Genomic DNA, 144,179 nt, shown 5'->3' with positions numbered 1-144,179 from the left:
TACATGAATACTTGTGAGTTCAAGGAGGATACAGAAGGGGACTTCCCAGCCCACACTATACCAACACTGAAGTGTAACCTGGAAAGTTAACGGAGCGAGTAGCTGGTGCATCCCTGAATAAAAGTGTCTCTAAAAGTGGAGCAGTGTAAAAACAAAAGCCTGTCCTCTTGTGAGTCCAAGTATGATTTTACTTATTTTTATTCTTTTTTTAAAACAGAGTTTCCGATTTTATTGATGTTAGAAGTTCTTGTATGTGGCTAGGAGTTGAGCCTAGCACTCCATTCATGATAGGCAAGGGCTCTACCGTCTATGCTACAATTCCTAGCCTGCCTCCAGGCACAGGAAGAAACAGCTTGTGCATCACAAGCCGCAATCAGGCCTCATGGCTACGGCTTTTGTGTTGTATGATTTGGGGCAAATCATTGGCCACTTCATGCCTCTGTCTCTCATTTGAAAAACACACACACAAAACTAGATCATTGAGAAGGTCGCAGTGTACCACAATATGAACCTTCACTGATAAAATGAAGCTGAGGACAAAGTTAACGTTTTAATTTAAATTATCATTTTCTCTAGGTGTGTATGTGTGCGCGTGCACGTGCACGTGTCAATTGTTTTATTTTATTTTTTAAAGATTTATTTATTTATTATTATGTACACAGTGCTCTGCCTGCATGTAGACCAGCAGACCAGAAGAGGCATCAGATCTCATTATAGATGATCGTGAGCCACCATGTGGTTGCTGGGCATTGAACTCAGGACCTCTGGGAGAGCAGACAGTGCTCTTAACCTCTGAGCCATCTCTCCAGCCCTAGTTTTATTTTATTAAACAAATACAGATTGAGCATTTTCCTACTTGGAGTGTAGACACAGTCTCATTACAGAAACTGCCCTGAAAAATCTGGAGAGATCACACCAGAGAGGCTCCTGTCCTCCCTAGCCTGGTTCCCTGGTGGAGCTGGGTGCGAGGGGACAAGACTTCAGGAGACACACTTGGATGCAGAGGGAAGTTCCCACATCCCAGTCTCTCCCCAGCTGCCTGTCTTCCTTGGGTCAAAGAGAGGACAGGGCATAATCAGGGGGTGCTTTGGAATTGCTGTCATTGGAGAATAAGCCCAGGTGGACAAAGGAATGAGCTCTGGTGGTTCAAGTCCCCATCCGCCTGTGGCTGGGGACAAGCTGACCTCGCTCACTGTCTTACAGCCTATGACTCATATCTTGGCCAATTAATTTTTTTTAATGCTGTTCTGCTGTCAGTTTTGTTTTACATCTCGATTACAATCAATCCCTAACATTCCCCACTGTCTCTGCTCACAGTGCTGTGCTACATCAGAACATCTCCATACAAGTATATATTGCGCGCTAAGCTATGGTCTCCCCTCCGTACTCCCCACTGTGCCCTTCCTCACCCCTCCCCTCTCATTAATTCCCTCTGATTCCCTAGGCAGTTTTGATTCTATTTCCTGTCATATAGACATACATGGTTTTATATATCCATAAAAAATCTAGAAGCCACGTATGAGAGATGACACAGTCTTTCTGAGACTTAATATCATTAGTCCCAACTACATGTCTTCACAGAGCAAATTACCAAACTTCGTTCTTTATGTCAATCACGTCATTTCTTCAACCCTCACTATCCATATTAAGAAACGACTGTGACAAGGAGGTGCCAGCTTCGCTTACACTAGGGAAACGGCTTATTGTCACAGTGTACAACACTAAGTGAGGGATGTGCCTAAGAGGGGGCTCTTTTGTCCTGGACTCAAAAATTCTCAGAGTTGAGTAACATCAAGAAAGCACCTTGTGGTTTCTAGACGTGGGTGTCTTTATCAATAAGAACCTAAGAAGTCACCGTTTTGGGTTCAAAGTCAATATGTTTTCTACGCTTTCTTATGTGACTTATCAGATATTAGCGGCAGAATGGTAGTCGTATGAGGAGACAGCCAGGGTTCATTACCGCTGGTTCTAAAGTGCTGGCCCGCACAGCTCTCCTGTATATTTTGGAAGCAGAAAGTGACACAACTCACTTAAACATGACCAGATAGCCATGCCAGTGGGCAAAGAAAAAGCGATAGAAATGGAAATTTCAGCCCTCAGCCCACTGGTGCTATCCCCCTTCAGGCCACCAATAAGCGTTATGATCAAAGGAGAGGCAATTTAAATTTGTTGGGCAGAATTTTTTTTTCCCTCCAGCCCATGGGCAAGGCTGTTTTATTTGCTTGGCCCTCTCTAGTCCTAAAACTATTTATGGTCAGATATTACCAAACGTGAGGAGAGCCACAGAAAAAAATTACATTTCTTTTAACCAAGAGTAGGGGAAATAAGTTAATTTCATGCTATTTCTTGAGGTCAGATAACAAAATGCACATTTACCGAGGAAGAGAAATCACAAGCTTTTCTTCCCAAGGTTGTGAGTCCTGAAAGTAAAAGCCTCGGAGTCCAGGCGCTGGGTGAAGCCAAGCTCTAAGAGGGAGAAGCCCAGGGCAGCTGGTCCTACCTCTAGAGCACAGGGCCCAGGCCAGTGGAACTATTACTGTCTATTTGGGCTCCGATAGCCATGCTCCATCAAAGGCTGCAGTGATAAACCAACCCTGGGAGACATATGGTGCTGGGAGGGGCGGGGGTTGCTCTCCTCTATAGCAAGCATGATTCTTTGCAAGCGAAATGATGGTGGTGAGACCAGGTGGCATGTGACGGTTAGGAAGGAGCAAATAACAGAGTAAGTAGATAACACTTGGGATGGGAGGCCAATGTGTGAGTTTTAGAGATGAGAGTCCTAAGGGATCATGTTATCACTCCCAAACCACCACAACCCATTTTTTATCCTCACAGGAACAAATATCCAGATGCTTGACTTGCCCAGGCCATAGCAAGTTGGTGGCCAGGTCGGGGTGAAGCAAAGGCCCCACCCAGAGGTCAGTTCTCTTTTACTTGAACTGCACTCTCTGGTTCAGGAAAGGAAGTAAGTAAGCAGCATCCAGACTAGAGAGGAATTTACTAGGTAGGCTGCCTCTGGTTTCTGCCCTGTATATGCTTCCCTCATCCCCAAATAGCTGAGCTGAATCAACATTATAACTCTAGTGTTAGGAATGTGAGTTAATTAATATGGCCATTCTGGAAAGCTGTTTGCTAATTTTTCAAAAATAAATGGAAATAGAATTATCATGTGACTCCATAGTCCCCCTTCTAGGGAATTTGCTCCGAAGATCTGAAAAGAGGATGAAGAGAGATCTTCAGTGTAGCTGTGGCATCCCACTGTAGTGTCTGTCAGTGAACAAGCAGACAAAGAAAATGTGCCTACACATAAGGAAATTCTGTTCGATCCTTACAGAGAGAAATGTCATTGGTGAGAACGCAAATGGAATTAAAGAACATAAGAAAGGAAAAGTGAAATAAGCTAGGCACAGAAGGAGAATACTGAATGTCCTCACATGCAGTAGCAGGCGTGAGAAGCCGGAGGTTGGAGGTAAGGGACGTGATGGTCAAAAGCTCAGGGATGCAAGAGAAATGGTTTAGAGGTTTTTGCATATGAGACCTACTGTATAGCATGGCAAATATAGTTGAAAATAGGGTTTTGTCTATCTCAAAAATGACTGGGTAACAATTGCATGTTCTCTCTTCAAAAATAAGTAAGTTTTCATTACACAATATGTTCATAAGCCAGGCGGTGGTGGTGCACCCCTTTAATCCCAGCACTCAGGAGGCAGTGGCAGGCAGATCTCTGTGAGTTTGAGGCCAGCCTGGTCTTCAAAGTGAGTCCAGGACAACCAAGGCTATATAGGGAAACCCTGTCTCAAAAAAAAAACCAACAACCAAAAACATTATGTTTATAATTCATAACAGCACTTTGTATACCATAATTATACTCTATAATACTATGCCAATTTATGATAAAAACTAATCATTAAAGAAATTCATCCTGTGTCCCTATCAGCTACGTGGGTAAATGGGACCCACAACCTCTCTCTGCCCCTTTGTCCTTGTGGCCATCCTCCAGGAGTCAGTTATAGCCAGGGATGATAGCATTCCAAAGGTTGTCTTAGTTTTCCCTCCAAATCCATTTTTCCCCTCACTGATACCCACTAGGCCAAGAGTTTTGCCTCAGATTCATTAACTTGAAGGCACACCTTAAGAAAAGACATGGCTTGTGAGCACAAACAGTTTAAACTTTCTTCAGTACACTCAATAGTGACCAATACAGACCAAATAAAGCCCACTTCCCACAAAGAAGTGGCAATACTTCAAAGACATGTCTGAAGGACACTCCCTCCGTGTGTGTTTGTGTGTGTGTGTGTGTGTGTGTGTGTGTGTGTGTGTATAAGTGGCAATACTTCAAAGACATGTCTGAAGGACACCTCCTCCATGTGTGTGTGTGTGTGTGTGTGTGTGTGTGTGTGTGTGTGTGTGTAAGTGGCAATACTTCAAAGACATGTCTGAAGGCCACTCCCTCCGTGTGTGTGTGTGTGTGTGTGTGTGTGTGTGTGTTGGTGGTGGTGGTGGTGATGGTGGTGGGAATTGAACTTGTAGCTCTGCGTACTGCTAAACATGTCCTCTTCCACTGAGTCATCCTCAGCCTCATCATCTCTATTTCTTGTGGAGCCAAAGGAAATAGGTGACCATGGCTTTCTGAGTAGTTTACTTGTGAAATAGTGTTTCTCACATGATAGGAATGTCACAATTCCCTTGAAGGCTTGTTGAAGGCAGACCGCTGGGCCCTATCCCCAGAGCATCCAGTTCAAGAGTTCAGGGGTGTAGCTACTGGTGTCTTAGCATTTAAACAACTTCCCTTGGCAATGTTGATCCGCCTGTGTTGCTGGTCTGAAGAGCACGGGTCTTGGATATCATGGTGTGATACCCAAGGATAGAAGCACAAACTCAGTTATCCATCATTTCAATCTGTCTGGTCCAGATCTTAAGGCAAAGCATCCAGGGACTGATGTTTCCAGGTACCATGATGAGGACCTTGAGCTGTGACCACAGGTGGACCAGGTGGGTCAGCTCAGCACATCTGTTTTGATATGATGCACAAATCAAGAGCAGTAGGATTACCCCCAAAGCAACCCAGTTCTTTCCTTGCCATGCCACTAACGCTGACAAAGCAATGTCACATGTGATCCCACCAAGCTCTCCGGTCTGCATCAGGATCGATATGGTTCCCATTTTACAGATGGGACATGGAAATTGCAAGCTTCATCCAAGGTCCGGAGCTGCCATCCACAACAGGCTGCAGGAGCTCGATGCACAATGCCACAGTGCCTCTCAGAGGTGGCAGAGTGGAGGTACCATGCAGCTCTGAGACAGCTCATCAGCACGCCTGCCAAATAAAACAACAGAGCAAGGAGCAAGCTCTTCGGCCAGCAGAGATGGAGAAGCAAACAAAAAGAATTAGATTAAAAATCATTTGTGTAGTGATTTTCCAGTAACACAGTAAAATGTATTTCCTACCTAAACCCTCACACAGGATCTGTGAGCAGACACCTCATTCACCAGGGGCCATGGACAGACTTTAATCCTCACTTTGGCTGAAGTTTTTATTTTAGGGTTAAGCCAGGAAGAAGCACTACTGCAGGGACTGAAATGGCTTTGTTAAAGGTGGTCAACTTCCAGGACCCAGTGGCATTAAGAATGCTGGGAGAGCACTTTAAATATGTATTTATGAAGATGCTCGTCCCTCCTAAGCTCAGTCTCCTCCTTGCCTCTTATCTGTCTCCCGTCCTGGGTCAGAGCCAGCCCTAGGCGAAGCGGACAAATAGAAGTTTATTTTCAGCTGCAGCATCCCATCCTAATCTGCACCACCCTCCATCTCCCTATAAACACCCCAGGTGCTTCTCCCTACCTCCCTTCAGCCAAACTCCATTTCCTAGCCTTCCCAATCAAAACCTGCCCTCCAGAAAGGAGATGATCAAAATTTTCACACTCAGACTGATGGAGCACAACTTGAGCTGCACATTAAAGATACTCTGTGTGTGTGTGTGTGTGTGTGTGTGTGTGTGTGTGTGTGTGTGTGTGTGTCTGTGTGTGTGTGTGTGTGTGTGTGTGTGTGTGTGTGTGTGTATGCCTGGGCCTGACCCCACCCCCATTCTTGACCAGCTGCCAGGGTCTCTGACAGTGGGTCTCGGTGTACAGAGAAACAAAACCAACAGAGCAATACTCCAGGTGATGTCAACATGTAACCAGGCCTGAAAGTCACAGTGTATACATTCACAGAAAAGGTCGTTATGTTACCCTTTCTGGTAGTACTTGTTTTTTATATCATGACAAAGCCTTGGCAGTAGGATTTGTCAGGCAAGTTGTAAGTTTGATGTGGCGTAATGGAAGCTGGAAAGCAGGAAACGACCCCTGCTTGAAATCACTCCAGAGGGAGGGAGATGCATTTTGAAGAAAAATTAGACAAATGCTGTGGCACAAGTATATTAGAAACAATAAAACTGTGGTAATAGTTCAGATAAAACTGGGTTGTTTGTTTACTTTGATCTAGGGTCTCACTGTGCAGCTTTGTCTGTCTTGGAACTCACTATGCAGACCAAGCCGTCCTTCATCTCCCAGGCATATTCCTGCCTCTGCCTCCTGAGTGCTGGGACTGAAGGCGTGCGCCACCACACCGGGCTTCAGACGAAATTTAAAGGGAGGAAGGTGAGAAAGCAGCATCATTGTAAGATTGGCCCATTCCTGCTGTGTAGACATTAAATTCTTCTTTTTTTTAGCAATCTTCCCAATCAAGCCCTTATACTGGTTTTTACTGATGTCATTAGGTTGGTTCTGGGCAGGCTACAATATAAAAAAAGCCAATAGCATAGCTGCTTATTGAGCATTTACCATGCATCTAGCACTTACTGCCACCTTTTATTATAATTTCTTTCATATAGAGAGCACACTCATTCACTAGTGTAATGCCCATCCACTTTCTGCTAGAGAAAGGGCAGTGTTTGCTTTTAGTAAACACATGGGTTTAGAATGAGATGGTCTAAGTTTGAATGCCTGCCCCGAGGGGACTGAGCATTTGTCTTTACACAAGTGATCTATTTTTTTCTAAGCTTCAGAGTCACTGCTTCTGTAAAATATGCACAAAATAAGATCACCATAAGTAATTAATTCATCAGGCACTAAACACAAAATTGATGAGTATTCAGTAAGAGCAATAAAGGTTTGAGGTTGTTCTTTCTCCAGCAGTACTATGTGCTAGATGAGTGAAAGGTTCTGAGTACATAGCGCCTTTAGCTCATAAGAAAATCCATCATTCATTTATTATTCATCTGCTTAGCAACTCACTTAGTCAGTAAATCGGTCCATAATGTTGCCCCAAGCTAGGCTGTGGGAGCTCACAGGTAAGAGGGAGGGCAGACAGGACGCAAATAATGAAACCAGAGGTGCTGATAGCTGAAAGTGTGTGTGTGTGTGTGTGTGTGTGTGTGTGTGTGTGTGTGTGTGTGTTGTATGCAGAGGGAGAGGCTGGGAAGATGGAGGAGGAGCTACAGTTAGCATGCAAAGGAAACATTTAAGCCATATCTTCAAAAAAAAATTCTGTGAGAGTGGAAGGCACGGAGAGAAAGTATCCTTTAGGCCAAGGAAAAGCCATGTGACTAGTCTGGTTTCTCGGATGAAGGCCACCGTCACTGCAGAGGGGGTGTTGCCCTTTCCCTGGCAGTCTGGATTTAATCCGTGAGTTTAGACTCAGCCTCACCTATCACAGGTCTCAGGAATCCTCATTAAGATTTGATGACTTTTCTATGCAGTTCTTATGAATCAATTGGCCAGAGCCAAGGCAAGTAGCAATTTATAACAGTTACTCAGTCATTCATGACAAGACCCTGAAAGTCTAAAGAAAAAAAAAAAGCTGATAGCTGGTTTTCAACTGATAGTCTGACATGATTTTCCTGTCAATTGGATTTTTTATTAGCCCTTACATATCAAATACACAATTCCCTGGACCGTGCCCCACCCCCCACCCCGCATCACTAATAAAAAGCCTTTGGAAATGTTAACAGCAGTATTATAACTATTTACGTATCATATTAGAATATATTCTAAATAAAAGGGACCCACCACTTTCTTTTCATAACAGAAACTTTTGCAAAATACAAAGCCAGCCTCCCCATTCCAGAGGCTGTAGGAAACACTCCTTGATCACTTCCACACAGCCTCCCAGCAACAAGGATGTGTCCTGGAAAGTGTTTTAGCCCTGATGTCCAGCACCTTGCAGTGCAACAAGGAAAAAAAAAATAAGACCTTATCTGCCACAAGGATTGCCTCTGAACAGGGGTGACAGCATCTTTTCCTTTTCAATAGTTCCCAAAGGTTCTGCAATGAGTGTGTTCTGCTTTAAGAATTTGCAAGTTAAAAAACACCAGAACACAGACTTCTCACTTCTCAAGCCAGTTTGTTTTATTCAGAAGGACTGAAGAAAAGACTGTAAAGCCAGTGGGGGGGGCAAGGGGGGGGGGCAAGGGGGGGGGGCAAGGGTGGGTGGGTGGGGGAACTCAAACGGAACCATGCCTCACTCCCACTGCGAAGCACACGGCTCATTCTGATTCCTTTGCATCCTCTGTTTGTTTGTATCTTACTATTGGACTTTATGATTCTGAGATGACAGTTCAATCGTGTGGACCTATTGATGAGAGTATTGTCGCAGCTGATGAAAATAATAGCTACACGGTGGCTGCACGGGGGTCTAGTCCCTAAAAAGCCTCACTGGAGGTCTGCAGTGGGAACAAAAGGCGTGGGGCAAGTCAATAATATCTCTCAAATGTCACCCCCAGCAAACCACACAAAGGCAACTATGACAATATTTCAACCATCTGTAAACACAATGGCTAGTGTTATATTTTGATAATTATGTTAGAAAGTCTTACAAACTGCCTCTTTTCTGATTTAGGAAAAAAAATGAATCACAGGGGGAAACACGTCACTTCCTGGTCACACTCGTACACAGCAAGAAACATTTTAATTGTAAATGTGCCTTTCAAGACCTTTAAATTTCAAAAAGATGAGGAGGCCCGGATCCTGCGTGCTTACTAATCTGTAAATAGAGCACAGGCCAAGAATCAGTTCTGAAATGCGGCATCAATTGCACAGGCTTCCACTTAGTTTTAGCAGAATAAAAGCCCTACTAGATACACAAATAACATCAAACTTACTGGATTAAAGAGCGGCCCCTCATACTCTAAATCATGATTGTCAATCATCACCCAGGATTAAGGGATATATTTTAAAAACCTAAAAGCAAGCGCTTCCTTTTAACTTCTGCCTACTGCGCATTTTGGATTACCGCCCAGAAATAGTATTACTTGAAACAAGACTGCCTCCCTCCTACCATCTACGGGAAGTGCGTTGTGTGCAGCTGCCGTGGCCCAGCAGCCAGGCACGCGGCTTAACGTGCCCGAGCCGAGCTCTGAAGGACGCTGCCTGTGTTTAGACGGCAGCTTCGCATTTACTAAACCGAGCTGATTTCCAGTTTAGTCAGTGTTTTCCTCGGCGTTGCCATCCCCCTATCAGAAAGAAGCAAATTAGACTGAGAGCTAAGACGATCACACTTATTCGCGTTGTAAAGTGGGAACATCCTTTAACCAGCCCCCCTCCACCCCCACCACCCGCAGTGGCCGGGGAAGTTGTTCTAGATTTATTTAAGTGAATAATCGTCCTCCCCCGAAAATTCAGATTTTCTCATTAGCATTACCCACTTGAGCCTCTCTCTTTCAGTACCGGATGTTGCAAATTTAAAAAGTTAATTTTTGCAAATCAAATCTCTGAAGGATCCACAAGACTGGTAAGGGGCTCTTCAGTTCCAGGCTGGGGAAGACACCCAGGTTGAGGCGTCTGAACATTTGCTAGTCTGGCCATTTGGTGCTATTTTAACACGTAAATGTGTTAACATTTGTAAGCATAGTCAACATTTTGGGGGTATACCTAGCAATGCAGCTATTTACAATTGTGAAAAAGTAAAAAAGAAAACTATCTACTGGTTCTTTAAATTTAAAAAAAAAACCACATTCCAGAACTAATCTTATGAAGAAATAACCTTTTAATAAGATTACTGCAAAAAGTGTTAATCTAGGAAAAGTTCAGCACTCTTTTAAATTGCAAACAAAACACTGAGTTTCAACCCAACAGGTTGCTTCGTTGAATTCATTCATCCACGCTTGGCAAAGACATTCCAAATTTGAACTTAATTAATATTCCTTCTCGTGGTTTCCATAGTTTCTTTTTAAACATGAGTAGCAGCAAAAACTGGCAGTAACTTTACCCATATTCTCAATAATAACCCCTTCTGGCTGTCAATAGGGATGAAAGGGAATTTTTCCATACCCAGAGGAGGCCCCATGTTCATGTCTTTTGTTTAAAGCTACGCTGGTGATATATTTTCCTTTCTTATTTCCGAACATACAGTCTGACATACTTAACTCTTTCCTGGATTGTGGCTCCCTCACCGCTTAGGTGGAGAAGGAATACTCAAGTGTAGATCACCATTCCTGGATCCGAACAACAGCCCCCCCCCCTCTCTACCCCCCACATAAGGGCCGGGCAGTCCTGTGTCCTGGTAGGAACTCAGTGTCACTTGCAAGTCAGTTGGCACAGAAGGTCCCTTTGTTTGTTTTAACAACAAAACGCACATTTCCTTGGCCACTGTTAAAAATGAGAAAGAATTGTATATGAGTGTATATGAGTGACATTGGGTCCACTAATGTGGCTGGCTTAGGCTCCACTAATTCAGTCCACTCCATTGTTTTCCGTAAGGTTGTGAACGCCTCATGCAGAGTGGATAGACTTGTAACCTCAGATCTGGTCTCCTGTAAGTTCTTTCCTCTTGGGCCTATTAGTGACCTGGCTGAGCTGAATGCTCTCCACAGGTCACAGCGTCTCCAGCAGGATGCTGAAGGGTTGTGCGTCATAATCACCCCTGTGCTCACCTCACTTCAGTCTAGAGCTCTATGTCCCTTTTTCCATCAAGTTACTGCTCTGACTTTTTTTTTTTTTTCAAATAATTAAAATTTCATTGTAGCCTGGAGGTGGTGGTGCATGCCTTTCATCTCAGCAATAGGGAGGCAGAGGCAGGTGGATCTCTGAGTTTAAGGCCAGCCTGGTCTACAGAGTGAGTTCCAGGACAGCCAGGGCTACACAGAGAAACCCTGTCTCAAAAACAAACAAACCTAAAACCAAAACAACAACAACAACAACATTCCCCAAAAACCATTACTGTAAAGAACTTTCCAGTAAAAAAAATTAGGCCTGAACAGAAGTTGTAGACAACTGTTAGTGATCTCTGGCTTTTTGTTTTTAAGTTACTATGTTACATCATGAATTTCATCATGCATGTTCATGAATGTATGCCATTTTACTTTGTTGTTTTTATGTATCATATGTTCTGACTTAGTGCATCCATTGTAGTTACCAAAAGATTTACAACATTGAGTCTGGCATGAAATTTATTTCCTCTGGTTTGTACAAGTTAGGAATGGCACATCCATCACTCCAGCTCCTGTGGTCCTTATTTGTTAGTTGCATTCATTTCTTATTGACCGTGTGTGTGTGTGTGTGTGTGTGTGTGTGTGTGTGTGTGTGTGTGTGTGTAGATCCCACTGAAAAGGCCACAAGGTCAATGGCTTCTCTGTTTTCTTCTCACTGGTTTTGCTAACACCCACGTCTATAAGTGACCACTCAGGACAATCCATCATGACCTTGTCCAATGCTACTTTTTAAAATAAGATTTATTTATTTATATGTATACAGTATTCTGCCCTCATGTGTGCCTGCATGCCAGAAGAGGGCACCAGATCTTATTATATAGATCGTTGTGAGCCACCATGTGGTTCCTGGGAATTGAACTATGGACCTTTAGAAGAACAGACCATGCTCTTAACCTCTGAGCCATCTCTCCAGCCCCCAATGCTACTTTTTAATCAGAATCTCAACAAATTTAGCAGACACTCATGGTGTGAGTACCGCCTTTGTTCACGTATGTGTTCATGCTCTGGCTTTAGAAATACAAGTTCAAGGGTGAACTTATGGAGCATTAAAAGCTGATGTCAGGAGAACACTGAACCAAGTGTAGGCCCTTTTGAGCACAGATCCAAGGCAGCTGCACAGGCCTCATGCCCATAAAGTTTACCATGCCATGCTGACCCCTGGTTTTTGTTTGTTTGTTTCTTTGTTTGTTTATTTGTTTGTTTGTTTTTATATGCATTGGTGTTTTGCCTGCATGTACGTCTTGTGTGAGTCAGATCTTGGAGTTACAGACAGTTGTGAGCTGCCATGTGGGTGCTGGGAACTGAACCCTGATCCTCTTGAAGAACATTCAGGGCTCTTAACCGCTGAGCCATCTCTCTAGCCCCAACCCCTGGTTTTTAAACTGAAGCTCTTCCACACTAACTCTCCCCTCTCCCTAGGGTCTGATCTGGGCTCCTTCTATGTCTCTAATCACATGTTAATGTACTACAGAGTTTACTTACTAATTATGTTGTGGCTGGAAGGCAAGCTCAACACTGTAACTTCCCTTCGCCTACAATGCTGGGTACTTACTACATGCTTAGTGGTTTTGATCAATGAGAAGACAAAGCTTCAGGTGCTGCTTGGGCCTCCACGTGGAGCTCAAACACCACGAGGTAGAACTGTGTGGTGTCTCTTCCCTGAAAGACTTCAGAAAAGAGCAAAACAGGCATTGGGAGACTCACCACTCACACTTTTGTATTGCTGTCACTTACTGGTTTGGTGAATTATTGGGCACACATAACCTATACATGGACTCATATTGTCTTTATTACTCATCATTGAACCTGAGTCAGGCCTTGCAATCTAGCAGGCTATTACCGCAAACTCTGCAACATGCTCTGGGGCTGGCCCTGCCCAGAAGCCAAGCAACATTACCATCAACTAACTGTTGACTTTTTGCCTCTTTGTTCAGAATTACAAAACAGCACACTAAGTTTTACACGTTGGTGTAGGTATTTCCAGGCTTTGCTCAGGCAGTGAAAGGCCATGCTAGCGACGTTCGTTGCTGCACAATTAAGCATGAGAAGCATAGATTATTTGAGATCAAGCAATCTGAAGCTATGCTAATAAAAACCTATAGCTCAATTACAAGTAAAGGTTCTGATCTTAGAGCTGGGCTGAGCTTGTTTTTCACTTCCGGCTTGTTTGATAAAATGATTTGTTTTGTAGGAGGGGGGAGATGCTAGATAATTGGGTTCCTGGCATGAGGTGATTTCATTATATTTGGAGGCATTTCCTTATGGAGAAAATGACCCTGAAGGGGGTGGGGGAGGCTCTTTTGTCACACCAACTGAATCTAACAGCTCATCTACTGATCCCAGGAAGGTGAAGTCATCCAAAAATACAAATCCAGATATTACAATCTGAGCAGCTTTATTTTTCCCTTTTTGTTTTGGTTTTTGGGGGTTTTTGTTTTACCTTAGTTTTTGGTTTTTTGAGATAGGGTTTCTCTGTGTAGTCTTGGCTGTCCTGGACTCACTTTGTAGACTGGATGGCCTCGAACTCACAGCAGTTCTGCCTGCCTCTGCCTCCCAAGTGCTGGGATTAAAGGCATGCACAACTACGCCCAGTGCTATTTGGTTTTTTTATTTTGTTTTGTTTAAATATACCATGGGTATTCAATGGTATAGATGCCAACAGGGAGCTGCTCTGTTCCATCCTGGCTCTATGCTTCTTTACTGGATAAATTTCCATTGTTTTTCTCCATACCTTAACTCATTTATATGTATATATATATATATATCACAGTAATATGTGCTGTAGAATTTGTATACATATTAAAACAGGTGTATTCTATGAGTGTTAGCTATTACTGTTTAGGAGTTTCGTAAATATGGGATTGGCTGTGATGGATATTGAAGCATCGGGGAAGTGCTTTCCTATGTGTAGACTTAGTCAGAGGCATCAATGTGCTATGTGACGGTGTTAAAGGAGACCAGCCTGGATTAGAAACATCCACTTTACCCATGACTGATCTGGTCCTACTGTGAACCATTTTAAGGCAGAAAAGGTAAATGGGCTTTGGCGTCAGGGGTGGGGGTGTGGAGCGGGGGTAACTTCTTCAAGTGATGATCTGCAGCATGGACATTCTTGGAGAGTTTTGTTGGACAATGCTAAGTTGGCTTCAATATCTGAGACCTGATAAAAACATTTCACAAAAGTATTGAAACTGAGTTTGGGGTTCACAAGCTTGAGAAAACTCATTACTATAAGTATAGCTAATCATTTGTGGGGTTCACGTACTAAGCATGCAGGAAGGAATCATTAACTGAGGTGTTGGATTGTTTTCTAAGTTGGTCATTTTTTTGTTTTTCTTCCCAGTCAATATAAGCAACAATATATGTTAAAATATTTTCTTTCTCATGCTACATTGTTTAATTCTGTTAGGGTTTTTATAGCATGTTTGTGTCATTTAAAAAATAAAAAGAAGGGGTCATAAACATGTGTGAATTTACCTATACAGGAATTATTATAATAGATCTAAATTCAGGTCAAATTATGTCAATTACTCAACAGCCTACAGTTGTACTATATCCAAAATGTTCTAACAATGAGCTTGTGGCTTCTGTAGTATTTATTTTTTACCAACACCATTAGGAGTTCTGAGTTAAAAAAAAAAAAGGAATTACATTTCACTTATTGTTTTAAATAACATTTTTATTAGGATACAACAAACTCAGAGAAGTACCTAGAAACATACTCTTAAGAAGTACATTTATTCTCTGGTAAGCCACACACCAAGCTGGCTAGGAAGGCAGGTAGGCTAACTGAAGATCTGTGCCTCTATCTTCTGGTCTCCAATACAACCTCCCAGTCTTGCCCCCAGCTCTGTAGCAGACCACCTGCTGTGGCCTCCCCTTCCTCTCTGCTCCTCCTCCAACCTTCCTCCAGACTCAACCTGCTGTTCCAGCCCTAATTCCAGCAGGCATTCCTTGGAAACACAGCAGTTAAGCCTGTCAGAGAAGCAAGCAGGCCAGGAGAGCAGGCAGCAGAACTCTCCTTCCTATGCAAGCCAGGAATCTCATGCCCAGCTCAGTAACAATCTATCTGTTGTAGCCTCTCCTCATTGTCTATCCCCACTCCCCAGGGACTAAGCAGATCCTGGCTGCACACCTTGCTGTCCTCCTTCCTGTGGACCCCCCCTTAAGCACACCCCTTTCTACCCCATCCCATTCCTAAATGCCAGCTCTCTTTACCTAGAAACACATTCTATCCAGAATTCCCAGTGGCAGTGACGGGTAGGCTCCCAGAATCCCTATCAGGCAACACACAGCCACCCGCACCCTCCTAAGAACCAGAGAGGGCAACAAAAAGCAAGGAACAAAACACATACCCAACAGAGACAAGAACAGATATCAGCACCTAGAACTACAGTGATGTCAAACTCAGATGCCCAGATGCCAGCATGAAAACACAGTAACAGCTAAGACAGTATGTCCCTCCTAGAGCCCAACAGCCCTACTACAGTGGGTCCTGATAGAAGCATAAGGCAAGGACTTTAAACAGCTCTTATATGATAGAGGGGCTTGAAGAGGGAATCTATGGAAACACAAACAAGCAGGTTAAGGAAATGAATAAAATAGTTCACAAACTGAAAGTGGAAGTAGAATCAATAAAGACAACCTAAGCCTGTTTTCAGGTCTAGATAGGTGTTCTAAGTTGATAATGATAATATGTGATGGAAATTGATTTATATTCAGAAATTTACATGCACCAAAATAGGAAAGCTGTCTTCTTCAAGGCTGTCAAATACAAACAGCCAAAACACTAAGAATGTAACATTTATATAATTCCTGACTGTGTCACGGTTCTTCTTGCCATAAGTAATCTATTGTATATATGTGTAATAATATAAATGTATATGTACAAAAATAAAATAATTTAAAAAAAGAAAACCTAAACTGAAGGAAATCTGGAAATAAAAAATGTAGCAACTTGAACATAAATCTGAGGCAAGCTTCAATAACAAAATACAAGAGAAGGAAGACAGAATCTCTGACATTGAGGACAAGATATAAGAAATGGATACCTCAGTCAAAGAAAACGTTAAGTCAAACAAAACAAAACAAAACCAAAACCAAACAAACAAAAACTCCAAAACAAAACCAAACAAACCAAACCAAAAAACTAGGCCAAACCCCCCCCCCCCCAGGAAATCTGGGATACTATGAAAGGCCAAACCTACGGATAACAGAACAGAGGAAGGAGAAAAAACCCAGGTCAAGGTACAGAAAAGATTGTCATCAAAATCACAGAAAAAAAATGTCCTAACCTAAAGAAGGAGGTGTCTATCAAGGTACAAGAAGCATACCAAACACAAAATAGACTGGACCAGAAAAGAAATCCCTCCTGGCACATAATAATGAAAACACTAAACATACAGAACAAAGAAGGAATATTAAAAGCTTCAAGGGGGAAATAAAAAGGCTTCAAGGGATAAAGACCAAGTAACATATAGAGGCAGATCTATTAGAATAACACCTGACTTCTCAATGGAGACTCAAAAAGCCAGAAGAGCCTGGAAAGATGTTCTACAAACTCCAAGATCGCAGATGCCTGCTCACAGGCATTATACCCAACAAAACTTTCAATCACAATAGACGGAGGGGGGAAAAGACAATCCATTGTAAGCTCTACTTTTTAACTCTATTTTATTTGGTTTCTTTAATGCTTCTACCTGCCTTCCAAGCTCCTGAGAGAAAGAAGGCTAGTGAGGACAGGGGAGAGGGGACATAGACCTCTTTATACTTAGTTCCAGCTGGTTAGGGTCATTGGGTTCTTTCAGAAAAACACCAATCTCAGTCATGAGAATATTCAGCAAATTATCAAATGCGGCAGCAGTCTTCTTTCTCCATCCATCTCCTTGGAGCATCCACAAAGTGTCCTTTTTTCTCTGTGTGTGTTCTGGTATTTTACCCTTTCAGAGTCCTCAGAATTAAACTATCTGCAGCTGGCAAAGACCACACCCTTCTCTGAGGCACACACAGTTTCTATCTATAAATCCAGTCCTTCAGAAATCAATAGAAGAAAACTTTAACCTGAAGAGGCCAACCACACCCAAAATCCCTACAAGAAATAATCCCAGACCAGCAAATCAAGAAAAGGGTAAAGAAGAAAACCATACAACCACAAAATAGCAAACATTGCTCATTGATAACTCTCAGTGGTCTCAATTAGCCAACAAAAAGACAAACTAACAGACTGGGTGCAAAAACAAGATACATCTTTCTGCTGCATCCAAGAAACACAATTTAACATCAAAGATAAGACATCAGCTCAGGGTAAAAGGATGAAAAAGATAATGCAAGCAAATGGATCTAAGAAGGAAGCCAGTGTAGCATTTTAATATCTGACAAAACAGGCTGCAAACTAAAACTAATCACAAGGAATAGGGAAGGACACTATATACTCATCAAAGGAAGAATTGTCCAAAAGGATATTGCAATTTTTAGTATCTCTACACTAAGCACAACAGCTCCCAAGTTCATGAAAGAAACACTGATAATGGGAAACTTCCATACCCCACTCTTGCCAATAGACAAGTCATCCAGACAACTAAACAGGAATGTTGGAGCTAACTAAAGTTATAAACCAAAAATACCTAACAGATATTTACAGAACATTTCACTCAAACACACACACACACATACACACACACACACACACTATCTTTTTTCAGTAGCTCATGGAACTTTCTCCAAACTTGATCACATACTCAGACACAAAGCCAGCCTCGCCAGATATTTAAAAGTAAATAAATAAATAAACATTCTTCATCCTATCTGACCACTGTAGTGAAGTATGTTTTGGTTTATATGTTAACATGTTTTTGTTTTAATGCCAGGTGTGAGACATAGGGACTGCTCCAGTTTGTCCACAGCTGATAACTGCCTCATGAGAAGGCCCATGATCTTTGTCTGCTGGGAACTACCTTGTGTGGGGGCGTGGTCTTTGTCAGTGGGGATAAATGTCAGAAACAGCAAAAGAGACTGGGGGCTCTGAGAAAGAAGAAGGCTGCTGGTACGTCCTCCCTGCTGCTCCTGGTTGCTGTTGATGCAGTATGAGGAGAAGTTGGAGATCTCCTGAAATGAGGATTGGACTTGCCCCAAGGAACCTGACGACCCTAAACAGCAGGAAGTAGCTAAGGAAATGTAGCTCATTCTCCCCGCTAACCTTCTTTCTCCCTGACCTGCTGTTGAGATTGGGGTGGAGTACCGAGAAAGATTTAAGGAACTCAAAATAAAAATAGATTTTAAAAGTACACCAACAGACCACACAGATTAAAGCTGGATATCAACAACAAGAGAAACAACAGAAAGCTCAAAAACTCCCAGAACAGAACAAGCCACTACTGAGTGGGAAGTGGGTCAAGACAGAAATTAATGACTATCTAGAACTGAATGAAAATGAGAACACAATATACCCAAACTTATGGGACACGTGCATAGGACTAAGTGCCTACATAAAAAATTGGAGAGATCTCATACTAATAACTTAACAGCACATCTGAAAGCTCTAGAACAAAAAGAAATCACACCCAAAAAGAGCAGATGGCAAAAAAAAGTCAATTCAGTGCTGAAGTCAATAGATTAGAAATGACAACAACAACAAAGAAACAATATAAAGAATCAATGAGACAAAGAGTTAGTTCTTTAATCAATAAAATTAGCAAACCCTTAGTCAAATATAATCAATAAAATTAGCAAACCCTTAGCCAAATTAAAAGGTGGTGAGGAAAAATACAAAGTAACAGATACCAAGGAAATTCAGAGAATCATATGAATATACTTTAAATCCCTGTACACAATCAAATTGGAAAAGCTAAAAGAAATGAATAATTTTCTCAAATATAATATCTACAAAAATTAAATCAAGATCAGATGAGCAACTTAAACAGACATATAATCCTTAGTGAAATAGTATCAGTAATTAAAAGTCTATCTATCAAAAAAATGCCCAGGGCCAGATGGTTTTAGCAGAGAATTCTAATAGACTTAAAAAAAAAAAGAGTTAATGCCAATACTCCTCAAATTATTACACAAACAGAAACAGAAGGAATGCCCAATTTGTCTTAGGAGGCCATAGTTACCATGATACCCAAACCACATAAAGACCCAACAAAGAAAATTACATACCAATTTCCCTTACGAACATAGATGCAAAATTTCTCAATGAAACACTCAAAAACCAAATCCAAGAGCACATCAATAAGATCATCCAACATGATCAAATAGGCTTCATTCCAGAGATGCAGGGATAGTTCAACATTTGTAAATCAGTAAACATAATCCACCATATACACAAACTGAAAGAAAAAAAACCCTACACAATCATCTCATTAGATACAGAAAAGGCCTTTGACAAATCAAATATCCTTTCACAATGAAAGTCCTGGAGAGATTAGGGTACCTCGACATAATAAAGGCAGTTTACAGCAAGTCCAAAGGCAATATCAAATTAAATGAAGAGAAACTCATAGCAATTCCACTAAAATCAGGAACAAGACAACACTGCCCACTCTCTTCATACTTGTTCAATATGGTACTTGATGTCCTGACTAGAGCAATATAACAAAGGCAGGAGATCAAGGGGATACAAATTGGAAAGGAAGAAGTCAAAGTATCTTTATTTGCCCTAAAATTTCCAATGGGAAACTCCTATAGTCGATAAACACTTTCAGCAAAGTAGCTAGATACAATATTAACTCACAAAATCAGCAGCTCTCCTATATAAAAATAACACACTGAAAGAAATCAGGGGAATGACACTTTTCACAATACCCTCAAATAATATAAAACATCTTGGGGCAACTTTAACCAAGTAAAAGACCTATATAATACAAATTTTAAGACATTGAAGAAAGAAACTGAAGAAGGTATCAGAAGATGAAAAGATCTCCCATGCTCATGGATTGTTGAATTAACATAGTAAAAGTAGCCATCCTACCAAAAGCAATCTACAGATTCAATGCAATCCCCATCAAAATTCCACCACAATTTTTCACAGATCTTGAAAAGACAATTCTCAGCTTCATATGGAAACACACACAAAAAAATCCAGGGTAGCTAAAACAATGTTGAATAATAAAAGAACTGCTGGAGGTATCACCATTTCCAACCTCAACTTGTACCACAGAGCTATATTAGTAAAAACAGCAAGGCATTGGATAGAAACAGACATGTTGGTCAATGGAATCTAATTGAAGACCAGGACATAAATGCCCACGCCTATAGACACTTTATTTTTGGTAAAGAGGCCAGAAATTCACACTTGGGGGAAAAAAAAAACCCAGCATCCGTAAGTGGTGCTAGTCAAACTGGATGGCTGCATGTAGATGAATCTAAATAGATGCTAATAGAAGAATCATTCCAAAAAGCAGAATTCCAGAATTCTATCACAGTAGAATGGATTTCTCGAGGGTCAAGTAATTTGGTTGAGATTCTGTTAAGTGTGGAGACTGCGTTATAATATTGAGCCCTCTCATCCATGATGGCCTTGTATTCTACCTTCTCTCAATAGTGTCTTAAAGTCTTAGACACAGGTTCCCTCACTACCTTTACTCTTAGATAGCTGGTGCTTTTGTAATTGGTACTGTCTTAAAATCTTTTATCTTCAAATTGCTATTGCTGGTATAAATGAAAATTAATTTCTCATATATTGATTTCATGTCCAGCAATCTTGCTAGATTCTTTAAAAATATTTATTTATTATGTATACAGTGTTCTGCCTACATGTAACCCCTGCAGGTCAAAAGAGGGCACCAGATCTTATTATATAGATGGTTGATAGTCACCATGTGGTTGCTGGGAATTGATATCAGGACCTTTGGATGAGCAACCAGTGCTCTTAACCTCTTAGCCATGTCTCCAGCATCTCTTGTTAGATTCTTAAAAGACTGTGTACACAATCACCAAACAATGCAATTTTATTTGTCTTGTCTTATTATACTGGCAAAGGTCTCCAGTATACTAAACAGAAATGATAGTATATTTCCCTGTCTCATTACTGATTCCTAAAGCAAGTTTTCAATATTTTAGCACTATTATAATTCTTGCTACTTTTTGTAGCTACTGTAAGGAGTTTTAATTCCTAGTTTGCTTAAAGAAATGATTCCCCTCCCCTCTCCACCTTCGGCACGTGGGAGTTGGCCCTATCCAGCTTCAGCACTTGAGACAGCAGGCCCTGAACCTTGCCTGGGCAGCACAGAGCTGACCCTGGTGGTGTGGGAGTGGGTGAGCTAGCCAGGGTGCTAGCTCAGTGCTGAAGAACAGGCCCTGGTGGTTGGGTGCAGGAGAACTAGCCAACTGACCAATGCAGCTACCACCCAGGGCCAGATGCAGAGCTTAGAGTCAGACTTCCTAAACATCCACCCCATCTATGAACTGCATGTGAACAGGCTGGTCCTGTAGATTCAAAGCCAAAGGACCATGACACAGAGCAGTATATCTGAGAGGAGTCTCAGTGAGGACCCAGGATTCACAGTGTAGCAGAAGCCAGAGGCCTAGAACCAGACTCACTGCAATGAACATTTGCAAACCAAGTGTGGGCAAAAGGGTATACTATGTGACATGCCACAACACACTGTAGCTTCCGAGATGTTTAGTTAGTTAATCAGTTTTCTTTTGGCGGGAAGTTGAAAGGATGGAGCATGACTATGAAGGGATGGGGAGATGAGTGGGACTGGGGTACACAAAAAAATCAATAAAAAATTTTTAAAAGGGGTTTAATAACAATAACAACAATTTTTAAAAACCCACAGCACTGAATTTCTTCTCTCTCTCTCTCTCTCTCTCTCTCTCTCTCTCTCTCTCTCTCTCTCTTTTTTAGTTGTGGTTTCTTTTGAGATGATGTTCACCTTAGTTCAATAATCATGGTAGATTTTATTTTTAAATAATCTATTCTTGATATAAATATTTTTAGCTATCACCAGGGTTAGGTTATTAGCACTTTGGGATTTTCTTCTCCACATGCATGAAAGATAATCTGTAATTTCCCTTCTATTAGTTTCAGCATTTAGGTTATATTGGCTATATGTTAAGCATTCTACTACTTGCAAAGTCTGTACAAAACTGGTATCATTTATCCTTTTAATATTTGTAGGAACTTTTCAAGAATGTCATCAGTCTAAGCTCTTGTTGGATTTTTTTTGTTTGTTTGTTTAAACCGTGTGTCACATGTTAACCTAGGATGGCTATTGTCTTTGAGATGCATAGACTTTGAATCTGGTTAATTTTGGTGTCTGATGGGCCTTACTTGCAAGTTTCTTATAATAAGGTTGATTACAATTAATTAAAATAATATCCAATATTCTGCACACATGCTTTCGGTGCAAGTTTTTAGCAATTCAAATGAAACCTATTTCATTCCATTGTGCTAATAAAATTCTCACAACAGATTAGAAAGCATCTGTGCTATACGGATGGCTCTTCCTTTGGTGAACTGGCAGTTCCACTGAAATAAGTCTGTCAGCCACACTTGCAAATGATCACAAAACATGCTCTCAAAATACTGTCTGGAAAGCATCACCAGTCAGCTATGTCATTACACTTTTCTACACACTGTTGCCAAGGGCTCACTTGCCGACCTTACTCAGATACATATGCAACGATTGGGATTATAGCAAAAATATAGTGGGTCAGATTTGTTACAAATCTGTAGTGTCTTTCCAGAATGGGCTACCTGATGCCCTTGGAAAAGTGGAAGATCCAGGTTTAGAATTAGGAATCAGGATGTAAAGAACATAGTAAGGATACGAGCAGTTACTTCCACACAAGGATAGCCAGTTTCCAGCTTGTACTTTCTATAGGAGTGGCCTCAAGAACAAGTGCATTATCCCATCAGTTTCCCTACAACAGCCAGCACTGAAATAGGGAAAGAGTAGGGAAATCTCAAACGCATATACAGCTATCAAGTAAAATTTCAACATTCATTGCCTTATCAAACCCATAAAGAAACAAATTTCTTTTTCCAACTTTGTTTTTCTGAAAAGTGAGAATTAAAGTTTAAATTCTTCACAAAATCTGACCCAGGTTCTGGTGAAAGGTCTGATGGTCTCTCAGCACATTTGGATGTTTCTAACACATGTAAACAAGCCAATAGTTTGTATGTATCAAGAGCTGAGAGCAGGTGTCACTTTTGATGTCCTTTATTCCTCACATCCAGGACAGGAACAGAAAGGTCCTACTAGTTCAGTCTTTCACTGGCTTCTGGACCCAAGATCTGCTTCACTCCTTTATCATAACCCTAGTCCAGGCCTTCGCCACACACATTAACTTAGGAGCCTGGCTTCTGTTCTCTTCTTTCACTGCATATGTTCCTGCTGTGTTGTCTAAAACCAGCTTCTCTACTTCACCATCAATGATTTCTTGTTTCTCTAATCAATCAACTGGCCTATCACTGATGACGTTGTCTTAAAGCACACACCCACTCACACTGAATCCTCAAAGTGTCTTTCCATTTGGTGAGCACAGTGTTGGGTCAAACTCTACACATGGAAGCAGTCATGCTGCCCCTTCCCCTGCCTCAGTTTGTAAAATGCCCAGGCAAAGCGACCACTTTTGTGAACTCTTTCTATGGGTGACACAAGTGTTTAAAACAGGTCTCAGAGCCGAAGGACAAGGCTGAACTCTGTGTTATTGTTTAGAAATAAAACTTGGTTGACATCTGTGCCTCAATCTACCATTTCACATGAAGATGACCAGCATCAATAATGACTCTTGTCTCTATCATTAAGTTCACCTGAAGGGCCTACAAAAACAACAATTCTATATTTTTTTTCCTTTGGAATTTATTGGCAAAAAAAAATCTTATCCAGTATTAAACAGCTAATTTTCATTCACAGTTCCTATGATGTACTCTATCATTAAATAACTATAGTAGTAAAGAGATATAAACATGCTATGCATTCCAAATCTGCCTCCAAAATTTAATTTCTTTAGTGTACACTTTATACAATTCAGCATTACTGTTTTCTTCACTACAGTGTACCCTCTCCACATATAGTTGCTTGATAAAGTTATAAGTAATTTATTTAGAATTTAAAAATCTTTACATGATTCCCACCCACCCACCCCCACCCCTGCCAGAGCTTCTCTGGCTGTCCTGGAACTCACTCTACAGACGAGGCTGGCCTCGAACTGAGATCCACCTGCCTCTGCCTGCTGAGTGCTGGGATTATAGGTGTGCACCAACAACAACCAACTTGCAGGATTTCTCAAACAGCTGCTATCGTCCCTTCATTTTGTTCTTAAAGACAGTACTTCAGTGGCTGAGTAGGGTGAGGATGGCCTCTTCTGCATAGGTGTAGAGAACCCAGGGAGGGGTGCTAAAGCTCACAGGGGCAAGAGGAATGTATGCATGTGAATATCACATAAAGCTCCCCAGCACCACACACCGGAAGCAGCATCATCTCCATCATAAATATAACTGATGTAAACCCTGGCTTCCAAGTACCAATTCCCACTACAAAGTACAATGGTTTGAGCACTGGAACAAATGTACAGCCACACCATCCTGAAATCATCCAACAGCATCTCTTCTTAAAGTGAAGCATGGTTAGGATGGTAGAGCTATGGTAGACAGTACAAAATGAACTTGAAAAATGCTGTTGTACTGAGTGCAAGACAGTGCTCTTAAAATTATGGGAACATGGGGCTGAAAGGATGGCTTAAAAGCACTGGCTGCACTTCCAGAGGTCCTGAGTTCAGTTCCCAGCAACTACACAGTGGCTCTCAGCCATCAATAATGGGATCTGATGCCCTCTTCTGGCAGGTAGGCATATACACAGACAGAGCACTCAGACATAAAATACATAAAAAAAAAAAAAAAAAGATGGGCATGCTAAAAGAGCACAAGAGCCAACCCGAAGAGGCTTCCACTGACCAAACTAGAGGCGATCCTCACAAGGTCCTTGAATAGAAAACTGGTAATAAATTGAAAGTACGATTAGGATTATGACATATACAGAGCAACTCCCCACAGTGGAATTTGGAAGGGGGAAAAGAGCGGCTCTACAGTGGAGACCAAGTGGTTGAATGGACACTTCATAAGTGGGTGAGGTAGAGCTGAAGTAGGCAAGAGCGTGCAATGAGACTGCAGAATAGCAACTGTGACAGCCCCTAAGAAGTATGTCTGGGGTCTAGCCATGACCAAACAGGAATCTAAACTCAGGCACATAGTTACTAGGTTATAATCCACAAAGTGTGGAGGGTGGGGAAAGCCAGAGGTGTGGAGGGCCAATCAAAAGACCTGCAGCTGCACATGATTTTCCTCTGGACCCTAGAATAAGACATTATTGAGACAAACCTGTAAACCTACAAGCGGGGTCTGAAGACTAGACGTCAGTTACATGTCAGCATAGATTCCTGAGTGTGACAGCTGTATTATGGTGCAGAATCCTTCTGAGAAATGCAAGACTGAGAGATAACAGCATCACGGGAGCAAGCCGGGTGCACACCTGTAATCCCAGCACTCAGGAGGCAGAAGGAGGTGGATCTCTGTCTACAGAGTGAGTCCAAGACAGCCAGGGCTACACACAGAAACCACCTCGAAAAACCAACCAACAAAACAAACAAAGAGTTAAGTGCAGACCATGAATCAGTACCCTTATTTTTAAAAAAGCTGACAAGAGAATCCAACAAAATTCTAAACACACAATTTTAGTTGTGAATTTGGTTTAAGTCTTCCATCTACTGTGCACAAACATGTTTTAGATTTTGTGTTAATTTCCTCAGAATTTTTCTCATGAATGATTTCTGAATTGCACACACACACACACACACACACACACACACACACACACACACACATCTGCAGTATATGATAGTGTTCATAAATGTTCAGTAAAGTTATATGAATTCTATTTCTTAAATAAAAATAAGTTATCACTATAAAAATAACATCACCCCCTTGTGGTAAAAATCTGAAAATACATTCTCCTAGAGAATCCTGATAGGCACTTAAAAAAATAGTTATAAAGTGTATTTTCACACAATTTCATGTGTGTCCCCCTACAGTGTTTACAAACCATATATGCAGAGGTAGTTTCAGTCATCTTTAGGTCAGTACTGTGTCTGGAGTTCCAGTTGTATGTCTCTTACTGTAAACAACTGCACATCTGACAGAACTGCTACGGAAGGCCAGCAGTTCAAAGAAACAGAGATTGCCATGGAACACAGACAGACGTGACAGGCAGGAACAAAGAACTGCCTTGCTGAGGGCATCTGCCTGCTTAAGGTTACATGGGCATCAAGTTTAACCAACAATTTGGAAGTCCATCACAGAAAACCAGTTCTATAGCCCTCCACCTTGCTTACTAACATAAACTTATATTTCCCTCTGGTTAAGCATCAGGCACTGATTAGTCTGTTCTACTGACTTTTTGATTACAAAGTAAGTTAAGTGCTTTCTGGAATATAAATGCAATTCTAGTTTCAGACTTTTAAATTAAAAGTGGCTCAGTTGGATATTGCCTCTCAAACACAGTAATATAAATATTAGTATCCTGACTAAAATGAATTATTGACAGCTTTAACACATGTTGCACAGTACGTATTATCAGAAAAATACACGTCAGCAGAATAATGTTGACCATATTCTAATCCATTCCATCTGCTCAAATATTGGTGCAAATAATTATACTTTTGTAACACCTCATTGCTGTCCAGCACAAACCTATGCTTCTCTAATAATGCCTTTCTTCTGAGGTTGTTTGCTTTTTGAAGTATGATGTGATATATTCCTATTTAAATTGGCTTTGTATGATAAGGGAGACGGCAACCTTCTAAGCCACTGAGAAAATGAGAAACTGTGTTTAATTGCTTGTCCTTTTTGCCCCAAATGGATATTTAATCGTAAGAGTGAAAGTTTACTGACACTTACACCAAATAATATCTCCAAATAGCAGTGATAAAATTTGCAGTACCTAGTTTAAAACTATCTACTTAGTTAAGCCCAGGGTTACCAGCTCCACTCACCAATGAAAATTCTAATGATTACAAATTATTAATAAACAAATTTGCCCCACATTTTCATTCTAGACTTAGCTATTTCAAGACTACCCTTGTATTAAACAGCTAACAGAACGAGCAAGCCCATGACATCACTCTACTTTTCAATGTAAAAATACTGATTTCTTTGTATTCTCCCATGTTATTAAAAAAACTGTATGAGCATATGCGTGTGTGTGTGTGTGTGTGTGTGTGTGTGTGTATCACACACACACATTCCTAAATACGAAATTATAGTCTTTTCAATCTAAGTAATGTTACTTGTATGTATGTTTTCAAGACTAACCAGAATTTGAAAGAGAAAAGGAGAGGCATATGGGAGGGTTTGGAGAGAAGAAAGGGGAAAATCATGTAATTATATTATAATCTCACACCTAGTCTCTATTGTGAAAATTACTAAGCAGAAACATTATGATTGTATAATATATTCACTAAGGGAACCTCTGTGATGGGCATATTTCCATTAAACACAAACTTAGTATTCAATTAAAATTTGATGACTACTTACATAACTTTAAACACCAGCTGAGAAAGTTGATCACACACTGAACATATTTTAAATAATCCAACAGTAGCTTGATAGATCGATCCTGTACTCCAACCTCACCATATAAATCTCACAGTGAGAATCAAACACTGGGTGAAAAGAAGATTAAGTAAAACTAACGAGGCTATAAAAATAAAGAATATACTTAATGTTACATACATAAGAAAAATATAACGTATTTTTTAAAAAAGATCTTATTCACTCCCACTATACTAGATCTAAGTCTGAGCCATGTCAGCTGCAGACCTTGAAGGTCTCCTTGCCTGTTCTGTGCCTGAGGCTTTTCATGTCAAACAGAAATAGCAGCACTCAAATGATAGGAGTTACTCTGGGATCAATAATATATGCAAAGGGCTTTAGCATAGTATGTGAGACTTAGGTCCAGTAAATGCAGATATAATTACCTTTATTATGCATTAAAATTTTAAATTGCTGTTTTTACTTTATGCAAATCTATTTGGCATGATGATATGCACTGGCCTTTCCCCCAAAATATGTAGTAAATTGTAGGATAAGCCTTCCCAAATCGAGTAGTAAAGGAACTGGATGTAATTAAATGAACCGGATAAATCGGAGTGCTTTGTATACCAAAGTCTCCTTAGGCAACCAAGCGTCCAGGGGACTTAACATCTCACACTCCTGAAAAAATAAAAAACCCCAAACCAACAGTGGACAGTATGTGGGCAATGACAGAGTATTTTTGTATGAAAAACATGTTAATTATGAGATACAAGTTTTTCTGGTCACCAAGAAGGCATGTATTTCAGTGACTCATACTCTTGTTCCAACAATTCAAGCATGTCTTAGTCTTAAAAATGTGACCACTCTGAGGTGCAGTGGCATTTTAGAAGCCACTATCTCTTCATCTGGATGTATACAAATGTAGGCACAGGCACTTCAAAGAATCATTAATTCTCTACTTTGAATCAATAAATTGGCTGATAATTATTTCACTGTCTATCAGAAAGTGAAATATTTAGAAAGAAAAATGGAAAGAAGAGATAAAGTATAACGCAAATTGCCGGCTTCAAGTTAAATTTTAATTTAACCTCCTTTAACCTATGTTAGCAGCACTTCTTAAAACAAGGAAGATCCTAGTGGTTCACAACAATGGCCCTGCTGAATGAGGCCAGTTATTGTCTTGGAATGGTTACATGGCCTATTCTAAAAAGCCATCTACCCAACTACTGCCTAATAATTCTTGACAAGGGCTCATTATATACTATGTCATTTCAGTAATCCAGGGGCCAGCCTGCCCTCCTAACCTGTGTCTAAGGACTTGTGGCATGACCCATCATCCCAGTGACCTAAAGTCTAGTCTTCCTTCCTAGCCTACGTTCTGCATTTCACATTAAGACACTCAAGTTTAGATCATTTTCAGCATTTTGGAACACACTGTAAACTAAATATTTACACCCAAATATTACATGTAGTTCACATAGAACTGTGGGACATTACAAAGATTCTTATTTAAATTTTGGTAAAAAGTTATTAAGCCCTATTATGGCTAACTAAAAATTCCCATGTATATATAAAAGCATTTTATCTACTGACAATCCTTTTTGAGTTATTTTGATCTAAATTTTATGATGTCCATACATGTAAATACTTTAAAATGCAAAGAATGAATACTGGTTTACACAATGAAACATTTTTATTTCTTTAGAGAAACATCTCATCTATTCTAGCTAGACTTCTAAATATTGATTATACAGTCATGTTCCTTTCTGCTAAAAAAAAGGGAGAGACCTAAGCTATGAAAAATGAGTATTTTTAAGTAAAAAACATTTGTAGAATTCATTATAGATGTTAAGATTTAAAAATAGAGGTGAAAAAAAATAAAAAAGCCCCAACTGCAGGGAATTTGTTTATTGAGCATGAAAGTTAACACTTCTAAATAAGGTTTGAATTTTCTTTGTGCTGTCAGTGGACATAATGGAAAATATTGCACAGAACTCAAACATGGAAATAATAATTAACAAAAATATCTAAGCAACAAGTAACTGCTTTACATTTTAAAAATTAATCCAAACAAAATAATTTGAAATGCTTCTCTGATTTGGAAGTCTTAAAATGTTATCTCATGTTTTATTTGATGTTTTTCTTTTTTCTTTTCTTTTTTTTTTTTTTTTACAAATTGACACTGTACAAAGAGTTCAAATGGACAGCAAAACTACTGCCTTAAACTGTTGGCTTTAAGTAACAGAGGTATAGTTGGAATCCACACCAGTACATTCTCAAGTGGCCACAGTATAATCACAGCTTTTCTAGCGTCAGGAGCCTGCTCTGGCTCCCCTTGTCAGAAGGCAGCTGTCTGGAAAGCCTCTACAAGTGCCACAACGTCCTATGAAGGCGACAAATGCTGGCATGCTCACTGCCCTGATTACCACTGTAACACTGGGCTAAACAGAAAATGAAAACTCAGTCAACAGTAGTTAGCTCTGGACCTAGACAATTTGAAATGGTGTTAACTATTCCGTCAGGTTCTCAGAAGAAAAACAGTTCCCCAAATTAGGCCAAAATCCTACAAAGAGAAAAAAAAGCTATGACTGAACTGAACATTATAGTTTACGTGGTTCCTAGAAGGCTGTGGACTACATATAACTTAGAATGTATCCTTACAGCGTAAGTTAACAGGGTTTACAGAGCAACAGCCTTTCTAAATTTTTGTTTGATGTTTAAAATTTTGTGAGTGATTTATTATGTTGCCGTATTAAGCCAATTCAATTAATGATATCCAAGGAAGAATAACTTCAGAAATGCCTTGAAAATGGACAATGAAACAATCTACAGAGCTGAAAGCAGGCTTTTGGTGCAAGCTTGCCTCCAAACTTAGAATATATACTATTTATTATCTAAAATTCTCAATTCCTCTTAAAATAGAAGACTACACATGTTTAGCCATTCCCATCTGATCCAATGTGAGTCTCAAGGGACTGACTGTATGTTGCTAAACATGTTGCTATTTCCCGTATATACTGCTACACTATACATCACTATTATACTCCCTTAGAGTATTAAAATAACAAACATGGTCCTTAAAAGTTTTCCACCTTAAGTTAAATATAAAATAAGGTAGTTTCATTAATTTCTTGCTAATTAATTGGCCTAAAATCTATTTATCAAATAAAAAATAGTAAACTTTAAGTTTTACCCAGAAAGCAGATACATCCTGATCCATTCCTAACGTCTACTTAAAACGCTTCATCGTGTTAGTTTAGCTCAGAACATTTTCCGTGGACCAGCACTGTTGCTGCACCTCAGGAAAAGCATCACCACCTACAAAAACGATGCTCAACTGCGATCCTCCTCAGATGTACGAAAGTCTTTAGGAAAACCTAATAGCTTCGTCAAAAATCACCAGTGCTGAAAATTTCACTGAAAAACTGATAAATAACAATATAGTTTTACTGCACTTCACCTATTTTTAATGCAAAACAGAAGATAAAATTTCCAGATTGAATATGTTAAAGACCAAAAACCAGAACACTGGTGAAATTTCATTTATCTTTTGACACCAACATTTTTCAGGATTACAACAGTCACATGTAGGTTTATAGAATTTGAAATTTATAAATTAAAGTATGGAATTCAATCAAAAGATAAAAAGCAAAATATTGCTAATGGTGTCCAAATTTCAAATAAAATTCCTGGGTAAGTATGGCTGCTGTTTTCTTCCAGTCATTTTTTCCCATAAAATATTGGCTGTGTCCTAGGAAATCTCCTGTGCTTTCTTTCATTTGAGGCCTTCGGAAAAACAATGCATTTCCTCTGTAAATTCCACTCAGCTGAAGTGTCGGGCTAGGCGGGCAGATCTATAGTCAGCACGCAGCTGCACGAAGGAATGAAGTATGTTCTTGTCCAGATTGGCAAGTTGTTCTCCTGAGCAGACTTGCTTTAAATTATCTGGAGCAACGACCAGGAGATTGCAAAGTGCATGCAGAGTGTCAAAAAGATGTAATACCATCGGAATCTGAATTGAGAGAGGGAAACAAAAGCATTGAACCAGAAGTTTGTTTCCTAACATGTTTTGTAAATTCTTCTCACATCCTACTAATCAAATTACTTATAGTAGTATGGGGGAAGTTCCAAATGTAAAGACTTTATTTAAGCTTCCGAAGAGCTAAAACTCAAAAGTTTCCATAGTTAAAACTCTTAATAATCTTTGAAAAAATATTATTCGATTTTCTCAATAATCTGTAATTTGGTACACTAGAACTACTTATCATTAGTATAATATCTTTTAAAATAACTTAAAAATTAGGGAAACTGATCTCAGAGAAACACACATGAAGAAAGAATATTATTTTCCTAATGTGTGACACAAATATTAGTCATTATGGATGTTAGAAGGACCATCTTTTAACCTTATCTAAATAAGACCCCAAGGGGAAAAATGATCATACTGAAATATAACTGGAATAACATGCCTTCAGGTAGGCTATTTCAGAGCTCTTTCCTTACGTTGCCAATGAAGTCACACACTTCTTAACAAGTCAGAATAGGCTTTTAATGGTATTGTTTCTGTTCCTGATCTCACTTGCAAGCTTGATATCTGTTTATACATACCTTGAAGTCTTTGGCACATTTTCTATATTCAGCTACATCGCAAATTGCTAGCATGCCACCCATACAACTATAGGAATATTGTTGAAGATGCTCATAAACCAGCCGATGAAAACGCACTCCAAGTTCCATCAGAACTGTGTCCACATTCTTCCCATCCATGGAATTTTTAATCTTTTCAACTTGTTTTCTTACATAAACACAGACCTTTACACATGCCTGTAAAAGTTTTTAAAATATTTATTATACAGATATGTATATCGGCTTAAGAGAAAAAACTTACATTACAACTAGGCCCACTAATGAGTATTAAGAATTAAGAAAGAAGATAACATATTAGCAAACTGATTAGTTCCACTCACATTAGTATACTGAATCAAAACATTGTTTTCATCTTCTGGCTTAAAATCTGTTTTCTTTTGCTCTGCAGCCAAGATATGCTTCATCTGTCCAATCATACAATTTAATGTCCTGAAGATTGAGAAGACAATATACATGATGCACTTGACTTACTCAGTTTTACCTTTGCATTATACTGAATTACATTAAATTACCTAATTTCCTAGCATCACAAAACTATTTTGGTATTGACAAACCAGATTTTTAAAAAGTCACTCTGTAACTTGCTATCAAAGAGCTCCTTGTTTTATCCTCTTTCTCCCCTGAGAAGATGTTAGGAACCTAGGACTAACCATCTACTCCACAACTAAGGAGCTCTCGAGGCAAAGCCATGCACAGAGCCTATCTATGAGGGATAAAAAGGCTGGGAAAAATGGCTATGGCAGCAGGCACATTGAGCCCCATACTCAAGGTCAACTAGGAAGATGGTACTAAAATTCCAGCTGAGAAATAAGGCCAGCAATAATAACAAACTTATGTGATATTTTTCAACAGTGAGCAATCACTCAGCTTATGAGAAAGAAAAGACTACACTAACTTAAAGTTTAAAGACAGCAAGACAGACTGGTCAAAATATAAGTTTTATGTTAAATTCAAGAGATAGGCCACATAATTAAGCATAACAATAATGAGGTCAAGTAACAAAATGACAATAGACATAAGAAGGTGAGATATAGCAAATACTAGAAAATTAGGAGCTGTACTAATTTTCATTCAATGTATGAACACCATCATCTCAAAACAGAAACCTCAGAAGTAATTATCTTGGGTAAAGATTATACAAAGTTCCAAAATTCACTTAACAGAGTGACATTTAAAAAACATTTACATACTTTTTTCTAAATATTTCATAGATAAGCCTGAGCCCCCTAAGTGGACTATAAACATAAACCCTGCACACCTTTGTTCTTTCAGCAGTACTGAGGGTGGAACTCAGGGCTTCCAGACGCTAAGCAGTAACTCTAGCCCTGGGCTATATCCCAGACCCACACCTCAGTTTGTAAAGGAACCTGTAGCTTGTACACGTGTGATGCAGAGCAGTAGGGCTTAACAGAGACTTCTAACGGAATTTTATTTGAAAGTATATCTAAACATACTGACTTTCAGGAAAAACAAAAAACACCTGGAAAGTTTAATAAAAATAACATACTCCTAAAGATGAGAACAATGTGTTGAACTTTACAGCAAGAGAATAAAAGTCAACGAGCTTTCTTTTCTAAAAACTCGGTTCACAATGATATGCAAATACACTTCTACAATTTTTAGAAATGAAGGAGAAAAAAGACAGAAAACAATTAACTTGCCTGTCAATGCCAGTATCCAACTTCATCTCCATCTGCTCAATTATCTCTTTCTTCTTCTGGAGGCATTCAGATAACTTAGGAGAGGAGCTAGTGTTTAATAAAGAGGAAAAGCTCCCATTAGTAGCCTGCTTCCCAAGCGTCTGCTCGGTGCATTGTGTATACAGATCTACTAATACATTCCAACACCCATTATTTTCATTTGCTCACAATCATTACTTAGAAAACAAATCATTACTTGCAATTAATTATTTGCATTAATACATCCAATTCATTCATACCAGAAAAATCAATCCAGTAAAAGCAGAGACAGACTTGTTATTCTGATCTCTGAGATAGCACTTAATCATACAGCTCTGAATTCGAAGCTAGTTTCCTCTGTATCTAAATATCTGATGTAATAGTAAGAAGAGTCACAGGTATCACAAAACTCTTATGAATATAATAAATTCTACTAATAAAAATGTGGACTGTAGTAAATAAACCCAGTTACATTTAACTTTTTTTAAAAAGATGCAAAACCTAATAATCATGGTTGCCTTCTCAATACTATTAAAATGTCAAAAATACTCAAAATATTAAGAAATAAACAACACTAAGACTCCTTTGAATTCTCTGCTACGTGGCATAACAGCTCTTTAAAAAGTAAATTAATAAGAAAACTTCCTAAGCTGGTGGCTAATGTCTGTAATACCTGCTTGCGTTACACAGAAAAACAGCAAATTTCCTTTCAAAGTCTGATTCAGGAATCACAAGTGATCTCTGAGCTTGTTTCTGGTCTAAACATCACATAACACTGTTTATAAAATCTATCAAACTTTGCCATTTACCTCAACACTTCCTCCATAGATAACAGTGCCAAAGAAACATCCTTGTGAGACATGTTCATACACACACACATATGTGTGTGTGTATATATATATATTTTTTTTCCATTTACTTTTCAAAAGTCTTAAAAGTCCATATAAATGGATATTAAGATATGAGCCAAATCCTAATGCTTTATCAAAATTTGCTCATTCATGTTTTCTGTGCATCTTTATAACAAGTGTATCATTTCTATTGGTGTGCATGGGTGGTACAGGAGCGTGAGCCCAGGACCTTACAGGTACCAAAACAAGCTCTGTCACTGAGCTACATCTTTAACTGTTTTTAGGGGGCTGGAGAAATGGCTCAGAGGTTAAGAGTACTAGTTGCTCTTCCAAAGGCCTTGAGTTCAATTCCCAGCAACCACATGGTGTCCTACTCTGGCATGCAGGCATACATGCAGGCATAACACTGTATACACAATAAATAAATAAAGCTTTAAAAAAGTTTTTAATTTTATTTTTGAGATTAGAACATAATTACATCATTTCTCCACTCCCTTTCTTCCATGAAAACCCTTCTATATATCTATCTTAGCCTTAGGTCTTAAAAACTAAAACAAAAAAGAAGCAAACAAACAAACAAAAAAGCCTTTTGAGATAGGTTCTTGGTTGTCCGAGTGGACTTTGAAATCATTATGCTGACGAGACTGACTCAAACTTGAGATCCTCCTGCCTCAGCGTTCCTAGCAGGTAAGATTACAGGTGTATATCGCCATGCCTAGTACCTGTTCTGTTTGCCAAAGGATGTAAATTGCTGAGCTGCACTAAGCTAGAAGGCCCTTTTCACATTAGATTTCAGTTTTTGGTTCATGATAGCTAAAACTTTTCAAATATATCAAAATCAACAGCACAGTGGGAAGAGAAAATGAGAATTCAAAAAGAAAGACTTATTTCAAACCTCCTGTCCTGTTTGATGTTTTCAGGAACATGTATTATTTTTAAAATATAAAATATAACACTCATTCAAATACTAATGAAAATAAAACAATGCAACTAACCTTATTAGTGGCATAAGGTGATCATTAAACTGTTTGTCAAAAAGGTGAAAAATAGTATTGGCCTGTTGTACAACATCCAAAAAATAGAGATTTGCATTCCTAGAATCTGATGATGGAATTCCTAAAATTGGAAGGTACAGATAAGTGAGAACCAACCTTGAAAAAAAACTGAGAAAAAGAAAATGAATGGCTTCATATATACCACATGAATAAAAGTAACTGTCACATAGTAAATCAGCAACGATTCAATAGGGATTTTGCTAAACAGTTCAACAAATTTCATCTGAAGCCATCTTATACCCCAAAGTTAATCATCTTCATGATTTGTTTAAATAAAAGGGAAAATGCATCAATTAGCAAAGTGCCTGGGCTCTACCTTATCCCTCTTTCCCCAGCCTCTGACCAGGTCCCCTGAATACATTGGAGCCACCTTCCGTATAAGCAGGTCCTCCTCCCTCTCACAGACGCCATCCTGTTCCTTGTGGTCTTCTAGCAGCGTTCACCCTCCACCTTACACAGACTTCTGTCTATTGCACACTGTGATCATCATGTTTTCCACTCTTTCCTCAAAAATATTCAAAATCTCATGACCTCAGAAAACGTGTTTCCTCAACCTCGCCTAATACTCTGTGTGGTAATCAACCACATTCTGACACCAAAAGATGGAACCGGAACCCTCTCTTTCATAAAGACTAACTCATGAACTCATGGCTTCTTGCTCTTTTTAGTTTTAGATGTTTCTATACAAAATTAAGAGTAAACTACGAAAAACATCCACAACTAACGATAATATCTTTATAGGATGATTTTTAGTTTTACAAATGGAAAGATGCTGTTTTGTATAAAAGACACAATCAGTTGGTAGGAAAATGAAAGGTGCTAACACAAACATACAATAAAAAAACTGAAGCACAGGTAGAAAATACTAATCACCATAAAATATGGAAATTAAGACAGTATTAGTGGATTATTTAACCAATAAAATATAAAAAAAAGTTTTAAAACTACTAAGATATCTAAAAATTTATACATACATACAGTCCAGATGCAGCATAAATTGTTCAGAATAATTCCATTAAGGAAAAGGTACATTAAAATAAAGGTCTGTGTAATGAAAATTATTTTAAAATATACATGTGTGTGTGTGTTTTGACTGGGGACTTTACTAAAGAAAAAAAAAAACCCAGCCAAGAGAAACCTCTACAGTCTACTCCAGCATGTCCTATCACAGCAGAATTTTATGTGATCATTAGGAACAATGACCATGAACACTAAATAACTACACTAAACATGCTCACGAACATGAGGAATATTCCCAGTCCAAATGAAAGTTTCCTAAATTTTCCTAGTTCAGAATACTATTATACTAGATAAACAACAAAATCTTCATACCAGATTTAAATTTACATTAGTCTTTGTTATCTCTTTTAATGAACAGTTAAAGTGTGTGTGTGTGTGTGTGTGTGTGTGTGTGTGTGTGTGTGTGTGTGTGTGTTCAGACGACAACGTTCAGGAGTCAGTTATCTCCTCCCACCATGGGGTCTGGGCACTGAAATCAGGCTGTCAGGCTTGGCAGCAAGTGCCTTCTACTGCGGAGCCATTTTGCTGGCCCTTATTCTTCACAACTTTGAAGATTTAAATTATTATTCCAATACAAGCGACCACACTAAGTAACTCGCTACAGTACAGTTAAATACTTGATGTCAATAGTATGTTATAATTAAGTTAAAAATATACTTACTGACGTCATTGCTTATTAACTGGAATTAAGCCAATGTGACTGATTTATGGTTAAATCTGGATCATTATTAAAGGTTTCAAGGATAGTGTTTTACACAGCCAATAGAGACTGTCGGAGCTGCATATGCTTTCTACATGCCAGAGAATAATGCTGGGGGCAGGTGGGGGCGGGGGAGAACTAAATGAATTGAGATTCCTATCCTTAATAACTTATATGCTGTTGTTTCTACTTAGAATATTCTTACTCCAAGTATTCAGTTTACTCACCACTTTATTGAGCTCTCTGGTTCATGTGTCTTCTTAGAAGCCTTCTCTGACTACCCTTTCATAAAAAGCTTTTGGGGGGCTGGCGAGATGGCTCAGTGGGTAAAGGCACTTGCTGCCAAGCCTGACCACCTGAGTTCGATCCCTGGAACAAACATGGTGGACAGAGAGAACCAACTTCTGCAAGTTGTCCTCTGACTCCTACATGCGTGAACACACAAAATGAATAATAATGTAAAAGAAAAAAATTCTGCCTGTAAATCCTTTACTCTGCCTCCCTGGTAGTATTCTCTACTCCTTATCCAGTTTTTTCTTTACTATCCTTCCTAATCATGTTTTATCGTTTTACAAGAATATGAACCCCATAGTTAGGCATGTAAAAAGTATGTGCTAAATGAATAACTATGGAGAGGAGACAGACATCAACAAAGAAAAATAAATGTCAATACTGGGGCAATGGGTAAGTATGCTGCAACAGGAGCACTCCTGCATCTAAGGTGATCAGCACAATGTCTCTGGAAAGGCGACGTCTTAGCTGAGGTCAGGATGAAAAGAAATGTAGAGAGCTGAGGTTACGGTTTTATGAATGGGAGAACAGCAAGTGCAAAGAAAGAGTCTAACAGAAAAATCAGTGGGAAGCAAGGTATTGGGACAACGCAGCATGGTGAAGGGCATAGAGAGGCGCCCCACAAATCATGTTGTTCTAAGCAGTTTGCTTGCATTCCCCACAAGAATAATCATCACTCAGGAGTCTTCAATAGGAAAACAGCAAGCAAGCTGGCTATTACATAGTCACTTAGGAAGGCAAGAACGGGCACAGGAGCCACTTAGAAGATGACAGAGCTTAAGGCGGGGTGGCATCAGGAGAGATGAAGCAAAGTAGATACAGAGTTTGTTAATGAATTGGCTATCAGCAATGAAAACAGAAAGCTGAAGGTAGTTTCAGGGTTTGGTAAATAACAACTTCCTTTAACGTAGGAGGAAGACTGTTTTGATATTTTAGGTTATTCAGAAATCACTATATAGTCCAGGCTGGCCTAAAACTCAGTGGCCTCTGCCTTGGCTTCCTGCATGCTAGGATTACGGGCATGAACCACCATGCCTGGTTAAAGAATTTTATTTTTGAAATGTTTAATCTGAGAGACCCACTTAACAGGTCACAGGGGCAGGTCATCAACTGGGTTAAGGAGACAGGAAGTCAGGAAAGATGTCGTTATTATTCTCTAGATACGAAACAGTACACCCAAAGGAATGAGGCCAAAAACTTTAATACAACTTTCCAGATTTATTTTTGAATATTTTCTCTCTAAACTGCATTACTCAATACCTAAGCAGAATTATTCTTACCTCCATTTATGCCCCTTGATATTTTATAGCATAGACCCCTTTGCCAATATATTGTGCTTAGGTATTTAGTCTATAGTCTTTCTCTACTGGATGTAAACTAGACGTAAATATGAGAGAATTATGCCTATGTTTAGTTTCCAGCATCTTGCACATCCTATTATCACAGAAGCTCAAATACATTGTATTGAGCTGAATTCATCACATAGAAGTTATAGATAAAACAGCATTATGAATTTTGATCAACCAGGCAGAACTAAAGGAGTTAAACAAAAAGTGTAACAGAAGTCAACTTACCAGCAAGGCCCGTTTCTAAAGCATAATCAATATGCTCAATACATAAAAATTCCACAAGAATGGTAAAAATTCTAAAGGCATTCCTTGGTAAATCAGAAGGATCAGAAAGCTTTAAAAATAAGCAAAAGCAGTATTACTCTTCAAGTCTACATGACAAAATAGCCAACTTTTAATAAAACAGTCTTTTTTACAGAGCATTATTTCAGGTAAAAATGTCACTATACCCATCTCACTGTCCACACAACAGTCATGATGCTCTGGGATGGCTTGTGGTTCTCCTGACCTAGAGCAGATTGTAATCCGTGAGCTAGATCCAATTATATGCAGGTGTACATCTGCTACTATGTGAGATGCATTTTGAATTGTGGGAATCCCAGTCAAAGAAATTTGAGAGCCTCTAACTTAAACAGGGCTGTTCTAATGAAACTCAAAAGAACAACAAAAAGATTCTTGTGGAATAAGGATAGGAAATCAATTAATATACATAGTAAAATATAATAGGATCAAATTTTAACTCATCACTGTTAGGTCAGTATTTCCCCATAGTATTATGGTTGAAATAAAATAGGAAAATTGCAGTATTTGTAACAGAACTTGATTTATAGTAAGCTCACAATTTTCACTTTGTTGTTCCTATGGCTAGACTATTTAAAGAACTGTTACTAGTTACATTGAGAAAAATGAATTCTTTAAAAGGAAATTATTCCCAACTTCTTTCAAATGCTTTCTATATTATTTATAAATTGTTTTCTGCCTTTGTCAAAACTTACAATATCCATCCATATGACTTTCAGGATAATACTGCAGATGTGAATCCCTTATCCAAAAAACTTGGGCCTAGAACTGTTTGAGATTTTGAAATATTTGCAAATATATAATGAGATACCTTGGGAGACTCGAGTTTAATCATAACATTCATTTATGTTTTACGAATACCTTATACAAATATCCTAAGGACAACTTAATACTCAAATAGAACTTTCCAATGTGCACCATATTAGTGATCAAAATTTTTATGTTTTGGAGCAAGAAAGATTCTGAATTTTTAAATTAAGGATACTAAATGCTAATGTAATAATATAAGCCTGATGTTTAAGCTGAGTTTATAAAGAATCCCATATAGCACCTTAAAAACTCAGTGATCATTTGGTATATGACTTCTTAACCTCTACTCCAACTTTTAATTCTTATCAATCTCGCTACTTCTTTTCTTTTGTTTCTGATGCTCAACAGGTACCCCTACATTCATAAGTCATAAAAACCAAGCCTAAGTTCTAACCTTTTTCCTGCCTATATCCCCAAGTCCATACATAAAATATAGAAGAGATAAACAGAAAAATGATTAAAAAGTAGAACACAACAACAAATAAGACCTGACATTCACAGACTATCTTAGCCAACAATGTGAAGCTATATTTTCTCTCATGTATATAGAAAACCATCATTATGGGCTGTATCTTGTAGTACAAAAGGGTTGACACTATGATGCAAACTTTGTCCACTGACTACAATGGAGTAAGATCTAAAATCATTAACAGAAAGGCATCTAGTATGTCTCCAAACGCTTGGCAACCAAATAACACAATTTCTCAATCATATTAGGGCCAGAAAAAAAAAATCAAAGAGAAATTTAAAATGAATTAAAATAAAACATATTTAAAAATTTAGTTTTCAACTAATGCAGTACTTGAGAGAGAAATGTAGCTACATACACACACTGGAAAAGGTCAGCCAATTCAGCCTTTACCTAAAAACCAAACCAAGACAAAAGCAACCAGGAGAGGGGTAAGTAACGCCTAAGCAAGTTGAAGGAAGAAAACAATAAAGAACAGAAACCAGAGAAATCCAAGTTGGGGGGAATTAATAAAAACAAAAAGTGGTTCTTGGGGGAAAATCAGTAAAAATAATACTCTTTTACCAAGATATGCCTAGAAAAAACGTGAAACAAATTACTGATATTGGGAATAAGACAGATAACTATTACTACAGTTTCCACAAAAACTGGTAAGACAGTAAGAAAGTGTCACAACTCCATTTCAATAAATACAATTTCTGTGAAATATAAAAGAAGTTTTTAAAAGATATAAACTAGGTGGACATAGTGGCACACATCTTTAATCCCAGCACTTAGAAGGCAGAGGTAGGTCAATGGATCTCTGTGAGCTGAAATCAAAGTGGTCTACACAGTGAGACCCTACCTCAAAAGCAAGCGAGCAAGCAAATAAACAAAGATACAAACTGCCAAAGCTCACTTACAATTAAATTGCCTGAATATTTCTGTATTTTATAAATAAGCTGAATTTTTACTTTAAAATTCTTACAAAGAAACCTCAAGTAATTTCCCTGGTGAGTTATAGCAAACATTGAAGACAGAAAGCCCATTACCTAAACCCACAAACAATTAAAAGGGAAGGCAGAAGGACTTTGCGTATCATCCTATGGGTACAGCATTACTTTCACTATTAAAATATGACAAAGACATTCTAAGGACAGCATCCTTCATTAACACTGATACAAATTCTTAACAAAATCTAGCACACATGGGCCAGCAAGACTGCTCACAGAGTTGAGTGAGCTTGCTGCCAAGTCTGATCATTTGAATTCAATTCCTGGGACCTATGTTGAAGACAGAATCCATTTCCTAAGTTTTCCTCTGACATCCAAAATGTGTGCCCACACACAATATCAGGATTTTTTTTTAAAGTTGGTTTGTTGTTGTTGTTTTTAATTTAGCAAACCTACCCAGCAATGTATAAATAGGACAATAAGAAAATGGCAAGTGATGACGAACTGGGGCTTATTAAAAGAATGCAAGGCTAACATCTAAAATAGCTGTTAACATGATCCTCAAAAAGAATAAAAAGAAAACGTGTACAAAATCTAACACCAAATCTTTTGTTTTGTTTCACTGCTTTATTTATTTGTGTGATATCGTGTTTCCCGTGGCCCAGGCTGGCTTTAGTCAAACTGACGTGGCCACAGATGACCTTGAACTCAAGATCTCCACATCCACTTCACAAGTACTAGGATCAAGTAACGCCTAAACTTAATAGTACGCTTTAATAAACAAGTATAAAAGACTTTCCTCAAACTAAAATAAACAGTATCCATTAAAAAAAACCTATAGACAATATCATACTTAGTAATCAAGGACTAAATGCTGTACTCTAAAGGTCAGGTGAAGAGTGTTTGTTCTCTTCACTGTTCTTTCTATTCCACTCTGCTCCAGAAGTCTAGCCAGAGCAACAAGACAGACACACACACACACACAAAGAGACAGACAGACAGGCACACACACACACACACACACACTACACACACATACACACAGCATCTACATTGGAAAGGGGAAAAACTGTCTTTATGGTGAAATGACATGGTAGTCTCTACAGAAGATCTAATAAATTCTATAGAAAGATTATTAGAGTATCACACTTAGGTCGTATGATGTAAAGGCCAACTAGATTCTACATGCCAAGTTAAATAAAACTTTTTTCCATATGAAACATAAGCTTAAAAATACTTTAAAATTTTTGCATTTGTTGAGACAGGTCCTCACTTTGTAGCCCACACTACCTTGAACTCACAATGTAGTTGATTGGCCTTGAACTCATACAATCTTGCCTCAGTTTCCCTTGGGAGATTATAGGGGACAATAGGCCTGGCAAATTGAAAATACTTTTATATTATAATAAAAGTATGTCAATTATTTCCAAATAAAATTATATTCATTATCATTCCAACCAAAACCAGACTTCTCTCCTAGAAACCGATAAGCTGTGAGACTTACATTAAATATGAAACGGCCCATATGGAAATGTCAGAGGACTTAAATTACCTGACTCAAGGCCTACTAAGTTATAACAGTTAAAACCACATGATATTAGCATGAAAATAAACAGGACAGGACAGAGACTAGAAATAAAGCGTAAATAGTCAACTGATTTTTGATCAAAGTTGAAAGTATTTTGTTGGAGAAAGAAGTCTTTAGTAAATGACAGCAAAACAAATGGAAACCTAATTGTAAAAATTATAAACTTCAAAACATATATGAGATTCCTAAATAAAATCAGAGCTTACATAAGCTTAATAAGCAAAACTACAAATTATAAAACTACTACTAAAAATCTAATTTGCAATTCCTGTAATTCTTAGCTCAATAAAGCTTTATCTGCAATGCAAAAAACAAAAACCAAAATCCTCAACAGAAAACTGTTAAAATTCAACTTACCAAAGTTAAGAACTTTTATACTGAAATAGTAAATAGAGAAAGCTAAAATTAAGGAGACAAGCCAGCCACAGCCTAAAAGGAAAACTGCACAAAGGTATGAATAAAACACTTCACTAAAGATGACCAGATGACAAACACATAGTAAGACCCCTGTGCCATGCCATCAAAACATCAGGAAAATGTGAAGCTAAAAGCTTACGCTAGCACTGCACACTCTAGCTGTTTCTTAAAAAGAAACATCCTGTGACTCTTTCACATCATTGCCAAGTATTTCTGAGGTTAATTCAGGCTGATTTGTGTAATTTTAGATGACATTTATTTTTTTTAATTTTTTATTAACTTATTCTTGTTACATCTCAGTGGTTATCCCATCCCTTGTATCCTCCCATTCTTCCCTCCCTCCCATTTTCCCCTTATTCCCCTCCCCTATGACTGTTCCTGAGGGGGATTTCCTCCCCCTGTGTATGCTCATAGGGTATCAAGTCTCTTCTTGGTAACCTGCTATCTTTCCTCTGAGTGCCACCAGGTCTCCCGCTCCAGGGGACATGGTCAAATGTGAGGCACCAGAGTAGGTGAGAAAGTCATATCCCACTCTCCACTCTACTGTAGAGAGTGTTCTGTCCATTGGCTAGATCTGGGTAGGGGTTTAAAGTTTACCATCTGTATTGTCCTTGGCTGGTGCCTTAGTTTGAGCAGGACCCCTGAGCCCAAATCTGCCTACCATAATGTTCTACTTGTAGGTTTCTAGGACCCTCTGGGTCCTTCTACTTTGCTATTCTCCCATGCTTCTCTCATCTAGAGTCCCAATAGGATGTCCTCCCCTCTGTCCCAGTTTCCTGGTAAGTGAAGGCTTTCATGGGACATGTCCCTTGGGCTAGTATGCAGTTATAAGTGAGTATATACCATTTGAGTCTTTTAGATGGCATTTAAATTGGTATAGTTTTCTAGTGTATGAGCAATGCCATCATTTTTAACTTCTTTTTCACTGTGCGTACTTCTAGTTGTTTTTTTCCATAATAAAGAATGCTGTAATGACATCAGAGTGCCACACACAAATAAGAATTTTTTTAAAAAAGGACAAATTATTCTTCATGTAACTATAGCAATTTTCCCTTCTCTCCTCTCTCTCTCTCTCCTCCCCCACCCCCCCCCCTCATTACTGAGTATTGAGCCTAGAGCCTCAAATGCTAGGCAAACACAGAGCTGCAGTCCCACCCCTCACTGTAATAATTTTCAAAGTCATTGGTAGTAAATGAAAATTCCCTTTACCTCACTTTGTTATCAACACATGACAACATTGTAATTCTTAATTTATGCCAACTTGAAAGATATTCTATTATAGGTAATTTATATTTTAAGATATATATGTATATTCTTTGTATATTAATTGACATTCAAAATGCATAAACAATATATATGCATACAAATACTAAGTTTTCTTTGGCTCTTAATTCCAGTATTTAAGAGCTATGGTTCTCCACCATAAAACTGTAACATCTCCCTGGGTCTTTATGGTGATTATTGAGTTATTTGAAGTGTTTAGATTAGTCAGCGGTGGGCAAAGCCTCACTGCTACTGCCCAAAGTAAGTGTCTATAGATGGAGCCTCTGGACTGGCTAAGCAGAAACCTACAACACAACAGGCTTGTACTCAGGCCCACACTACTACCAGCTGCAGCTTGGTCCTTGAGTAAACCTCTAGGACAATGAACATCTGCTAAATCCTTCAGCTACAGTCTCAGATACAGGTCAGCTCAGGATCAGTCATGGCAACCAATGGATTGTTTTTGGCACATCACTCCGGAGCGGAACAACATACATAATGTGTACAAAGACTTCATCTGCTAAAAGGAGGACAGGAACCTAAGCACACACGCTGTCCTTGGAACCGAATGACAGGCCTACCATGGTAAGAGGTAGCCGAGATAGAACTTAACAGGCTCTCTCTGAGTCCAGTGCCCACAGATGGAGTGTTTGTATATGCCCTAGCACAGGTGGAAACTACAGTCTGAATGGGCCAGATATATGAACCTCCAGACCCACAGAGATCTCAAGCTACAAACCCCATAGCACTGGGGCAGACCACAACAGTGGGCCTTTGTCCTATCCCTGTGCTGTACTCATTTTAATAGGCTATGAGCTCTGAGTAAGACCAAGTGCTATGATTTCTGTGACAGCAAAGACATATAATTTAATTTGGAGAAAGAAGACAGTGATGAATGCAGGTTAATTCTTTGGAGGTACACGGCTGTGGGGTGCCAGGCAGGAACTCTGCAGTGCTGAACACAGACTGTAGAAAAGGTTTTTGGTTCTACTCTGGCTCAGTAAACAGATGCAGAAACAGCATGACCTACCTTTCTACACAGCTCCTGCTATCTATGTTGTTCCTGGTGTCAGGCCAATGTCAGCTTTATAGGACGACTATGGATTTGTGACAGACTTGGGCTTGAGGCACTCTAGTAGTGAAATAACCACAGCTAGGGAACCTCAGAGTTGGGGGGAAAAAAACCAACCAAACAAACAAACAAACAAAAAACCCAAAAACTCTACATTTAGGGTGCCATCTAGTGCTAAACAGAGGTAGTAACCACGGTCTGAAGAGCACAGAAACCACAGGAAAGCTCTAAGAGAACTACTATTTGGGCTGCTAGGGTGCAACAAGGATGGGAATGCACAAAAAGTAGAATTCATAACTACAAAAACTCAGTATAACCAAGTTTCAAGGCTTAAATAAAAGAAGCTTCTGAAAGCAACAAGGAAACAAAAGGAACAAATAGCATGAAAGGGATCAATAGTATACACCTGTCTTTAAAGGTGAAATGTGGCTTCTTTTGTTCCCTCCCGGTATTATGTATTTGAGTCCTTCCCCCCCCCCCCCCTTTTAACACCATTCAGTCACTCAACTGGAGAGCTGCAGAAACTTTAATGGCCAAAAGAGACTGAGATGACATACTCACATGTTGAAGGCACTGAAAAACAAAACAACAACCAACAACCCAACAACTAAAAGCCTGGCACCCAGGAATACTGTACCTAGCAAAGCTAGCTTTGACAAATGAGGAGAGTTAAGACATTTCCAGACAAACCATTTCCACACAAATGTAAGAGAATATTTATCACTACCACATTTACCTTACAAACAAAAGAAAACAAACAAACTAAAAAAAAGCTTAAAGGGAGTTCTCCAAACTGGAACGATGGGATGTTAAGATGTAAACACCTTGAAGGTATAGATTTCTTTGATAAAAATGGACAACACAATGAATTCAGGAAGCCTCAATACTATAAGCATAGTACACAAAACATAACATTTTTATAAAATCTAAAAAACAAAAGCAGTAATAAGTACACTACAAGTGAAGTGGGACATTAAGAAATTCAAAATGTGGAAAGAAAGGAATGTAATCGAAAGGTTTTTTAAAATTATTCCTTTTTTTTTTTGCCCCTATTTTTACAAGCAATAGTTAAGTTGCTATCAGTTTAAAATAGCTTATTATAATTTAAAAAAATGTTTAAGTAACATCATAACTAAAAAACATAGACCTATTAATAGACACACCAAAATAATAAAGCATCAATATACACTAGTAGATAAAATCACTTAACCACTAAGAAAAACTCTAAGAGGGAATGGAAAAAAGGCAATGGTAAGACCTTACCAATCAATGATTATGCTAAATGTAGTGACATAGTGAGTTCTAGGCCAACCAGGGCTACAGAGTGAGACCATTTCAAAACAAAGAAAAATAAACATTTCTACATAAGTAAATCAAGAAATGAAAAAGTATACATTATAATGAGTGCTATAAAAAGACAAAGGACTACAGATTACTATGAATAAAAATACAGCAGCAAATTTGATAATTAGAAGAATTGGGTAAATTCCAGGACATACAGATTATCATGAAGAAACAGAAGACCTAAACAGATCAAGAGTGAGTAAGTAACAAGCAGGTATTAACAGTGGTGTGACTGGTATAGAAACAGCCAACTAGGTTCTAATGGAATCTGAAGGTTGTTCCACATGAGTGAGCTCATGCCTGGTACTGTGAACTTGGTCAAAGCCCCATGGCCAGGAAGGTCATAGACCCTAGCAGTGAACCTACTGCTCTGTCTGGCTAAACAGACATGTTACAAACTATTTTCTAAACAGTTACATTCATATACATAGACTAGTGTTGCCCTAGCATCATCACAGGAAGTTTCTTTTTGATCTGACAACAATGTTAGCACAAATTACAAAAAGATCATCTGTTCACTCAATGTGCAACAGAATGTTGCTACCCACTACCTACCTATAATCACAGATACAAATTAACTCAAAGTAGATTAAAGCCTTAAACGTAATCCCTAAAATTATGGAACTACAAAACTGAAAATATTTTATGACAGTGGAATGAAAGGATAAAAGCTTCTTGAATGAAAATCCAAAAGCAAAGGAAACAAAAGTAAAAGCAGACAAGATTACATTCAATAATCAAGCTTCTACACAGCAAAGGAAACAGCCAAGTATGAAAAACAACTTACAGAATAAGGAGAAAATATCTGCAATTATACAATCTAATAATTATAGGTTCATACGGAGAACATGTAAGGAACTCAACACAATGAAAACATGATCGTTATCATTAATTACCAAAAATACCAAATAAAACCACAGCAAGGTATCATCTTACTTTAGTTAGGAAGGCAAAAACACAATAAGTGACATATGCTGGTGAGGATATGGAGAAAAGAATTCTTCTACACTGTTGGTGGGAATGTAAATAGCCATTATGAAAAATGGTATAAAGGTCCCTCAAAAAGTTAAAAAGCATTAAACCCAGTAGTCCCCCCTACTGGGTATACAAAAAAAAAAAAAAAAAAAGAAAGAAAGAAATTTGCTTGTTGAAGAGGAACCTGCATTCCATTGTTTATTGCAACAATATTCACAACAGCCAAAACCAGAATCAATTTAAGTATCCATTAAATGATAAAGAAAATATGGTATATACAAAAACAAAGGAATACTTTTCAGCCATAACAAGACATGAAAATCATGTTGTCTGCACAATGGGGATGGAACCAGAAGACATGCTAAGTGAGCTAAGCTGCTCAGAACAATGAATGCTGTATGATCTTGCTCCTATGCTGAATTTCACAGGCGAGTACTATATGGTCCACAGCAGCTGAGAGAGCAGGAGGAGGTAGAGAGCAATGAGGAAAGGCTGGTGAATAGTACTGTTAAATTAGGAAAGAGAAATAATTTTGGTGTCTTTCTGCACCAGTAGAAATGATAACAAATTAACATACTTTTAAATGCTAGAATTGGATGTTTTTAACACAAAGAAATGATGAATGTTTGAGGATACATATGGTCATCCTGATTTGAATATTACTCAATGTACACTTTTATCAGAACTTCATACGGTATCTATAAGTACATACAATTTGTATAAACTATGCCAATTAAAAGTTAATATTAAAAACTTGGTCATAATTAGAAAGTACATTTATCTTTCTATAAATGAGACAAAACTTGAAATATACAACTGTTTCTTTAAAAAGTAATTATTATTCTTACCCTATGACATCTTTCAAAGGCTTGTTTTGTTTCCTGTAAAAGATTAACTACCACTTCTTGAGACAGGAAAGTTTCCCCATGCGTATCAATACTTGGCCCCAGTGGTAAGTTGGTACGTTGTCTAATCCTTTCTTTCAAATCTTGAATACTAGTATGCCATAAAGACAAATGAAAAAAGAAGTTTACTATATTTAGATTGTAACTGCAAATACTCTCAAATGTAGTGCATATCAACAAAAAGAAAAAAAACCCCAAAACCCCAAATGCACCAATAACTAAAAGAATGAAATTCTAATTACAAGCACTAGTTTTTAACGACTTTCATCATATAAAGGATAAATTCAGAATTCTCATCTTTGGTGTGTATGTGCACAAGTGTGTCTAGGTACATGTGCCTGTTTGCTCACAAACAAGTCAGCTGAGGATGTCAGGTGTCTTACTCCATCGTCCTTCACCTTATTCCTTTAAGCCACTGTCCCCCATTGCATCTGGAATGAGGCTGGCAGCCAGCAAACCCTAAGGATCCTCCTGTTTGCTCCTCCCATGCTCACACTATAGGTGTGTACACAGCCACAGCTGGCATTCTATGCAGGTGCTAAGGATTTGGACTCAGGTCCTTATGATTGAATAGCAAATTCTCTTACCCACTGAACTATGTCTCCTGCCTCAAAAGTCATAGTCTTTAAAGCCATTTGGTGGCTATAGAATTTCAACTCAAGAAGCTATTCTAAATAATAATAACTAAAAGGGAAGAAAACTTAAAAAGAAAACATAAAAATTTTAGTACTTTTTTTAAAACCACAACCATTTAAATATATTGCTTCACTATCTTAAACTAGATCAATTAAGTATAACTGAGCTTTTCTTAGTGACTAAAGATCCCCTGGAACATTTACTATGTAGATTATCTTTTGGTTAAACCATTTTTGCTCCTAGAACATATAGCTCAGGCTATTATAAACTCATTTCTAAAGTCTTATTGCTCTTTAGATTTTGTACATTTTAAGTAAATATTTGGATTTAGCATAAAACAACTCAAGAACTTTCCTTTTAAAATTGTACTGGATGTGTGTATGCACGCATGCAGGTGCACAAGAGGCAGAGGCAGCCTTCAGGAGTCCCTTGTCCTCCCATGGATTCTTGGAATGGAGCCTGGGTTATCAAGGCTCACACAGGAAGCACTTTCACCAGCTGAGCCATGTCATTAGCCTACGTTTTCACTCCTTTACTAATACCATTCAGATCTTACCTTTATTTATTATTATAACCTCTATTGAGAGTGGCCTGGGTGTGCAAGTGTGGACCCTATAGTCTGCAAGGCACCACAGAAGCTAGTCTTCCTCCCTAGATCTGCTGGGTCCCATTTGTGAATGATCTGGGCAACTAAATGTCAACAGCTTTACAAGTAAACTCTTTTCTTCTCATATGCAAGTTATCTCAGGCTTGAAAATGTAAACTACTTGCTCTTTTCTTGACATCTTCACTACGAATGATGAGATTCTTAGTTAATAAGTTAGAATAACTTACTCTGGGAAGGAACTGAAACTACAGAATTCTTTATTTGTTACTGGTTGTCCACCCGCCACCTCACCACCAAGATAGGGTTTCTCTGTGTAGCCTTGGTTGTCCTGGACTCACTTTGTAGACCTGACCTCAAACTCATAGAGAACTGCCTGCCTCTGCCTCTCCAAGTGCTGAGATTACAGGGGAGCACCACTGTGCCCAGCTCAGAATTCTTTATATTACTAATATTTTCTGTGTGTTATTTTGATTAAGAAGTATTTGATTTACAAAATAATCATGTTTTTAGGTCATTTCAGCATGTGATTCAAGATTAGGATTTGGTACATACAATATGAAAAGCTGTTCATGGAAAATCTTAATGACACTTAATATTTACTAAGTTTGCCCAAGCTCAATGTTTTCAACTTCTACCACTTAATTTTTAGAAACGTACCCTCCTGTGCCAATGGATCTCTTTTGGTGGTTTTTTGAATCATAATAGCGCTGTAGGATCATGGCACTTCTGCTTTTCAAATATCCAATCTCCACTTCAATATAGTTCTCCAGATAGGAAATGAAAATGGATTTGATAAGCTTAGACAAGAAAGTCTGCTTATCAGTACCTAAGTTAAACTCCATCAATTTGCTGGAGAGATTGGTGGTTCTTTTCATGGAAAAGAGAGAGAGAGATTAATACATATTTAGATATAGCAACATTAAAAATTCTATATATTTATTAAAAAGGCTTTCATGGTTTCTCTCAAACCATCAGTTCTTAAGTGTTGGGAGACTACAGAGGCTATAGAGAACGGCTTACAAAGTTATGTAGGAGACAATATTACAAATAACATAGAGTACTATAAGTAACATAGTTTTCAAAATTGTCATTAAGTGGTAGAGATGACCTAGGAAAAGAGGCTGTAAAGCAATGACCAACACAGAAACGACAAGAATGGAGAGCAGCCTAAAGCATGCTCTAACGCCTCCATCCACACAGAACCCAAATGTACGAAGATGTCTAGTGATTGTTCATGTCTGTCTTTGTCTGTAAACAGACCTGTACGTTTTTAATTCACACTGTTGAAGAGAGTGTTGCTGCTGTTACTAAGATGAACTTTCATCCAAAACAAAGGGACTGCAGATAAACGTAACTGTTCTAATTCTTGTTTTGTTTTGTTTTTGGAGACAGGGTTTCTCTGTGCAGCCTTGCCTGTGGCAGACTCACTTTGTAGACCAGGCTGGCCTCAAACTCACAGAGATCTGCCTGCTTCTGCCTCCCCAAGTGCTGGGAATAAAGGCGTGTGCCACCACTTCCCAGCCTAATTCTTAAAGTTAAAACAAACAAACCAAAACAAAAACCAACAACAAAAACTACCTCACAAATAAACAAAATTCTTTTTGTGTTTTTTCAAGGCACGGTTTCTTTGTATACAGCCTTGGCTGTCCTGGACTCACTTTGTAGACTAGGCTGACCTCGACCTCATAAAGATCTACCTGCCTCTGCCTCCCTGAGTGCTGGGATTACAGGTGTGTGCCACTGTACTACCAGAATCAAAATTCTTAAGCCAGTTTAATCAAGGGCTTTTGTCAGTACAGTAAGAATTCTACTCGTATGCAACTCCAATCTATTTAGGCAAGCACTTAATGCTAAAGGGACACTGCTATCTGCCAAAGTCCTTGAATACTTCCCATTCTCTATTTAAAAAAATAAAGAAGAGAAAATATGAAATGTATTGCTATTGTCTAATAATTAAAAATATACCTTAGCAAGGCATGGTCACTCATGCTGTGAAAGACTGGCATTCACAAGGAAGAGGCAGGTGGACCTCAATGAGTTTTGAGGTCAGCCTGGTCTACATAATGAGCTCCAGGCTAGCTACGTATTGTGAGAGCCTGTCTCCAAATAAGTAATGAAATAGAAATATACCTTGTATACAGATCATAGAGACTTTTAAGATACTGCTCAGCATCTGATTTCCTAGTTTCTTCTAACTGATCTTTCACAAAATTCTAAAAGAGAAAAGTAACATTCTGTTAAGCAAGTATTAAGTTGTATAACTTCTCAAGAACATTATGTTAAACAAAACAAACTTAAAAGCACAAATATCACGATCTCTCTTGTCTTTGAAGCCTATACTTAAGATTATATGAGTATGTTGTGTGTAAGACAAAAAACTAGAAAGAGATAGAGGAGGAAGGATCTTAGGAAGTGAGAGGCAGAGAAGGTAACAGAATGCACGTGACAGGAAAGCAGAGGCTTAGACGAGGCAACAAGCGACCATCGGGAGAAGAATGGGCACAAGGTGGGGTAGTGACAGAACAAAGGAGAATGGCACACACAATATGAAGATTCCATAATGAAACCCGTTTCTTGATATGCTAACCTAAAAACATTAATATAAAAAACCCTGTAGAGGGGCTGCAGAGCTAGCTCAGTGGCTGGTCCCAAGTTCAATTCCCAGCGCAGCACCGACATCAGGTGGCTCAAAGCCACCTGTAACTCCAGCTCCACAGGAAATCTAATACCTCTTGTTTCTGTGGGCACCTGCACTCATATGCATAAATACACACATACAACTAAAAATAATAAACATAAATTTAAAAAGTCGTAGGAAAACACAGGCATATATTGCCCTAAGAACTATTCAGTCCATGACTGTTTAAGGTTACCTGTAGTTTGACTTCAAACACATTCTGAATAAGTTTAGCCAGCACTGCTTCTGGATTACTAAAGATATCTCCAACTTGCTTATTTACTCGCTGACAGAGTATCGCTGCATCTTCAAATATATCATTTCTCAAGTAAGCACCCTAAATACCAGAGGAAGTTTGCATTGTTAAGATGTTATTATTAAATGGGTTCAAAATACAAATTAGTATAAAATAAAATTCAATAAAGTATCTGTATAGTTACCTCCTGGCACTGCTTTATATAAACATCAATACAATGGGAATAACCCTATAAAGAAGAAATAATGTTATCATTATCTGGTTCAACTATAATAACAATATCAACAAAAGTGTTATATGTAACTAAGCTATGTCCTGTATCCCAGTGAAAGATCAACAGTCATCAGACTTAAATAAAGTTAATGGTAGAGAACAATCAGGAACTTAACAAGGGCATCTTGTCCTATTTTCTATGATTAAATTATAGCAATTTTCAATGAGGTTTTTCTTTCCAGTTTAGATTCCAGGAAAATAGCTCCATAATCCACATATTTGTCTTCAGCACCCAACCCGAGATTTCCTAGGTCCCGATTCCTAGTCATAGTGCATCTAGTCTTTGATTCATATCTTCCACCAGATATTTACAGTCAAGTTTCTTACTTTTTACTTATTTATAATTTTTTTTAATTGAAAAAGATACATTTAAAAGGATGAAGGCAGATGATGTGATTTTTTTCCTCCAACTACTCTAAATTCCTTAATATAACATTAATATCACCATAAAATTCTTAATTACATTTAATAGCATTGATAAAAGTTATTCTATCATATAATTATACAATAGGAGAAATCAAGGGACAAAAAATATAAAATCTTGAGAAACTTGAAAACTGATCTTGAATTACAATCTTAACAGTTACCTTAAAATGTAGTAAAACTGCGGCTACTTCCCTCATCCTGGAGACCTCACCTCTTCTTTGGGCACTAGTAAACTCCTGAATCAGTTGCAATTCTAAGTCATGGTATTTACCTAAAGCCAGAAAATCATTCAGCTGTATCAAGGCAACCTAAGTATAAAACTTACATAGATGTTTCTAAATCTACAAATATTACAGAAAATTATAGTGTTTATGGGTATGTTTTCTTTTGGAAGAATTACCAAAACATGAAATTATAAACAATGACTCTAGCTCATACAATATACAAATTTATATTTCAAGACACAAAAATAGAAGCAGGTAAGAGTTGAGCTCCTCACAGTATAACAGCCATTTATAATTATTACTTAAACCAAAAGATGACTACATATTTAAATGAAAACAGGAGATGTCAATTCTGATAGCAAAAATATAGAAATATTTTTCTTTAATCTTTAATCTAAAGCTGTAGCAAGTAACTTCTAATGTGCATAACAATTGATTAAATATCAAATTTTATCCTGATAGTATGTGACCCATAATTTAATACCATACTCTCAAGGCTATTATAGTTCTTAATTACTACTTGAACCTTGGATTAATTTACAGTGATCAAAAATATTCTTAGGAAAATCAACTATCTATTTATCTTTATTCTGAGACTTAAAAATATGGTGGTTGGCTTTCTGTGAAATGGCTTACCAAACATCGAGCACAGGTGAAATGTGCTAAAATTACAGTGACTCTTTCCCCCCAGAAGCATGGATAGCTTAAAACACAACCCAAAGACTGATATAAGCCAGGTGTGGTGGCCCATACCCCTTATCCCACCAGCACTCAGGAGGCAGAGGCCCACAGATGTAGCTCTCTGTGAGTTCCAGGCCAGCAGAGTCTACAGAGTGAGTTCCAATATAGCCAGGAATATACAGTGAGGCCCTATCTCAAAACAAACAAACAAACAAAACAAAAAACAAAAGAAACAAATCCAAAAGCCAAACCATAAACATGTAAGGAGCCAAACAGCTAAGTAAGAAGTAAAATGCTCATGTCTTCACAATACAACAAAAGAATCCTTATTCTGAGGTGTGTAAATGAATGCAATCTCAAAAAATACAGTCAAGCTAAATACAAAGTCTAAAGTTACCTGCTCCCAATTATTTTAAAACCGAGAAAGACACATCAAAATATACACAAGGTACTAGAAGAATATCCTAGAAATTGGTTATTTTGAAAGAAGAGGACTCAAACTCTAGGATGAGATGAATCAATGGTATTGTTCCCACTTTCTCATCTGCTGGGTTTTTTTTTTTAATATGATTTTTTTTCCTTGTTTAAAAAAGTGCTAAATAGATAGTCTGTACTTACTTGCAATTTTGGATTTTACTTCTGAAAATCTGGAAAACAGAAAGTCAACAATGAGGTTATAACATATATAACATATGACAAAACAAAGAGGGAAGCTGCGTGCAGTGATGTCACAGGCACTTGTGTTATCTTTCTAACTTCTCTAAAATATAAAACATGAAAGCCAATGTTATTATATATATAAAAAAAGAAAAATTAGAGCTGTGGAAAAGAATACTGAAAGGAAACATGCCAGGTACTGAATTTAGGCAATTCAAATGAAATTTCTACCTCTCATTTAGGAAGCATGCACAGAATAATCAGCTCCTCTCTTAAAAGAAGAGGTGCACTGGCAGCACTAACAGCCTAGGCCATCTCCTTAACGGCTACTGTGAAGAACAATCACAATGTGAAGTTTTAAGCCATTTTTAAATACTAAGCATCAAGGGAAACTGACTTTGAGAGATCTTATATAATTGATCATTTGAAGAAAGGAGGAGATGATACAAACAGGTGAGGGAGAAAACACACATTTATAGCGCGATACATACATTTTGTAACAGAGTCAAGGTAGACAACAAAATGGTTATACTGATCTTTGTTAATACACTAGATCTAATTAGGATAGATACTGAACACTAAGGATTGGCAGAGACGCATGCCTAACATGGGGAGAGTCTGGGCTCACTCCCCCCAACAAACACCGCCACGTGAGGAATAGAGAAGATATAGGCAAGAATGGTAACAGTCTGGGGGAGAAAATCAGAATGGAAGGCAGGACAGAGGATGCAGCCAGTTAATAACATCCACCGAATCTTGATTTAAATATTTTATCACTTTAAGTAATAGTCCAGGGCTGGAGAGATAGTAAGAAGACTGGATGCTCTTCCAGAGGACCCAGGTTCAATTCCCAGCACCAACATGGAAGCTCACAACTATCTGCAACTCCAGTTCCAGGGAATCTGACACCCTCATATACATACAGGCAAAACACCAATACATATAAAATAAAAATAAATAAATTACTTTTATAAAAAAATAATGGTCCACTTTTGGGTGACTTGAAGAAAAGTATTAATGCTCATCTGTAGATGGTACACGGCTGAGAGTAAGATAAATATATCGGGGGGGGGGGTTATTAACTGTATGCTACGAAAAATAATAGTCAAGCTTTAAAGACAACAAAATATATCCACATTCTATCTACATCTGAACATTTCCAACTGTCAACATTAGAACACCATGCTGTCTATTATGCAGAAAGCTCTATTTCTTATTAAAGAGTCTGCCATTTGATGACTGGATCAGATCATGAAGAGCAATCTAGACAGAATTCTAGATAGAATCTAGTTAGTGATGGCCCCAGGACCTTGCATTAAATGGGTGTTCTTATCTTAAATTCTCTAGGATAGGTTCTACGGGTAGTCTAAACCTCCATACAATTATACACGTCTTAATTTTTTATGAAAACTATACAGGTTTCATCAGCTTTTCAAAGGCTATCAGAAGCCCACAATTTTAACCCTCGTCTATAGGAACGAGTTAAGGGTAGGGGAGAGGAGCTGAATAGCCAAGTGCAGCCTGGTTCTCAAAGCTCCAAATAGGAAAATGAAAGCGCTTCATCAATTTTGTTAAAAAAAAAAAAAAAAAAAAAAAGAAGTTACTTTAACATTATATTACGTTGTATCTTGTACAAATGAGGTGCTCAACAAATTCTTGCTGCCTTAATGAGCAACAAACAAAAATCAATTTCAGCCCATAAATTATATTTACAAGTAAGCTCTTGAGATATAAACTTGCCTATCAAAAGGTAACTCCTGGGCAATCAGATGCAGCTTCTGGATGACGTCTGCTGCTTCCTTTATCTATTAGAAATAAGTAAAAACCACAATTAAAAGAATTACTACACTTCAAAAGTTAACAGTATAGCTAAGAAGAGTAATACCTCCCTAAACAAAGCCATAACACCTGCCCCAAACAGTTTTGTTTAAAGCTTTGTGGGCACTATCATAACAACTCAAAACCCAAGCACCTATCTTCTTGGTATGTAAAATATTCTTCCCAAGAAAATCTGCAGTTCAATTTTACTGTGAACAAATTATAAATCCTTGTTTGTCAAAAGCAAATTGTAAATTTCTACTAAGTTTATGAGGTCAAACAGAATAGGCAAGATTTAAGAATATGCTGCTGCATGTATTAAGCTGAATAAAATAACAAAATGTACCTTAACTATATAAATTTATAACATGTACATAAAAACTCCAAAGATAACAGTTCAATTTAGTATACTGAATGAAATATAGTACAGAAATGTGCATATACTTTTGAGTATTCACTTTCTTTTTGTTGTTTTTCGAGACAGGGTTTCTCTATATTCACTTTCATGTTGAACAAAGGAACTTAGGCATGGTTTCTAAAATTCCTTAAATGTTGACATTTATGATCATTTTATGAAACAGTACAGGGAAGTCATATAGGGCCACTTCTATACATTGCAGTTTAGTACTTTTAGCACAATTTTAATAACTGCCTTTTTGATGACTCATACTCTTTCTTGTACATTAAAATAAGAATCATAACCATAAAAGGACTAGGAACACTAGAATAGACTTTTCTAAGAGCTTATGCGATCCATGGCAAGGGATAGTAGCATTACTGCTTCAGACCTCTCCTTGTCTGATTCAGCAGGTCACTTGTTTTCAGCTGTCACAGCTCTCTCTCTTTACCCTGACACATGTGAATATATATGTCACTGCAGTCTCACTAGCCCCTCTCCAACACCATGCAGTCTTATTAGCAAAGCCCATCATTTTTCCCATCAATATCCACCTCAGGACATAGCTAATCCCCAGCTGTGTTTTCTACAGGATTCTGTTTTTACTCCTTTTAGGAAACATACTGTTTGTAAGCTTTGCTTGATGTAGAAGTACCATAGTTCTGTTTTTAAAAAGCTGTTTTTATTGAATCCTCAGAGCTAATTGTTTGGTAAGAATTGTCTAAAATACATATAATAGCCCGTAAGGCTATAGTATCACTTAAAATATACATTAATAAATACAAAAGGTACCAGAAGAACGCCTAATAAACTGCTTGCATTTGAACAGTTTAAAACAGTTCACAACATTCATCAGGCCTTATACATAAAAGGCACTTATCTACTACACTTCTATTGTTGTTGTTGTTGTTTTGAGACAGGGTTGCCTGTGTAGCCTTGGCTGTCCTGGACTCCCTTTGTAGACCAGGCTGGCATTGAACTCAGTGATGCACCTGCCTCTGCCTCACAAGTGCTGGGATTAAAGGTGTGTGCCACCACACCCAGCTAATCTACTACTCTTAAAAAAATAAAGGTATAGCTTAGTTTATAGAGTGCTTGCCTAGCATGCACATGCCCTGAGTTCTAACCCCAGTATCTTGTTAGCAACCAGTGTGGTGATACACACATGTACCCAGCTCTTAGGAGACAAAGGAAGATCAAAAATTCAAAATCATCTTTGGCTATGTAGAGAGTTTGAGGATGGCTTGCCTTACATGAGAACTTGTCTTAAGAAAGAGAAGCAAAGTTAAAAAAAAAAAAAAGTAAGGAAAAATACATATATGTAAAGATAGAAATAAACATAAAACAGATTTTTTGGGAACAAAAACTGTAATATTCCTAAAAGACTGCAAACTTTGCTTAATGTATGTAGTAAGAATAAGAGTCTTCTTTTTAAACCACTCAGACACACACATGCAAAGGGGAGATAAGAAGAAAGAGTACTACGAAGTGTTTGCCATTTTATCTCATTCTAGTTCCTCTACAGTCACATCTCCCTAGAACTATGTGGGTGACTTTCCTTTTTTTCCCCACTGGGAAAGTGGCTGGCAAAAATCCTGAAACTAATATAGCCAGAACTGTATTTGATAAGTGTCAATCTAACATCACAGATGAATTAATATCTTACTTATGTATTTAACTTTAAGTGTATGACTTTTGCCTGTATGTATGTATGCATGTGTACTATATGTTTGCTTGGTGCCCAAAGAGATCAGAAAAAGGTGTTGGATTTCCCTAGAATTGGAATAAAAATGGCTGTAAGCCACCCACGTGGATGCTGAGAATGAACCTATATGTCTTCTACAAAGAGAAGTGCTCTCTCCCCCACTAAGACAGTTCTTAAGACCCCATATATGCATAGGGCTAGCTGCTAGAGTTCCAAGCCAAAAAAAATGATGACTCTTAATTATTAAACAGTAACAAAGTGACAAGAACCAAACAAGGCAAGTGGGAAAAGCACAATAAAGTATGCAAAGCACAGGAGAAAAAAACAACACCCCCAAAACAAACAAACAAACAAACAAACAAACACACAGCCAGGGATACAAATGAAAATGAAGCAAAGGAGAAAAACTAACTTAAATACTGTGAGTCTCCAATTACAGATGTCTTAGTAATCAAGAAAGTTATTAACAATATAAAGATTATTTTCTTTCAACTAAAACCTTAAGGAATTAAAAGACAACACTAACATAAAAAACAATGCAATTAGTTGAGGGTAATTTAAAAACTTAAAGTGTAAACAGTAAAAATCATGTTTTAAAAAAAAATTTATAGCTATGCCTGTCTTCCTAAGATTCTAAATTAGTATGCAGAACTTCAAAAGGAACATAGCAATAAAACGACTCTGAATGATTTCTGCTATATCCATGGATCAGCACCTCACTCAGCCATCATCAGAGACACTTCCTCCTGCACTAGATGGAAACTAACACCCACAAGTGGACACTGCAGAGAATGAGAGACCTTGGAGAACTCAGTCATTAATGGGATGTCTCCATCATTTCTCTCCCCTCAAGGCTCAGGGAACCCTGCAGAAGACGCAGAAAGATTTTAAGAGCCAGAAGGAATCAATGACACCAAGGAAACATGGCCTTCTAAACAAGGCAGGACTGATGCACATGGGAACTCACAGAAACTGTGACAGCACACAAGGCATACACAGGCCTGATGAGGTCCCAGTGCTGAGAGGGGAAGTGGACAAAAGCCCACGTCTTAACTCAGAAGCTATCTCCAATTAATAACTGGTCGCAAATGAAATATTAGCTTTCTCTAGCGGAGTCTTACTGGGTATACATACCATTCTTAAGGCCAGGCCCCATGACCAGCAGAAGATGCCAACATAAAATGAACTCAATGCCATTTTAGAGGTTCTTTGCCTCACAGTGCTTTGTAAGGGCTTTTGTTTCTTAACCTTATAGGTCCTATAAGTATATATATTATGGTTTTCAATTTTGCATTTTTATGGGATTTCTGTATCCATGAATGTGTTTTCTGAAGCTGGTTCTATTTTCTTTTGTTTGGTCTTATTTTTATTTTTACTATTAATAATTGCTACTGCTATTAGATAAAATAAAAATAATTATTAAATAGTTATTAAATAAAAATAATCATTATTACTATTTTGGACGCCTGCTTCTATCATAATGAATGAGAAAGAAAAGGAGTGCATTTGGGGGGCTGGGGAGTGCGAAGGATGTGGGAGGTGTTGGGGAGGAGAAGCCATAATCAGAATATATTGTATTAAAAACAGTATTTCCAAAACAAAACAAACACAGGCTAACATATTAGTTAAGATACTTGTATTTTGCTTAAAGCAAACAATCCAACAGTGATCTAAAGAATTGGTCTTACTATATCCAATATTTTTATATAAAACAGAATTTTTATGTTTTACATAGGTACTTTCATACCATATTTGTTAATATTTAGAAAAAGAGCTTTAAAGACAAGCAGTGGTGGCGCACGCCTTTAATTCCTGCACTTGGAAGGCAGAGGCAGGAGGATTGCTATGAGTTCGAGGCCAGCCTGGTCTACAAAGTTAGTCCAGGACAGCCAAGGATACACAGAGAAACCCTGTCTCAAAAAAAATAAGAAGAAAAAAAAAGCTTTAAAATTCTATACTATCCTGACATGAAATTTGCTGTTCAAGTCTCATATTCTTGTATATAAATCATATAAATATAAAACAATACTACCAGTATTGATCAAATCCTTAAACATCACACTTCCCTTGATGTTTATCAGGACTATTCTAAACTATTAATTCTTGAACCCTGTCTTTTCTTTAGAGGGATTATCTACAGACATGTAACCAGTTTTTATATCTAAAAATTATAAATCCTTTTGCTTTATAGAGCTCTACACAAAAACATGTTGCTTAATTCAGAGGAACCCCCCTGAAATATTTAGTTTTTAACATCTTATAATCTGAGGTACTACATAGTAAATGTAGAATAAATCAGTAAGATTGTTGTACTCAATATATGAGTGGGTGCGAACATATATGAGTCACAAGAGTATCCTTTTTTTCTCATACATTTTGATTTATCCTCCTGAAGAGAGAAAAACAAGCTAAGATGCCTTCTCAAAATTGTAGAACAACCAATACCATATACCTTTAGATGGAGATTAAGTGACTATGTTACAAAAAGAATAACATAACCAACTCAGAGTTTTCAATGATCATGATCTAAGATGCTTTATTTCTTTATAAGGAATCTTTATTCAAGTAAATAAAAACTAGGACATGAGGATTTCTTTATAGAAAGACATTTCAGCTCATTAACCCTTTCGATCTATCACCCAATAGTATACAACAATTAAAGACTATATAAATTTCATTAATAAAGTCAAAGGATGAGGAAATACTTAAAAATACAGTTATCTCAGCATTTATAAATAAATATTTTTGAAAATAGAAAGCAAACCAATTAAAATTTGGTTACTCCTTTTATTCTGTCAATGCTTACCTTTTCAGAATTTGTAAAAACGTCAGATTTCAATTCTCCATCTAGAAACTCATTGAAATATTTCATCAATTTCTGAGCTTCCACTGCACGTTGCCTAGGTGTGTTTACCCCTTCCAGCTGGTCTCCAAGGTGACACACTTTGGTAGCTACATAGCTAATGTGCTCATCTAGTTCTTGGAAATGCTGGAAGGCAACCTAGGGATTTGTGTACACAGAAAATAGAGAGAATTAAGTTTGTAAGTTAATACTTATCAAAGCTACACTACCAGCTCAGGGATTTAACGGTGGATCACCTGACTCTCATGAACAAGGCCCTAGGCCTTATCCCCACCACAGCAATAAATATAGACCAGCCCCGCCTCACCACCACTCCAACAACTCAAGCTTCCATGCCCTACCTCGTGAGACAGGTCTGTCTGAATCTGGAGCTTGCTGCCATTTCAGCCATCAAGCTCGAGGGCTGCTCCTGCCTCTGTTCTTGCTACCTCTTCACCTCATCCTCTAAAAACCCAGCTTTTTAGGAACTCAAATCCTCATGCCTGCACATTAAGCGCTTTACCCAAGAGCCACTTCCCCAGCTCCATGGGACTGGACTTTTAAAGAACACTCCTGCTAATAAACAGAAAATATTAGAAAAATGTATCAGAATTTAAAGGGTATTGATTTAAAAAATTAACGTTAAAAATACTTAAAAAGGAATTTTAAGCTGGGTGTAGTGATACATGCCTGCAATTTCAGTCACATTGGACACTGAGATAAGAAGACAATTGCAAATGAGTGGCCAGTGTGAGCCTCATATCAATACTGCCTTAATACTTGCTGCCAAAATGCCAGAGACAATAATACTTGTGATAAAATTGTTCTTTCCAAGTTTTGAAAACAGAATAGACTACAGCAGTTATTCTATTATATTACTTTCAGCAGTTTCTTTCCTTTGTCTTACAATACATGAAAACTGAATGCAATGAATTCTTTAGATTTGCCAATATCAGAACGATTGATAACGGCCAAAATTTCAATAGAAGACTTTTATACTGAAGGGGGAAAAGCTGAAACATGTATTAAGGACTTGTTTTGCATCAGATACCACTCTAAATATATCACTTATCAACTATACATAAAAAGAGAAAGCTAGCCGGGCAGTAGTGACACATGCCTTTAATCCCAGCACTTGGGAGGCAGAGGCAGGCAGATCGCTGTGAGTTCGAGGCCAGCCTGATCTACAAAGTTAGTCCAGGACAGCCAAAGCTACACAGAAAAACCCTGTCTTGAAAAACCATAAAAACAAAAACAAAAACACAAAGCTAGGAGATGTTAAATTGCTTGAGATTATATAATTAGCTTAGTGGTCAGGCTGCAATTCAAATTCAGGCAGACTGGCTCATTTATAAAATATTAATATTATTTTTTATTACTCAAAGCAAATCGGTATTAGAAATATACGGAAATTGTCACCATAATTATTCAAAAACAATTGTACTTAAATTATTGACTTCTTTAATCGATTACTTTACCACAGCCATGCATTCTTAAATAAAAGAATATAAGTGAAGTTTTAACAGAAATGAGCTTGCTAATTATAAAAAATTTGAAGAATAAACAACTCCCAAGAGTGAGCTAAGTTCAACAACATTCTTCAAACTACACTTAGAAAAGCCAAATTCCAAATTAAACCAAGCCAATGAGAGATTCAGACATGCAGGTGAAATCCAGGATCTAAGAGGTGCTAACAAGTCTGGCATGCACTGCCTGGGGGCCAGACTAGCAGTTTGTTTTTAACTGAAAAGTGGACTGAGGGAGAGAGCTCTACACCTGTGTTTTCAGTTACAGCAGAACTCACTGAGGCATACGCTATTAACTTTTATGAAACTACTCAAACCAAGTTTCTCTAGGGCAGTGGTTCTCAACCTGTGGGTGACAAATCCTTTAGGAGTTGCATATCAGATATCCTATATATCAGATATGTACTTTATGATTCATAACAGTAGCAATATTATAGTTATAAAGTATCAACAAAATAATTTTATGATTGGGGGTTAGCACAGCATAAGGAACTATATTAAAGGGTCACAGAATTAAGAAGGTTAAGAACCACTGATCTAGTGGATAACTTCATCCAGATCTGGTCTTATTTATGATTAAACAGAATTAAAAGACTACTTAAATATCCATTCTAATAAGGATTTTCTCAAAGTGCATGTCTATGAACTAGTCAGTTTTGTGAAAACTTATTCAACTAAGAAGTGAAGGTTTAGGGTCACACTGAAGCATCTACCACCCTAACCTGAAAAGGAGAGTGCTGTGATTCTAAACCCACCTAGTAGCATGCCAATGCCAACTGTAGACAATAACAATACATTAATACTTTATACTATAGGACCAGAGAGTTAGAATATAATATAATTTAACTTGACTCTTCAAAGGCCTAAAGCTAAAAAGAAATGAAGACACTATAACCTAAGAAAAATGAAAATATGTTATAGTCTAGTAATAAACTATGCATTCTTTAGCTAAATGTATACCTGATTGCTTTTCTGGAGCTCTTGTACCTTCTTAGCAAATTCCTTAGCTTCCTTCTGACACTGTTGTTCTAATTTCTCCACTTTCCTTTGAATCCTCTCGTCCATTATCTGTAGTTCTTGAATATGATTTACAAATTCTTCTAATAACCTAATAGAGGAAATCAATAATATAATCAATTTGCCCATTGTTAACCAAAAGGAACTGACCTTCTTTATGAAGGTCTTAGTAAGATTTCTTTGAGATAGGGACAAGCATATTAGTTTTCTTTACAGCATCTTGTTGCAATTTCTTCAATGTCATAATTTTCTTTTCACTTTGAACAGGTCACATGACTTTAAAAATACATAGCATTTGGAAATATAGCCAGTTGTTACTGAATTTGCAATGGATTATCTCTAAGGTAAATGAAAACCTCAACAAATCTCCAACAAATGAAAACCTCAACAAAGTAAAGCTTTATTTTACTTAAAATTCAAGAAGATAAATGTACAACAAAAAATTATGGATTTTAGTGACTTTGTTTTCCTGATTTACAGCTACTAAATTTAAAAGAATATAGTCAACTTTTTATTATTATTTGTTTGTTCAAAGTCAGGGTTTTGCTATGTATTCTAGGCTAACCCCCAACTCAGAGCCCTGCCTCAGCCTCTAGAGCATTGAGACTACAGGCCTACACTCCCACACACACCATGCTTTCGTTTCAGAAGTATAACCAACCTTTTCTAATTTAATGCTAAGTGGAGAAATTAAGTTCTTAACATAAATAAAATCCTTTTATCCAAAAGGTAAAGTGCTTAAGAAAAAACACAATTTCAGATGGCGATGCTGCTAGGAATTTTTTGAGGTGGGGACAAACTGTTAATTAAAATCATTTTATACGAATACTGAAAGGTATTCTAATACAGCGGACTCTAGTCTAAACACTTTGTAGTGCTATATTGGAACCATAGAAATTTGTTTTTAAGTTTACCTTTTAGGATCAAAAGCTTCAGGTCCACCTCTAGAACCACCGCCTGGGGTTCTCCACACAAGCCGCTCAATGTATTCATCAGCCACAAAAGGCTCCTGGTTCACAGAATAAACGTGTTTTCAAAAGGCTTTACAGAAACATACAAGTCTAAAAGAGACTTTACTACATGAGAACTTGAAATTAATGTCTACCATTACTAAAAGTTTTTGTTGTTTAAAAGTCTTTAATAAATAAAGAAAAGTAGGATGCTAAAATATCAGACCAGCAGTATTGACTCATTGGAGCACCCAAATAGAAAATGAAGAAAGAACATAAGATAATTTATTAAAAAACAAAAACAATAAACAAACAAATAAAAAACCAAACCAAAACCAAAGCACATGAAATGTATAGCTTTACTAGCAATCAAAGTCAGATTCTCTTTGGAGGGAGGGGTGAGGCATGAGGGGAAACAGGGCCTCACTATGTAGCCCTGACTGGTCTGAAACTTGCTATGAAGACCAGGTTGATCTTTTTTTTAAATATTTTATTAATTTATTCATATTACATCTCAATTGTTAGCCCATCCCTTGTATCCTCCCATTCCTCTCTCCCTTTACTCTCCTCCCCTATGACTGTGACTGAGGGGGACTGTCTCCCCCTGTATATGCTCATAGGGCATCAAGTCTCTTCTTGGTAGTCTGCTATCCATCCTCTGAGTGCCACCAGGCATCCCTATCAAGGGGACGTGATCATGTTGATCTTAAAACTCACAGAATCCTCCTGTCTCTGTCTTACCATACTGGTGATTAAAGGCCTTTGTCATATGATATCTAGCAAGTTATAATTTTGTTAACCTAAGAAGCAGAGTAATATATTTTAGTTACAGAGTGCAATGTGGTAAAAAGAACATAAACTGAAATTTGCACTTTCACTACTTCAAAAATGTTAACAAATATAATCTTTTAGGAAGACAGCTGGGAGCTTTTTTGGTTAACATCAACAGTGTTACAAATGTTCAGAGTTTTAACCCCATAATTTTATTTTCCTACCAGAGACTGAGGTAAGACCATAACAAATTCAAGTCCATGCATAGCAAGCCCTGTCTCAAAAATTTAAACAGGAGTCAAAAATAAAATAAATTGCAAGGAGATAAATATGGGCACAAAAGAATTGTGGAGTAACTGTGCACTGTGTGCAATACTGAAAACTTTATATAAATATTTAATAAAAGTACTTTACAAAGTAGGTAAACTTAGATGAAAAGCTATGTTCTATTAAAATCATATAAAACAACACTCAATGAAATGAGAAAACATGTATCAGTGTGATAAGAATACTAACATTTTTATATTGCAATTGTTTAAGTTATTGAAGTAGAAGGTCCAATCAACAGCAAATATGCACGTTAGGCAAAATGATGCATGCTTGCAATCCCAGCACCTTCAAAGTTCTGAAGGGCAAAGACTTGTGAAAACAGCATGGAAGAATGAGGTCATGCCTGGGGACCACTACGATTGTTAGCAGGGTTTGTTATCACATTGAGGCTGATGCCTAATATGTTCAAAGTACTAAACAAAAAATTGTCAAAGAATTCTACACCCAGCTACATCTGCATTCAAAAGCAAGGGAGAAATTAATATGTTCCTAGACTTAAAACAAACAAATAAACAAAGGCTGAGAGTCTGTTGCCACTAGACCTTCCTAGGATATAAGGTGAAATAAATGGGTACTATATAATAACCTAAAAACATATGAAATACAAATCCTAATGGAGATAAATTAACAAGTAGATAAACAATAACACTGGCTACAACATATTTTGTTTTGTACATAATTTAAAAGGTTAATATATTTCAAATGTTATAAGCTTTAGGCATACATGTAAAAGTAATTTTGTAATATCAACAATAAATGAGATAAGAATAGAGCACTGTTAGTAACTTACTGAATTTAAGTCGATATAAATTCAACTAGATTTTGGTAAGAACTTAAATACAAGCCTTATGGCAAAAACAAAATTTCACAAAATACACACAAAAATAAATGAACACAGAATTTAAATGTTTCACAACGCATGATTAACTGAACTGAGAAGGCCAGAAATGATGCCCAAAAGCTATATGGTATAAAGAACACAAACAGCATACTACAAATGTCCTTCCTCATCAGCAGCCACTTTGTGTTAAAAATTTCACAGATTAGAAGAGAACCAAAAATATGACCTAACTACATGCTGTTTGCAAGAGACTCAAAGTGAAAGAATGATACACAATATAAATACAATATTAACCAAAGAAAGAGGACTTGAAAATTTAAAACATGTTACAAGAGACAACAATTTTATAAAGGTTTCAATTAACAAGAAGATATAACAATTAAAAACATTTAAGTACCTAATGAGAAGCTGTATGTACATAGAGAAACCCTGACAGTGTAGGATACATTTTAATGAAAATACCTCTAATTTAACTTTTGGCAGCCCTCAAACCAAAGTTAATAATGAGCCTTGAGATCACTTAAGACTATACTCAGCCTGTTTAAGCTTAACTTGCCTTTAAGAGAACAATATAACGGATCTTAATATGCCTTGAATTTCCCTGGCAATCTACTTTACAATCTAAACTAAGCATAGTTTTAATCTGAAATTATGAAGTCTTCTACTGTAACCCAAAGTACTGCATTTGTGTCTGTGTGTTGATGAGAGCAGGCAAGAGGTTGGAAGCATCCACTGTCCACCATAAATGCTGGAAGCAATCTGGATATAGCTTGATGATGTCTGCTTGCGGCAGTGCTTACTATTCAAGAGTCAGCTGTGGCCAGTAAAGTAACTTCTCTTGTAAAACTCTGTTAAAGATTTCTCTAAAGCATCTCTGATTCCGTTCACATGCCATGTTTTCTGTGCTGTTCAATAAATACAGAACAAAGCCCCTTGTTAGGGGTAGGCACAGATTGAGGGACAAAACAGACAAGGCACAACTTACAGGTAACAGGGACAGACAGTTTAGATAGGCCACTAACCAGACTACAGACACACAGAGAGAGAGAAGCAGAGAACTGAAATCTGGGCTCTTGGTCCAACTAATTCAAGAAGAAAGTGCTATTTTCCTCCCTTAATGAAATATCAACACAACTTCTGAAGTTATCTTTAATGTGTTAACCCAGAATGCTCTGGCATGACAGAACTAAATTGAAAAGGAACTCTACAAATTGTACAAATTTCAATGCCTTACTCTCAATAATGGTCAGAGTAGGAGAGAAGATAAACGTGGGAACAGAAGACTCAGGTTTATCGTAATAGACTAGACCTACAGTTTTGCTGTAACAAAAGCTCTAGGTCAGAGGTGGTACTCTCTATAAAATCGGAGCTCTGTCCTCTTAAGTTGCAGGATACATTCCAAACTAAAAACCTTTAATGTTGTTTTCTCAAGGGGAAAAATTATTAGGTTAGGAACAAAAAGCAAACTGTCCTGCCTACCTATCTCCTGATCTGCCCATGTCTGCAGTGAAAGAGATCGTGATACTAAAAGGCTTAAGCATGGAGGAAGTGAGAACTGCAATAAAGGCAAAATGGCAGGGAAGAGTGCTTACTGTCCTTCAGAGGACCTGAGTTCACGTAACGGCTCTCGGTGCCAGGGGTCTCACAACTGCCTGGAACTCCAGGTCCAAGGATGCGGTGCCCTCTTCTGGCTTCCACAGACACCTCCACACATCTAGCACATACTCTCACAGACACATACACTTAACTCATAAGAAAAAGTGTAAAGAAAAAAATAGGTCTGCACTAAACTCTGGCTTTATGGGCTGCTTGGTAACCCTAGATGCAGGTATGTATTCAGAGAATGAAAGGAAAGAAAAATGACTACCTTTGGCAGGGTCAATCAACTGTGACCCTCAAGATCAAGAGGAGGCAGAGGTGCTATTATACCAAGGCAGAGACTAGTATGTTGTGTGTCACAGAAACAATTCTGTTGGGAAGATCAATTCTCTCAATTTTGAAAGCACACAGATAATTGTCATGACAATAGCCTAATAAGACTATGTCAGCTACTTTAGACAGTAAGAATAGCAAGAGTACTAAAAGTAAGATGGAATTAGAGGGGGAAAAAAGATGGAATTAGAATGATCACAAAGAAAAGATATAGGCTCAACTGCAACTTGAAGCCATCCAATTACCACAGAGACCAGAAATTTACTCTACTAATAATCTTATAGTTTTCCACCTGAGACTGAAGTAGAATGCTGGAGGGTCTGCTAATCAAATGAATATATGGAATATAGTAACACAGGTGGCCTGCTGTGGACAGTGATGTGTCCTCCAGCTCTCCTGTGGCCTGCTGCGGACAGTGATGTGTCCTCCAGCTCTCCTGTGGCCTGCTGCGGACAGTGATGTGTCCTCCAGCTCTCCTGTGGCCTGCTGCGGACAGTGATGTGTCCTCCAGCTCTCCTGTGGCCTGCTGCGGACAGTGATGTGTCCTCCAGCTCTCCTGTGGCCTGCTGCGGACAGTGATGTGTCCTCCAGCTCTCCTGTGGCCTGCTGCGGACAGTGATGTGTCCTCCAGCTCTCCTGTGGCCTGCTGCGGACAGTGATGTGTCCTCCAGCTCTCCTGTGGCCTGCTGCAGACAGTGATGTGTCCTCCAGCTCTCCTGTGGCCTGCTGCGGACAGTGATGTGTCCTCCAGCTCTCCTGTGGCCTGCTGCGGACAGTGATGTGTCCTCCAGCTCTCCTGTGGCCTACTGCGGACAGTGATGTGTCCTCCAGCTCTCCTGTGGCCTGCTGTGGACAGTGATGTGTCCTCCAGCTCTCCTGTGGCCTGCTGCGGACAGTGATGTGTCCTCCAGCTCTCCTGTGGCCTGCTGCAGACAGTGATGTGTCCTCCAGCTCTCCTGTGGCCTGCTGCGGACAGTGATGTGTCCTCCAGCTCTCCTGTGGCCTGCTGCGGACAGTGATGTGTCCTCCAGCTCTCCTGTGGCCTGCTGCGGACAGTGATGTGTCCTCCAGCTCTCCTGTGGCCTGCTGCGGACAGTGATGTGTCCTCCAGCTCTCCTGTGGCCTGCTGCGGACAGTGATGTGTCCTCCAGCTCTCCTGCAGACAGGGACTTGCTTGAGCTGGTAGCAGTAGTGCTTTTACATAGTGCTATCCTCAGCAATGCTCTCAGTTGCTGAGGGCTATTTGACTGAACATCATTCCTTTCTCAGTGTAACATGACTCTAATAACGGAGACAGGTGCACAAAGGCCTCATCTGAATGGTCAAAACCAGAGTGACATCACTGCACACTGCCACAAACATTCACTTCTGCGTATGTTCTTCTATCTTACCTGTTCACCCCAAGAGTACCTCCTAATAAATGTGGTGCGTAATAAAAATTCTGTCTCAGTATCTGCTTCTAAGAGGACCCAACTAACAACTCTGTCAAAAGATAATAGTGGCTTAGATGAGGGTGGTAGAGGGCAGGGTGCTGAGAAATGGGACCATGTAATCTTATGGGATGTATTTATGTATTGCTGAAGGGATGAAGTGAAGAGAGGAGAAAAAAGGAAAGGTTTATGGCCCGAACAGCTATGTGGTGGTACTTTTTACTGAGATGCAAGACTGCAGGGAAGGAGATGGATATGGGAGTGAGGAAACAAGAAATTTGTTCTGCATGTATCACACTATAGATGTCTATTAGGTGTCAATGTGAAAACACAAAGCATGCAGTTAAAAAGCCAGGTTGGTGTATAGAGAAGAAACAGAATCTGTAACTTTGGAGTTAACACATAAATAGTTATTTAAACCTCAGGACTGCACAATTATTAGGAAGGTACACCAATTTACAGGGAAATAGCAAGAAAAAGATCCGAAACAACAGACAAAACAGGAGACACCAATGAAAAAGGAACAAAGTCAGGAGAGCAATATTCTAGAAGTAAAACAGAAGTTTTATCTTCTGAAACAACCAAATTATTGTTAAGGTTTAAAATAAGGCAATTACTGATCACTACAGGATGAAGTTTAAAGGAAATTTTTAAAAAGGAAAATTTCTGCTTATAAACCAAACAAATCCCACCGCCAGTTTCTAATACATAGCCTTGCTGTAATGGCATTTACTAACAAGGCTCACAGCTTTTAAATGGCCATGTCCTTCCAAAAAGCTTCCCACAAAGAAACAACAACAAAACCTTTTAGAATTTCATAGGCCTAACAGAGAGCTATCATTCCACCTTGTGTTTGGCTGTAGTCATTTTTTTTAATCAGCCAAACTGCAACAAGAGTCAAAGCACTATGTACATTATACTTAACTCTACATAACTGGCTACTATAGAAACTGGTTTCATTATCCTCTAAATTCTTGCATTTAAAAGACAAAGCATGGTATTTGTGCTCATTCCTACTGAAATCTCTTGGAAACTATTCCTTTTAATCAAGAATACAAATCTCCATTGTAACAAATCCAACCAAATTTAATTTTCCTATACCACTAAACCCCAAATAGATCAATATAAGTGTCAGAACTACCCACAAACTCAAAGAAACTACAGTAATTCCCCTACAATTTAGGTCAGAGAACAGAAAATTTTCAGAATCAAGTACTTCTGTATTCCATTAGACCAACAAAGCTGTAAGTTCAACTACTGTGTATCGTGTATTTCCCTTACATTAAAATGCCTATTTCCATCACAGAAATCACTAAAACAGCGCTGCCTTTTATTCAGCTACTTCCCAAGCAATTCCAATTGAGTTCACACTCATGTGTCTCCATTTTAACGCTCATCTTGAGCCTCCTATCCTAATATTTGTTTCCCAAAACAAACAGCCACACACCATAAGCCTGTCAGCCTACTCCAACTCTCCCCATTTCAGCTACCTAACTTGTGCCCTACAGGATGCCTGCCTTCTTCCTTCTATTAATACAACTTCTTATGGCTTGAATGTTTCCCAAAAAGCATGTATTGGAAAGTTAATTCCCTGTGAAGCAGTGTTGTGGGATAAGGTATATGGAGTGTGTTTACATCATGAAGGCTCTGCTTTCATGAAAAGACTTGTTCCAGTTATAAAGGCACTTGAGGCTGTGAGCTCATTAACCAATACTATGTGTTTACTCCAGTCTTCCTCCTGTCTTCCACCCTTCTTTGCTCTCCACTAAGGATAAAGTAAAAGGTTTTTGCCAAATTCAAACACTGTAATATTTCAGTTGCAAGCACTGAGAAAAAAAAGAATTTCTTTTTAAATTAAGCAGTAGCAACAACAAAACAAAAACAAACAAAATCCAAACAAACAAATAGGAGCAGGATACTGTGCAATGACCAAAAGCCTGGCTCAAATCCATCTCTTTCCCACATGATCACCACCATTTCTCTATTCTTAAACCCCTACAAACTTCACAAATTCAAATGCCAAATGCAAAGCAATTCATTTTCATTTACTGTTTTTTGTTTAATGACTGAACATTACATAAGCACTCTCCGTAGACTGTACTATCAACCCTCCTTTACTTTGAGACAAAACCTCATTGGGTTGCTCAGGCTGGCCCCTGGACTCTGTAGTCCAATCAGACACTGAACCTGGACTCTTCCAGCCTCAGTCTCCTACGTAGCTGAGATCACACAGTCTTGTGACACCAAGCCCAGTTGTACTTATTGTTTTAGAACATTTTTTCTATTTTTTACTCTTTTCTCCATATTTTAACTGAAAGCAAAGGCAAGCTCTGTCACGTGTTCTTGCTTTCCAGATGAGGTCCAATAGAGCAACGCTGAACAAACCAAAATACTAACTAGTTGAAAGTATATGCAAATTTCCTTAAACTGCTCTTGAAAAAAAAAAATCACACCCTGATATATATATCCACAAACTTCACATATACAAACCCCAAGCTACTAACTAGCTCATAAACCAGAAAAAAATGTAAAAATTTAAAAAGCCAACTGTCATTACATGATGCTATCAACACATGATGTATTAGAAATAAAAGCCTAATCAACAATAACACTTTAGATAAATGATTTTGCCCTCCTCTCTATTCCCATTTGATCTGCTAAATGATAGTCTTTATATTTTTCTATAAATTAATAAACTATTAATTATTGGTTATTTGAAAAGCACTATGAAATCCTTTCTTTCAGGCTACCAAAATGGACCTTACCTTAGTACAGAAAAGTAGAAAAATAAAGCACATTAGCATACAAAATCAAGACAAGCTTTAATAAGTTTTTGGAAACTACCTATACAATATTCAATCTTGAAGGAGGAGTGGATGTTTTAAAAGACTCAACAGTGGTAGTTAGAATTGTATCGATTTTTTAGGTTATATTAAGTAAGGTCTCATTTCCATGAGAGAATATGCTTTAGGTTCCAAAGAAAAAATAACAAAATGAAATAGTATCTTTTACATGATTTAACAGAATCACAGAATTAAAGATTTAAAAATTTTAAAGCAAGAATGGTGTTTAAATATCAGCCTAGCTCAACTCTTTCATCTCATTTCTTTCTCGTTTTATTTCTATTCCAAGAAGTGAGAACATCAGAGAAGTTAGCCCATAGTTTGCTTTTTAACAATTCAGTTGGATCAAGATAAAATAACTAAGTTTTAAAACATCTTAGAGAATTTTTTGGCTTTCCTGGCCCCACCTTTACTTTGAGAAAAGTCTTTTTTCTCGGGGTTGTTACCATGTATATGTTTCCTCTCACCCAGTAAATGCCTTTCTTCAACTTTCCAATCCATGAAGAAGCACAGACCGGAGAGGATGAGTGAAAGTCACATTGTAGGATGACGTACTGCAGACATCATAAATATAACCTTCCAGTCACATTCTGTAATTCTCTCTCATTGTAGTCTGCTATCACTCTCTCTGTATGACTTTTTCTCAGTCTACTTCGAAAGGCTTCCCTCTTGCCCCAACAGATGCTCAATCTTGTCTTTCTTTTTTAATTTTTTGTGGGGGGTGGGAGTGAGTGGCACTCACCATGTAGCTCAAGCTGACTTCACACTCACACTCTTCCTGCTCGGCAACCCCACTGTCAAGATCACAAGTATGTGCTGCCGGGCCAGGTCCCTCCTGTCTTATTAATCAGCTTAAATTCAATGTGGCTACCATTCTTTTAATTGTATTCTTCCAAGTAATTTATCAAATTTAAGTTAAATCTTCATTATCGCCCCTCACTCCACAGGTAGAAATTTAAGGTAATCTTCAAACTAGCCTTCTGAAATAGAAACTATTATTTTTCTCCATTCTACAGATGAGAAAACAGAGGTACAAAGAAAACAGGTTATTTGCTCAGACCATCCAGCTACTGAAATGTACAGTTGAGAGGTGTCATCTATTCCCAGGCCTAAGTTATTATCTATATAGAGCAACAGTTTCTAAAGTGCTAACATTAGCTGTGACTTCCTTCTGAGTTACTTATTTATATTTACAGTTAATTGATTGCCTTCTGATATCTTCACATGATACCCTGTTAAAGCCCTTTTTGTTGCTTGTAGTTTTATTTTTAGCTTTTGAATGGGGGGGGGGGGTCTCACTTTGTAGCCAAGCTTATCTTGAACTCCAGATAGTCCTGCCCACCTCCCAACTGCTCGGGTTGCAGGTATGTGCTACAACGCGCAGCTTTAATCTTTACATTTTCCCCCTCCTTTTTGCAATACTGGGGATTGAACTCAGGGCCCTCTATGAGCTGGTCAAGCACTCAGCTAAATCCTCAGTCATATTTTTGCTTTTTATTTAGAGATAAGAATGTAAATTGTTATCAAGCTTGGTGGTCCACACCTGTAATCCCAGCAGAAGCCGAGGCAGGCGGATCTCTGTGAGTCCGAGGCCAGCCTAGTAGTGAGAGTCCAGGACAGCCAACGCTACACAGAGAAACCCTGTCTCTGGGAGGGGTGCGGGTGCGGGCAGACGAAAATCTAAGTTGTCTCACAGGTTTTGAATCAGCAATCCTTCAGTGGTCTCTAGAGCAACCGGGGTTATAGATCAGTACCACTAGATCCAGCCTAACACATACTTTAAAAAACCGTATTCCTTCTCTCCTTATTACACACTTAAATCTAATAAATTACTTCCTCTCCCTGAAAGGGTCCTACCAATTTTCTTTGTTGCAGTTGCACCTCATTTCCCAACTTCACATACATGAACTAAGTTCTCAGTCACCAAATTCTTCTCGTTTCTTCTCCAAAATGCCTTCCCAAATCCTCTGGTTTTTCTGTGTCCATTAAGTTAGTCTAAGATATTTACCTTCTAGGTTAATCAATCAATAACAGACAATTTGGAAGGATTACCAAATGACAAGAACAGATGTTAATGTCAATGTCAGACTATCAATAATTGCCACTGCAGGCCACTCTTCACACTAACATTGAAGTCATGTGATTCACTTGAGCCTACTAGGAAAAAGTCATCAGCTCCTTTACCCATGATCTACAGAAGCTTTTTCGAAACTTCCTCAAACTTTATCATCACAAAGATTTGCCAGAGCCACTACTTCCTACATCTACACACACACACACACACACACACACACACACACACACACACACATCCTTCCCTTGACTCAGTATGTCCTAAACACCCTTCACCTTTCAAGTTTCTACTCACCTATCAATATCTAACTTAGAACACGATTACTATGTGAAATGTTCCCTAACTATCCCAGGAAAGGAGGCATCTGCACAATCTTTCTCTGTTGACTCCTTTGTCTACCTCACCTATAATTTTGCTTCATGATCTTTTAATCCCAACCTATGGAATGTCAGTCGCATCAATGAATAGACTTTTCTGTGGCATGTCCAACAGAACATGCAGTGCTGTCAATTTTTAACACTTTATCTTGAAGTTGATAAGTACTCAAAAATAGTTACTGAGTCGATTACTGGCCCTAGTTTTAACAAAGAACTCTCCTGTCAAATGTAGCTGCCAAGAAAAATGGAAAGGATCAGTAAGAAGGACAGGAGAGACCATCAGCAAAGGAGGACAAAGTATCTCCAGTAGTGCTAATAAACAAGCAATGTCTTCAGCAAAGAAGATTTACCACCCGAGCCATTCCTTTATATGCTGGATACATCACTAATCCAAACCATTGAGAAATCTGGGTTCAGATAGGCCACCCTGAGTTTATTACTTAAAAATACCACAAATGGATTCCTCAGTAAGACCTGTCAACAAGGAGCGAAACTAAGAAGGTATTCTGGGCAACTTCCAGGACATACATTATTGCAGTAACTGAGTCATCTATTAATAAATCATTCTGTCAACCAAGGAAAGAGCTACAGTTTGATTTTATTGTCAGAAGTTGTCTGTTAAAAAAGAGTGAGTCACCAAATCAGTAAGAAGGTTTTATAAAAAGCAAACTTAGCAAAGAAATTTCATAGGCTGAAAGTTCAACTCTGTTTCCATTTAACTTCTCTAACATGGAAAATGAAAGTACAATTCTATTTAGTAGTATGTGAAAGCCAGGATGCATAAAAACAAAATATCCTTGAATACATCCTGCCGTTTTCCCCAGTTCTCTGGCTGTGGCTTAGAATGGGAAGTAGGAGAAAAAGACACTGCCTGGCTTAATTTGCAATCTGCATTTGTGACAGTAGCTGCAGGAAATGGCAGCAGGGACTGGGGGCCTTTTTCCTTCTCCCCTCTCTACAGTAAAGGAGTTGACTTCTCACTTGGAGAATGACGGTTTCTTCACAAGCAGAGTCTACTGCAGGGCTAGACTCACAGCCACCCAGGAAAAGATAAACAGACTTAATTATACATAACATAGTATTTTACAGTAACTATTATTATGTTTTTAATTTTGATGAAGCTATAAGTGTGTGGGGGAGGGAATCACTCCAGTTATGAGACCTATTAATACACTTATTTGTTCCGTGAATCTTCTGATTACTGTGTCATCATTGGCTTTCTCATCTATAAAACTACTACTTAGCTAAGCAAATTTAACAACTTAACTAAATGGCAAGGCCTAGAGAGCAAAAAAACAAACTTCTTCACCCTCTTCTCTTCCTCCCTGGGAAAGAAAGCACATTTTCAAGTAAGTTCCTGGGTTCACCTCGGACATACATTTAAAGAAGAAAATACAGTATGATCCAAGGCAAGACTGTGAATGTTTAAGAGAACTCACTGTAACAGTAAGATAATGGAATGGTTTTCTGTTAGTAAGTAGCTTGTTGTGAAATTCATCATTTAAAGATCTCAAATCCTGTAAGACATAAAGACTGAAACAAGGAATTACAGAATAACCCAGTATCTTGACCACACAACAAATGTTCAGAGTACTAAGACCATTTCCCTGGCCTTGTATACATAAACAGATGGCAGAATTTTATGATTAGGTAAACTAATATTATATATCTCCAGACACTTAATGTCTGAGGAAAAGCAACACATTTTTCTTAAGCGTAATTACTTTACTCAGATCACTGTCATTACAGCTTGCAATTTAGGCATTCTATTTCTATGAACATGTGCAGTTTTTATGCTAGGGACAACTGCAAGTCGACGTGTGGTAACAAAAAAGCTGACAGTGAAAAGTTCAATTTATTATGGAAACTATGGTCTTTAAAATTCAAGCCACAAGACATGCTGATGCTCAAACCAAAAGGATACAATTTTCACCTATGGTGAAATTCTTAACTGTGAATTACAGTGTTCTTTACAACTTACACTTCTGTTGCTATGAAGTGATCACGCTCCAAAAGGGGAGATGGTGTAGCCTTCATTTTTCTTCATAGCTCTACTATTTTTTTTTCCCAAAAGGAGACACTGTTTCATTGTTTTGTAATCTCATCCCATTATCTCAGACATCACAGCTTCTTACCACAAAAAACCAATTTTCAAGTTGAAATACGGAACCGCTCAGAAAACAAAAAAAGCCAAAACCCACACATCTGAACGCCCACAGCCTCTCTCACACACCTTAAAGATTCTCTGACTAGCAGTTGGGTGGTTGCACGATAATTAAATGCCTTAAGATGTGCCGCCTCCCTTCCGTGGTAAGGCTAAGTAGGCCTTTATTGTCCTAAAAAGATATACCCCCGCCACCCAGCCTTCCGACCGTAGGACAAGCCGGCAGGCACCCCAGCGCACTTCCAGCGTGTAGGAACGTCGACAGCGAGAAGCTTCCACGACTCCCAGTCCAGGTGCCCCGGGCAGCACCACCGCGAGCAGCCGCGCGGCAGGACCCGGCTAGCCCAGCCTGGGCTCGGGAGTCAGCCCTGCCCAACACCTCGTCCGGCCGGGGGAACGACTGCCACCCCATGACACCTCCCAAACCCCCAGCGACCCGAGCCGGCCCAGCGTCCTGCCCCTCCCCCGTCGCCGCCCGCGGTGCCCCGGGACCCACCTCGAAGAGCTCGGCCGTCGTGGCCATGCCGGCCGGCTGAGAGGCTCGCCCCGCGCTCGAGGCCGTCTCCGCTTCACATGCTGCGCCTCAGCGGCGCCGCTCACCCGTCCCAGCTCGGCCTACTTCCTCCGGCCCCAGGCGCGGGACGCCGCGAGCTGCCCGGGTCCTCACACAGCGCAGGCAGCCCCGGGAGAGCGGCCATGAAGCGGAGCCGCAGACGCCTGTCAGCTGCCTCCCGGCGCCGCCCGCGCCGCTCCCATTGTCACCGCCTCGCACGCCGGAAGTGGAGCTGCGCGCGCCCAGCGGACTTCGCGGGGCGGGCGAGAGGAGCGAGCGGGGGGCGGGCGGGCCGCGGAGACGCTATTTTGCGAGCGGGTGACGCGCCTTGAGCCTAGCGGGCCACCATCCCGGAAGTGGAAGACAAGCGTATTCCAGTCCCTTGAGATTCCGGGTGCGGGTTCTTAAGACCTTCTGAGGTGTGTTTTGACCTCCCGGAGGGACCGGGAGACGAGTCACCTTGCCGGGAAGAGCGAGCGTCTCCGGTGAGCTCTTGGGCTCCGAGAGAACTCCGACATTGTCTGGTGTCTGGTAGAGTCCATCCAGAAGACGTTTCTGCTCTGGCTGCCTGGCTGGCGACCTTAGTTTCTGTAATGTTCTGAGTCTTCTGTGCCTTAACTATGGCCCAGCGGGCTGTGTGGCTCATACGTCACGAACCAGGAACTCCACTTGGTGGCTCGGTCAGATTCTCCAGGTAATATGCAAGTCTCGATCCTCAAACGGGAAGGGTCCAAGGGTGGATCATGTAACTGGTTTTGTGGTGCACTGAATCTCGAATCTGCCAGGAACAACCCCTGAGTGCCCTGGGGCAAGTTAAGTGAACGCTTATCTCACATTCCTGATGCAGAATTGAGTTACTTGACTCGTTGCGACATATTTTCTAATTTTACAGTTATTGTATCTTCCCCTGTCCCCCCCTTTGAGACAAGCATCCTGTACCCAGACTGCTCTGGAACTCGAAACGTAGACCAGGCTGGCCTTGAATTTACAGATACCTGGTTGTCTCTGCCTCTGGAGTGCTGGGATTAAAGGTGTGGGGCCACCATACCTGGCTGTATTATTGTATCTTAAAATGAATCCCATCTGTTTAAGATTGGTACAGAAATGATGAAAGAAAAAAATTTACTGAGCACTAAATATGTTTTCAGGTTTTTCAACTTTAAGTGGCAAAATTATTTAAGAATATTTTAATTAATTCTTATGAGAACTTGTTGAGCAATAGGCTGATTTTTTTGTCTAATCAGTATATGTGATTGCTAGAAATCATAATTGTAGCTTCTAATGTTTGAACGAAAGAGAAGGCAGTATGAAAAATTACAATCACTTTTCCTAGGTGACATTAAGTGATTTGGTCCCACCTTGAGAATTTTCCATATATTACCAAAATAATTCTATGGAGAGAAGTATACAGTTCTTTATACTAAATATTATCCCCATTATAAAGTATACGTGGCTGACATTCCCCCCTCCCACCCCCACGCCTGTCTACAGGCTGTCTTGTAGTTTTATTTGCATTGCAGAAATGTTTTAATTTCATGTGGTCCCATTTGTCGGTTCCTGGCATTGTTTCCTGTTCTTGGCAGTATTTCTAAGAAACCTTTGTCTTATTGAATAGCTTTGTGTTCTTGGAAAGCAGGAATACAATAGAACTTCTTGCACAACAGAAAGGGGACCAATTCTAAATCTGTGCTAATGTTGTAAACCAGCAAGCACACGTGGGTGGCATAACTGAGGAACTCGCTATTAGCTTTTTCTTGCTATTGTTTTGAGACAGCCTCACTGTAGCACTGGCTGACCTAGAACTCACTATGTAGACAAGGGCAGCCAGAAACTCATAGATATCCTCCTGCCTCTACTCTCTGAATGCTAGGATTAAAGGCATGCAACCACCGTGCCCTACCTCTTTTAGTTTTGCTTCAGTTTAAACAGCACATACACCTAGTGTCTGCCATATTGGACAATGCACATCGAGATACTTGGTCTGTAGGAATATATGATTTTCTTCACTTACATTCCTTAACAATACATCCAAGGTACCTCTTTCAATCGGAACAGTGCTACAGTACTCAGACAGGGTCTCAGGCCTGATTTTGACAAAATGCCAACAAACACCTTCCCTGAATCCTGACATGTTCATTAGAAATTATCAAATTTCATGCTTTTCTGACTCTTATTATAATTTTACCAGTAAAGGAGATCTAGTTTCTATTTGTATATCTTTCCATAAAAGTATTTGTTAGTCTCTTGGGTTTCCTTTTCTGCCAATAACTCTTACTTTCCAAAATTACCATTTTATCCATTCTGTACAATGTTATTTGTTATATTTAAACATTTAGTCCATTTGAAGTGCATCTTTGGATATGGTATTGAATGGGAACCTCAGTTTTCCTTTATACTGTTTGACAGTTTGCCTAGCATCACCATGTAAGCCTATATCTTTTTTTTTCCCTTTGATTCACTATTGATGTTGGCTATATTCCTTTATAGAAACATTGATCTCTCACTAGTCTATTAATTTGTCCTTCTTTGAGTGCCAGTGTTCTGATTTTGTGTGTATATATTTGTATCTTAACACCGTAATAGATAGAAGTGATACTTTTTGTTAATTGAAAAAAGTTCTTTGAAGAAGTCATATGGCTGAAGAGATGCTTAGTAATTAAGAACATGTACTGCTCTTGCAGAGGGCTAGAGTTTGCTTCCCCAGCACCCATCTGAGGCAGCTCACCTGCCGCCACTAGCTGTAGCCCCACTGGATCCAACATCCTCTTCTGGACCCTAAAGCCATCTGCACTCAAATTCACATACCTACCCCCACCCTTCCGCATATGTTCACCTAATTGAAAAATGATTAAAATAAACATTTTAAAGGAAAAGTCTTTTGGGGGAAGGGTTGGTTTTTTGTTTTTTGTTTTTTTCAAGACAGGGTTTCTCTGTGTCACCCTGGCTGTCCTCAACTCGCTGTCCTCAACTCACTTTGTAGACCTTGTCTTATTTTCTAGTTACCTGGAGGATAAAATTTTTAAGCATAAAATCCTCATCTAATGAAAATAAATTAATCTGGGGCCCTAAACAAAGCATCAATGTGTGTTTAATAAACATTTTGTTGGATGACTTAATCTGTCTTTTCAAACTAACGTAGGTTTTGTTTCAAGACAGGACTCAAGCCTTAAGTGTCCCTATAGCTTTGGGACACCAACCTGAGCTGCACTTAAGCTGATATTACCAATCAAGATTGTTGTACTCAGATTATTTGCTTTCCTATATCTTAAATGACGGCCACTCCTCTTTGGCATGCATGTAGAGAATATGAAACAGTGGGAGGTGTTTCCTCAGGTTTGAGGCAGAGTAGATATGATGACCCAGTTGAGACCCTAACGAACCTCTCAAGGCCTTCCCTCCCCAAAGCATCAGCTGCCATAGTACAACAGTTAAACAACTGACCTTAGCTGATGTGTTCTTCTAGTGAGTCATCTATGCTCCCTTAAATAACCCCAATAAAAACAGTGGTTTGCCAAGCTCAGCTTGAATAGATTCCTTTGATCTGTTGCTGTCCTTTAAATTTAGGGTTATTACACACGTCTTTATGTAAAAGGTTTTGGGGCATATGTTAATTCATATCTAAGAGCCTTGACATCAGCTCCAAGTGGTCAGAAATCTGACAGTGCAGAACTTCACAAAACTAGCGATTTGTCCAACAATACAGAGTTAAAGTGACACATAGATGAATTATGTGACCCCCCCCCAACTTGCTACCTCCCTGGAGATTAGTGAAACTCACCTAAACATCTAAATGCGTCTTCTAGAGTATATAATATGCACAACTGGCAAAGCATTCTGAAAACTAATAAGATTTTTCCTAGCCAGGCATAATGGCACATGCCTTTCATCCCAGTACTCAGCAGGCAGAGGCAGGCAGATCACTGTGAGCTGAAGGCCAGACAGGTCACTAATGGTGTACTAGCTAATTTTTTCCCCTTTTCAATCAGAAAAATAAATAAAAATCTCAGTGAAGAAGGTCCACTAATTCATGGATCATTTTAGTGCATTATTTTTAACCATCATCAAGCATTAGCATCTTATTAGAGAAAAATATTGTTGTGAAAATTATAAAAACAAATGCTTAGCAGTTACTATCCATTTACTAGTTTTTTACTTGTTTTGGTGCTGGATATTGAGCCACCCAATAGTCGATGCATGCTAAGTATATATTCATCCACTGAGATCCACCCCTTGGCCTGTCATTTAGTTCACAAATAAGAAAATGAGCTTAGGAAAGTATAATAGTCATAGTTCTCTAGAGGAACAAAACTAATAAATATATGTACATATAATAAATCTCATAAATACTCATTTTATCAGCTCTGTTTCTCTATAGCGAGTTCTAATATATATATACATATATATACACATATATACATATGTATGTATATATGATATTTTTTAAGGTGGCTTAAAGGCTCTGGTCCAGGTAGTCCAATAATGGCTCTCTAGCAATGGAAAGTTCAAGAATCCAGTAGTAGTTGTTCAGTCTGTGAAGCCGGATGTCTCACCTGGTCTTCAGTAAACACGGGAATTGCCAAGAATTAGGCTCTAATGCCAGTGCAGGCATGGACTTGCCAGCAAGGCTGAAGGGAAGCAAACTAAGAGAGAGCGAGCAAGCTTCCTTCTTCCATGTCTTTCATATAGGCTGCCAGCAGAAGGTGTGGCCCAGATTGAAGGTGGGTCTCCCTCACTTTACATGATTTAATTAAAGGGAAAAAAGATCTCTCACTAAAACTTACACTTGGGTTTAGTTAATTCTAGATATAGTCAAGTTGACAACCAAGAATAGCTGTCACAGAGAATTAGCTTATTTAATTAAAAAAAGGGGGGGGGCAGTTAGTAGATAACTTTATTCTGGACCTTAAGGTAGAAGGGAGAGGAATAAGGAAAAGTACTTTTGTTGGAAGTCAGAAAGTGTATTCAGGAGCTGGTGGTTGAGGTCAGCAGTAGAGAGCTTGCTAAGGCCTGGCTTCAGTCCTTAGCCCTGAAAAGAGGTACAGCTCTGATTAGTGGGTTCTTATGAATGACAGAAAGTGCCTAAAGCATATTCTATTACATCTACCCAGAGCACGTAAACCATACAGGATTAAATTTGATATTCATTTTTATCTCAAAATATCTTCCAGAACTATAGAGATAAGCCATTATTACAAAAATGGCCTTCCCTGTTTTTGCAAGAGTTGCTAAGAATATTCAGAGGATCTGTTGGCCATTATATAAACTCAGTATCATTTCAATAAATGAATCTAACAGTTTAGCTACTTTGTGTCTAATCCATTAAGATGAATTTTTAAAAATCTTATTATAGATAGCTAAAGGGAAAAAAAGAGTTTATTCGGGCTTACAGTTTGGGAGTACAGTCCTTCAAGGTGGAGAGGTCAAGCGAGAGGCAGCTGGTCACACTGTCTGCAGTCAGGAAGCAGAGAGCAGTGCATTCTACTGCCCCGTTCTCTGTCTCTCTTTCATTCTCTTCACGACCCGGCGCAAAATGGGATCCCCCGACCCCCATGTTCAGGTTGGGATTCCAACACCCCCCCACCCCTGTTTCCCATCAAGCTGACAGTCAGGATTAACCTGATTAATCTATCAAGAAGGGATATGAGCGGTTGAAAAACAAAGGTATTGAAGCATGTACTCGGCCTATGTAAAAAACTAGTTAAATTGAGTCCATCTTTCTCAGTGGTACATAGTGCATTTTGTCATTTGAGATAACATACTAAATGTGAAGTACTTGGCTCCAGTCAAAAGTTAACAGGTTTAATGGTTTGGGGTTATTTTTCTCTGGTAATATATGCTATTTATTTGTTGCTTTATGTCTTATTATTACGACTGTTTGCCTTGTATTGTAGAACCTTTTAATTCTTCCATTTTTTATTTTACTTGGAACTATCATTTGCCATGATTGTGTTTCCAAATGCAGACGGTATCCTACTGTTGAAAAGCGAGCCAAAGTCCTCAATGGAAGGAGTTATGTTCCTGTACCCGAAGATGGTCCCTTTCTTAAAGCATTACTCTTCCAACTCAGGCTATTGGATGATGATAAGGACTTTGTGGAGAGGCGTGATGGCTGTTCCCAAATCAACAAAACATCCATCTATGGGCTTTCAGTAGGAGGTGAAGAACTCTGGCCAGTTGTTGCTTTTCTGAGGAATGACATGATCTATGCAAGTGTCCCACTGGTTGAACAAGCTCTCTCCCCTCGCCCACCTTTAATTAGTATTAGTGGCGTTTCACAAGGCTTGGAGCTGCTTTTTGGGATACAGGATTTTCTTTACTCAAGTCAGAAAAATGACACTGATTTAAACACAAAAGTGAGTCAGCTGCCTGACTTGCTTCTACAGGCTTGTCCACTGGGTACTTTATTGGATGCTAACTTGCAGAATTCACTGAACAGCATTAATCTTGCATGTGTGACTCAGCCACAAAAACAGCCAGCCTGGAAAGTTGGAACATATAAAGGAAAAGCACAGATTTCTATTTCTATCACCGAGAAAGTGAAATGCATGCAGTATGGTAAACAAGAGATAGCAGACACATGGCAAGTTGTTGGAACAGTCACTTGCAAGGTGAGGTGTTCGCCAGATTTGCTTTGTCATAAACCTTTAACACTGAAGCACTGTGAAGTTTGCAACTTGCACTTTACATTTCTTAACAATATGCTTGTTCTCCTTAGTGGCAGCCATGAAATGTTATCTTTCTGTATTTCTTACAGATTGTTTACTTAATGATTATTATGTAATGAATTGTCCTATTGCTCTAAAATAGACACTTTCTTTAAAGGTCTGTGGGTCAGCTTAGCTGGAACCTCCAGTGTAGAATCTCAAGGGCCCATAGTCAAGATGTTGGTTAGAGCTATTGTCATCTGAAGGTCTGACTGGGCCTGGAACGTCTGCATGCAGCATGACTCCCTCACGTGGCTGGCAAGTCAGTGCTGGCTGTTAGGAGGAGGCCTCAGCTCCACTCCTCATGACTTCCCCACAGGCTGCTCAAGTGCCCTGACAGCTTTGTGCCTGGCTTCTTGCAGATGAAGTAGTGTGTGTTTGTATGTAGGTGTGAGAGAGAGATTGATTCAATGCCATTGCTTTAACTACTTATTCTAAAAAGCCGCACGGCATCATTTCAACTGCATTCTGATTATTAGCTACAAAGCCAGTCACTCTAAATCTGGCTGTGCTAAAGAGATCAGAACCAGGGCCACTAGTAGGAAAGAATTGATTTAAAGAACTCGTGAAGCACATTAAAATCATCTTGCTTCCTTTTGTCTAAGAGATGAAGTTGACAAGTCTTCTGACTTTACATTAAATAACAGAAGGGTTCTTGCTTTATTTAAATAATTCAATAGTAGAATTATCTGTCTCAAAGTTAGAAAATGAGAGAAAACAGTGGAAACATCAATACAGATAACAGTGATTAATGTCAGGTTGAATAATGATCAAAAATCAAAGTCCTCAAACTAAACACTACAGGTAAGTATTAATAGTATTCTCAAATATCTTTTTTGATTCTTTATTTTATATATTTTGTAAAGTTAACATTTAGTCAACTATAAGTCAGTCTTATGAATAAAGTAGATTTTAAGAACAGAATTAGACAGGGAAAGTGACTCCTTTTTTTCTGGATTAGAGTAAACTAAAAGTTTTATCTATGCTAAAAGTATCTGTTATGCTCAAAACTGCATTCAAATTATCCTCTTAGGACAAACTATTTTAAGAAGCTTGAAACTCATGAACTGTGTCACTCGCTCATCACTCTTAAAGTCCACGTTTCATTTTTTCATGAGTCCAGTGTAATAAAAAGCAAAAAAGGTGACTACTTTCTCATTCTGGGTGTTATATATATTGTGTTACAATTAGCATAATGTTTACATCTCTCTGTTCATTGATAAGTTAACCTAGTTTCTTATTTGTGGAAAGTGTGGGTTGATTCTTAGCCTTAGTCCTGGTTCAAATTACCATAAGGGAAATCTTTCTTAAATAAAGGAGGACAGGCGAGATGGCTTGGCTGGTTAAGGGTACTCAGCACCAAACCTGTTTCCCATGGTGCAAAAACTGACTCCTACAAATTGTCATCTGACCCCCACACGTGTGCTCTAGCATACATGCTTATACACATACATACATACATACATACATACATACATACATACTCACTCATATACACTAAAATAAGCCAATGGAATTTTTCTAAAAAACTGTTTTAAAGTGGGAAGGGAGAAAGGTGTACACCTCAGCCTAACACTAAATGTTTCGCTGAGGTTGTCTTTTACCTCTGAATGTCTTGTGTCCTTACAATGTCACATAACGTTGTAATTCTGTCATTTTAAAATAAGACAACCTTCTTTGTGCCTTTTGCTTTTATACTTCTTAGTTCCCGGTCCAAATTTGCATATACCAAACTGTTTTTAAAAACCAGATTCCTTCTAGAATAGCAGTCTTCATCCTGTGCTCACGGTCTTTCAAGTGACTGGATAGTGGATCATTTATTGGACATTTCTATAAAGGTGCCATTACTTTGATCCCGTTATGAGTGATACACTTCTAGGGAAAAGTTTAACAAAAGTAAATGATGTTTCAAATTTTAATACTACTTACTATTAAATATTTCTATATTTACTATCTCCATAAATAACAAAACCAAACTTTTTTATTCTTACTAATATAAAAACATAGTAAATATGTTTTAATTTTCTAGTAAGAATAGTTGTCATTTAACTTTCAGGTTTGAAATTTGATTGACAGTCTTATAATTGTCACAAAGAAGAAAAAAAGACCTTTCTAAGCTAATTTTACCCCAGCTTAGTTCAGTACTGTTGAAGTATTTAAATGTGAAGAAGAAACACTAGTGAATTCATATGTCTTACGTTGTAGATCAAACACTACAAAGTAAGATGGCTTAGTGGGTAGGAGCCCTTCTGGTCTTGCAGAGGACCTGGGTTTGATTCCCAGCACCAAATGGCTCACAGTTGTCTATAATCCTGGCTCCTAGGGATCTGACACGTCTTCTGGCCTTTATGGTTTCCTGCACGTATGTGATACACATACATACACTCAGCAAACACACATGCCATAAAATTAAACACATTTAAAACATTACAAAGTGAAAGATTTACATTAATATTGGGGAAGAAATAAGGTTCAAAAATTTAAAAGGGTATTAACTGCCAACAGTTTTAGGATCTCCTATGAATAACAATTTACAAAGAAGCATAGAGCAGCTGTTGTTCTGAAAGAGCTTAATGCTGAAAGAAGAAACAAAAAGAATCACAAACAAATTGCATATTGGTAGCAAGCAGTCGATGTGTGGTGCAGGCTGTGTGGTATCTAGACCTAAGCATGTTGCCTGCTGAGCCCTACTATTAAATGCCTTGTGTGCCTCTAGTCAAATAAACAATGCCACTGACCTTGTATAGTTCATTTGGCTAATTTGATCCAGTATGTTACAACCCGGGTTAGGTTCTCAGTACCCATGCCAGGCAACACACAGCTAATTGCTTCTAACTCCAGCTCCAGGGGAGCCTTTGTCTTCTGGTTCTGCCTTCACAGGCACTGTATTCATTGTACACCCTCACACATAGCCTCCCACACATAAACATAATTCGAAATAAAATAGGGTGTAAATGTCAAGTTAGAAGTAAGGTACTACACCCCTCTCCCTGCATCCTCATTTACACACACACAAGTAAGATTTGTTGGTGTGGGCTTATGAAGTAAAGGCAACTCCTACGTACCAGAGGTGCTGGGGAGTAAATGTTTTCTTCTGATTACAGAAACAAGTCACTCAAGACTTCATTCTGGAGACTGGAATAGGTAGAGAAGTCAGAGTTCACAGAGAAGTCTGAGGGCTGCCATTTCAGTCTTTCAGTCTATTGACCCTCAAAGCAGAGATTTAAGGAGAGGGCTGTGAAAGTACTCCATCTGGAAGACCGTGGTGCTGCCTCCCGAGCCTTCCTTAACCTCCCAAGGATGATGAAGTCCTCCAGGTTACCGTTAGCAAACTAACTCAACACACATAGGGGCGTCTTTTTCCTATAGAGAGGGTACATCCCAGTGACACCATGCAAAAGTTGACTGTCATAAGACAGCACAGTGCAAGGCTTACACAATCCCAGGATGAGCTAGACTGACAAGTGCGTGGCTTTCTTTTAAACTTTTATTTCTTTGTGTGGGTTGAGTGTGGGTACCTGTACCACAGCACACTTGTGGAGGTCAGAGGATAACTTGGGGGATTTGGTTCTCTCAGGTGGGTTCTAAAGATCAAACTCAGACTGCCAAGCTCGGCTACCAGTGCCCTTACCTACAAAGCGATCACAGCGGACTAAGTGAAATACTATAGCAAGGATAAAAAAACATACCTACAAGGACTAGCAAGGTGCACAAAGAAGTACAAGATGGTATGATTTATTCGGATAAAATGCAGGATTTCTATACATTTGCAACATAAGTCAAGGAGTAGAAGATTAGAGTCAGATGAAGATTGGGTGGACTAGAGGAAAGAGAATGTAGATACAGCTAGTGAGCTGTAACATTGTGAGGGCCTCAAAAGGGCCTGAGAGAAACCAGTGAACGTAAACTAGCTTATATAGGAGCTTAAAGGTGAGCCCAGGGGTGTGTGAAGGCCCTCTTACGCTGTCTTGGCTAACAGTGTATTAAATTGTTAATTAAAAAGCAGCAAAGAAAACAATGCCTAGAGAGAAAAGTTTAAATTGGGAAAAATGAGTTGCATTCAGAGACGCCCCCAGAGAAGCTGTACTGTCTTAAGATCTTGGTAATGCCTATCTCTTCGTGTTGCAGTGTGATTTGGAAGGACCCATGCCAAATGTCACGGTCAGCTTGAATCTCCCCACCAACGGATCTCCACTTCAAGACATTATTGTTCATCCCTGTGTGACGTCCCTTGATTCTGCCATTCTGACTTCCAGTAGCATTGACACGGTGGATGATTCCGCGTTTAGTGGGCCTTATAAACTCCCGTTCACTCCGCCTTCAGAGTCCTTCAGCTTATGCCACTACACTTCTCAGGTGAGCTGCTCTGGACACTCATAACTTCATGAGTGATGTACAAGACAGGAAGGAAGGAAGGAAGAAGATAAAGTTCAGTTCTTTGAATAGGCTACCTCCTTTCTCTGATGCCTGTAATCATAGCATTAATTTTCAAAGTAAAGGTATTTATTTGTTTGCTTTTTTTTTTTTTAATCTTTAACTAGGAACCCAAGGTCTAGGATAAGACCCTAGTTTACTCATGGTTTTAAATATAAACACAAAATAATTCTAATCCTAGGAACTCTTAGGTAAATAAACATGTAATTTTAGTAGTAACTGTTTATGCTTACTTCATGAGGGTTGTGTGTCAGACACTATCCTATGCACTTTGCGTGTCTTTTTCTAGTCGTTTCAACAAATCTTAAAGGGAGTTGTTATCTCCATTTTGTAGATGAGGAAAATCTTAGAGAAGTTAAATGACTGAACAAAATCCTCTGATGATAAGTGGCCAAGCCTGGCCTTGACACCAGCTCTTCCACATCCCCAACGCCTAACATGTTTACTACTATATGGTAGCATTTGTCTCCTGTCCTAATTATCAACAAGTAGATTACAAAATCTTGTTCAAACTAGATTGACTAGAAGTAATTCACTTTGAGAAGCCATCATTCAAGAGAAAAAAATAGATCTAGGCTACCTGAGAATTAGAATCAAACTTAAACCACTCTATACCAGCAATCTCTGTTGTCTCACATCTTTGTCCCTGTCTTCTCTGCCTTTTGGGTTTCTGCTGTGCATGCTCTTACAGCTCTAGGCCCTCCATAGACTAGAGAATCGCCCCGTGTCTTGCTTCAAATGTACCAGTAAGGCAGAAGCAGGTGGATCTCTGTGAGTTCGAGGCCAGCCTGGTCTACAAATCAAGTTGCAGGACAGCTACACAGAGGAGGAAAATAACAGCCAAACAACCAAACCACCAACCACAAAAAGATGGATGAGCTCACTTAAGCATACAGGCAATTTCCTCTTCAATCAGTCATTGGTGACCAGTTATGCCGTTCGTGAGCTGGGGCCTGGAAACAGTAATATCACAGCGTAGGAAAGGAGAGCTGTGGGCAGAACGTTCAACAGTATGTGTAGCGCCCGACGTGTGCTGCAGTTGTGCGTGCACAGAGGAGCAAGACGAATAGGAACAGAATGTACTGTGTGTGCTGTCGGGTACCGTTCTCCTCTCTACTCAGAGATACAGGAGAATCTGCCTTCAGGGTGAGGGTGGAGCCACCACTGTGGCTGTGAAAGCAACGTAGAACCACCTCCTAGCTATTAAGGCCGTACCTGAATATAATGATTATAAAGTATATATTCTATATGTCTATACTTTTTTTTTTAAGGTATTTTGAGACAGGGTTTCTCTGTGTACCCTTGGCTGTCCTGGACTCACTTTATAGACCAGGCTGGCCTCGAACTCACAATGATACGCCTGCCTTCCTGACTGCTGGGATTAAGGCGCACACCATCACGTCTAGCTTGTAAATGTACCTAAAATATATTATTACAGGACTTTTTTATCCCTATCACCATTCATATCTTAGACTCATTAACATGAGAATTATATTAAGAGTTATGTCTGTTTTCAGGTCCCTGTCCCACCAATATTGGGTTCTTATCACATGCAAGAAGAAGAAGCACAACTAAAAATAACAGTTAATTTAAAACTACATGAAAGTGTAAAAAATAATTTTGAAATCTGTGAAGCTCATATACCTTTTTACAACAGGTAGGGATAAATATGACACCATGTCCTCTGTCAGTTTTTCTGAAGTCTGCATATAAATCAGTCTTAACTATCAACAACCTGGTGAATTTACCAGTTATAACATAGACCAGTTCTACTTTTAAAACACAGTCTGCAGTATAGCTCTTTACGGAGTGTACTTAAATAGTAAAATCATAATTTTAATGTTCCACCAATGCATATGATATGAATGTAATCTGTATGATTGTATAATTGTATCTAGGAAAATTAGTATAATATATAGTTTAAATACATAAATGATGTTTATGCGATTTCTACTGCTTTTTATGATCTGTATTCATTATGCATTCTCTTCTGCACTTGAGATGCAGATCTGCTCTTATGATGTCAATACAATAAGAAAATTTGACTTGCCTCTTTAAAACTTTTATCTGAGATTTTTTTCCTATGTTTTCATGTTTTAAAGAGGTCCGATTACCCACTTGGAATACAAAGCTAGCTTTGGTCAACTTGAAGTATTTCGAGAGAAAAGCTTATTGGTCTGGATTATTGGTGAGCAAGATTTTATCTGTTGATTTTTTTTTTCTCTCATTTGCTATAGAACTTTCTGTTTTAGAATAATTGACTGTTACACTTGTGTTTTAGGCCAAAAGTTTCCTAAATCAATGGAAATTAGTCTTTCTGGAGCACTCACTTTTGGAGTCAAGGGCCATAACAAGCAGCCATTTGACCACATTTGCATTGGAAATACAGCATACGTAAAGGTAAATAGATGAAACACTGCATCAGAACACCTTCCTTTATTTCTAAACTGCATATATATTTGAGTTTTAGTATTTTCCAGCAATTTTAAAACATTCTGCGCTTTTTATGTAGCTAAGTCTTTTTTAAGAAGCATTTGTTTGGAAGCTGGGCAGTGATGGTCCATGCCTTTAATCCCAGCACAGGGTTTCCCTGTGTTACAGCTCTGGCTGACCTGGACTCACTTTGTAGACCAGGCTGGCCCTCAAACTCACACAAGTCCACTTGCCTCTGCCTCCTGAGTGCTGGGATTAAAGGCGTGCGCCACCACACCGGCCATAATAAATATTTTTTAAAGTGACTTAAGAGAGTGAAGAAACATAAACAAGGTTTCAGAAGCAAGTGCTAGAAACTTAAGTTCTGTATAGGAAGGTCAGGTAATTTAGGTTGGAACATAGAGGGCATGCATATTTTATTCCTTTGGTAGATGTTTTATTTTTCAAAATGGCTCCTTTATGAGCATTGATCGAGAATGGATGGGGGGAAAGTGCATGACGGCAGAGACTGCATGAGTCTTACTCACTCTTGAGTTATCCTCAGCCTCTAGTTCAGTGTCTGACAGGTAGCTGACACTGTAAACTTTAAGTCACTTGAGAGATCAGTCACATATAAGGATTGAGGAGTACCCATAGAAAAGAAAAAGCTGAGGCCAGGAAATGAATAAAATCAGGATAACAAAAAGAAAATAAGGAAAATTTCAGAAGAATCAATAAGGAAAATTGAGGGAGTAAGTAACCCAAAAGGTTACAGGGAGATAAAGTGCTGTGCTGTCAGAGCAGCCAGAGGCAGAGACAAGCGTCCACAGCGGCAGCATCAGTGAGGTAAGGAAGGCACTGCTGAGAGTTCACTTTTTCCTCTCTGAGCTCTCACCTTCTTTGTTTTAAGAATTATTATTAAAATTCCTGATTTTTTTTCAGAAAAAATAGTGAAGTGTTACTAAATTATATACTTGCCGCAGATAGTTTTTGAGAATTTTTCTACTCATTTTTTTTCCTTATCCAGTCCCAATCTGATCAAAAGTAAACATAGAAATGAACGTTGTCTACATAAACTGCAGCACTGAGAATTATAACCCTGAAGCAAGCACAGGCTCTTCACTTTCATGACTTGCTGTAAGAAAGTGGCTGTTACAATCTAAAAATTATTACACTCATATGCACACACATAAAATGGGAGAAATTTGCAGAGAAGAGAGGAGAAAAAGTATAGACTTGGGATGTAACTCAGAGATGGAGACTTGCCTAGAATGTGAAGGCCCCTAGGTTAGTGTAGGAAGTGTTGAAAATATAGCAGGATCTTGCAACACGAGGTTCTTACCAAGACAGATGAGACGCACAGCAAAGGACTCTGAGGAGGTGCTGCCGCCTCGTATTACAGCAGTGTAGTTGCTGGTGTACACGTAGGTGGCCCCACATCACTGGTGGAACCCAAGAGCTGTAGGTTACATTTTACAAAGGCTTTCTAAGTAAGGGAAGGCATAATTTGGTAACAGTTCTATAAGTTAGATTTTGGTGATCAAAACAAAAAATAATTAAGTAGAGCTCGCCATTTCTCCAAGCATGAGGCAAACTGATGTTGTTTCTTGTCGTGATTACATTTTGTGCTTTATTAAAAAGCATATACATCCCTGCCTATAGAGAATGTGATTGGGCCTTGTGAGGTGGCTCAGTAGTTAAGAGCACCTGCTCCTGCTGCTCTTCCAGAGGCTCAGGTTCAATTCCCAGCACCTACATGGTGGCTCAAAGACATCTGTGACTCCAGTTTCATGGGATCCAGCTCCCTCTTCTGGCCTCAGAGGCCAGCAGACACTGACATGTGTGCAGGCAAAACACTTTTATTTTTATTTTTTATTTTTTTTAATCACAGCTTGTGAGGGAGAAAAGAGTATATAGCGTATCATACAGAGAGCAGTCCTGACTTCAGACACCTACTCTGCTGTTAGGTACAGAGTACAGAGGACGCCAGTGCGCACCAGGTTCTCACGAGTGGAGCACTGAAGCACTTAGTACAGGAGCCTATGCACATATTTATCATGTGTTTTCACAACTGCAGTTTATTGTTTGTGTATAAACTTTGTGGGCTATCAGTTGAAGTTCTAAAAAATTATGAAGGGAAAACTGTGATCATGATTCTTAGCAAATAATCAACTCAATTGACAATTTCTCCCACTTCCCTAGCTTCATTTTAGGATCACAGATTATACACTCACCGGATGTTATGCAGATCAGCATTCAGTTCAAGTTTTTGCATCAGGAAAACCAAAAATAAGTGCATGTAAGTTGTACAGATTCAAACTAAACGATTAAAATAGTGGTGTGTTGTCACTACCAAAGGTGAAATTAAATATAAGGAAAGTTGGAGATTGGAGAATAATCCCATTTTATAAAAATTTCTGCGGCTTGGTCTACTCCCACATAACCCTTTGTGAACTTTGTGTTGCCCCGTCTCCTGTTTAGCTGCGGTCTGGATGAGCAGGGGCCAATGGGCATGGGCTCGAGCACACAGCATATATGCCTCTGCTTTGCTCTGGCCATAGTCTGCTCTTGTCTGCCTCCAAGGTGCTGTGTGACTTTGGAGAAGCTAATGAGCTTCTTAAAGTTTTCGTCTCCTGGTTTATAAAGGAGAAGTAATAGGGACTGTTTATTGCTCTAAAGGCTGTGGGACCTGGAAGAATGGAGCCTGAGAAGGAGGTGGACTAGAGGCTCAGGCAATCGCCATCTTTAATTAAAGCATCAGACAGTTTATACTCTCAGCGTTAAGAGGAGTCACACGAGTAAAGTGTATAGTCACAAGGGCAACGTGGTAGACAAACCACACATTCCAGAAACATATTTTTCCATAGAGGTATAGAATCAATAGTAATAACCAGTTGTAATGATTAATCTAATGTAAATTCACTCCTATATACAACACCTGGAAGGGACATGAAAGCACATTCCAAGAGTGATTCCATCTTTCTGAAGAAACTGAGGTCACAAACTTTTGTCTTGTTCTCTTGGCATTTCTCACAAGCCCTCAGCGTTCCCCTCACACAAATCCACTCTTGGACCATGTTCCGATGGAACCAGCCAGATGACTCAGTGGATAAAGCCTCTTGTTGCCAAGGCTGGTGGCCTGAGTTCTCTCCCTGGGACCCAAACACTGGAAGGAGAGAACTGACTCCTAAAAGTTGTCCTGTGATGCTCATGTGTCCACGCACACACAGGAACATGCACACGTACTAGGGTTTTTTTCCATGTAATAAAAAAATTAATGAAGTAGAAATGACAATATTTTGTGCCTAATGATTTTTATGAATAATTACATTTATTGAACATTTAGCTTAACATATAGTTTTAATAAATAATAAATATACTTATTTTAAATTTTAAATCATTTTTAGTAAATGTCATAGCCAGTAAAATTATTCCGTGCCTTTTCTGTTCTGCCTGTGGACAGGCAATAGAAAGATGACTTCCTGCCTTCATTGACTTTATTGGTTATAAAATGTATTTATAGGTATGCCCTTGACTTTATTGGTTATAAAATGTATTTATAGGTATGCATGTATGCACCAACTACTTTATGTGAAAATATGCATTTCTTTTTAGAGGAACATATCAGGAGGTGAAAATTAAAATTTACAATTATCTAATAGACTAGTCGACAAAATGAAGTAGCTAGAAAAGGTGTGGGAAGCGTCCCTCTTACACTGAGAACAGTGCCATTATATATCTGGATAGGATAACCTTACTCCATATAGAGCGCTCATACTTAGGTGCATTTGGTTGGTTTGGCAGTTTTGGAGATGCGACTCAGGCCTCATGCATGCTAGACAAGTGTTCTATCACTGAGCTACACTCCTAGACTCAAACTTACTCTAAGCCTAAGGATTGAAGTCCTTAAAAAGTAGAAAGATCAGACAGGACTTTATACCTGAATGCTTCAGAAGAAATAGAAAACTGTGAACTACAGAATTTTAAGCAATCTCTGTGAATGGCAGTAATCTGTGTAATGGAATCAGACTAAGCCAGGATTTTTTTAAAAGTTTTATTTATTTATTATTATGTATTCAGAGCTCTTCTTGCATGTATACCTGCAGGCCAGAGGAGGGTATCGGATCACATTACAGATGGTTGTGAGCTACCATGTGGTTGCTGGGAATTGAACTCAGGACCTCTGGAAGAGCAGTCAGTACTCTTAACCAATGAGCCATCCCTTCAGCTCCATTTTTTTTTAATTTACTTATTTATTATTACATATACAGGATTCTGCCTGCATGTATACCTGCAGGCCAGAAGAGGGCATCAGATCTCATTATAGATGGTTGTGAGCCACCATGTGGTTGCTGGGAATCGAACTCAGGACCTCTGGATGAACACAGTCCAGTGCTCTTAACCTCAGAGCCATCTCTCCAGCCAAGCCAGGATTTTTACCTCCATGTTGTCCCCATGTTTTCTCCTCTAGCATTCTTTGCTGTTTTTGATGAATTGACAAAAATCATGTTCATAGTGTGTATGTTCTCTTATGAGAGTGTAGTATTGAGCAATCATCATTGTGTCTAAATACAGATATGTATTTTCAATCATCTGTAAGAAATGTTATCTTTTTAGATAACTAAAATATATTAAGTATTTTATTAGTATTTACTAAATGTATTTTGAGAAAGTATAATAAAGAATAAGAAGTTTGTGTTTACGTAGTGAGACAGGTTCTAACTGTATAGCCCGCAGTATCCCGTAAGTCATTGTCTTCATGCTTTAGCCTCTCAAGTTCTGCTTCCGTGCCCGGCTTCTGCTTGCTCTTTGTACAGGAAGATACTGACTGTAGGAGCTCATTTCAAATGAATCATTGTTCCTGTCCTTTTATTCCTTCACACTTCCATTTTGCTTCTCCTGAATATACCACTTGGTTCTGCAAATAGTTTAGTAAAAATGTTCATTTTAATAGTAGCATTTTTTTTCACCTACATGTACCAGGTTCAGTGTCTATGTGTTTCACAGCACCTTATGTACTAATATCCCTGCTTTTTGGCCAGGAAGACTGATGGAACAGAGACACAGTGAGGGCCATGTAGCTAGTAAATGACATGCCTGAGCTTAAAACAGTCAGCCGGTTGCTGTAGCCTGTGTGCTGTGCTGCCTTCCAATATTACTAAAGTAGAAAAGGAAAGGTAATATAGCCTATATTGTATTCATTTTGAAGGGCATGAAGAAAGGTAGAAAAAGCTGAATTACATAGTCAGTGATACATATAATAATAAAAATATTTATACCTCCAGTAAGCTTAATTTTATCAGTTGTATAGCTTATAAAACTTTGGTTCAAAATGATTCCCATTTGTCCCAAGTTGCAAAGAAGCTAGAAGAGCAATCTCCAGGGTGTTGTAAGGATGTTGAATGCTGATTTGTGTCTCCAGCTCTGTGATTTGAGTAGGGAATACTTCAGCCAGAATTTGGGACTTGGTAGAGGTCACAAAAGGAAAACCAAGAAGAAATGGCAAACTATTTTTACAATAAAAGTAATGGTTAATTAGAAATACAATTAGAGAAACAGGGAAGACAAACATTTGGTGTAAATGAGAGATATTTCATGTAAGTTCTAGTGTGGTTTGCCCAAATATGTATGAGCTCAATTTAATGAGACATAAGTTGTAATAAAGCCTAAAGAGTGAAATAGTAACATTTCAAAGTTGTTACCATGACATGACTATACTCCCCAGATTCAAAAACTGATAGCTTTGCTCTCATACTGAGTTTTTGCTAAGGCTAAACATATTTATCATTAATTTCTTTTCTTTTTCCTTTTGTAGATCGGAAACTAATTTCTTCTGATTATTACATCTGGAATTCTAAAGCACCTGCCCCAGTAACATATGCATCATTGTTACCATAATTTCCTCATATTCAAATGGGATTTATATGATGGTAGCATTCTGTAGTAGAAACCTAGAGTTCTTATTTGCTGCATGTAGTCATATAACCAACCCATGATAGAGTGTGAAAGAATATCTTCATGGCTAATGTCTCCATTGTTTGTTGCCCTCTGATTCGTGCCAGGATGACTGATTCAGAATATATATTCATTTTAGCCTAAGACCAGTCTTGGGTCTCCCTGCCACATGTGCTCTCCCTGTGGCCAGACAGTGCGAACCAGGCAGAGCCACTTTCTTGTGTAAGAGCTCAGCCTTCTCCTAGTGCAGTTTTCAGCAGCTGTTCTGTGGGTTGTAGTTGATTTACAAAGAAACTATATGCTTATCCAAACCTCCATATGAACAGCATGCTATGACAGAACACCCATGGTCTAGTTAAAATCACCACACATCCTTTCTTTCAAAGTAGCAGTGGAACTCATAGGATAATGTTCAAATAGTCACCCTCTCTTCATCATGTCTCTCCTACTGGCCAATAAAGAACCTGCACAGTTCTAGTTGAGGTTGTAGAGATGCTTTCTTTCTGAGACAGTCTTGTGGTGCCCAGGCTGACCTGGGTCTCACTGTGTAGCAGAGGAGGACCTTTGAACTCCCTCTCAAGTGCTGGGACCACAGTGGTGTATCACCATGTCCTATGTATGCCCTTCTAGGGATCGGACTCAGGGCTTCATGCAAGCTGAACTATCACCCTAACGCTTCTAGGACTCCTGTAACTAACTTAATAATCTGCCAGAATGCTGTGTTAGGGTGCCAGTAGACTTAAGAAGGCTGCAGTGACTTCAGAAGACGAACACAGAGATCTCATTATTTAGTGTCCTTGGACAAGATTTCAAAAATTATTTTAGGTGTTACACTATTTGTTTGATTAAAATCTGTTAATAAATTAACACTCAGAAGCCTTTCCATGAGTAAAGTGTATCATTTACACTTATTTAATGTGGCATTTTCTTTTCTTTATGTCTACCCCTGTCATTTTATTTTTGCCATTTTCTTGATTTCTTCAAAACCATCTAGCTATGCTCTTTATCTTCAACCCATTTCTACTATTAAATATCATATTCTGTTTTCAGAGCAGTATATTGTCATCAAGTTAGACTTTAAGTGACCACTAACAAAGAAAAGAAAGAAAGAAAGAAAGAAAGAAAGAAAGAAAGAAAGAAAGAAAGAAAGAAAAGAAAAGAGCAAGCTAAAGAGCCTGGGAACTTAAATGATGCCCAATTTAGAAGCTTGACAAAAAATAGGAATTACAGTTTAATATTTAATATTTAATTAGACTTATCCTGGATTCTGTTTCTTTTTTGACTTTTGGGGTTTTTTGTTTGTTTGTTTTTGGTTTTGTTTTTGTTTTGTTTTGTTTTGTTTTGTTTTTGGTTTTTGGTTGGTTGGTTGGTTGGTCGGTCTTAGATTTTTTAAAAAATGAGTCTTCTAAAATAAAAAGGCTTAGAGGCCAGGCGTGTGCCACCATGCCTTTAATCCCAGCACTTGGGAGACAGAGGCAGGTGGATTGCTGTGAGTTCAAGGCCAGCCTACTCTACAAAGCAAATCCAGGACAGTCAAGACTACACAGAGAACCCTTGTCTTGAAAAACAACAACAAAACAAAAAAAGGCTTAGAAAAAGGTGCTAAGTCTTTGGAGGAGAGTAATATCATTGAAAGGAACGTGCATATAAAATTAGGACTTGGATACAGTTTTTAATTCCGGCCAGTCCTACTCTTTATAACCTCTCATTGCCTGCAAAGTGTCAACCCTAGAATAAAGTTGTTTTCACAGCCATCCTGAGTAAAGAGAAGAGAGTAACTTCCTGACCAGGACTTGAACTGACTATCCTGACTTACCAGAGGGAGTCAGTGGTGGAAACTTCTTTTGTGAGAAAACACTGTTCCATAATGGTTCTTTATCACTCTTCAACTCACAGCTTAACATTTTAATTTATTAATGGAGCCCTTTGGAAATTTTGATTATATAAATGCTTAGCGAATTATACTGAGGTACACAAGACACATTTATCTAGTGACTAGGGAAAGATGCAATATGTACTCCTTGAGGCAAACCCTCTTCATAAACAAATTAGAAAGACCAGTGACCTCTAATTTGACATTTCTAGAAACCTGGGGAAACTCTAGGAGTTACTAGAAAAGCGTGGGGTGGTGGGGAACCAAGGCCATCTGTTGCCGATCCATCCTAACACAGCAGTGGGAAACTGAACGCCAGCCCACATTTCCATCCCGTTGAGATCAGCTGGGCACACTGGTGCTTTTGATTTTGTCTAGAAACCTGTCACTTCAGGATAATTTCTGAAGACAAAGCTTGTTCCCGTTTGGTAGGTGACCTGTTTAATGTTTTCCCTGTGTCTGGGAACTCCTTAGTGTAATTAGCGACCTTTGAACTCCACAACTAATCCTGAGCTATTTTGTATTCCTTACTCATCTTTAAGGCTGGACCTTTCTTTTCTTCAGAGTCCACTGCCACAATTAAAGAAGAAACAGCTGCATTTCAAAGGGATTCCGATTCCAGACGCCTAATCGTGATTGGCATGTTCTTACTCTAAGCTGTAAGACACTCTAAGGTCCTTTCTTTGCTTAAAACTTCAATCATTTTCTAAAAAATTATCTCACTATGGATTTTATTCATTTTCTTTGATAGCTATTCTTTGCAGTTTTTTTCACTTGAAAGGTACTTTGCATGTGCAGTGACTATGAGCGTCCACCTCCAGGGAGAGATTCAGATGGTGTCAGACCTGCTCTAGATGCAAGAGTGACAGTTTCCCTCTTAGTGACAAAATATGATTATGAAATCTGATACCGGTGATGTAATTATTCTTTCTCAACCCAAGGGTTTTTTTTTAAAAATGTTTTTAAATATCTGAGAATGCTCTAGAAAAGATGGGTCATGATTTGGGTAAAGCCTGTTCTCTCTCTCTTTTTTTTTTTTTTTTTTAACTAAGCAATATTTGAAAGCTCACAACGTGGTAACTACACAGTATGGGTGTTTTATACAGTTAAAATAATTGAGCCTGCCAACTTGGAAACACATCAGCTCCTCGGGAGTCTTAGAAGTGTTTAGTTTTATTTAAACCGTAGCCTATGTCAAAACCATTTTCCTTTTTTTTTTTTTAGTTTTAATATATGTTTATTTACAATCTATAACTGGTACATATTTGATATGCATACCTCTTTTACATATTACATATTCAGGGACACATACAAACTTCTTGGGCAAAAAAGAGTCACAAGGGGTCAAAACCATTTTCTTTCATGCCATCTCAGTATTTCTGCTGTTGAAAACTGTGCTCTTAGATTTATTGTGCTATGTTTAACAGCAAACATTTTCACATGGTAACCATTGCTGATTTTATTTTCTGTGTTGTTGTTGTTACAATATTTAAAAAAAAAAAAAAACTTAGCAGTCCTGCACAGTTTCCTATAGCACTCCTGGAAGGTAGTTGGTGGCGTTTCCATCCAAAACCTCTGCAGCGACTGCCTGCCACCCTAGCAGAAGAGCTGTTTCTAAGACAAAGGTCAAAAAAGGGATGTTAATAAACAGCCTTCAGGTTTAAGGGACTTTTTAGGATTACAACTTAAATTCCAACAAATCAGATTTAGGAGTTGCTGAAAGTGAAATTGATCCATCCCTCGTCCAAACTTTGCAATACTTTCCTGTTCTGACATCATTTAGATAGTTAGCTGTATTATCAGATTAGAAACCATTGTACCAGGCTGATGAAAGGCAGAAGAGGCAAAAAGCTACACACGGGATGAATTCTGAACCTTTTAACCTGGCTGAAGTGTGTTGGGTGCTGTTATGCAAATACCTTCAATCCTCTGCTAAGTTCCGTGGAAATAATTTCCTTGAATGACAGGTTGATTCAGCAAGGATTCAGTCGGTGATTAATCCCCCTTTGATCTAGGGTATTTCACTTAACTACCAGTTACCTCGTTCTGACAAAGTGCAACTGAGATTAGGGAGATCACTAGAACACTACCAGCCTGTGCATTTATTCTCTATAACCTTTTAAAGCAAGGGCCAAGAATGCAATTTATTCTCAGTTTTTGAAGATGCAAAGTCTGTCTGCTAAGTTAGAAAGTCAATTGAATACCAAATGAAGTTTATTTCTTATGTAAGAGAACAAACATTTCTTTTTTGCTCTGCCTAACAATGATATTAAGAGTCATAGGCTTTGAAGAGAGAAAACAACAAAGGCTACATTCCAAATACAACTTCTTGTTTTGTTCTGTGTGCTAGAGTGTGTGCTTACTGCCCCCAGATAACCCAAGAAGCCGAGGCGTGGCTACAGTTATGTGAGAAAACACTGGTGTTTCCTGAGACTGCGGTGTCTTCTCATCTCCCCCGCCATCCCAGCAGAACTAAAAACCAAACTGTAGTACAGAAATCCAGTTAGGGAGACATGTGGCACACAATCTTGTTAGCTTTTCTTTTCTTGAGGAAGTAGAGCCTCATACTCTCATTAAAAAAAAAAAAAACTGCATTCATTTTCCCAGAAGTGGTATCATTAACAAAATACTTGAGAGTCATTCTGTTTTCTGCCTTTTGTTTTATCTCTTCTCACATATATTTAAACTTTGAAATAATCTGTGCAGTTTAAGAAAAAAATTCCAATGTGTTTCATGCTGTTTTTCAAAGAATTCACTTTTTAAAGCAATTATCAATATTAGTATTTATTTTGCAAGATGTCAAATTCAAGATTTATTCAAGTATAGTTCATGACCTATAAAATATAAAGACACAGACACACAATTATTTGTAACAAGATTTGTTTTTATTAAGTTTTTTATTAATTAGTAGCTTTGTTAATAAGACAAAACATTCATAAAATATTATATAATTGCTCGTTATCCTAGTAGCAATCTCCAATAAAACTTAATGTTTAAGTCATTGCCTATGCTTTTTTACACAAACCTCTTGTAATTAATTTATAAATCAAAGCAAGTCAAATGCATACATATGTTTGTGATACACTAGCCTCCTGTAGTCCTAATTTAAATTATCAGTTTTCAGATACTTTGGGGGGATCAGAAAAAAGTGTAGATGATATCGTTAAAGAGCAAGATTCTATGGTTATGCTTATGCTGCTATGAAACTCGAGTTTTTAGTAGTTAACTGCTCCATGTAATAAATAGGCAATAAAGTATTCACTATTTTAATATATGCCATCATGGAATATACATATGTACACATAGGCACTTGTGTGTTCCTGCAGTGTATTCCATGCCTGTGTAGCTGAGGTTACCTGTGAGCCATCCCAGAGTGGTTTCAGGGGAAGGAAACATTGTAACGTTGTCTCTTCAGATAACCTCTACAAACATCTCTAGCTCATAATAATGAAGAGATTCATTCAAATGAGAATTGCTAAGGATCCCATGTGTTTGTCTAGAAAATGGTTAAAAGTCTTAAAGAGCTAGTGGCTTTCCAGCAGCTTCTCTCTTTCTTTTCCACCTACTTCATAGGTGTAACACACTGTTCACGGGAAGCAGGAAGAGACTGTGGCATCACCCTGACGCACAGCTTCCTGCCCTGTAAGCCTGAATATCTGAGGTCCAGGTTGGTTTTTTCTGAGGCCCAGGATACATTGTGTAATTGGCATTAGTGTGTATTCTTGTATGTTGCTCCAGCCTAAACAAGTGCTGAATGCCCAGGGATAAAAACATGGGTCTTCTTATAGGAAATAAAATTTTGAAAACCATATGTTTCCTTTAAATGTCCTTTTTTAGATGATAATTTTTGCTTAAAATTGTTTTGATCAATACTTGTTGTGGTAATGATGATAATCCTAGAACTTAAAAAATTATTAATCCTCCTTAAAATTTTTAAATTTTTCTTCAAGAGACTTGAGTGCCCTCTGCAGGTTATAAGCAGATAACACTATAATTCAAAACTGATTTTCCCCCTGTTCAAAAAACATCACCTGCTTACTTCAGATCTCAAAAAAAAGATCCAATTTATATTGTTAACTATTAAATTGTCAGTGATAAAAGTGAGAATTTCCTTTCTTTGCTAATTTTATTGTTTAGTACAAGGAATGTCACACCAGTAAAATTTCCAGAATTTTATATGGGGCTCTTTAGATGTTGGACCTATAGTAGCATACATTCCCTCACTGAAAGAAAATATGGGGAGTATTAAATATATTTAGAATTGTTTACATTTAGGATTATTCAAAACTTTGAAGCTAGCTTGATTTTCCCATTAATCTCTTTTTAAAAGTATACATTTGAACTATCAATTTCTGCTTTTTCAATTTGTATCAAGTAAGACTACATGAATTCTAAGATTTACAACTTTTAAATAATGAATGTATTAAAAGTCACACAAGTGATCTGGTTGCTGGTGATGTCATCTTAAAGATCAATTTTTTAAAAGGCCCAGTAGACCTTGCTTTGGCATTATTGCTCAATAGGTTTTTCCAACTAATAAAAGTATTCTTAGTCAAAGGCAACATTTTCTCCTCTAAGGTGTGGAATGTACACCATGCAGAATCCATGAGCCTCTCACTTCAGTGTACACTTCCTTTCTTTTGGTCATAGCAGGTTCGTCTCTAAAATATGTTCATCTGTGTGACGCTGTGGAGCTAGGATGCTACTGGCACTTCTGGTTCAAACAACTTAGCGAAGCTGCTGGGGAAGCTAAGTCTGACAACAAGAGAACTGACTTGATGAAATTCATAGAAACACACTGTTCTGCAAGCAGTGTAGTGATTCTGATCATCAACCTTGAAAAGCAAATTAGAACAGGCAGATGAGTATTGGAAATTCTTGCAGTGCTCAGCTGTTGCTACTCTACTAGTCCGGGCTCAGCCGGAGGCAAGGGGAACACACACTGTTTGGGGTTGACAAAGGAAACATCATTAAAGTGAATGTTTACATTGTATTTATTGAAGTGTTCAAAGTATATGTGTTGCCTCTTCAAGCAGCCTGCTGCTCTTTAGAGGATTAAAACTGCATGGCTGATAGTAAAAGCCTGTTGCTTAGACATTATACAGACCGATGGCTTTTAAACAGAATGGTACCTTTGCTTGTTTTTTGGTTTGGGTTTTTTGTTTTGTTATCTTTTGTCTAAGAACTGTATCCCATTCAGAGTGAGGGACCCTCATTTACTTCTACACATTCTGTAGACTTCCAGGACCTTTACGTGACTTCCTCTCAGTAACTACAAAGCTAAATAATGATTTTATTTCATAGTAAATTAAAAATAACAAAACATGAGAATGATTGTGAAATTACCTACATGGCTGTCCAGTTGAGTATTAGGTTGAAAAAAATAGAGAAAGTCAGTTTTACTCTTTTGTTTGTTTGTTTGTTTTGACATAGGGTTTCTCTGTGTGTATAGCCCTAGCTGTCCTGGAGCTTGCTCTGTAGTCCAGGCTGGCTTCAAACTCAGAGATCCACCTGCCTCTGCCTCCTGAATGCTGGGATTAAATGCATGTACCACCACTGGCCACCATTACTGATCTTTCTAATATGAGCAATATAAATTACTTTTTATTGTAAAAAATAGTACCTCACATTTAACAAGGATTAAAGGGGCACAGGCCTTTAATCCCAGCACTCAGGAGGCAGAGGCAGGAAGATCTCTAAATTCAAGGCCAGCCTGGTCTACAAAGTGTGTCCAAGACAGTCAAGGAAAACTCTGTCTTGGAAAAAACAAACAAACAAAACAAAACCAAGGATTAAAGGGCCTTTGTCCTAAGATTGCTTAATCGGTGAAAATTGCTCCACAAGCGTGGGGACCTGAGTTGGATCACCAGTAACCATGCAACAACCAAGATTTGACAGCTCTAAAGAGGCAGAGACAGGCAGATCCCTGGGGCACGTTAGGCCGCCTAAGCAGCAAGCCCCACATCCCAGTGAAGAGTCTCAGAAAACAAGGGCTGAGGAGCAACAACCAAAGCTGACCTCTGGCCTCCATGTGTGTGCCCACAGTCACTTGCACACACATGAACATGCACATGTGCACACACACACCACACACACACACACAAAATTAAAGTACTGTACTTTCTCTCATCCCTTAGGTGGTGTTGAGTGCAAGTTCATTGTATAACCCCTTGAAAATTGGCTGAATTTTGAAGAACTATTTTCTTAGATTCACCACCAAGACAAACTGTCAATCTCCTATTTCATTCACTTTCTATAACACATAGAGCATTTATTATTTCAAAGTTCAGAGTCAGTGAAAATCCTTTTCTGTAGTTTTTCTGAATCCACAATAAAGCAAGCTGGGTCCTTTGTTGTGGCTTTTGCTAAAACAATACCCAGAGGGGATTAGTGGAGCTCGGAACCTTCTTAACTAATATACGATGAAAAGCATCTTTTGTTGTGTGCTGACTTGAACCCAAAGCCTAAGCATGTGCTCCTCCACTATTCCCAGCCACGAGGAATTCAGTAATGTGACTGTCACTGCCCTCAAGCCTGTGATGCATCTTCCCTTACATATACTGAGAGCACCAACTGCTCGTCATGTTTAATACTGAAGACCTAAACATGAGCTAGATGTGTCGGCATGAAAAGTTGCTGAGCAATCCAGAGTCTAAACTGGAGTCCTTAATGCAGTTAATACGAATTCATAATGTTAAGCGTTTACTGTGGCTTTTCTATTATATGGCTCTCCAGAACCAGACAGACAAGAAAGTGGTACAGTCTCCAGTCGTGCATTATAACTTCTACAGTGTGTTGACATTTGAACGTGGAAAAGTACTTTTCACCATTGTTCATACAAAAGCATTCCAAACAGATGGCTGAACCGCCAGCTAGCCAAGGAGCAACCCAGGGACAACTTATATATCTTGGTAGTCTATATGACAAAAGAACAAAAACTAGATTATTAACTACACATATAAACATACCCTCACACTAAATATGTTTTCTCATTGTCCCTGTTTTATTTCTGTGCTGTCAATGAAGAACATATACTGCATAGATAGTATTAAAGGGAAAGCTATGAAGAAAATTTATATAATCTTATTGATAACTGCAGTGTATAATTTGTAGTCACTGGTTCACATCTAGAAAGAGTTTTGCTATGTAGCATTTCTAGCTCTGTAGTCATTGAGGGGGTGGTGTCCTCAGATTGATTTATTTTACTACAGATTCTTTCCCTATCTCCCACCTAACTTTTTGGCAGTGATTTTTTTTAATCTTCACATTGTTTGTTTGTTTTTCCTGCCTGCCTTTGCATCCCCAGTGCTGAGATCACAGGTGTGTGCCACCTTGCCTGGATATGTTCACATATTTTTTTTTTTACCAACACCATTAGAAACAAATAAGAAGCTTTGGGATGGTGAAATAAATAGCAGAATTTTAATTGTATATAAAAGACAGTTGTCTTTCCCCCTAAAACAAGTCAACAACTGTTAGATGATGTGGGTGTTTCGTGTGTGTGTGCGCGTGTGTGTAAAGTTCTTAGGTAAGCTGTGGTTTGAGTACATTCTGTATAATTTCTGAGAAGCTAGTGACATTTATGGCACCACTCCTCAGACTCACAGCAGAGCGTTCAGTCTTAATGCTGCAGCCCTGGGACACTCCTTGGCTTTGTTTCAGTGAGCCTCAGAAATTCCCTTCTGGAACTTACTCTACAAGAAACAGCTTTGTAGGCAAACCTGACTTGATTTGATAGTGTATGATCAGGGAGGCTCCACGTTCTAAAAAGCCACAGCTTTCATTCATCCCTGAAATTGAGTTGCTGGTATCTAAGAAATTTATGTTATTGGTTTCTCTCTCTCTCTCTCTCTCTCTCTCTCTCTCTCTCTCTCTCTCTCTCTCTCTCTCTCTCTCTCTCAGCGTGTGTGTGTGTGTGTGTGTGTGTGTGTGTGTCTTGCTAAAGATGGAACAGGTACCTTTACACACATGCTAAACCAGTATTTTACTACTATTCCCAGCCCCCAGTGATATTTTAAACATTTCTTTTAACTACAAGACCAGAGTAATAAACAGAGAATGGTCCTTGAAGTCACAAAGGCTTGATTTCAAATCCTAACGCAGCCCTTTACAAGCTGGGTGGTCCTAGGGAAGTTATTTAACCTCTGTGGTCTCTGCTTTTTTGTTTCTTGGGGTCACTGTGAGCATTGAATGATACCAAGTTCGACGTGCATAAGTATTCAATGCCTGTTCCTTTCTATATCCGAGATTCGTAACCGCCTTTCCATGGGCCTGTCTCTGTCTTTAAATACCCATGGCTTTGAGTGTGCAGCTGTGTGTTATGTTGCAGGAACATCTAGTCAGCTGCTTCAATGGGGCCTTAGGGACAAAAGAACAGCTGTGAGACACTGGATGTGAGCATTTTGGAAAGTTTCATCATGAATCATCGAACAACTTTCACTCAAAAATCACATATGAGAAAAGTCATTTTATTAAAAGCAAGTTGAGTGACAGTAAAATTTGTCCACAGGAACACTGAACAAATTCAGTGATAAGTCACAAACTGTTAGAGTATGCGTCATTCATAATAAACTCCTATGAGTGGAAGTCAGTGTGATAAGATGAATCACTGATTAAATATGAATTGGCTATCTGGTAAAGATAACTATATTGTGAATATTCTTTCATATTTATTATGCCATACTGTGCCCAAGACGGGGAGAAAAAAGATTAGACTAAGGTCTTGCTTTCCCAGAATTTAACATCTAAAAGATCTAAAAATGCTTAAATGTACCAGTTATTGCCTCTTTGATCTTTTGTTTATTTAAATGTTCAATAACTTATTGACAAGTGTTTGTCAGATGGCCTGAAACATGGTTTAATGAGGCATTACTTGAGTTACAAAATTTATCTTCTAGAAACTTGTTTGTTTGTTTGTTTGCTTGCTTGCTTGTTTCAGAACACGGGCATTTATGCTAAAGGGAAAATAGTAGTCATGGAAAAGAGATTCTTGTGGGCTGGAGAGATCGCTCAGAGGTTAAGAGTGCTGGCTGTTCTTTCAAAGGTCCTGAGTCCAATTCCCAGCAACCACATAGTGGCTCAAAATCATCTATAATGAGATCTGGTGCCCTCTTCTGGCATGTAGGCATACATGCAGGCGGAATACTGTATAAATAATAAGTAAATAAATCTTTAAAGAAAAAGAAAAAGAAAAGAAAAGATATTCTTTGAGGCTGGAGAGATGACTCAGCTGTTAAGAGAACTGACTGCTTTTCTACAGGACCCAGGTTCCATTCCTAGCACCCGTGAGACAATTCACAATCATCTGTAGCTCCAGTTCCTGGGAATCCAACACTGTTATGGCCTCCGAAGGCACCGGACATGCTGATGATACAGAGACATATATGCAAACAAAACACCCTATGAATGAAAACGAATAAATGAGGTTCTTAAAAGAGAGACTTTAATTTGTGAGAAAGTAGGTGGATCTGGAGAGCACCATACGTGGCAGAAGAAGACAGGCCCAGAAAGAGTTTTATCTCGTGTAGAATCTGTGTTTAAAAAGCACAAGACACATGGGGCGTGGTGGCGCACGCCTTTAATCCCAGCACTCGGGAGGCAGAGGTAGGCGGATGGCTGTGAGTTTGAGGCTAGCCTGGTCTACAAAGCGAGCCCAGGACAGCCAAGGCTACACAGAGAAACCGTGTCTCCAAAAACAAAAAACAAAAAGTACAAAACACAACGCAGAGTAGTAACCACTATGCAATCACGGAGCGCTACCGGAAACTCTAACGTAGTTCCCGGAAGTGAAGCAGAGCACCTACCGCAGGGCCCAGGGGCTAAGGGAAAAAAAAGTACAAGACACCAAAGAAGAAGGGGACTTACTTGGGAAGAGGAGGACGGGACAAATGAGGGACTGAATATGAAATGCACGAAATATGTGCCTGAACATATCCAAATAAAGCCCATCATTTTGTACAGTGAATGTAACCTAATAATTTTTGAAATAATAATGGATGAATACTTAATAAAATTTCTTTCCTCTAATTCTATCAACCCTTTTGCCCAAACGAGCCCTATGCTGTTCAGGAGATGCAGTCCTGTGTGTAGGCCAGCATCCCTGCCTCAGCACCAGCTTCACTGACTTCTGAAAGTGGGAAAGAGACGACCGGGTGCGGAGCTCCGCTGTGGCTGTCAGGAACTTCTGCTGCAAACCACCTCCTGTCCACTCAGGCATTCCGAGTAGTTATTTCTCTTTATTTGTTTGGGGGTTTGGTTTTCGTTTGGTTTTGGCTTTTTGGATTTCTTTTGAGACAGGGGGTTTCACTATGTAGCTCTGGTTGTCCTGGAATTTACTATATAGACCAGGCTGGCCTCAAATTCACAGAGATCTGCTGGGATTAAAGGCATATGCCACCACCGCCAGGTCTGGTTGTTGTTGTTTTGGTTGTGGTTTGGTGTTTTTGTTTGTTTGTTTTTATCTATTCCAGATACACTGGTATTATATTCCCAATTCTAAAAAAAAAACTGCTAATTTTTAAAAATAAATTTATAGGCAGAGGCAGGCAGATCACTGTGAGTTTGAGGTCAGCCTGGTCTACAAAGCGAGTCCAGGGCAGCCAAGGCTAACACAGGGAGACCCTGCCTCGGAAAAAAAAAAAAAGTCTAAATGAAATGGGACCTAAGGACTTCATACAAATCAAAGACTGATGCTTAGGGACTCTACAATACAGGAAACCATCGTGCTGCTGAGGATTTACAGTGACGCTTGGAGAGCTAGTGAGCAGCTTGGTGAAGGAGGTACTGATGGTTCGGCAGAGTACAGTTTAAATACCATTTCTCTTCAAGCAGACCTTGGGCCCCAGGGTCCTGGCTTTCTTGTAATGTGACTGTACGGATTACCGTAAATGGGATTGCTCGCGCTTCCATCCATAGCCTGTGAGCTAGACGTAGTCCCATCATTTTACATACCACATATTTTTCTGACAATGTTCTAGTAAGCAAAGGAACGATCAAGTGCCAAATCTACATTGCAGCACATAGAATTCATATTGATGGCAAATAAGCTAACTTGTATATGCACAGACACACAGAAAATAAGCACAGGCTGCTTACAGTGACACATACATTCCCAGCTCCTGGAAGGCTAAAGGCAGGGGGGAGTTTAGGGCTAGCTTGAGCTATATAACAGGCTCCAAGGTACTCTGGACTACACAGAAAGATCCTACCTCACAAAAAAGAGGAGAGAGCGGGTGGGGAGAAAGGAAAGGATGCAAGTGAGCTCATACACTTGTCTCTGTCTTGGTAACTAGGAAGTTGAGGACTGACATTCTCACCTTTATTAAGAATGTGAAGAGTCTTTCCACATATGGTTAGCAGCTTTTAAGTACTGTTTTCCCTATACTATTCTGACTTTCCTTCTGTCTGTCTCAATATGCCGTGTCTTGCCGTGTCCTCGTGCTGCACTCTCATCCTTGCTGATGCTATACTACTCTGTGTTTATTGTGATTTTCTAAAAATCTGGACTAAGGCTAAAAGCAATTACTTTTTGCAAATAATGGCATGAAGCCACTGCTCACTCAGGAGCTAGGCACAATTTAAGAGGGAGATCATAGAAAAATTCAAATCTGATTTTGTCAGGAAGTTTCTGTTAAATATCTGATTATGTTTCATTCTTGCTCACACAGATACACTATCCATCAATCAGGACTCCACATCAAATGTCATTAAAATCTGTTTGACTATTAAAAGAGAGGGTGGCAGGGGAGACCTGATTCCATCTCCAGAACCTACATACAGTCTAGTGTGGTGCTCACACACGTGAGCCCTGCAACTCACTGGCTAACCAGCCTATAAGCCAGCCTTGGGTCCCAGTGAGAGCTGCTGTCTCAAATGAACAAGGTGAACGGCTCCTGACAAAGGACACCTGAGGGTGCCGCAGAATACAAGCCCACACCCACACAGACAAAAAAAGAAACTTTAAAAAATTACAAACTGGGTGTGCACACCCTTGATCCCAGCATTTGGGAGACAGATGTAGGCAGATCTCTGAATTAGAAGCCAGCTTGATCTACAGAATGAGTTCTAGGACAGCCAGAGCCATATAGGGAGACCCTGTCTCAAAAAGAAATCAATAACTACACACAATTGTATGTTTTCTGATTCCTCTCTAGATATAATTTCAGTGTGGTTCCCATAAAGCACTCAGGGGCTCCTCTGCATGGGCCTGTGAAGCTACTTTGGAAGCAATAGGGAGAAAATGAACCTTATAACTTCCTCTGCTATTTTTTTAAGACAAATACATTTACTTATTTTGTGACGGCATGTACGCATGTGAGGTCAGAGGGTGGCCTGCAGTAGTCCTCTCTCTCCTTCCACTACATGGGTCCTGGGAATCGAACTCATGTTTTCAGAGCTGGTGGTAAGCATGTTTACTCTCTGAGCTGTTCTGCCAGCCTTGGTCGGTTGGCTTAAATAGGTCTCGGTAATAGGCACACCCAGTACATAATAAGCCCACATGTTTCTAGAAGCCAACACATTTTCAATATCAGAGTTATCTTGGTCCTGTTTATACAGGGCATAAAGATAAATTCAAAAAATGAAAATAGGATTTTGAGGATCTTTTAAAGAAAATACCTATTTTGACAGGAAAAGTACAGTATTTGTACCTGGAGTGTATAGCCGAGGGGTGAGACAGCTTAAAACAAAGAAGAAATAAAAGCAGTTTGTACGCATGGTTTCGTGTTCCAATTTGAATGTTCTATCAAGAGAAACTAAGAATTACGTTTCATGGACCATTTTCAGGACAATCTGCTGGGTATTTGTACTTCGTGTTAAATATTTCCTGGCATTTTCACTTCAATTAGCTTTAGCTAGTCACCCACAAGTGCTATAAGGCTGACATAATTGCCCCCTTTTAACTCACAAAAGGCGTGTACTTCCCTGTTTGTTGTATGTTTTGTGCCATCCTGCTGCTTCTGTGACAAGACTATTGTGAGCACACAGAAGGTGGATTAATATTGTACCCTGCTGTGATGGCTACTCTAGGTTGTCACCTTGGCTAGTCTGGAATTAACTAAAACTTGAGCAGCTAGGCACACCTGTGAGGGACTTTTCTTAAGTGGATCATTTAAGGTGTGAAGACACACCTGAAATCTGGGGTCTGGTGGCAGCTTAAATCTGGGGTCTGGTGGCAGCCTAAGTGAAGGAAGGAAGCTTTTGCTTTGTGCCTCCTTGTCCTCACCCTCACCGGCAAGCTCTTCCATCCTGCCTAAGGCATTCCTTCACGCGCATCACAGCCTATGTTTCCAGTGTTTACTGAAGACCAGCTGAGGGATCCAGCCTTGAGAACTGAACAGCTATTCAGATGGACTCATGGAAGTTTCATCAATAGACAGCCACGGCTGGACTAGCTGGACCACAGCCTGTAAGCCACGCTAACAGATCCATATATACATATATACATGGTTAGTATATCAGTTATATTTCTCCAGAGAACCCTAATACAGCTGCACAGAAAACCCAATAACAATGTCAATTTAACCAGTAAAGACAAAGTAATTACAATAATTATTATCTTCTAATAGAGTTAAAAATGAAAGTGAAATTGGCCTTATATAACTCAGGCTAGAACTCAGCATACAAACTTGCAGCATACAAACTAGTGTCATGCCTACAGTGGATAATGGACATCACTTCCACAGGACAATAGGTTTCTTAGTAGTTATGACAAAAAGGAAAAGAGTGGAAGCCAGAAAAGGAGAGTGGAGAACAAAGACTGTGCTTTGTTAAATATGTATCTGTGGGATGGATCTGTGACCATTCTGTTACCAGCCGGGTGTGCTGGCAAAGCTGTGATCCCAGCACACAGGTAGTGAGTTTCAGGACAGCCTGGGCTACAGAACAAGATCCTGCTACCAACCAAACCAAACCCCAGATCATGCTGCTACCAATAGGGAATGTGTTTTACAGAATAAGGAAATATGCCGGGCTTCACAATTCCCATACATGTGTCTTGGAAACAGGAGGACTTATACCTACCATTGGCCCATTACAATAATTTATAAGGTAATAATAACCAGTTAAGATAATTTTAATACAATCAAAGCATCTTGCAAAACATTGGGACCATTTAGACAACTGTACAACAGCACAGTCTTACAGCTGGCTCTTATGGAGGTATTTCCTCAGCTGAAGTTTCTTCCTCTCTGATGACTCTAACTTGTGTCGTGTTGACACAAAACAGCCAGTACAGTGGGTAGAGCTTAGCATAAATCCCAGTGATAAAGCTTTTGAGAATCAGAGTATTCTACATTGGGGTCTAGGGTCTCTGTGCTGCTTCATTACAGTACATCTCTGACCCCCTAACCATCCTGCTCATATGACGCATGCTGATATGGTAACAACGGAAATTACCTGTGCATGATTGCAGATGGGGAGCAAGGCCTCATAGGTTTAAAGGAGCTTCTGTTTTGATGAGCATGGACTATCAAATCATTTGAATGGCTGCCAGGTTCTCTATCTAGAGCTGAAACAGGAAAACCCACACTCAAGCAATGAGAGAAGCTGTACAACTACATCACCGATGCCAGTCCTCCCCACACCTAAAGCAAATGGGGATGGGGAGAATGAGTAGGGGTACCCCCCCACCATTACGTGTGTGCGTGCACACCCACTCGAGCATGCACATACATGTCATATCACATGTGTGGATCAGAAGATAACCTGTAGGAGCTGGTTCTTGCCTTCTACCACATGGCTCCTAGGGACTGAACTCATGCCAGGCTTGGTGACAAGAACTATTGCCTGCAGAGCCACCTCCCTCGCTATCTTATCATCTTAATATCGTGTCTTTTACTGTCAATGTAGGTATCAAATGTTAGCATCTGTAAGCCACTTAAGAGTGAAATTATTACTAATCCAGAAGAAGTGGAGGCAGTGGTGATCACGGGCTGATCACAGCAGAAGGAAGAAGGTAGCTACAAACTCTTTCCCACACAACGCAAATCGCAAAAATGTTTAGCAAACTGTACTTAGAGGTAACCATTTACTTATCATCTACTAGCGCCAGGCATTGCTTTAGGTCTGGAGGATGAAGGATAGAATAAAGCCTCCTGTTATTGTGGAATGTGGCATAAATGGATAAAGGACAAATTAGAACTTGCATTTATAAATTCTTTGGGGTTACCAAAGAAAAAGGACTGAAGAGTTTGCCATGGAAGTGGGTGTAGCTTTTACAACATAATGCACCACGGTCACAGAAATGGAGGAAGGCTACAGAAGGCAAAAGAGAGCCACTTTAGCCAGCAAGGAAGGAGCTGAGCATGCTATGAGATGGCACCTTCCCACATGCTCAGGACTGAGCTAGTCAGTGCCCGCCTGACACCAAGATGTCAGTCCCCAGCGCAGCTAACAGTACAGTGATTTCTGTTTCTCAAACCAATGTCTTGAAAAACGGCAACATACTATTAAAAATGTAACGTATGCATGTATTTATGTATGAGTGCCGTGTCTGCATGCATGCTTGCATGCCAGAAGTAGGCATCAAGTCCCATTATAGATGAACTGCATGTGGGTGCTGGGAATTGAACTCAGGACCTCTGAAAGAGCAAGCAACCAGTAGTCTGATAAAAAGCAAACATACCTTAAAACAGCTGCTATAATTTATTTTGTTTTGCTTTTTGAGACAGGGTTTCTCTTCATAGCCTTGACTGCCCTGGACCAGCTTTGGAGATGAGCTTGGCCTCAAACTCACAGAGAGCCGCCTGCCTCTGCCTGCCGAGTGCTGGGATTCTAAACTTAGACAATTAAGATAACCGGGTACCATAGACAGCTCATCAGGTCCTATGACTGATTCCCACGCACTGTCTTCTTAATCCTTCAATAACACATGCGGTTTCCACTGTACACAGGAGAACAACAGGGCTTGGGAAGGTTAAATGTGACAGCTGCCTCGGAGCCCAGGATAGTGTGCTCTGGGAGCCTTCCTTCTTGTGCGTCTGGCACAGTACCTTCCAGGAGACAAGCCTGGCTCCTTGGCATTTGCAAAGAAAAGCCTCACACCTACTTTTCCCCCTAGGTGGTCCTGTCTTCCTTTGTCTGTTCAGCTGCCTTTCCCAGTTGGTGGTCCGATCCATGTGTGCTCCCCAGCAGTGTGCTCCCCAGTGGCCTGACAATGATGCCTCTTAGTCACTTCGAGTCCCTCCATTTCCACAAGAAAATTATTCACTCGAATCTCAGAGTCAGGAGGTGAGACCAACGGAAGTGTCTCCCTGGGAGACAGGGGCTGTGAGCTGCAGAGGTTAATTGTCAGAAAGTTGAACTGTTGTTAACTCTGCAACTCCAGCTTCCTCGGGTGCTGGGGCACGCCATAGGTGCTAATAGTGGCAAAATCTGCCTGCAACTCTGCTACTCTCTTCATTAAGCTAATGGAACATTTTCCTCTCATTTTCTCCCCAGGGTGGCTGTAGGAGTACAACCTTATAATTGTTGCTCTTACTGTAATTAGAGGTGGTGGGAGTGCATTATAATCGCATTGTCTTTTCTGTGTGGTTGTAGTTTATTTATGACCTATTGATAATTCCCAGCCAGCAGCAGAAAACTCGGTGAGTTCTGCATTAGCATGCCCTCCCAGGAGAGCGACTACTGAACAAAGACTATTATTAGCCAAAAAGAGCACCTACCAGGGATGGCCCACCATACCAAATATAAACTTCTCTCCTGCAGAGATTGACCCCTCTGGGTATCCTTCTTTTTTTTTTTTTTTTTTTTTAGAACTTCTAAAGCCTTACTCTGTTCCCTTATTTAGAGGGTGAAGGTTAAGCTTCATGAACCATTTTTAGAGGCTCTCTATGGCCACCGTACACCTTCCTCAGTGTGATGGGAGTTGTATTTAGCCATTAAAGGTGTTGGAGTGTTGTAAAGCAGGAGGAGACCATCTATCCTACCCCTTGGCCTGGGCTGCTGCACTGTGCTGAGTACAGTGTGGAACAAGCAAGCCCTTCCCACAAGGAGGGATGCCCTTAGGACCAGGCACCGTACAGGGTGATGCGCTGAGTTGCTTACACTGATAATTCAATGTATCTTAATGAAAGAATCTGTGAAATACCATCTACAAGCTGCAGCACTTTTCAGGACATGGAATAGTTTCTTTAAAAAAAAAAAAAAACTTTCCACAATCCAGATGTGTACCTTTGGTCTACATCAGCTGAAGACAGCTCATATGTTGACGACTCTTCTGGTTAAAGTAATTTATGCACTGCTTTTTACTTTTGGACAAGAAAGTTTTGCTGACGCTACATACACAAAGCTCACAGGTGTAACACCTCCCCTTGGAACCCATGAGCCTGTGCCATTATGTTTCTGCCTCAACCTGGATACTGACATTGGATAGTATGTGTGTTAGCTATGCTGTGGGATCTTCCTTGAATATTCTAATATTCTAAGACCAATGAGAGTGAAAGAGAGGACGTGTCCCCAGTGGGCCGAAGCCAGGGCAGCTTCCGAGAGGCTTCGATTCCAGGTCCACTGTGCAGTCTCATCTTACCCTCTAAAACCACAAGGTGGAGGAGGGCAAGCAAGCAAGAGCTCACAGAAACTGTACATGGCAGCCCACTGGTTGTCAGAGGCAAAGACCCCTGTTTCAGTCATTACTCCAGGTCATTCTGTTCCAGGTAACAAGTGAAGCCACGTTTGGCAAGTAGGCAGTGCAAACAGTGCTTTAAGTAAATCACTAAATACATCCATAAGTCAATATCTAATAATTGGTCTTTTTCTATGTCGTTCTACTTTATTTTTGTGTCACTGTGATCAAATGCCTCTGCGGGAATGACTTAAAAGGAGAAAAGGCTCGCTTGATTAGCAGTTTTAGTCTTTCAGAGTGGGAAAGGCAAGGGAGAGTGGCTTAGTCCGTGGTCAGCAGGAGCTCGTGGCCTAGCTGCTGCTCGCTTGACAACCAGGAAGCAAAGAGGCAAGCTGGAACCAGAGGTCGGCCTGACCTTCAAAGGAATGCCTGTTGTGATCCAGTCTTGTCAGCCACGCCTCGCCTTCCACAGGATTTTAAAGTAGTATAAGATGGAGACTCAGCACTTTAAACATGAGTCCATGAGACAGATCCAAACCCTGGCAGTAGACGTAGCCAAATATTTGATTTTTTAAAACTGTAAGTTAACACTTACCAGGTGTCTAAGAACTCAGAAAGCACAGAGCTAAGAATCATCATGGATATTTCATTTTAAACTCCTGTGGAGGGCAGAATAATGACCTCCCCAAAATGTCCATGTCCTGATAGCCCCAACCTATGAATAATGTGTTTACCTTAGACAGCAAGCGCTGTACAGATGCTATCCACTTAGGGATGCTGATGTAGAAAATTGACAGTAGTATCTGGTGACGACCTAGTTCCTAGTTTGTTGACCTGAACTGTCTTTCTATTGCGACCTCATGTGTGGTTTGGATCTGAAATATCTTCCAGTGGCTCACGGGTTGAATTCAGGCTTGGCCTCAATGCTGCAGTGTTTATTGGTGGACTTTGAAGGAAGTGATTAGATCCTGTGAGAGCTCTGATCTCATCAATGGATTCATACTCATGGATTCGTAGTTGCATTGGCTTCTGGGAGTTAGTGGAGACTGTAGGAAATGGGGTCTTGGACGAAGTAGGAAGATGTGTGCCCTTAGAGCTATATCTTGTCTCTTGTTTGCTTCTATCTTGGTATTGATGGGGAAAGGGGTATTTAAAAGTGTCTGCACAGCTTGGCTCACCCTTCTGCCTCTGCCATGCAAAGGGATGACTGCCTTTGAGTGAATCTGAGTTGTCTTTTGAAATGTATGGATTCTCTGCAGGCTCTGAAAAAGCTACAGAATGCAGTGTTAACTGTCCTTCTGAAGACCCGTCCTTCTGTTTCAATCATCAGGCATGTTACTTGTTAATAAGCTTAGCTAAGTTTTTCATTTTCTAAAAATTTGCCAAGTTAGGAGACTAGAGAGATGGCTCAATGGTTAAGAGTATTGACTGGTCTTCCAGAGGGCCTGGATTCAATTCCCAGCACCCACATGATGGCTCATGACTGTCTGTAACTCCAATTCCAGGGTTCCTACCACCTTCACACAGGCATACATGCAGGCCAAACACCAATGCACATAAAATTTAAAAAATTGCCAAATTAGAGGCAGGCCTGTAGTATGGTGGCATCGCATGTGCCCAGCATGTCAGAGGTCCTGGGCTCCAATCAAGCACCAGCAAACAAACTAAGGCAAAATAATAATAATAATAATAATAATAATAATAATAATAATAATAATAATAACAACAACAACAACAACAACAACAACAATAAAAACCCACAAGGTGGTGAAGAACAATTCAGCATGCCTGAAACCAGAGCTTCCTGTGTTATGCTTTCTTTTGACACCAATTTTTCTTTGTTTCACCACTGTAGTCGAGAGGGAATAAACAGAGTTTTCAGAGAAGAGGTTTAATGGGTTTCTAGATCTATATAATACAACTTTTAGAGTCTAAAATAAAAAGATATCATACTCTCCTTTCAATTTCCAAGCCCAAATAAATAGGCAGCACATTCTTAGATAGGCTGGTCATTTCTCACGGCCCTAGCATCTTGTAATTTACTATGTTCTCAGTGGGTCTGAAGTACTTAGAAAACAAAACAAAAAGAACCAAAAAGTTACATGGATGTGGATGGTTCATTCAAATTTCATATGCAGGGTGCTTCTGCAGTGGGTTGTGTACGTTGCCCACCAGGCCTAGCTCGAGAGACCACCTCTCCCTGCCCACGTGGTGAACGCACAAACAGCAGTAACATCTGCTGTGACCTGTGCCTCTCCCCAGTCAGAGCATGCTTGCTGCCTCCTGACCACAGTGTAGCCCATGGATCAAGGATGGGTTAAGTATGTGACACTTGATGGGATAAGACTCCTTCTTAAGACTTTATTGCCAAAGAAGAAAAGAGGATTTCTCTTTCTCTTTGGGAGGCATGAGAATTATGTATACCTATGATCCATTGGGTCTGAGGGCCATTTCTCCAGAGCCTCAGCGGACAGCCATATGCTCCATGAAAGAAGGCAGCCAAGAGCTGAGGATGGGTGACACAAATGAACATAGTGCATGAAAACCCAAGTTTCTTTATCCATGTCTTAGTCACTGGTCCTGAGCCTGGTCTCTGAATACAAAACCAACAAAATGCTCTTCCCAGTCTGGTTTAGTTTGATGTGGCTTGGTTATTTAAATTGAATCTTTTTTTTTTATTTAAGTCTTCTTTTAAAAATTGCTACCAGAAAAAAAATGTATATAGCAAAAACGTCTTCTCCAGATTTTCCTCATGTGCCAAGTTCCTACTTCACAGCTTGTTTTTAACTTTTTTGCTTGTTTTTTTATTTTTGTTTTGTTTGGTTTTTTTTCAAAGTATGGCTTCTCTATGTAACCTTGGCTGTCCTGGTCTTAGTCTGTAGAGCAGGCTGGCCTCAAACTCACAGAGATCCTCCTGCCTCTTCCTCTCTTAGTGCTGGGACTTCATTTTTAACTTTTGAAAAACAGCAACCTTATAAGCATTCCTCCTGCACATCTAAGCACATACAAAGGTATGCCTATATTGTTTTCCCCACTCTTACATACAAGGTAGCATACTAAGCATGCAGCCCTTTGCCTTGGTTTTTTAAAACGGGAGCACTGTGCATCTTCTCCCCCTAACAGACGTAAGCTTCTTCATTCCCTTCTACAGCTACCGGGCGCTGCTGGAGCCACTAGGACCAGAACTTTGGGGGGAAAAAAACCAAGTTGGCTTTTGGGAAACTAAGGCAGCTCTGTGTGAGAAAATAGTTTGTTCCATGAAAAAGATCACTGGATATCTAAACCTACTTATTTTTTGCATCTATTCATAGTAGTGGTTTTTTGGAACCTGGACTGGCTGTGAATTCCTCACATATTAGCAGATGGCCCTGAGTGCAAGATCCGCTCTCCTCCATTTTTCAAGTGCTGGGAGTGCAGGCGTGTGGTACCCGTCCCCAGCTTCCTTCCTTCTTTCTTTCTTTTTCTTTTTTTATGTGTGTGCTTTTTTCTTTCTTTCTTTCTTTCTTTTTTTGCTTTTTTTTTTCAGATAGGTTTTTTTTTTCCCTCTGTGTAGCCTTAGCTGTATTGGATTCGCTTTGTAGACCAGGCTGGCCTCGAACTCACAGAGATCCGCCTGCCTCTGCCTCCCGAGTTCTGGGATTAAAGGCATGAGCCACAACTGCCCGGTATGTTTGTGCATCTTAATTAATACTGTCCAGAGGTAAGTGTCACCTCTGAACTGCATGGGTCACAACAGTTATGAATGACCCAACGTGATCTTGAAATATGAGCCCAAGGCAAATATACAACTCAACCTGGTTTCATAAATATGGTTCCCTTGATCTAAACAGTATGTAAATTTTTCAGCTCCTTTTCAATATTTGAAATTTTTAGACTAGGATTCTTCACTTTTTCTGTTTTAATATCTCGCTGAGTAATTTCATATTACTATGAAATGTCTAGTTTCTTTTTCTTTGACTGCTTATTTCACAAGACACTAACAGATTAAAGGCCAGTCACAAGAATTCACTGTAGATCCAGCAAGGAGTCCCACTGGTGACAGGATCACAAGCCTGACGGCCAAAATTCAGTCCTCAGAACCTGTGGCGGAAGGAGAAAACTGACTCCTGGAAGTTGCCCTCTGACCGTCACACCATGCCATAGCACATGCACATACACAAGAGGGCTAGCATGCACACACGTCATCATCAGCCACTTAAAACATCTTAAAAGAATTCTTAACACGTCAAGTGCTTATAAGAAGAGTTTTGTATTCTATCTGGCAAAACTATTACAATGATTATTTAACTTTAACTCATAGGAAATCAGCAGCTGGCTGGTGATTCAGTCGTATGACCCACGAGATCATTTCATTCCTATTGTTGGATTGCCACCCGTGAAAGAGCAGGTAAGAGTCAGATATGCACTTTTCTTCAAAGCACCTTATCCAAACACTGAAATGGAAGCTTTCACTTGAGTTTGAGTTTGTTGTTGTTGTAGTCGTGGTGATGGTCTGTTGTAGTTGTTGCTGTCGTTTTGTTGGGGAAGGGCAGGACTTGGAATACAGCTTAGATGGAGAGCATGTTCAGGGCCTTGGCTTTGCCACGTGGAACCACAATAAATGAATAAGTAAGCAAGTCAATATTCTTCGAAAACTATTTTTTCAGCTCAGAACAGCAAGAAGTGATTGAAAGCAAGGATATGTTGGTAGAGGGAGGCAGGACAGCCACCATCTCACCTACTAGACCAAAGAAGAGGGAGGGGTCCAGCGTGACGAGAAGCCCAGTCCTCAGGCTCGTGTCCCTAAAGCCTTGGGGGTTGATGGCCCCAGCATTTACAGAAATGTATATGAAGATGAAGATGGAAACAAGAGCGACATTAGAAAAATTGTTAAAGGTGTAGTTGGAACTCCATTAACTCCTGTCACTCTTACCTGGTGGAAAACTGGCCTGAATTCTCATTTAAAAAAAAAAAAGGAGGAATAGAGGGTGTTTGGAATGGATGGGTAGATTGGAGGTGGCTCCAGGAAGTATTAGTGGAGTAGATATTCTCTGGAAAAGAAGACTGTGTGAAACGCGTTCGTGTGCTCAGTATCAGCCCTCGCCATCGTCCTTCTTGCAATTTGGCTCCTGGAACCAGACGGTGAAGGCTACACCACTCAGAAAATACAAAGTTGCCTCCTTGACCATCTAAACCAGCATGGAGGAAACATGTAGGAACACTGATGTACTGGGAGTTCCCATAATAAGGCCAGGGCAGCCACTTGTGCAAAACAGAATCTTCCAAGCATTTAAGCTACTCTAGACTAGTCAAGAAACCAAGAAATCTTAGGTGTCTAAGAAAACCTCCAACATAAAAAGTGAGGTCCAAAAAAGCTAAAACAATAACAACAACAACAACAAAACAAACAAACAAACAAAAAACTCTAAGTTCCAAGAAGGAACACAGAAGGGGATGAGAACATGACATAAGGGAAACTGCTATTATCAGAATCTACATTACATACAAAGTTCCTGAAATGGGAGGTTTTATTAACATAGGCATCCATGAAAATGTAGATAGATAGATAGATGATAGATAGAATGTACATATATACATGTATAATATATTATATATTATACATAATTAAAAGTCTAATAGCAAAATGCAAGTACATCAAAAGAAACATTGACAAACCCTTCCAAATTAGAGCACTAGAGAGCCCCAGTTAGCATAGGCCTCTAAAATCCCAGCGCTTGGCAAAGTAGAGGCCTAAAGATTGAGAGCTCAAGGCCAATGAATGCCATACAGCCAGACAATGTCAGAAGGACAGAAAGAGAGGCTGAGGGTCGTAATCACAGAACATTATAGAGGCAACACAGACGCTCCAACATCAGAGCTGTAGCATGACTGTGGAATGGAGTGGTGGTGATCAACAGCAAAAACAGTCATGAGAGCTAGGTGTGGCACTCTTGTTACCAATGGCCATGTGAAATAAACCAACTAACTCACACATTTACCTTTTTTCAAATGCAGTCTATAATGAATAAATTAATAAAATCACAGAACTATTATTGATAAAGGCTGTCAAGATCCTAATCTACTTTCTCTTGAGAAATTCCATTTAAGCATGCTGTCATAAATAGGCTTGCTTCTGGTATCAATCAACCTAATTAAAGGTCTGTGTTCTTAAATGGTGCCATGAAATAGCAATACAATGTAAACTGTGTATAACTTAATATTTTCTAGCAAATACATTAAAAGCTAACAAGATATAGGTGAAAGTCATTTTAGTGCATTTACCAATATAACTAATATGCTATTTCAATATTAAATTGGTACAAAAACTAATTGGGAGATAAATTTTGCCCTCTTTTACTTTGTTTTTATTATTTAGTCTTCAGTTAATGTAATAGAAATAAGACCATTTATTTGAGCTAGTTTATTTTACGCGGACAAGCTGTTACTGACTTTTCCAAAAATATTGTATATTGGCATCATGACATCTCTTGTAATGACACATCCTAGTAGTTAGCAATCTCCAAACTAATATATGTCCTTCATGAAAGCAAAATTAATCCTAGACACTTAGTTTCTAAAATTTCTGAGTTTTGTGCAGGCAATTTTGAAAGGCTACCAAGAAACATCTGAGAAAGAATAACTCTCTTTCCCCATTTGTTGCCTGTGGTAGCTGCAATCCACCAATGCGTCGGGTCTCTTGGAACAGGGCCCTCTGAGAACGCTGGGTCTCCTCCATCAGGGGAGTAAGGACCAGAGCTCTAAAGACTGCCCTGTTGCAGCTCTCATAACCCCTAGACTAGAAATCAAAACCATATACCCCACCCCCACCCCACCCCGTAGGCGCCCTCAAAGGGAGCACACTACTCAAGCCCTCGGCCCCACCTAGCTCTCTTCCCCTTGCCCAGAAACCTTACACTCAAAGGACACCCCAATCCCACCCCACCCCCACCCCACACCAGCAGAGCTGCATTCTCTAGGACCCCACTAAGAAAAAGGAGGAAATGACACACACACACGCCCTCGGCTTCCTAAACCCCAGCTCTCTACCACGCAGCAGTTTTGCAATCTCCGTGATTCTGTTGCAAAAAGCAGAAAAAAGAAAAAACAAACAAACAAAAAACAAAACAAAACAAACAAACAAAAACAATGCCAATGAATCTACTGGTTAACTCTACCCTTCAGCCCCTACTCGCGACTCCAAAACAGGAACAGAAATCCAGGCATTCCCAGTCAGTATAAACCCCACTCAAAATAAACCACTTAGTTGGTACCATTACCAAGCCGCAAACTCAAAGAACTCAGACAAGCGCTAAAGGAAGACAGCATTCACACACCTTGGACAAAAACCCTCCCAAAGAATCAAAATTTCCACCTTAAACACACTCCAAGATTGGCAGGATACTTGCCACCCCTCTTTGCCTGGTCTGATCTTTTTAGAACAGGAAGCTTTCTTCTGAGATGAATGCCTACAGCAAGTCAGGCAAAATCAGGGCGGGGATGACATTCCATGGAGAGCGCATGAACTTTTTGGCCAGGAGCTTTGTTTTGTTTTGTTTTTGTTTTAGTTTTTTTGTTTTTGTTTTTCCAGACAGGGTTTTTCTGTGTTAGCCTTGGCTGTTCTGGGCCCGCTTTGTAGACCAGGCTAGCCTTGAACTCACAGCAACCCTCCTGCTTCTGCCTCGAGAGTGCTGGGATTAAAGGTTTGCACCACCACGATTGGCTTTGGCCAGGAGCTTTTTCCATGGGAACGCAGCAAGCCGCACTCCAGTTACGATTACCCAACTACCCCATGTGTCTTTGGGCCCTCCAGGCATGGGATGTAATCACCCCGCTCCTCCTCCCGGCTCTTTCTCTGCCAAAATGCAGAGAAGACCACATCTGATTTTATTCTTAGAACAAAAAATAAGCTTAGAGAGCAAGATTCCTGGCCCTGCAGCCAGAGACCTCCTTAAAAGCTTCATCTGGGAGGCTGTGACTTCTGAGTCCACGCTCACCGGCCAAGGTCTCAAAATTAAGCACTATGATAGGTGAGTTGTGGCTACCCAAGACATAGGAACAGCACCACATCAGGCTACTTCTGTAGCTCAGGCTTTAACAGCAGCAATAAAAACAGAAGGGATCTGCTTTAAATGTGGAGGAAAAGGACACTAGAAAAATGAATGCCCTAAGCCGGGTTCCAATGGCCCTAAGACAGTCTGTCCTTAATGTCTCAACGCTTTCCACTGGAAGAAAGATTTCTCTTCCATTGTGATAAAGATGGCAAACAAATAGAACCTTCAAACTTAAAACAGGGGAGCCCTGGACAGGAAAAAGTGCATCCCAAGAGGCTTCATGGGTGTCCAGCATCTCAGGGGGCTCCCACCCAAAAAGAGCCATGAAAGAAGATAACAAGCCATGTAAAAGCCTTATTAATACTGAGGTGGACAAGACAACTTGGAAACAATAAGAGATCCCACACGATTGGCAGCTAATTCCTGGGTCCCAGCTTCTAGATGTAGGGGGCTGCTCCCATGTATTTGTCAGTAAGCAGGCCTACAGATGGGAAGACCCTGAGGGAGCTGCCAGTCTAATATGTCCCTGGTAGCTGACACCAATCTTCTAGGGAGAGACGTATTACAAGCCCGAGAGGTGGTGGTTGCCACCCGATCAGAAAGGAATTGCATCAGGATAGATGATCATATCTATAAAGAAAACTATACCCTCCAAAGCACCCCCAATTCTAAAGGCCACTATTAAATTTCACACTCCCTGCCTTGATTGGCTTTCAAAGGAACTGGTCTGGGTTGAACAATGGCTTCTATCAAGGAAGAAACTCACACAATTAGTAAACTGCAACTTCTTCTACAACATATTTGCCCCTCCTGCAGCCCATGGAACATTCCCGTGTTTACTATTTAAAGGGAGGGCAGGATAATGGAGAGTACTGCAAGATTTAAGGACAATTAATAAAACCCTGCACAACTCTGGAGTTCTCCCCCAAAGGGGCTGCCCAATGTCTCAACCATCCCTGCCAATGTCCCTTTATAAGCAATAGATACCAAAGACTGTTCTTTTTTTATTCCTCTCCACCCTGTACATGCTTGGTGTTTTCAATACCTCCCCCCATTAATAACTTTGGGCCAGCATTCATAACTGCTATGAATGGACAGTCCTTCCTCAGGGAATGGCTAATAGTCCCATCCTCTGCCGGGAGGCTGTGGCAACTGAATGAAAACCTTACTTAGACCAAGAAGTAAATATATACCATCACGTGGATGATATCCTGGAGTGGGGAGATTCTTCCACCTTTCTCTCCCAACTTAAAGATCAATCAATTCCTTCCCTATCCACTCTAGGACTCAAAATAGCCCCTCTCAAAATCCATCTTATTCCACCCATCAGATTCTCAGGAATGGAAATCCCACCTCACCTCAATATGCCCCCTCAAGTGTCGAGAGCTCCGATGTTGCCACGCCTAAAGATGGCGCTGGCTTCCGCCTTCCACCCTCCCGATGGTGAGTGCTCTCCCTGGTAAACAAGTCCTTATACGGCTATCAGCACGGGCATCAAGCCTTAAGGTCTCCGTGACTCATTTCGGACCTATGGAGAGGCTACACGTGGCTCTCCCTGATTGGCTCTTGCTGAGGATGGCCTTTGCCCGCCTGGGGACGGGGCCATTCTCTGCCAAGCGATACTGCTGTAACTTTATTCCTGAGTAAACCGCCTTAAGAAGGAACCTGGTTATCTTGAGTCTTATTCCTGCTGGTCAGGAAGGGCACGGACACTCAAGCCCACACTTTCCTTCCCTCAAAACTTAATTTGGCCTCCCTCCATAGCTTTTTGGGTAACCATAACTGGCTTCAACCCTTACTCCCCTTCCTACAAGCACTCCCCAGCCCCTCTTTGACATCTTAAAAGGAAGTAGAAGCCCCTCCTCCCCATGAACACTCTCCTTGAGCCAATCTAAGCTCTAAATTCTGTCAATATGACTCTGAAAGACTTGCTAGATAGACCCAACAATGCCCAAACAGCTTATTTTTAACTCCTTTCCTACACTTGTGGAAGCCTTATATCCGCCCCAGGAAGTGCAGGAATAGCTCCACACCCCAGGGGGCAGTGCACCTAGAAATCTGAGGTAGATGTATTCACTATTATGATTAAACATGGCAGGGATAGAGCCCTACAAACCTCGGGGGGGGGCGACATTTTTGTCACCCCTTTTTTCTCTCTCTGATATTCAATGGCTACTCAGAAATCATTCCTGCTTTGATATTAGCTTAATAGGATTCCCAGGACAAATTGATAACCTCTACTCTAACCAAAAATGGATTTCTACCCTTTCTCTGTTATGGTACTTGCCTCCCTTGGCTCTTTAAAAGAAGCTCATCACTGGGGCCCCCTCAATGTTTCCTGATGGAGGAAAGCGGGGAGCTGTGTCAATAATACATTACCCCACTGGGGATGAACCCTCTGTTACCTGATTCACACTGTTACCTGTTCATTCCCCCCAGTATAATGAACTATATACTGTCTATTTAACCCTACAAGAAGTCAGTAGGCCCTTTAATATTTCTTTTTTCAGACAGCGTATATGCTCTTAACTTTCTCCCCTGGTCATCAAGATCCTTGCCCAAGTCACACACCAATCCACTTCCCACCCTTTTACAGGGAAGAGCCACTCCCTTCTCCATCCAGCTTGTCAGTCTCACCGTGCCCTGCCAAGTCCATAGCTGAGGGAAACGCCCTTGCTGATGGGACCGGCTCGACAGGAACATTCAAAGCCTCTGTTGGGCGAGCAGTCAATTCCACTCATGGACACACACAAATAGAAAGGGCTTCTTCACATGGGCTTCTCCCACATCCCTCTCACCCAGCTCCAGAGGACAGTAAAAACAGGCTCCTCCTGTGCAGCCCTTATTGCTACCCCAGCTTATGACTACCCCAGCTATGTGCAGTAATCCCCAGGTTACAAAATTGACGCCACCCACACTTCCCAATCTGACAGACAAAAATCTGTCTTTGTTACTGTGGACACTCACATTTTATACGGGCTACAGCCCAAACAAGAGAAAACTCAAGAAGGTTAATTTACCACATGCTCTCCACCTTTTCCATCATGGGCATTCATTCCTCAGCCGATAAAAACCGACAAGGGCCCTGCCTTTACTATCTCCCAGTTCAAAACCTCTCACAATGGGAAATTTCCTACCACACAGGGATTCTTCACAGCCCCCCAGGGCCAAGGGATAATAGAAAGAAAACATTAACAGCTAGAAGTCCAACTTATAAAACAAAAAGCAAATGTTTACCCTCTCAACATACAGTTAATGATGGCTCTGACTACCCTAAATATATTTAACTTTTACAAGAGCTCAAAACCTCCTCGTATCTTCCTCCATTGGCACACAGGAGGAATAACTCCGCCCATCCTGGTATCCTTGAACACAATTTGGAAGGGACCAGATTCCCTCCTTATAACTGAAAGGGGTTTTTCTTGTGTCTTTACACAGGACCAGCCTAGGACTATTTGGGTCCCTGACAGAAATGTCCAACACTAAACCACCAACCGAGAAGATGGCCCACCTCTTGCTGACAGATGGAAGAGAAGATGCCACCCCCAACAGAACAACAATATTTCCTGGAAGGACATCCATGGCCAGGTGACTGCTGCCCAGGCTGTGTGTCCTCCGCAGGCTTCCCTTTCCTCTCAGGACTGTTTCTGTTATTCTTCATTCTAACCCTGTTACTGCCCAGCCTCTCCCTAGCCCTCCCAGCACCCACACTCACCAGTGGACGTTCTTTGCTCAGGAGACCTACAACAGACACAACAAGATCCCAGGAACCCAGGGCTGCCCACCTGACAGATGCTGGGCCAGGACTGACGTTCCTCTATTCCCCAACCCCATCTCCATAACCCCCAACCCTTTCTTCTGCTTTCCTTACCTCAACACAAGTAACTGCCTTCACGAGGCCTCCATATATGGAGATTGCAGACATTGGGGATGCCAAACTGAATCCACCAGTTGTGGTGGCACCATGATCACCAACCTAAAAAAAAAAACTCATTTTCATCTTTCCATCGTCGATCCCTGGGATGAACGATAATGTATGGGAGTTATGGATAAGCTCTGTTCTAATGGCTACACTAAATACACCAGAGCCGACCCCCGCTTTCAAATCAGTCCTTACCCGTGTTAACATTCTTTAACAGGAGAATCAAACTCAGAAGTAGGCCCTAGCCACCATCTCCTGGCTACAGTGCAGCCAATATACAGATGAACTCTTTCCCCTAAGCACCTGCCTCAACTCCTGTCAATGCATCTACTGTGCCCTCCTCTCTCAGCCACTACTGGCAGCTGCTTTCGATGACATCTTGCTTCATGAAACCCATGGAACCTTATGCACATGAAAGTTACAAAGCATTCCTTTCTTTAATCTATCCCTCCCCCTTTGCCTTGTAGAACCCTCTTCAAGATCCCATCCTACGTGTTCCTATAGCATCACTGTCACCAAGACAATATGTAAACTTCCCCCTCCCTTTTCCTCTGGTGCAATAACACTACCGGTTTCCACATTAAGCCCCCTTCTCTAGGTTTCTGAAGCCTGGAATTATTGTTCCCCAGGTTTATTTCCATGAGCCTGAAGAATTCAGTTTCCAGCTGGGAGGAGAACAAAAAGGAAAAAGAGATCTTCATCCCTCTGGTCATCAGACTGGGTCTCACCATCTTGCTGGGTGCCCTGGGAGTGGCTGGAGCTGCCCTTACCTCATCCAAACACACCATCTGGCCAGCAACTTCTGGTACAAGATTGACCAGACAGTAGGATCAGTCAAGAGTCCCTTCAACTACAGATCACCTCCCTATTGGGGGGGTTGACTTCACAACTGGAGAGCTCTGGCCTTACTAACTGCTGAACAGGGAGGCACTTGCATTGTGTGAGGGGAGGAATGGAGCTTCTATGTCAACGAATCTGGGCTGGTGGAACAAAACATGAGATCTCCGGGCACGCTATACACCCAACACTCCTACCCCATGGTACTCAAACCCCCTCGTAGCTTGGCTCCTTGCCCTCCTTGCCCCTGTACTGGCCATTGGAGCCTTACATCTCCTGGCAGCCCAACTCATCCAATTTCTAAAACAGCAGATAAATAGCACTGTAAAAATCACTGCTGATCGGGTTCTGGTTCAACACCAAACCGTTCCTAACATTGAAACTGATAACTATAATGAAATCTCTCTTTATAAAAACAAAAAGGGGGAGATTTGGGGTGGGTGAGCCGAGCAACCAGGGGAGCCAGCCCAGAGCATGAGTGAGGTTGAGATGTGTACAAACCCCAAAAATCTCATCTTGAGACCAGCAGGAATAAGAATTGATCCCTCTCTGTTCTGGGCCTGCATGTCCCGGTGCATGCAGCCTTGCCACCCTGACCTCTGCCACCCTTGAGGCAATCTTGTAGCCTGGTGGCCAGGTTCCCAGTTAAAACTTCCTGTTTCCTTATAAGGACACATCGGTTACCATCTGGAATTCCTCTTCATGCAAAGGAAGCATTCCCAGCACCTCAGCCCCAGCTAATGATGTTCACTCACCCCAAGAACCTCTACCCACTCCCCCAAGGTTATATAGTCTTTATCCCCCCCCCCAATAAAGGAGAGCTGTTATACAGAGAAGGCTCCCCAACCCCTGCACTCACCACCAGACCAAAATACTGCTAATCCATCCACCCAGCCTGGTGCATACTGGTGTCTAGACACCTGAAGCCGACTCAGGCTGGCATGACCACAATTGAAATTCCATTTGAGTTACATATGTAGAGATTCAAGATCCCCCAAAGTTGCTTGTATGTGTCTATTTTCATAAAACTGGTACAGAAATCCCTTCATCTACACAAAGGGGTAAGAGAAGCTAATTAGGAAAACCCAGAATCCACTAGGTGGTGCATGCCTTTAATCCCAGCACTCAGCAGGCAGAGGCAGGTGGATCTCTTGTGATTTTGAAGCCAGCCTGGTCTACAAAGTAAGTCCAGGACAGCCAAGGCTACACAGAGAAAGCCTGTCTTGAAGAGGGAAAAAAAGCCACAGTATGTCATGTCAAAAGCACAGTTCTGACCATTTGGAAGAGGGTGCAGAAAGTATAAGGGTGAGAGGATGAGAAGGAGAATGGAATCCCGTTTCTGGACATGACGTGGCTGTTGTGCTCAGGGACTCATAGTGTCTGTTGTCAGCTGCATGTGGTCAAGCCAGTCATCTTTCCATCACGGATGGAGAGGGACTGGAGAGGCCTCATCCCTAGCTGAGGAGCCATGAGCAATTGGTGGTCACGGAAGGAGGAAGAGGGTATCATTTTTTTTTGAGGGTGTGGGAGCGGGCAGACTGCTGATGGCTCCGCACCATGCAGCTGTGCACTAACTGGACTCAGTTAGTTATACAGAAAAAGAAGAGGCCATAAATGTGGGAGGAAGATGTGTTGAGAGTGCCTGGGTAGGTGGGCATGATCAAGATATACATGGATGAAACTGTCAAAGAATAGGGGTTGATGATGAGCTGGCTCAAGAGCCTCACTGCCTCACCTGACGACCAAAGTTCCTCTCCAGATCCACATGGTAAAGGGAAAAGAGCAACTCCTACAAGCTGTCCTCTGACCTCTGTGTACTCGAGGTATGTGTAAACACACACACACACACACACACACACACACACACGTGTAAACCGACAAGGGATAAATAAAAAATATAAATATATAACCACAGCTCCAGCCTGTAGTGAGTGAGAATGCCCCCATAGTCTTGGGCATTTGAATACTTGATACCCAGTTGGTGGTGTCACTTGTGGAGAATTACAAAGAGTGGCCTTGTTGGCGGAACCATGTCACCGGAAGCCAGGTGTCATCCTCGGTGTGCTCTTGCCACTTCCTGCTTGAGGTTCAGGATGTAAAGTCTCCACTGCCAGCTCCCGCCACCGTGCCTCTGCTCTCCCACCGTGCATTCTCATTGCTCTGGTGCTAAAAGCCCAAATAAATTCTTTCTTCTCTAAGTTGTTTTGGTCATGGTGTTTGATCAGAGCAATAGAAAAGTAACAAAACTTAAATTCCAGAGTGAACCAGCAGTGTGGGTTAGCAGCTTCCAAAATGTACAAATTGACTTAAGACAGTTTACTGCCTGACCAGTCACCCAATACACTTTATAACGTTGGACTTATTCACAAGGCAGGGACTAGTGAGGACTTGCTTACCCTGACTTGGCAGAGTGCAGCCGTCGACTCTGCCTGCATCTAAGTTGCCCATTTTTAGGCAGATTCTGTCTGTGGCAGGAACGAGGACATTTTGCCCAGTGACTGGTTTGCCACCTTTGAAGCCATCTCATAAGGAGGTTACTTGATGCTCATCATCTTCTTTGAGGTAGGCTGGGTGTGGTCAGGAGTTAACTTGTCTTGTTGTCGAAGAAATTTAAGATTGTAAGAACAACTTTAAGTGACATATTCTGTGTGTCTCTGAGGCTTTTGAAGACCTTATTCCACTAATTTACCACATATATCGATTAAGTTTCATTCCTTCTCAAGTCTCTGAGGGGCATTGAAGACAAGATAGCATAGTTTTACAACCAAGTTTAGTTGGTTAGGGGACGAGATTGTTTTAGATCAAGATAAAGAAGTTAAGCTATTAGAGTTGAGGTAAGCTAGATATTGAATCTTATTCGGAAATTTAGACCCAACAAGACAGGAAAGACACTTACTTCAAACGGGTCTAATGCAGATGGCCAAGTCACTATGAATGTAACATGTATAAAACTCATTATTCTCATGATTGCCACATGGTTCTCCCTGCTGTATGGAGTTTGTTTTATACATGTGTAATAAAATAAAAGTATAAAAAAATAAAAATAAAATTTAGAAAAAGAAAAAAGAAAAGAAAAGTAACAAAGACCAGTATACATGCTCACCAGCTTACACATTTCCTTCATATGAGTACCAGCTTCAAACACAATCAACACTAACATCCACAAAGATGAAAAGCCCCGTGTGTGGCATCGTTGCTTTTCACAATGATGCATGTACCCTTGCCACCAGTTCCCTGAAATCTATCAGAACCACGAAAGAGAACTGGTCTTAAATATCCTTCCTGCAAAGTAAACTCCTAATTCTTAGAATAATTGTAAAATGAAAGAATTTTACACACACACACACACACACACACACACACACACACATCACAGTATGTATACTTAATACATTTAGAGAAAGTCTTAAGCACAAATCTTTGCTTCAAAGGCCTTTGCTTTCAAATATAATATTATTTAGAAATGAACTAAAGAGGAACTGAGTGTATCAGGACCACGCCTAATCCCCTAAGAGTCAGCATTACATCTATTAAAATTAAGCCCTTCTCTTTGTTTTTCTCCTCTCCAACAGTCAAATCAGCCGGCTTGGGTAGAATAGGCAGTGTTTTTCTTTGCCAGCTCATTTGGAAAAGTTGCTCAGCTAATTGAGAAACATTTAATGAATTTTACTTGTATTAAAATAAAGATGATTGCTTTGTAGCAACAATGTACTCAGACGAGAAAGTCATTACATTAATGCATTGTGTTTTCATGTAAATACTTTAAATACTAACACTTTTGCCAAAACGTATTAGCCAGCAATATAATATTATGGTTCATGGTTCATGTGGTATCTGAAAAGAATAATTGTATCACAGAAAACAAAGTAAATGCTCCTCTTGGCCTTGCACAATAAATATAGAATTAAATTATTCAGGTCAAAAATGCAAATAGAATGCATCTCTCATAACTAATAAAATAAAATTTCAAGGCAGAATTTGTTTATTCAATTTGAGAAGACCCAGATTAATTTCAGAACCAACCTCATCAAAATTCTCATTTATTTTTTTCAAAGTCATCAACTATTTCCTTGTTTTAAAAACAATGAAATTATTACTCGTGCTCCTGAACAAGATTGCTTTCTATTCAGAACACATTTTGGGAAAAGTTATGTTAATCGATGCAGCAAAAGCAATGATATAGCACTTCAGTGTATTAAACATGAGATTAAATTCATAGTGAACTTAAAAGCAAATAACCACTATCCATTTAAACAGATTAAATCTTGGAAAAGGGCAAAGTTTAGAATGATCTGGGGGTGGGGGGGCGGCGAAATTGACCGTAGACATTGCGTTAGACAACAGCGCCCCCTACTGGAAAGTTGAGGCTGCTTGTCCGGGAATTCTGGGAGCCTACAGAAAAGGATGGCTGGGTAGGTGCAGGGAAGGGATTCCAGGAGGAGGTTCAGATCTCTGCCGGACATGAGTGAGTTCAAGGGTACCAGTGCTGGAAACACTGGGAACATTTGTTCCCTGTATGTCAGAAAAGCCTGGCTTATTGCCTGGTGTTTTCAATATTCTTCAATCACAAGTGTGCAAGACCTTGATTCAGTTTTGATATTCTATTTTATTTACTTTTTGAGACTGGATTTCTCGTAACCGAAACTGATGGCAAACCTGTTAGGTACCTGAGAATGGCTTTGACTTTCTCATCCTCCTGCATCCACATCCCAAGTGCTAGAATTACAGGAGCGCACTACCACGCCTGGTGGGGCTGGGGACTGTATCCACTTCTTTGTTCGTTTTAGGCCAGCCCTCTGCCAACTAAGCTACATGCCTAGCAGTGACTCGGATGTATTTGGAGTATCTCTTTTTTTAGTCAGTGTAAATCCATGAAACATACCTGACATACCTGGATGTGCCATTATCTCCATCAGACTTCTGTTAACGATGTGTTACACGGGGCGCTTCCTTCATACATGATGGTATTCATACTTTTAAGTGCACATATTCACACATCTTCCACACATGAGCATGGCATGCAAATCCGTGGCTCACAATGAAACCCTGGAGCCTAGAAGCTTAAATAAGATGGAAATCTCCATGCCCCGGTTCACTTCCTCCCCACCAAGTGCAGGTTTATGGCTTTAGTTGTTGCCCTTTGGGTGGGCAGACACCCTTTACCGTTGCAAGAAAAAAAAAACCACTAAAACTTCAGAGGCAATAAAAGGCAAAGGTTTGATAAACAGATTGGCCATGCACAAAACATTTAAAAACCCACTTAAAAACACTTTAAAAGCCAATTGTATTTTAGATGCAATAATCCAGGTTAAGTCAACTACCTAATAAACTGGCTGATATCCGTGACTAAAGGAAACCCTGTCAAGCTAACTTGCCAAGTGTGTGTGTGTAAATATCTCCAAACAGGAAGCACACTAATGAGAGAAGACGTTGGGGGTATTTTCACAGATGGGCAAAAGGCAGAGACATGGAGAGGTGAGTGGAGGCAAAGCGTGGAGACTGAGCTCACTTTGAGGAAGTAGAGAGGAGACCTTAGCGCTTGGCTGTGTCTCTTACCCACAGGGAAGAAGCACAACCCAAGCAAGTGATCCTTCTCATTCTGCCAGGAGGGGGCCGGGGGAGGGGGGCAGGAGAGAAGGAGGAGTGGAGAAGCTGGCCTCAGTGTTCCTGAGAAGTTTTGAAGCACACGAAGGAGAGAGGCCACCGAAAGTTGAAATCTGTAGTTCCACTGCCTGAAATGCGCAGTTACACCATCTCAGACGTGTGGGAAAAGTCCAGTTGGAGGTGTCTTCAAGACACACCAGGCATTTCTCGTGGAAACCAGATCAAAAGCTGATGAGTCAGGAGGCAAGAGGTCAAGATCACATCCCAGCTGGCCCCAGATCAAATCTAATCCACGTGAGCCAGTGCGCTATTTAACCTGTGTCTGACCAGTGCGCCACTTAACCTCCATGTCTGACCAGTGCGCCATCTAACCTCCGTGCCTGAGATTCTTCATCTCTCAAAAAATAAGACATTTGACAGCTGTTTGTTTGTTTGTTTTCAGAATCTTTGATGGTAAATACATTTTTATGAGGACTTAATGTTTGCACAGGATAAGATCTAACAATGTTTCATAGAGTAATGTCTATGCAGGCTGGGAGCAGGCTCTCAGCAGCGAGAGTCCAGTCAGTAAGGTATGCTCTCTGAACTACTTCATCCTTTTATTTGTCCTTCAGTAGGTGCTGATAAGGGTGTGCCATATGCCAGGCTCAAAGCAGGCAATGGGATGCAAATTGGAATCCAATTCAAATCTCTTTTATCTCCCAGGCGGTGGTGGCATACACCTTTAATCCCAGCAGTCTGGAGGCAGAGGCTGAGGGTAGCTGTGAGTTCAAGGTCAGCCTGGTCTACAAAGTGAGTCCAGGACAGCCAAATCTATACAGAGAAACCCTGTCTCAAAAAAAAAAAAATCTCTTCCATCTTTAAAAAAAAAATCGCAATTTAGCAGTGAAATGAGACATGTAGCTATTCACAAAACAGGGCAGCAGGTGTTCTGTTAGCCCAGTGATTCTGTCCAGAAGATCTCAGGCAAGTCTGGGAGGGTGGCAGCCATCACCAAGGACTCTTGCAGCAAGAAGATTCTGGCAAAAATTCAGCTGTTCAGCATGCCTGCCAGAGGCACGAGTGCTCCCAGTGGGACAGGAACGTGTCTTGGAGTAGCTGCGGGGGGGAGTGAACGCAGGTTCAAACTGTGGCTATTTGAACAGTGGAAGGAAAACAACAGCAACAACTCCCATGCAGAGAGGGTTGAGGGGGAGGTGGAGAATGCTCAGAACAGCCTGGAGGATGGCAAGGTCAGGAAGATCTTGTGATCAAGATGTGCACAAAGGTCACCGCAGTGCAGAGAGAAGAATCGAGAAATTCACAGTAAAACTGGGAGCCCGGTGGCAGGCTGTGCCGGGGTGCAGTGTGGAGGACTTCTGTTATATTAGGCTCCAGTGCCGTTGACAAGCAAGGCTGAATGGGGAAAGGGGCGGGGTTTCATCTGGGAATCAATGAGAAATCTGTATGGAGAAATCTATGGGTATTCTGATTTGGGGACATTGGAGCGTATACTACAAAATGCGCTGCTTTACATTTGTGCTGGCTCATTTTATGTGGATTTGACACAAGCTAGAGTCATCTGAAAGGATGGAACCCCAACTGAGAAAATGCCTCCATAAGATCTGGCTATAGACAAGCCCGTAAGGGTATTTTCTTAATTAGTGATTGATGAGGGAGCCCTCAGCCCACTGTGGGTGGGGACACCCCTAGGCTAGTGGTCCTGGGTTCTATAAGAAAGCAGGCTGAGCAAGCCATGACGGGTAAGCCAGTAAGTGGCATTTCTCTATGGCCTCTGCATCAGCTCCTGCCTTCAGGTTCCTGCCCTGTTTGAGTTCCTGTCCTGAGCAGTGATGTGGCATTATAAGCCAAATAAATGCTTTTCCCTTCCAGTTGCTTTGGTCATGCTTTGGACCATGGTCATGGTCATGGTCAAAGCACTAGTAATCCTAACTGGGACTGGGGGCTGGGAGGGATGTCTCCCAAATTCCCTTACCTGCTTGGGGGCAACACTTTCTCTAGTCCTTTCACTAAAATGTTGCTAAGCAAGAAAGATTAAGCTCATGCAGCAGAGCAAAGGGCTGAAAATGCTACCCTAGTCCCCAGGGCCCGGGGGACTCTGCCAGAGGCCATTGTCTGTTTTGGGGGTTTCCCTCTGAGAAGCTGTTTCTTCCCTTCTGAAGCTGCCTACATCCCCCCACATCCCCCTGTCACCATGAAGGGGTGTTTATGCCTCAACCATTTACCCTTTTGAGTTTCCTGTTTTGACTCTACGCCTATGGACAGCTAAATTAATCCATGGAGCCCCCCCCATACCCCTCCCATCTCTCTGTTGCAGCAGGCTCTGTTAAGAAGTCTTTAAAAGGAGATCAAGAGTTTCCCCTTAAAAGTCCTCAGGAATTCTGGGCCTGGGACCATGTCCTTGCAGAGTCCCTTCGAAGAGTCCCTTCTTCACTTCCCCAGCTAAGCATTGGAAGTCCTGGAGAGGGAATTCTGGTGGCCTTGCATACATGGTGGCACACCTACTTCTGTGGTCCAGTAGATGCACGGTCTCCTCCAGGCCTATTTATGTTGAAGGATTCTCCCCCAACGTTGCAAGAGTGCTGTGCAGAACAGCACATCTCCTCATCACCTTTGTACCTACTACTCATCATCCTGTAACTAAGAACTCCTTCTCAGCCACACCCAGAAAATGTGCAACTCCTCATTGTTTGAAAAAAAAAAACAGCCATCGGATAAGCACAGCCTCCTTCACTTCACAGCTGTCTCCACCACTTCCACACTAATCTTCAGCATCCTGTAAGATTCCAGTGCGTAGACCCATTTTCTGTTCTCAGTGAATGAATTTGTGGGGTTTAGGGTGTGGCTAACAGGTGGATACATGTTCCATAATAAAAATATTATATATTTTTCCTTTGAAAGCCATAAAAAGTTGTATATGTTTCCTTGTGAGTCCCTAGTAGAAGGCTCGTGAACCCCAGACCTGTAATAGCTGAACAACAACTCAACAGACAAGTGAACAATTGATTACTAACCTTGCTGAACTAGAGTTCCTGGCATTGAGACAAAGTAGGGGAGAGCCTTCATGTTGCATACAATGTATCAAGAACGGCCCTGGGTACTTAATGGATTGTAACAAAATATTTACGTTTTTCTCCCTGGAAATCTTGCAGGAAACAGGCAAACTGACCCAAACTCCAACAGCTGGCACCCAGTAACTATCTGCCTAAGCAAAAACACCTAAGTGGGAAGACTGAAAAATTGATTCAAAGAGTTAACAAACAGGATCAGGCAGCTTTTTTCTGCTTTCTGTGTGTGTGTGCATGTGTGCGCGCATGCGTGCGTGTGTGCGTATGTATGTGTGTGTGTGTTTCTTTACAGGAAACATGCATTTGTAATTGTGAAATTTTGTAATTGTGAATTTTTTATTCACCCTCAGTTCATGGAAATGAATTTCAAAATTACTGTATACATCTCTGCAGTCTTTTTAGTGGATGTTCCAATGACAAGCAGTCTTACAAAGGTGGTGATGAAGTTTCATTTGACGTCTAAACAGATGGTCCCTTTAGTTCACTATAGATCCCTCTTGTCATCTGTCTGGCACATATTTGGTCCTTCGTTTACAGCAAATTCATAGAGTTCATCCAGCTGAGTTTTGCTTCATTACCATAGCAACATAATAGTGACAAAAGCACATAGCACCTCTCCTGTGCCACAGGCATGTCCTTACTGCGTTTCCATTCACAGCTGTTCCCTGCATCTGTTCCTTCTCTCTCTCTCCCTCTCTCTCTCTGTCTCTCTCTCTGTCTCTCTCTGTCTCTGTCTCTCTGTCTGTCTCTCTCTGTCTCTCTGTCTGTCTCTCTCTGTCTCTCTATCTCTGTCTGTCTCTGTCTGTCTCTCTCTCTGTGTGTCTTTCTGCCTCTCTGTCTCTCTCTCTCTGTCTCTATCTCTCCCTCTCTCGTACGCTTGATTTTCACCCTCAAAAAATATACATAGACCACAAAAAGCATACAAGTAACTAAACACCATATTTTAAATTCTTGCTTGTCTTTCTGTCACTCTCTTCTTAGTCAACCTTAATGAGGGACAGCTGGTTTTTTGCTGGGAAATGTATCGATTCAATTCTTTTGGATACAAATAAATTTGGTTTGAATGAAGTAGAAGGAGAGGCTGAATAAGTGGGAGCAGTAAATAGATTTGGGGTGAGTAATCCAATTTCCTCTCCTCAGCCTGTCTCATACAGACACAGGAAACCCACATTGGTTTTAGCAACTGTAGAGAAATGTGACTACGTGGAGAATGTCACAGTTAAGCATTTACACCTGATGGAATCAAGGACCCAGACAGGTGTTTTCTGTACAACAGAAGCACAAACAACTGTGAGTCCTTGCGTTTGCTGTGTCTTCTTCCTTCCTAAGAATTCTGATCTCACTCGGCATCTGCCCTGTTACTGGGAGCCATGTGCTGCAGAAGAGGCTAGCCAACTCCATAAGATAACATAAACATAAACCATTTCCACGGCACCCTCCCTTCATTACACTTGTCTTGGCCATGCACTTGTGTGCAGTGATGTATAAGAGGAATCTGCAAGTGGCTTCCAGATGATGGAGAGGTACATGAACATGGCATGACTCCTTGTAGCTGTGCACTAGGACAAAATCACAGGGGCACCCAGAACACAGAATGCAGTTCTCAACTCACATATATGTTCGGGCCCCTGCAGTAAAAGCAGACATGTGTATAAAGCTCCTCCTAGGATAGCTGACTCATTATGCTTTTTGCTTCTTTCTCCTTTTCTCATTTTGCTACATGGAATGTGGTTGTGATAGCTCGGGGTAGACCAATCACCTTGGCTCATGGATGACTGTGGGAATGGACAACATAGACATCACACAGCAGAAAAGAAGCCATACCCCAACCACTACCATTTTAGTTGTTCTGACATGTTTGATCAAATATAACAACAAATAAATAGTACAAAGAAAGAGATGGCTATTTTCAGCCACAAGGTGTTGTGGTGTCTGGAAGTTTTATCTGGAACCAGGGCAGCCATTGTGCCAACATGAAGAGAAAGAGCTGGAGCGCGACGCCCAGCTGAAGAATAGCAGGTGATGGTATAAAGTCAGCCACCCCTGCGGTGACTTTCCCAGGGCGTTCTATTATGTGAGGAAATACCCTTCATTATTGTTTGAGGCCTGCCTTGGCCATTTCTGTTTCTTACAGCTGAAAGCAGCTCTGACCGGGTTTAATGGTTCCTAGTGGTTACAAACGACCTGCTCCTTCAAAAAGGGGCTTGGGTAATGAGAGATTTGGAAGCTGCGGAGGAAGGTGTGCTGCAAAACATTTAACAAATAGAGAAACAGAGGGGGAAACTATAATCCCACTGGTCCACAGTAATCATTATGATAATGTGGGTTTTACAGTCTTTTAGAAAGTACTGTATGTAACTACATATATTTTTGCATACAGGTAATCACACTGCGTGTTCAACCTTGGCTCCTACTTTGTACAAATACAGTCTCTGTACCCAATGGAAAACCCATCTACCCAGGAGCTCAAGATACAAAAACTAAATAAGGCAGTTTGAAGAAGAAATTCAAAAGGTGAAGCAGAAACACAGTGGTGGTGACTTCCCGGAATGGCAGGCTGCAAAGTCTGGGTTCTTTGAACTCGTTCCCTTCTTGTGGAGTGGGCATCACAATGGTGGTGGACATTTTTCTGGCCTTCTGTGGTTGAGTTTTGAGTTTTGGCTTTTTTGCTTCTTGGTCTTCCAGATTTCACTGAAAGGTGAGCCAAGTTACAGGGCCGCTCAACAGACACAGAGAACAGAACCTTTTATTTAGATCAGAGGAAGAGAAGGAAAAACAGCGAAAGCTGAAAAGTGTGGGAGAACCTTCTAGAATTCACCGTAGAGCACAGACTGGCCTCAAACTCATAGCAGTCATCCTGCCATAAATCCTCTACGTGCTGGGATTAGCTGTAAGAGTCATCACTCACAGCTGGCTTCGCCCCTGCCCCCTGCCCCTCCCCCCATTCCTCCCTCCCTTCCTCCTCTGTCTTTTCCCTTCTTTCCCCCCATCCACCCAGGAAGCCAGCCATGGACCAGCATGCTCACATCTGGCCGAGGGTCTCCAGAGCAAAGTGTGGAGAGGCTCTAGTGATGGTTTCTTCTTCTCAGTTCTTCTTTCAGCACTGGGAGTGGAACCGGAACCCAGAGCCTCTGGAACGCTAAGCACATGAGGCTATGTGGCCAGATCGCTCTCTCACCTTTTGCTTTAACCTGAATGGGGACTTCTTTAGTCTACAAGGCTGGACTTTCTCCTTCTCCTTCTCCTTCTCCTTCTCCTTCTTCTTCTTCTTCTTCTCCTCCTCCTCCTCCTCCTCCTCCTTCTTCTTCTTCTTCAGAGGAATCAGGTCTTTGGAAGCAGTACAGCAGTTAGGGAATCTTGGCCATAGATCTTTGTGGATAAATATAATTTTGTGAGTAAATGGACATAAAGTAGTGGATTACTTCAAAGTACCATATGAAGATATGTGTGAAGAAGAGAACGCAAAGAAGGAGGGGAAGAGGAGAAAACACGTGGATTCAAGACCCTGAGAACAGAAGTGACGTTGTAAATATGGCCAATGAGGGGCAAACAAAGCTTTGCTCTTGTGCCTATAAAAGGTTTGTCTGCTGAAATGAGAAAGCCAACACACACCAGGGGATTTGGAGACCAAAATAAACAATATTTAAGAGTGTCAAGATGAAGATAAAAATAACTTGACATATGAAGGACCTTGAAAAATCGAAACAACTTTCAAAGAAAATGAAAAAGAAAACCAACTAACGCTGTCCCCAAGGTTAACCAGATGTTGGAATTATAGCGAAACAGCTGGAAGCACATTTTATAGCAATGTTCATGAGGTAAATATAAAGATTCTTGAAAGTAACAGGGGGACCAATGTCTCAGCAGAGAAATAGAGCTATTAAGAACACCATCCAGGTACAGCGGTTTATTCTACAACCCAAGCACTCTGGAAGTCGATGTAGGATCAGGAGGAATTCAAGGTCATCGTAGGCTACATGGCAAGTTTGAGGTTAACCTGGGCTACATGAGACCCTGTCTGAAAACAAAACAAAGTAAATGGATCTGTAACTCAATCACTAAGGGGACTGAGACAAGAGGGTGGATAGCAAAATCCTGTCTCAAACTGGGGGGAAAAATTGGAATAAAATCATAGCAAGGTTGAGAGGGCAGAGAAAAAAGTTGACACACTTGAAGGAACACCGAAATAAATGATCCATTTGGAAGAACAGAACTTCAGGAGCCTGCCGAGCTTGGCAAGTGTCCTAGCATGAGTTACTGGAGTCTTAAGGAAGGGGGGGGGCAGAGTAATTGGTGCAAAAAAAAAATATTTGAAAATGTGTGAGGATGCCCACATTGTGAGAAAGATGTGCACATATAGTAAAAAAAAAAAAAGCTCCATGAATGCTAAACAGAAGAAATCCAGAGGCATCTTAGCTAAAGAGAATAAAAATGGTGAAACCAAAGGTAAAGATGACCAGAGGAGACCCCTGGGGACAGCGCTGCAGTGGCTAACTGCTAGTAGCTCACACAGATGGCCAAGAGTTCCCTGGCAGCCTTTTCCAGGGCGGGGAAGGAGTCCTTCTGCATGTTGGGCCAGTGCTCTATCACTGAGCTACTCTCTCG

General features: G+C 39.9%; 2 protein-coding genes and 1 long non-coding RNA gene across 5 annotated transcripts in view; 2 read left to right on the top strand and 1 right to left on the bottom strand.

Moving 5' to 3' along the window:
* Positions 1 to 29,638: 29,638 nt before the first annotated feature.
* On the bottom strand, positions 29,639 to 79,375 carry EXOC5 (exocyst complex component 5). 3 transcript variants are annotated; one of them, XM_084767899.1, is made up of 19 exons: positions 79,119 to 79,374; positions 78,440 to 78,588; positions 65,825 to 65,919; positions 64,854 to 65,001; positions 62,332 to 62,526; positions 57,346 to 57,410; positions 55,567 to 55,595; positions 54,205 to 54,314; positions 53,529 to 53,573; positions 53,285 to 53,425; positions 52,542 to 52,624; positions 51,069 to 51,278; positions 49,112 to 49,259; positions 39,319 to 39,427; positions 35,674 to 35,794; positions 33,810 to 33,896; positions 32,469 to 32,577; positions 32,110 to 32,325; positions 29,639 to 31,513 (listed from the first exon to the last, which is right to left on the bottom strand). In XM_084767899.1, exons 4-19 carry the CDS (start codon positions 64,956 to 64,958, stop codon positions 31,325 to 31,327), a joined length of 1,962 nt encoding a protein of 653 aa, XP_084624025.1. In that variant the 5' UTR covers positions 64,959 to 65,001; positions 65,825 to 65,919; positions 78,440 to 78,588; positions 79,119 to 79,374; the 3' UTR covers positions 29,639 to 31,324. The 3 variants fall into 3 exon arrangements, with proteins under 3 accessions (XP_084624025.1, XP_084624026.1, XP_084624024.1); XM_084767900.1 differs by having other exon boundaries at positions 78,440 to 78,585; XM_084767898.1 differs by lacking the exon at positions 78,440 to 78,588 and having other exon boundaries at positions 79,119 to 79,375.
* Positions 79,376 to 79,539: 164 nt separating this feature from the next.
* Positions 79,540 to 99,561, top strand: AP5M1 (adaptor related protein complex 5 subunit mu 1). Its single transcript, XM_084767901.1, has 8 exons — positions 79,540 to 79,869; positions 85,138 to 85,783; positions 90,008 to 90,235; positions 91,831 to 91,970; positions 92,416 to 92,501; positions 92,595 to 92,713; positions 94,928 to 95,024; positions 98,541 to 99,561. The coding sequence occupies exons 1-8, from the start codon at positions 79,796 to 79,798 to the stop codon at positions 98,621 to 98,623; spliced, it is 1,473 nt and encodes a 490-aa protein (XP_084624027.1). The 5' UTR covers positions 79,540 to 79,795; the 3' UTR covers positions 98,624 to 99,561.
* Positions 99,562 to 136,538: 36,977 nt separating this feature from the next.
* Positions 136,539 to 144,179, top strand: part of LOC311589458 — a 9,423-nt gene continuing 1,782 nt past the window's right edge. The window contains exons 1-3 of the long non-coding RNA XR_014776558.1: positions 136,539 to 137,078; positions 141,955 to 142,088; positions 142,260 to 142,464. This is a non-coding gene — a long non-coding RNA (uncharacterized lncRNA). The remainder of the gene's footprint in view (positions 137,079 to 141,954; positions 142,089 to 142,259; positions 142,465 to 144,179) is intronic.

The sequence above is a fragment of the Acomys minous genome, assembly GCF_964271855.1.
Source record: "Acomys minous genome assembly, chromosome: 18".
In the NCBI taxonomy this organism is placed as follows: domain Eukaryota; kingdom Metazoa; phylum Chordata; class Mammalia; order Rodentia; family Muridae; genus Acomys; species Acomys minous.
The sequence above is the reverse complement of the archived record's forward strand: the minus strand, read 5'-3'. Positions and strand labels throughout refer to the sequence as shown.

Coding starts and splice junctions, on each gene's coding strand:
- EXOC5 (XM_084767898.1), bottom strand. CDS start 79,145: ATGGCCACGACGGCCGAGCTCTTCGAG. Junction 53,574..54,204: donor CAGTTTTACTACATTTTAAG/GTAACTGTTAAG, acceptor TCTTCTTTATAG/GGTTATTCCCATTGTATTGA. Junction 32,326..32,468: donor TTTTGATTCAGTATACTAAT/GTGAGTGGAACT, acceptor AAACTTTTACAG/GCATGTGTAAAGGTCTGTGT.
- AP5M1 (XM_084767901.1), top strand. CDS start 79,796: ATGGCCCAGCGGGCTGTGTGGCTCATACGTCACGAACCAGGAACTCCA. Junction 90,236..91,830: donor TATGCCACTACACTTCTCAG/GTGAGCTGCTCT, acceptor GTCTGTTTTCAG/GTCCCTGTCCCACCAATATT. Junction 95,025..98,540: donor AAAACCAAAAATAAGTGCAT/GTAAGTTGTACA, acceptor TTCCTTTTGTAG/ATCGGAAACTAATTTCTTCT.